The 144,179-nt window shown below is 46.6% G+C and overlaps 1 protein-coding gene across 5 annotated transcripts; it reads right to left on the reverse strand.

The window, feature by feature from the left end:
- Positions 1 to 30,556: 30,556 nt before the first annotated feature.
- PIK3R1 (phosphoinositide-3-kinase regulatory subunit 1) lies at positions 30,557 to 99,127 on the reverse strand. Of its 5 annotated transcripts, none has more exons than XM_075325899.1 (15): positions 98,570 to 99,127; positions 52,512 to 52,604; positions 51,393 to 51,467; positions 46,498 to 46,629; positions 45,795 to 45,996; positions 45,604 to 45,683; positions 38,116 to 38,221; positions 37,398 to 37,496; positions 37,112 to 37,292; positions 36,874 to 36,999; positions 36,536 to 36,678; positions 36,199 to 36,375; positions 36,031 to 36,099; positions 35,363 to 35,530; positions 30,557 to 35,270 (listed from the first exon to the last, which is right to left on the reverse strand). In XM_075325899.1, the coding sequence occupies exons 1-15, from the start codon at positions 98,901 to 98,903 to the stop codon at positions 35,081 to 35,083; spliced, it is 2,175 nt and encodes a 724-aa protein (XP_075182014.1). In that variant the 5' UTR covers positions 98,904 to 99,127; the 3' UTR covers positions 30,557 to 35,080. The 5 variants fall into 5 exon arrangements, with proteins under 5 accessions (XP_075182014.1, XP_075182004.1, XP_075182025.1 ...); XM_075325889.1 differs by having other exon boundaries at positions 45,795 to 45,999; XM_075325910.1 differs by lacking the exon at positions 98,570 to 99,127 and adding an exon at positions 56,459 to 56,688 and having other exon boundaries at positions 45,795 to 45,999.
- Positions 99,128 to 144,179: the final 45,052 nt, after the last annotated feature.

Raw genomic sequence — 144,179 nt, forward strand, 5'->3', positions numbered from 1 at the left:
ATGGAACCCTGTTCATGTGAACCAGGTTCCATAGCAGCTTTTATTAGAGAATCACTGGATGTTGTGGGATCACTATTCGCTATGAGTTACATAGGTTTTTTTTGGGGAGAGCTAATAAAATGGTGAAAGAGCGACTGTTTTGCTTATATTTATTTAACCTCTGTCTTCTCATGTCTTTCAGGTTCCCATTATTGAACTACATCTGATTTTGTGGATTATGTCTGATCTTCATGGGTTGGATTTTTTTTGGGGGGGGTAAATAAATTTGGGAATGAGGGAGTTGTGGAGTATTTTTTAAAATATAATTTTTTCCTGTGTCTGTTTTTTTAACTTTACACCTGTGGGGTTAGTAATGGGGTATGATAGACCCTCTCCAGTTCTAACACGAGAGCGTGATGTCAGCTGTTAATTCAAAGTTGACATAAAGTTCAAAAGTATTAATTGCCACCACACCAGGGCAAGCGGGAAGAGTCGAGGTGAAGCGTCAGAATTAGCTCATCTAATGTGATGCGCCACCTCTGGGGCAGCTGCAGGCTGCTATATTTAGGTTTGGAAGGGACCAATAACCATAGACTTTTCCAACCTGATAATATCAGCCCACAGCTGTCTGCTTTACCTTTGCTGGTTATGAAAGATAGGGGGGGAGACTCCATGGTGCGGGTTTTTTTTTAATTATGTATTTATTCATTAAGTAAACTGGGCTAAAAACCCTTTAGTGCCACATGAAAGGCACTAAAGTATGCAAGTGAATAATATATATATTGTGACATTATATAGCTGCAGGATATCTATCTAGTCTATCTAATATATTTCTGTCATCTATCTATAGCTTTATATTATATTTTCTTCCCTTTGAGATGTGTGAGTAAAAATCGGACACCACACGCATGGTCCTGATTTTTTTCTCACACCCATAGACTTGCATTGGCAAGTCTTGGCCGATATATGTGGCCAATAGGCAGCATGCTGCATTTTTTCCTAAGGCCGATTAGAGCTGAGGAAAAGCTTGAAGATGAACACTGCCTCAATGGATTACAATGTGATGTTTTCTTGCATGGCGCTCAACATTTTTAAATGCGGATTTGAGTGATCCCTTATATAGCAAAATTTAAGGTCTCCTATGAATGCCAGCCAGAAGCTTGTGTTCACCGGCGTGCCATCATAGCAGGCAAGGGGTGCTTCAGCAGACCATGGCAGTCGTGCCCTGTGATCACATCATGGGGCCACCGATGGGTGAATTGAATAATGCACGCCTCTGCCAATGCGATGCAAATACCCCTGTCAGGAATTGACAGCGGCACTTAACAGGTTAACAGCTGGTGTTGATGCTCTGATTCAAACCTACCAGTGAAAGGCAGATAATGGCTGAATTTCCCAGCTATCATGTGCCAAGAAAGTTGCGAGCTCAGTTCCTGAGCACAGATCAAAGTCAGGGAGCTGGAATATGATGTAACTGTACATCTCTTGTCTGTAAGGGGTTATATAGTCGGTAGGTATCTCTAATATATGTGGCTGGAGTTGAGTTCTAATCGTTGCTGTTAACCATTTAGATGCTGCTATCAATTTCTGACAGTGACATTTGAATGCAGTGGTTGCTGGTATATGCATACCAGCTCTCATTGATACATTGTGTTGCTTTTTGAAAGTCCCCATCGCCAACAAATTTTTTCACTTCTGTGAAGCCCAGCCACGCAATAAACTTCATTGAAGACCATGATTTCCACATCTGCTGTAATACTGTGGAATTGCAGAATATAGAAAAACATCACAGGTCTCAACCTCGAAAGAACTGAATTAAAAAAATACAGTATATGCGGTATATATAGCAAAATATAAAAAAATCCCTTTCCCCTCATTAAAAATAATTCTAGTATACTGTATGGTAAAATGAATGATGTCATTGAAAACTACAAGTGGTCACGCCCCCCCCCAAAAAACTCCTCATACGACAAAAAAAAAAAAATATTTGAAAAAACACTCCCCAAAACATTCCCCCTTTCACCAATTTATTGTAAAGCAAAAAAAAAAATCTCCTGTAATCCATTTTGGAAGTCCCACGACGACTCTGGACCTTCTAGAATATGGGGGGGGCACGCTCAGGGAACGTGTCCCCCATTTTCTAGGAGTGCAGACCCTCCGTGTGAGGAGTGTGGGTGCAAAGAATCTGCACCCACACTCCCCGGGTCACAGCAGCAGAGTACGTGCAGCCAGTAGAGTTGAGCGCGGTTCGTGGTTCGTGGCTCTCCAGTTCTAGGCTCGAGTGATTTTGGGGCATGTTCTAGATCGAACTAGAACTCGAGCTTTTTGCAAAAGCTCGATAGTTCTAGAAACGTTCGAGAACGGTTCTAGCAGCAAAAAAACAGCTAAATCCTAGCTTGGTTTCTGCTGTAATAGTGTCACTCTGTGAATCACACTATTATGACATCTCAGTGTATAGTGTGCGTGAACAGCGCCTTCAGATCACTGCTGTTTCTATAATGGCGATCGCCATTTTTTTTTTTTTTTTCTTGTCTTCCTTCCCTAAGCGCGCGCGTCTTGTGGGGCGGGCCAGCATGTCAGCCAATCCCAGCTAAGTGGACTTTGAGCCAGAGAAGCAACGGCATGTGTGATAGGATGTCCATGTCACATGTCCCTGCATTATAAAACCGGACATTTTCTTCCAGGACGCCATTATCTGCCTTCTGCGTCTTTGGTGTCAGACATCACTGTCACAGCTCCGTCCTCCTGAGTCCTATAGCCGATACAGCTGTATGCGCTGCATACACAGCGTTAGACAGCATAGGGAGAGCACTTTATAGCAGTCCTTTTAAGGGCTCAAACCGGCAGGGTCAGAGTTAAGGTGACAGGTCCTGAAAACAGCGCCAGCGTCTGTGTAGCCAAGGTCAGGGATTTCCTCCCTGCATTTCACCATTAGGAGGGAATAGAAAGGCAGGCTTCCATTCCTCTACCCAGAGACCCACAATCCTGCCACTGTACCCTCTTGTCCTCTGCACACTCCAACTCATTATAACTAAGCCATTATACTAGCAAACACTCAGTGTACCTAGTGGCATCCTAAACGTGGCTATTGGACTTTGCTATAGTCCCACTAGTGCAAAGACATTTGCAGAGCGCATCTGCCTGCATTGCACACTCCAACTCATTATAACTAAGCCATTATACTAGCAAACACTCAGTGTACCTAGTGGCATCCTATACGTGGCTATTGGACTTTGCTATAGTCCCACTAGTGCCAAGACATTTGCAGAGCGCATCTGCCTGCGTTGCACACTCCAACTCATAACTAAGCCATTATACTAGCAAACACTCAGTGTACCTAGTGGCATCCTATACGTGGCTATTGGACTTTGCTATAGTCCCACTAGTGCAAAGACATTTGCAGAGCGCATCTGCCTGCGTTGCACACTCCAACTCATAACTAAGCCATTATACTAGCAAACACTCAGTGTACCTAGTGGCATCCTATACGTGGCTATTGGACTTTGCTATAGTCCCACTAGTGCAAAGACATTTGCAGAGCGCATCTGCCTGCGTTGCACACTCCAACTCATAACTAAGCCATTATACTAGCAAACACTCAGTGTACCTAGTGGCATCCTATACGTGGCTATTGGACTTTGCTATAGTCCCACTAGTGCCAAGACATTTGCAGAGCGCATCTGCCTGCGTTGCACACTCCAACTCATAACTAAGCCATTATACTAGCAAACACTCAGTGTACCTAGTGGCATCCTATACGTGGCTATTGGACTTTGCTATAGTCCCACTAGTGCAAAGACATTTGCAGAGCTCGTCTGCCTGCATTGCAGACTCCAACTCTTTTTAACTAAGCCATTATACTAGCAAACAGTCAGTGTACCTAGTGGCATCCTATACGTGGCTATTGGACTTTGCTATAGTCCCACTAGTTCAAAGACATTTGCAGAGCGCATCTGCCTGCGTTGCACACTCCAACTCATAACTAAGCCATTATACTAGCAAACACTCAGTGTACCTAGTGGCATCCTATACGTGGCTATTGGACTTTGCTATAGTCCCACTAGTGCAAAGACATTTGCAGAGCGCATCTGCCTGCGTTGCACACTCCAACTCATAACTAAGCCATTATACTAGCAAACACTCAGTGTACCTAGTGGCATCCTATACGTGGCTATTGGACTTTGCTATAGTCCCACTAGTGCCAAGACATTTGCAGAGCGCATCTGCCTGCGTTGCACACTCCAACTCATAACTAAGCCATTATACTAGCAAACACTCAGTGTACCTAGTGGCATCCTATACGTGGCTATTGGACTTTGCTATAGTCCCACTAGTGCAAAGACATTTGCAGAGCGCATCTGCCTGCATTGCACACTCCAACTCATAACTAAGCCATTATACTAGCAAACAATCAGTGTACCTAGTGGCATCCTATACGTGGCTATTGGACTTTGCTATAGTCCCACTAGTGCCAAGACATTTGCAGAGCGCATCTGCCTGCGTTGCACACTCCAACTTATAACTAAGCCATTATACTAGCAAACACTCAGTGTACCTAGTGGCATCCTATACGTGGCTATTGGACTTTGCTATAGTCCCACTAGTGCCAAGACATTTGCAGAGCGCATCTGCCTGCGTTGCACACTCCAACTCATAACTAAGCCATTATACTAGCAAACACTCAGTGTACCTAGTGGCATCCTATACGTGGCTATTGGACTTTGCTATAGTCCCACTAGTGCCAAGACATTTGCAGAGCGCATCTGCCTGCGTTGCACACTCCAACTCATAACTAAGCCATTATACTAGCAAACACTCAGTGTACCTAGTGGCATCCTATACGTGGCTATTGGACTTTGCTATAGTCCCACTAGTGCAAAGACATTTGCAGAGCGCATCTGCCTGCGTTGCACACTCCAACTCATAACTAAGCCATTATACTAGCAAACACTCAGTGTACCTAGTGGCATCCTATACGTGGCTATTGGACTTTGCTATAGTCCCACTAGTGCAAAGACATTTGCAGAGCGCATCTGCCTGCGTTGCACACTCCAACTCATAACTAAGCCATTATACTAGCAAACACTCAGTGTACCTAGTGGCATCCTATACGTGGCTATTGGACTTTGCTATAGTCCCACTAGTGCAAAGACATTTGCAGAGCGCATCTGCCTGCGTTGCACACTCCAACTCATAACTAAGCCATTATACTAGCAAACACTCAGTGTACCTAGTGGCATCCTATACGTGGCTATTGGACTTTGCTATAGTCCCACTAGTGCCAAGACATTTGCAGAGCGCATCTGCCTGCGTTGCACACTCCAACTCATAACTAAGCCATTATACTAGCAAACACTCAGTGTACCTAGTGGCATGCTATACGTGGCTATTGGACTTTGCTATAGTCCCACTAGTGCCAAGACATTTGCAGAGCGCATCTGCCTGCGTTGCACACTCCAACTCATAACTAAGCCATTATACTAGCAAACACTCAGTGTACCTAGTGGCATCCTATACGTGGCTATTGGACTGTGCTATAGTCCCACTAGTGCAAAGACATTTGCAGAGCGCATCTGCCTGCGTTGCACACTCCAACTCATAACTAAGCCATTATACTAGCAAACACTCAGTGTACCTAGTGGCATCCTATACGTGGCTATTGGACTTTGCTATAGTCCCACTAGTGCCAAGACATTTGCAGAGCGCATCTGCCTGCGTTGCACACTCCAACTCATAACTAAGCCATTATAGTAGCATTTTTTGCTGCCAGTTTAAGGGCCGTAGTTGCATTGTCAGGGATATTTATTCTTTATTATTCTGCTGTTAATAAAGCTAGACCACCACTGCAATCTTCACCACCTCTCAATTTTTACTACCACATTTTCAGTCCACAATCTTGTCGCAATCAACATGAGTGGCAAAATGACAGATGCTGGTGGAAAGGGGAAGAGGCGTGGTGGAAAAGGCAAAAAAGGTTTTGTCTGTGGGGAAGGTGGCAAAGCTCCATTATCATCTGCTGAAGATAGACCATCTACCAGCAAAAGTAAGATGTCTACTACTTACCGTGGACAATCCGATGTGCTCCCTTTTTTACGGACACGAACAACAGGAAGAAAGGTAGATGATGGGCAAAAAAGGAAAATGCTTGAATGGATCTCAAGTGGTCCAACAAGTGCCCTCTCAGCCTTTATACTTCAAGTACCGCATCCAAAAAACACCAGTCCTCTGAGTTGTCATCCCAATCACACTTGATTTCTCCCAGCTCTGAAGTCTCCATCAGCCCTGCACAGTATGGTGGAACTGAGATGGCTGAGTCTGCAGAGCTGTTCAGTCACACTATAGCCTGGGAATCAGAGGTCTGCTCCCAAGCTACAGTGAGTACAGAACAGGAAATGGTCTGCAGTGATGCCCAGAACCTTTGTGACTCTGATTCAGGCCGTGAGGACCAAGTTTCTGAGCATAATGTTGACCCTTTGTCACAAACTGTAACACCTGTGGTTATAGACAATGAGGAACATACTGATGAAGATGAGACGCAGATACCCGATTGGGATGACAACTTAAATATTCGGTCAGGGCAAGAAGAGGCTCGGTCTGAGGGGGAGGGGAGTGCAAACACAACAATTGATGATGAAGTTCTAGATCCCACCTACTGTCAACCCCCAGTCAGGCACTCGAGGAGGTCAACAGAGGCGGTGGAGGAGGATGCAACCGACGACGAAGTTACCTTGCGCCTTCCTGGACAGAGTCGGAGCACTGGTAGCACGTCTACAACTGCATCCTCAGCCACCACTCTGCCTATGAGCATTATTCGGGGTGGATCAACAGGTCGCATGGCCTCTAAGCCTTGCCTAGCCTGGTCCTTTTTTGACATAGAAAAAGATCGCCCAAATCATGTGATATGTAAAATTTGTCATGATTCTCTTAGTAGAGGTCAAAACCTCAGCAGTTTGACAACTTCTTCCATGAATCGTCACATGAATAAATATCATAGGTCCCGGTGGGAAGCTCACTGTGCTGCAATGCGGCCTAGCGGAGCGAACCATCCACCGCCCGCCCCTTCCAGTGCATCCGCGCGATCTTCATCTTCTAGGACTGTGGGGACAGCTGTCACACCTGTTTTTCCACCCACAACTTCCACCACTGTAACCGCAACAGGCAGTTTGCTTGGTAGGTCGTCAGTTGGTTTGGAAGGGGAAACAAGTGAGTGTGTACAGCTCTCTCAGACATCGATAGCACCAACGTTGGATGAAGGCAACATCATGTCTCCGCCTGCACTTTCCTCACAAACCTGCATTTTTCCAGGGACACCCTACTCAACACCGTCTACACACAGCAGCCAGATCTCTGTCCCTCAGATGTGGTCAAATAAAAGGCCACTTCCTCCGACCCATGACAAAGCTAAGAGGTTGACTCTATCCCTCTGTAAGCTGTTGGCTACAGAAATGCTGCCTTTCCGCCTAGTGGACACACAGGATTTTAGAGACCTTATGTCTGTCGCTGTGCCCCAGTACCAGATGCCTAGTCGCCACTACTTCTCTAAGAAAGGTGTGCCCGCGCTACACCAGCATGTCGCACACAACATCACCGCTTCCTTGAGAAACTCTGTGTGTGAACGGGTGCATTTCACCACCGATACTTGGACCAGTAAGCATGGACAGGGACGTTACATGTCGCTGACTGGGCACTGGGTAACTATGGTGATAGATGGTGAAGGGTCTGCTGCACAAGTCTTGCCGTCCCCACGACTTGTGTGTCAATCCTCTGTCTGTCCAAGTTCCGCCACAGCTTCTGCATCCTCCACCTCATCTGGGTCCTCCACCTCCGCCCCAAGCCTGCCTGGTCAGGCCACCAGCGTTCTCACTGCGCAGAAGGAATCACGCACGCCTCATTACTATTCTGGCAGCAGAGCGCAACGGCATCAGGCGGTCTTTAGCTTGACATGTCTTGGGAATAAGAGTCACACAGCTGAGGAGTTGTGGTCAGCTCTGCGGTCCGAGTTTAATAAATGGTTGTCTCCACTCAACCTGCAGCCTGGTAAGGCCGTGTGCGACAATGCTGCAAACCTGGGTGCGGCCCTTCGCCTGGGCAAGGTGACACACGTACCTTGTATGGCTCACGTGTTGAACCTTGTCGTCCAGCAATTTTTAACACACTATCCCGGCCTAGATGGCCTTCTGAACAGGGCACGAAAACTGTCTGCTCACTTCCGCCGTTCAAGCGCCGCAGCAGAGCGACTTGCATCGCTCCAGAAGTCTTTCGGCCTGCCGGTTCATCGCCTGAAATGCGATGTGGCGACACGCTGGAATTCAACTCTCCACATGTTACAGCGACTGTGGCAGCACCGCAGAGCCCTGGTGCAATACGTCATGACGTATAGCCTGGGCCAACGAGATCCAGAGGTGGGGCAGATCACCCTGATGGAGTGGTCTCAGATCAAGGACCTATGCACCCTTCTGCACAGTTTCGACATGGCGACGAATATGTTTAGCGCTGACAATGCCATTATCAGCATGACGATTCCAGTCATTTACATGCTGGAGCACACGCTAAACACTATTCGGAGTCAGGGGGTGGGACAACATGAAGGGGAGGAACTACAGGAGGATTCATATGCGCAAGGGACAACAACATCACCAAGGTCCAGACGTTCATCATCACCAACGCAGCAGGCATGGGACCATGGGGAACAGGGATCGACAAGGGCGCATAGTAGCAGGCGAAATGTTGAGCAAGGTGCAGGAGAACATGAAGAAATGGAGGACGAACTGTCCATGGACATGGAAGACTCAGCGGATGAGGGAGACCTTGGTCAAATTTCAGTTGAAAGAGGTTGGGGGGAGATGTCAGAGGAAGAAAGAACGGGTAGCACCTCTATGCCACAAACACAGCGTGGACTTGGTCCGCATGGCTGCGCAAGACACATGAGTGCCTTTTTGTTGCACTACCTCCAACATGACAGTCGTATTGTCAAAATTAGAAGTGATGATGACTACTGGATTGCCACACTATTAGATCCCCGGTACAAGTCCAAATTTTGTGACATAATTCCAGCCATAGAAAGGGACGCACGTATGCAGGAGTATCAGCAGAAGCTGTTACTCGATCTTAGCTCGGCTTTTCCACCAAACAACCGTGCAGGTGCAGGGAGGGAATCTCCCAGTTGTAACTTGACAAACATGGGACGGTCTCGTCATCTTCAACAGTCTACCCGTACCAGTAGGACCGTATCTGGTGCTGGTAACAGCAATTTTATGGAATCTTTTCATAATTTTTTTAGACCCTCTTTTGCAAGGCCACCAGAGACAACAAGTCTGACACATACTCAACGGCTGGAGAGGATGATACAGGAGTATCTCCAAATGAACATCGATGCCATGACTGTGCAACTGGAGCCTTGCTCCTTTTGGGCTTCAAACCTAGAAAAATGGCCAGAGCTCGCAACTTACGCCTTGGAGATTTTGTCGTGTCCAGCTGCCAGCGTTGTCTCTGAACGTGTATTCAGTGCTGCTGGGTGTGTGCTGACAGATAAGCGCACGCGTCTGTCCAGTGACAATGTGGACAGACTGACGTTCATCAAAATGAACAAGTCATGGATCCAGAAGGAATTTACTACCCCTGTGTCATCCTGGGGAGAGTAAATGCTTGTTGATTTTGAATGTGCTTGATGCAAATCAAAACATCCTGTTTGCAACTAGGGCCCAAGTGCTGCCACTGATGGGGTGGGTGTCTGTGTGGCCCAATTTTTGGAAAAAAGGGAGACTCCGCTTGGAGTAACCCTTGCTTACATTGTTTTTAAAAGAAGCCAAGATGAACAAGTCATGGGTCAGCAAAGACTTTATCTACCTACCCCGGTGTCATCCTGGGGACGGATAAGAATGGCGTATTTTTGAATGTGCTTGATGCAAATCTAGCTGTGAAGTGTACAACTAGGGCACAAGTGCTGCCACTGAATGGGTGGGTGTGTGTGGGGCACAATTTTTGGAAAAAAAGGGAGACTCCGCTTGGAGTAACCCTTGCTTACATTGTTTTTAAAAGAAGCCAAGATGAACAAGTCATGGGTCAGCAAAGACTTTATCTACCTACCCCGGTGTCATCCTGGGGACGGATAAGAATGGCGTATTTTTGAATGTGCTTGATGCAAATCTAGCTGTGAAGTGTACAACTGGGGCCCAACTGCTGCCACTGAATGGGTGGGTGTGTGTGGGGCCCAATTTTTGGAAAAAAAGGGAGACTACGCTTGGAGTCACCTTGCGGTGTTTTACATGATTTTAGAATGGTGTGCCATGCCTATATCTGTGTGTCCTCCTCTTTTTCCTTGTCCAGCTGTTTTGTTTTCGCATTAGTATATGTCACTTTCCCATGTGTTTGAGTTGTTTGTCACCTTTTGGACACCTTTGAGGGTGTTTTCTAGGTGTTTTACTGTGTTTGTGATTGCCTGCCATTGTTTCCTATGCAGTTCGAGTTCGGTTCGTCGAACGTTCGACGAGCCGAACTCGAACGGGACCTCCGTTCGGCGAACCGACCTCGAGCCGAACCGGGACCGGTTCGCTCATCTCTAGCAGCCAGCGCAGCTCCACAGCCGTTTTCACGGAACACAAATAGCTGAGCTGAGCTGACAGCCACGCTCTGCGCATGAGCCCAGCGTTCATTGTGAAGAAGGGGGGATGTGACATGCGACAGAAATCAGAGGAAGAGGGTGAATGCGGGCGGTGCGTTTGTGTGTGTCCTGTCACCTTGGGAGGGGGCAGAAATGCAGTGAGGCACCTTCTACAGGCTGTGCCCATACTGTTTCAGCCTTTTCCCATCCATTTCAGCCTTTTCCTCAGTCACCACTGCTCACCGACGGGTCTAACATGAAATTATTCTGGTTTCCCATAGACTTGCATTGGGCGTCGGATATTCGCGAATACTCGAATAGCTGAGAGGTATTCGGCGGAGCGAATAATAGGGTATTCGATCATCCCTACTTATCAGCAGCCCCTTGTATATTTTTTTAAATGTAGATCATAAATGAGAAATAAAAAAATATTAAAGAAAATTTATAAAAATTGCAGTTAATGTAAAAACCTGATTTAACCAGTAGGTACTTTTCTGATTACACATTCTGCTGGCTGCTAGTAATTTTGGACTTTGGAATTTTGTTGTCGGGGTGGGCAATGCGCTGTAGATAAGTGAGCCAAATTCTACCTCCCTCTGTGCAGTTACACTATGCTTGGTTGAAGAGAGTAATCAGCAGCACATCCTAGTATGATCTGCTCACAACTAGAGTTGAGCGCGGTTTGTGGTTCGAGGTTCTCCAGTTCTAGGCTCGAGTGATTTTGGGGCCTGTTCTAGATCGAACTAGAACTCGAGCTTTTTGCAAAAGCTCGATAGTTCTAGAAACGTTCGAGAACGGTTCTAGCAGCAAAAAAACAGCTAAATCCTAGCTTGGTTTCTGCTGTAATAGTGTAAGTCACTCTGTGAATCACACTATTATGACATCTCAGTGTATAGTGTGCGTGAACAGCGCCTTCAGATCACTGCTGTTTCTATAATGGCGATCGCCATTTTTTTTTTTTTTTCTTGTCTTCCTTCCCTAAGCGCGCGCGTGTAGTGGGGCGGGCCAGAATGTCAGCCAATCCCAGACACACACACAGCTAAGTGGACTTTTAGCCAGAGAAGCAACGGCATGTGTGATAGGATGTCCATGTCACATGTCCCTACATTATAAAACCGGACATTTTCCTCCAGGACGCCATTATCTCTTCTGCGTCTTTGGTGTCAGACATCACTGTCGCAGCTCCGTCCTCCTGAGTCCTATCGCCGATACAGCTGTATGCGCTGCATACACAGCGTTAGACAGCTTAGGGAGAGCACTTTCTAGCAGTCCTTTTAAGGGCTCAAACCGGCAGGGTCAGAGTTAAGGTGACAGGTCCTGAAAACAGCGAGAGCGGCTGTGTAGCCAAGGTCAGGGATTTCCTCCCTGCATTTCCCTATTAGGAGGGAATAGAAAGGCAGGCTTCCATTCCTCTACCCAGACCCCACAATCCTGGCACTGTACCCTCCTGTCCTCTGCACACTCCAACTCATTATAACTAAGCCATTATACTAGCAAACACTCAGTGTACCTAGTGGCATCCTTTCTGTGGCTATTGGACTTTGCTATAGTCCCACTAGTGCAAAGACATTTGCAGAGCGCGTCTGCCTGCATTGCACACTCCAACTCATTATAACTAAGCCATTATACTAGCAAACACTCAGTGTACCTAGTGGCATCCTATCTGTGGCTATTGGACTTTGCTATAGTCCCACTAGTGCAAAGACATTTGCAGAGCGCGTCTGCCTGCATTGCACACTCCAACTCATTATAACTAAGCCATTATACTAGCAAACACTCAGTGTACCTAGTGGCATCCTTTCTGTGGCTATTGGACTTTGCTATAGTCCCACTAGTGCAAAGACATTTGCAGAGCGCGTCTGCCTGCATTGCACACTCCAACTCATTATAACTAAGCCATTATACTAGCAAACACTCAGTGTACCTAGTGGCATCCTATACGTGGCTATTGGACTTTGCTATAGTCCCACTAGTGCAAAGACATTTGCAGAGCGCGTCTGCCTGCATTGCACACTCCAACTCATTATAACTAAGCCATTATACTAGCAATTTTTGCTGCCAGTTTAAGGACCGTAGTTGCATTGTCAGGGATATTTATTCTTTATTATTCTGCTGTTAATAAAGCTAGACCACCGCTGCAATCTACACCACCTCTCAATTTTTACTACCACATTTTCAGTCCACAATCTTGTCGCAATCAACATGAGTGGCAAAATGACAGATGCTGGTGGAAAGGGGAAGAGGCGTGGTGGAAAAGGCAAAAAAGGTTTTGTCCGTGGGGAAGGTGGCAAAGCTCCATTATCATCTGCTGAAGATAGACCATCTACCAGCAAAAGTAAGATGTCTACTACTTACCATTGACAATCCGATGTGCTCCCTTTTTTACGGACACGAACAACAGGAAGAAAGGTAGATGATGGGCAAAAAAGGAAAATGCTTGAATGGATCTCAAGTGGTCCAACAAGTGCCCTCTCAGCCTTTATACTTCAAGTACCGCATCCAAAAAACACCAGTCCTCTGAGTTGTCATCCCAATCACACTTGATTTCTCCCAGCTCTGAAGTCTCCATCAGCCCTGCACAGTATGGTGGAACTGAGATGGCTGAGTCTGCAGAGCTGTTCAGTCACACTATAGCCTGGGAATCAGAGGTCTGCTCCCAAGCTACAGTGAGTACAGAACAGGAAATGGTCTGCAGTGATGCCCAGAACCTTTGTGACTCTGATTCAGGCCATGAGGAACAAGTTTCTGAGCATAATGTTGACCCTTTGTCACAAACTGTAACACCTGTGGTTATAGACAATGAGGAACATTCTGATGAAGATGAGACGCAGATACCCGATTGGGATGACAACTTAAATATTCGGTCAGGGCAAGAAGAGGCTCGGTCTGAGGGGGAGGGGAGTGCAAACACAACAATTGATGATGAAGTTCTAGATCCCACCTACTGTCAACCCCCAGTCAGGCACTCGAGGAGGTCAACAGAGGCGGTGGAGGAGGATGCAACCGACGACGAAGTTACCTTGCGCCTTCCTGGACAGAGTCGGAGCACTGGTAGCATGTCTACAACTGCATCCTCAGCCACCACTCTGCCTCTGAGCATTATTCGGGGTGGATCAACAGGTCGCATGGCCTCTAAGCCTTGCCTAGCCTGGTCCTTTTTTGACATAGAAAAAGATCGCCCAAATTATGTGATCTGTAAAATTTGTCATGGTTCTCTTAGTAGAGGTCAAAACCTCAGCAGTTTGACAACTTCTTCCATGAATCGTCACATGAATAAATATCATATGGCCCGGTGGGAAGCTCACCGTGCTGCAATGCGGCCTAGCGGAGCGAACCATCCACTGCCTGCCCCTTCCAGTGCATCCGCGCGCTCGTCATCTTCTAGGACTGTGGGGACAGCTGTCACACCTGTTTTTCCACCCACAACTTCCACCACTGTAACCGCAACAGGCAGTTTGCTTGGTAGGTCGTCAGTTGTTTTGGAAGGGGAAACAAGTGAGTGTGTACAGCTCTCTCAGACATCGATAGCACCAACTTTGGATGAAGGCAACATCATGTCTCCGCCTGCACTTTCCTCACAAACCTGCATTTTTCCAGGGACACCCTACTCAACACCGTCTACACACAGCAGCCAGATCTCTGTCCCTCAGATGTGGTCAAATAAAAGGCCACTTCCTCCGACCCATGACAAAGCTAAGAGGTTGACTCTATCCCTCTGTAAGCTGTTGGTCACCGAAATGCTGCCTTTCCGCCTAGTGGACACACAGAATTTTAGAGACCTTATGTCTGTCGCTGTGCCCCAGTACCAGATGCCTAGTCGCCACTACTTCTCTAAGAAAGGTGTGCCCGCGCTACACCAGCATGTCGCACACAACATCACCGCTTCATTGAGAAACTCTGTGTGTGAACGGGTGCATTTCACCACCGATACTTGGACCAGTAAGCATGGACAGGGACGTTACATGTCGCTGACTGGGCACTGGGTAACTATGGTGATAGATGGTGAAGGGTCTGCTGCACAAGTTTTGCCGTCCCCACGACTTGTGTGTCAATCCTCTGTCTGTCCAAGTTCCGCCACTGCTTCTGCATCCTCCACCTCATCTGGGTCCTCCACCTCCGCCCCAAGCCTGCCTGGTCAGGCCACCAGCGTTCTCACTGCGCAGAAGGAATCACGCACCCCTCATTACTATGCTGGCAGCAGAGCGCAACGGCATCAGGCGGTCTTTAGCTTGACATGTCTTGGGAATAAGAGTCACACAGCTGAGGAGTTGTGGTCAGCTCTGCGGTCCGAGTTTAATAAATGGTTGTCTCCACTCAACCTGCAGCCTGGTAAGGCCGTGTGCGACAATGCTGCAAACCTGGGTGCGGCCCTTCGCCTGGGCAAGGTGACACACGTACCTTGTATGGCTCACGTGTTGAACCTTGTCGTGCAGCAATTTTTAACACAGTATCCCGGCCTAGATGGCCTTCTGAACAGGGCACGAAAACTGTCTGCTCACTTCCGCCGTTCAAGCGCCGCAGCTGAGCGACTTGCATCGCTCCAGAAGTCTTTCGGCCTGCCGGTTCATCGCCTGAAATGCGATGTGCCGACACGCTGGAATTCAACTCTCCACATGTTACAGCGACTGTGGCAGCACCGCCGTGCCCTGGTGCAATACGTCATGACGTATAGCCTGGGCCAACGAGATGCAGAGGTGGGGCAGATCACCCTGATGGAGTGGTCTCAGATCAAGGACCTATGCACCCTTCTGCACAGTTTCGACATGGCGACGAATATGTTTAGCGCTGACAATGCCATTATCAGCATGACGATTCCAGTCATTTCCATGCTGGAACACACGCTAAACACTATTCGGAGTCAGGGGGTGGGACAACAGGAAGGGGATGAACTACAGGAGGATTCATATGCGCAAGGGACAATAACATCACCAAGGTCCAGACGTTCATCATCACCAAGGCGCCAGGCATGGGAGCATGGGGGACAGGGATCAACAAGGGCGCATGGTAGCAGGCGAGATGTTGAGGAAGGTGCAGGAGGACATGAAGAAATGGAGGACGAACTGTCCATGGACATGGAAGACTCAGCAGATGAGGGAGACCTTGGTCAAATTTCAGTTGAAAGAGGTTGGGGGGAGATGTCAGAGGAAGAAAGAACGGTTAGCACCTCTATGCCACAAACACAGCGTGGACTTGGTCCGCATGGCTGCGCAAGACACATGAGTGCCTTCTTGTTGCACTACCTCCAACATGACCCTCGTATTGTCAAAATTAGAAGTGATGATGACTACTGGCTTGCCACACTATTAGATCCCCGGTACAAGTCCAAATTTTGTGACATAATTCCAGCCATAGAAAGGGACGCACGTATGCAGGAATATCAGCAGAAGCTGTTACTCGATCTTAGCTCGGCTTTTCCACCAAACAACCGTGCAGGTGCAGGAAGTGAATCTCCCAGTTATAACTTGACAAACATGGGACGGTCTCGTCATCTTCAACAGTCTACACGTACCAGTAGGACCGTATCTGGTGCTGGTAACAGCAATTTTATGGAATCTTTTCATAATTTTTTTAGACCCTCCTTTGCAAGGCCACCAGAGACAACAAGTCTGACACATAGTCAACGGCTGGAGAGGATGATACAGGAGTATCTCCAAATGAACATCGATGCCATGACTGTGCAACTGGAGCCTTGCTCCTTTTGGGCTTCAAACCTAGAAAAATGGCCAGAGCTCGCAACTTACGCCTTGGAGATTTTGTCGTGTCCAGCTGCCAGCGTTGTCTCTGAACGTGTCTTCAGTGCTGCTGGGTGTGTGCTGACAGATAAGCGCACGCGTCTGTCCAGTGACAATGTGGACAGACTGATGTTCATCAAAATGAACAAGTCATGGATCCAGAAGGAATTTACAACCCCTGTGTCATCCTGGGGAGAGTAAATGCTTGTAGATTTGGAATGTGCTTGATGCAAATCTAGCTGTGAAGTGTACAACTAGGGCACAAGTGCTGCCACTGAATGGGTGGGTGTGTGTGGGGCACAATTTTTGGAAAAAAAGGGAGACTCCGCTTGGAGTAACCCTTGCTTGCTGTGTTTTTAAAAGAAGCCAAGATGAACAAGTCATGGGTCAGCAAAGACTTTATCTACCTACCCCGGTGTCATCCTGGGGACGGTTAATTATGGCGTATTTTTGAATGTACTTGATGCAAATCTAGCTGTGAAGTGTACAACTGGGGCACAAGTGCTGCCACTGAATGGGTGGGTGTGTGTGGGGCCCAATTTTTGGAAAAAAGGGAGACTCCGCTTGGAGTAACCCTTGCTTGCATTGTTTTTAAAAGAAGCCAAGATGAACAGAGCTGGGATCAGGAAAGACTTTGCTACCTACCCCGGTGTCATCCTGGGGACGGTTAAGTATGGCGTATTTTGGAATGTGCTTGATGCAAATCTAGCTGTGAAGTGTACAACTGGGGCACAAGTGCTGCCACTGAATGGGTGGGTGTGTGTGGGGCACAATTTTTGGAAAAAAAGGGAGACTCCGCTTGGAGTAACCCTTGCTTACATTGTTTTTAAAAGAAGCCAAGATGAACAAGTCATGGGTCAGCAAAGACTTTATCTACCTACCCTGGTGTCATCCTGGGGACGGTTAATTATGGCGTATTTTTGAATGTGCTTGATGCAAATCTAGCTGTGAAGTGTACAACTGGGGCACAAGTGCTGCCACTGAATGGGTGGGTGTGTGTGGGGCACAATTTTTGGAAAAAAAGGGAGACTCCGCTTGGAGTAACCCTTGCTTACATTGTTTTTAAAAGAATCCAAGATGAACAGAGCTGGGATCAGGAAAGACTTTATCTACCTACCCCGGTGTCATCCTGGGGACGGTTAAGTATGGCGTATTTTGGAATGTGCTTGATGCAAATCTAGCTGTGAATTGTACAACTGGGGCACAAGTGCTGCCACTGAATGGGTGGGTGTGTGTGGGGCACAATTTTTGGAAAAAAAGGGAGATTCCGCTTGGAGTAACCCTTGCTTACATTGTTTTTAAAAGAAGCCAAGATGAACAAGTCATGGGTCAGCAAAGACTTTATCTACCTACCCCGGTGTCATCCTGGGGACGGTTAATTATGGCGTATTTTTGAATGTGCTTGATGCAAATCTAGCTGTGAAGTGTACAACTGGGGCACAACTGCTGCCACTGAAGGGGTGGGTGTGTGTGGGGCACAATTTTTGGAAAAAAGGGAGGCTCCGCTTGGAGTCACCTTGCGGTGTTTTACATGAGTTTATAAGGGCGTGCCATGCCTATATCTGTGTCTCCTTCTCTTTTTCTTTGTCCAGCTCTTTTGTTTTTGCAGAAGTATATGTCCTTGTCACTTTCCCATGTGTTTGTGTTGTGTTGTGAGTTGTTTGTCACCTTTTGGACACCTTTGAGGGTGTTTTCTAGGTGTTTTTTTGTGTTTGTGATTGCCTGCCATTGTTTCCTATGCAGTTCGAGTTCGGTTCGTCGAACGTTCGACGAGCCGAACTCGAACGGGACCTCCGTTCGGCGAACCGGCCTCGAGCCGAACCGGGACCGGTTCGCTCATCTCTACTCACAACGTTATTTCCACATATTAAATACAGTGTCCTCTACTGTGCCCCAGCTGGGAAATCCCCAATGTATTGTGACCCATGAATAATGTTCTCGTATACAAGGAACATATTGACCCCTAAGCTTCAGCTGCGTAAAAAACTCAACATTGTACAGTACAAGCATAGTGGATGGATTTCTAGAAATCCCGTACCCACTCTGCTTGTTTTTTCCACAGCAAACACTGACCTGTGGTGCATCTTTCCAGACCGCAGCATGTCACTTGTTTGCTGCGGAATCGCATGCGTCCTCCGTAGGGAGAACACAGTGAGGAGACCGCAGCGCACTGAACCCTGATTGTGGGAACAAGCAGCTGTGGTCTCCTGCGTTCTCCTGTAAAGGAGACTCGCGGCCCCGCAGGTCAGGACCAGCTGCGTCCAGGACGCAGTGAGTGCTGATCGTGGGCACATACCCATAGAGAATGCCACAGTCATACTAAACACCTATCAAAAATAGTTGGATCCTGTAGTTACGTATTTCTGTTCTTTGCAGTGACCATAGCAGATGGCGGACTGGCTTCCATGAAGCTACAAATAGTTCCAATGTGCCAGTGCCTCTTATGAAGGTCTATAGAGGGTTTCATAGGACTGCAAATAACCTCCACTTCACTATCTCTACTCAGAGTTATCTCTGTGTTATTTGTGATGTTACATAGGACTGCAGATGACATCTACTAAAAGATCTGTACTTCAAGAGATCAATGTGTTTTAGTGCGTATGCGCAAGTGTTCTTTGACTTTTCCCCACTGCATGCACATTACAATACTTTTCTCTTTCCTCAGCAGGGCAGAGAATAGTGTGTGTGCACAGGAGTGCAGTAAAGACCTCTGTGTGGATGATGTAGGGCGTGTCATCAAAGTGTCATTGCAAGAATATAGGAGATGCCAGACCAAGACCACCAGGTCACCAGTTTTTTCCAGTATAAGCTGTGGCCACTATCAGTAAGCCATTATATATAGCATTCTAGAATCTAATATATAAAGCTGAATGTGTGTATGTATGTGTATGTATGTGTGTATGTCCGGGATTGGCATCTGCACCGTCGCCGCTACAGCCACAAAATTTTGCACACTCACACGTCTGGACCCGAGAGCATCATAGGCTATGTTTTGAGGGGAAATTTTAACCCCGCACTTTACAGTTATTCGCCAAAAAACCTGCCTCCATTAAAGCGAATGGAGCTGGGAGCCACAGTGCAGCCAAAACTTCAGAAGAATGCGCAGCCACGCCCTTATTTGGAATATTGGCGTGTCACAATGCAGCCAGGGAAAGAGACAGACACAGACAGGGAAAGAGGCAGACACAGACAGGGTAAAAAACAGACATAGACAGGGTAAGAGACAGACACAAAGAGACAGACACAGACAAAGAGACAGACTGACAGGGAAAGAGACAGACAGGGAAAGAGAGGGAAAGAGAGAGACAGGTTAAGAGACAGACACAGACAGGTAAAGAGACAGACAAAGAGACAGACACAGGAAAAGTGACAGAGGGAAAGAGACAGACAGGGAAAGAGAGGGAAAAAGACAGACAGGGAAAGTGACAGAGAGACAGAGACAGACAGGGAAAGAGATAGACAGACAGGGAAAGAGATTGAGACAGACGGAGAAAGAGACAGAGACAGTCAGAGACAGACAGGGAAAGAGACAGACAGACAAAGAGATAGAGAGACAGAGAGATATATACAGAGGGGGACAGACAGAGAATGGGAGAGAAACAGAGAGACAGTTACTATCCCGGGCAGCACCGGGTGCTGGACCCCGAGAGTGTCATAGGCTATGTTGTGAGGCGAAATTTTAACCCCACGTGTTCCATTTTACCAACCAATTTTGCCCCTATCTACATAATGGGGAAAAAGTGAAACGAAAAGTGTATCCGCACCGTGGCATTTACAATCACAAAATTTTGCACACGTCTGGACCCGAGAGAGTCATAGGCTATATTTTGAGGGGAAATTTTAACCCCGCACTTTACAGTTATTCGCCAAAAAACCTGCCTCCATTAAAGCGAATGGACCTGGGAGCCACAGTGCAGCCAAAACTTCAGAAGAATGCGCAGCCACGCCCTTATTTGGAATATTGGCGTGTCACAATGCAGCCAGGGAAAGAGACAGACACAGACAGGGAAAGAGGCAGACACAGACAGGGTAAAAAACAGACATAGACAGGGTAAGAGACAGACACAAAGAGACAGACACAGACAAAGAGACAGACTGACAGGGAAAGAGACCGACAGGGAAAGAGAGGGAAAGAGAGAGACAGGTTAAGAGACAGACACAGACAGGTAAAGAGACAGACAAAGAGACAGAGACACACAGGGAAACAGACAGGGAAAGAGACAGACAGGGAAAGAGACAGACAAAGGTAAAGAGACAGACAAAGAGACAGACACAGGAAAAGTGACAGAGGGAAAGAGACAGACAGGGAAAGAGAGGGAAAGAGACAGACAGGGAAAGAGACAGACAGGGAAAGTGACAGAGAGACAGAGACAGACAGGGAAAGAGATTGAGACAAACGGAGAAAGAGACAGAGACAGACAGGGAAAGAGACAGACAGACAAAGGGATAGAGAGACAGAGAGAGATATAGAGAGATATACAGAGGGGGGGACAGACAGAGAATGGGAGAGAAACAGAGAGACAGTTACTATCCCGGGCAGCGCCGGGTGCTGGACCCCGAGAGTGTCATAGGCTATGTTGTGAGGCGAAATTTTAACCCTGCGTGTTCCAATTTACCAATCAATTTTGCCCCTATCTACATAATGGGGAAAAAGTGAAACGAAAAGTGTATCCGCACCGTCGCATTTACAATCACAAAATTTTGCACAGACACCTCATGTGACCCAGGGAACATCGTAGACTATGTTTTGAAGGGAAATTTAACCCTGCGCTTTACAGTTACTCTCCAAAAAACATGTCTCCATTAAAGTAAATGGAGCCTGGAACTACAGGTTATTAGTAGGAGCTGTGATTGGTTGCTATAGGAACAAAAGACATTCATAGTATATGAAGCTTATATGTGAGGTAATAAGATGTCAGTGGGGCGACAGATAGAGAGAGACAGAGAGTCAGACAGAGAACAATGGTGAAAGAGACAGACAGAGATAGACCTGGAAAGAGAAAGACCTGGAAAGAGGCAGACCTGCAAAGAGGCAGACTTGGAAAGAGGCAGACCTGGAAAGAGGCAGACGGGGAAAGAGGCAGTTGGGGAAAGAGGCAGACGGGGAAAGAGGCAAATGGGGAAAGAGGCAGACGGGGAACGAGGCAGATGGGGAAAGAGGCAGACGGGGAAAGAGGCAAATGGGGAAAGAGGCAGACGGGGAAAGAGGCAGACCAAGCACATTACTTGGCCAATTTAGTTAAATCTGTGTGGAATATCTGTGGTGTTGTAATATATGTTGTGAAATGCTTCTATTAGCTTAGTTTTTGCCTTTTAATAATTACATTTCTATCTATTTGTTTTGTGGTTTTTGTAAGCAGAATACATTTTTGTTATTAGATTCTATTTTGTTAACAGCAGTTATTAACCCGGGCGAAGCCGGGTAGTACAGCTAGTACTATATATAAGAGCCCAGGTAACGCTATATAACTTAAAAAAGATCTCTTATTATACTCACCTGGGGGGCGATCTGGTTTTATAGGCATCGCTGGTCTTGATCCGGTGCCTCCTCTCTTCTTGTGATTGCCATCCTCTTTCCCTGCTTCATGTGCATGATGCATCCTACATCATCCACACAGTGTCCACTATTGCCCTTCTGCCGAGGGCAGATCAAAATATTGTAGTGTGAGTTCTTTGACTCGCACATTAGAGTACTTTGGATGCACAATGGAGGACAATGTGTGGATGACGTAGGACGTGTCATCCGCACAGAGCAGGGAAAGAGGACAGCGATCACAAAAAGAGAAGCTCAAAATCAGCAACACCCATCAGCCTGGACTGCCCCACCAGTGAGTATACTACAGGTGTTTTTATGTTATAAAGATTGGTTTGGGCACTTATATAGAGTATACTGGAATGCTGGATATTAGAGCTCACTAATAGTGGCTGCGCTCTATATGGGAAAAACCTGGTGACCGGTTCCCTTTAAGCTAAGTGTGCTCTCCTCCTTGTGAATCGCTTTATTGGAGCAACTAAAGTGAGGAGGAAAAGCAAAAACTTTATTTGATATTCTTACTTACGTATTAGGGATGAGTCTGACCGACATATATTAATTCTCTGAATTCTACCTTAGATTTATTTGGAAGCTTCACTGGATTCCAGTAATGTCTTCATGTCTGAGCCATACTCCACAAGCTGTGTTTATTTAGTGCATAAGAATGTATTTAATGGGATTAGGAAAGAGTCCATACTGGCCAGGAGTTCACTATGACAAACAGGTGAAGGACACTCTTTAGAAAACCTTGCCAACACCATTGCATTACGATGATTTCTGTTAGGTAAAAACTGGTCATGTGCTTCAAAATTTAGGAGTGTGTTCAGCTGGTCATTAGCAATGAGCGAGCGTACTCAGCATTGCTTGGTAGTCAAGTGAGCATCGGGGTGTCGGCACTCAATCGAGTATCGGGGTGCTCGGCACTCAATTGAGCATCGGGGTGCTCGGCATGTTTGATGCTCAATCAAGTATCCTTGTGATCGAGTTCCCGCCCCGCATGTTTTGCATCTGTTTTTCAGCCACTAAACATGTGGGGATAGCTTGCCAATCACGGTAATGTCATAGCCATGTTGGCTGCTGGCATCACTGTGATTGGCAAACCGCATCACTTCATAGAGCTATATAAGACCTGGTGAAGCCATGCTCGGTGCCCTGTACCGCAAAAATACTGTAAGGACTAGGGAGAGCTTCTGCTGGAAAAGGAATGGCGTACTAGAGTGATTCTAGTCTTACAAACCTAGATGCTGCTACGTAAAAAATCTATTATATTCTTTAATAATACTGCTCTTAGCTGCAATTAGTGTAGGGAGAGCTGGAAGAGAACGGATATTGTATTAGATGCATCTAGGCCAGGGGTCGGGAAACTATGGCTCGTGAGCCAGATGTGGCTCTTTTGATGGCTGCATCTGGCTCGCCGACAAATCTTTAATAAAAAAAATACCATAGTTTCCTTACAAACCACATATGGCTTACCGGCGTTGCAGTGGTGGTGCAGGGTCGGGGATACTGCGGGCTTGTGGGGTGTCATAGCGGTGGATGCCATTGATCTGTGGGCTGCTTTGAATTTCCTGCAGTTGACGAGATTGACTTCCAGAAAATGGCCGCGGAGGCGACGTGTGCGCAGATAGGACTCCACGGCCATTTTCCATAGTGAGTAAGGCTCTCATAGAATTACATTTTAAAATATGTGGCATTCATGGGCTCTCTCAGCCAAAAAGATTCCTGACCCCTAATCTAGGCAGTGATTATTGCCTTACATTCCATATGTTACGTTAACCCAAATGTCCCTGTTGGGGCTAATTCAAATCTATTCTATTCTCTAGTGATATCGCTCTTAGCTGCAATTAGTGTAGGGAGAGCTGCTGGAGGAGGCATAGTGTTGGGTTAGAGACATATAGGTAAGTTATATTGCTTTACAGTCCTTCTATAGGGATACTGCTGCTGCAACCTGTGATGTTATGGGACACATGCTAGTGGAAGGAGGGGATGGCACACTGGGAAATATAGTGGTGGCTGGGGACTGAGTACTGCTGGATGGCTGCTGCCATGAAGTTTCAGAAAGCTTCACTGTCCATCCGCCTCAACAGCAACATTTCTTGGGCAAGCAGTCAAGATACACAGGCACATAACACTGTGTTCTTTCTTTCCCCATCTCCACCTGGTCGACATTTAAAGGTTCCTCTTTAATTGTGAGCAGTGAGATTTTGAGTAGACACTGAAGTGGGATGGTTACGCTGATTATGGAGTCATCGCTGCTCACCATCTTGGTTGATTCCCCAAAGTTTTGGGCAACCTCACAGATGTCAAGACATACATGCCCACTTGTCAGTTGTAATATACAGTGGCGAATACCGACGGCCATGTTGTAGCTGGTATTCAACTAAGGCCCTCTGCCGCTCACAAAGCCTTGCTAACATATGTAATGTGGCATTCCAGCACGGGGTCATGTTGCACCACAGTCTGTCAGCTAGCATCTGCAAACACTGTTGCAGCACTGCCAGTCTGGTGGCAGCTGTAGCTGACTTGAGGAAATGGGCACACACACGGCATACTTTCACAAGTAGCTCAGGCATTCTGGGTAGGTTTTCAGAAAGCGCTGAACCTCTAAGTTAAGCATCTTGGCCAGGCATAGTAATCTTCACGGCCCCCACCAGGTTACAGCCATTATCACGCTTGACAATGCCTGGTTGTAGATTAAGCGGTGAGAGTCATAGTTCTGTCTCATCTGTTATACCTTTCAACAACTCTGAGACAATAACCTGTTGGTCACCTAAACAAATTAGTTTCAGCAGAGCCTGTTGCCGCTTCACCGAGGCAGTGCTGCATTGCTTCCAGCTTGAGACTGATATGGACGACATGATGACAATTAATACATGGAGAGGGTGCACCAACTGGTGTAGGAAACCCTCATGGAATTAGGGTCTTAATCCTCATCATCAGTTGTACGTGTGCCATCCCAGGGTCCGACTCTGTCAAGGTCTACACAAGATTCACCCAGTGTGCCGTAAGGTAAATGTAATGACCTTGGCCACAAATACTTGTCCACATGTTGGTCATTAAATGGACCTCCCCAGTAAATGCGTTGGTCAGGGCATAGGTGATGTTATCGGACATGTACTGGTGTAAGGTGGGGACGGCGTACCAGGAAAAAATAGTGAATGTTGGGGCAATGAGTACCAAGGGATGGCCACCGCCATGAGGTTGCAGGAAAACGTAATGTCCACCAGCCTAAATGGCAACATTTCAAGATCAAGCAGTCTGGAAATGTGTCAGATTAGCGTTTGCACCTGTGGATTGGTAAGTGGCTGGATTTTTGAGCTTGCATTCCAAATCTTGGCCTAGGGACAGCTGAAAGCTAACCTGGGACAAAGGATTTGATAACGTTGCTGATGGTGACTGAAATGGTGGAACAACAGGTGCAGGGTAGGAGGCATTCGTACCTGCATCCTCCACAGGGGATTGACAAGCACGTATGCCAGAATAGGCGGCAGTGGTGTCACTCACAGACATTGATTAAGGACCCATGCATTCAGCCCACTTAGTCAGGTGCCTGAGCATTCTGGTTGTGGTCAGTCCCTTCCTGATCAGGTTGCAAATGACTATTCTTTTAGGATCACTTTCTTTAAAAAAGTGCCAGACTGCGTAACATGTAACCCTTGGCCTGGGAACATGCTCCATGTGGGTGCTCTGGAGAACAGTTGCCTGCCTTCTCCCTATGGCCACCCCACTGCTGCTTCTTGCCTGTTGCAGTACTGCGGATTTCTCTTTCACTGCTGTCCACGGTCTGCATGGCACCTTGCCAGGTTGGGTCTAAAAGACTTAATCATCCACCACCTTGCCTTCTACTTCCGCACTCTGGTCCTCCTCCTGACTTGTTGACTCAACAACATCACTTGTTGGTAACAGTCTCCTCATCGTCCTCGAGACACAAATTGCCGTTCTCGGCTTTTGTCTCCTTGTGACCGTGGCTGATCAAATATTTGAGCATTACTACACATTATCTCCTCATGTCCCTCTTGAAACGTGCAGAGAGGCCAGAATAATCAATAAATAGAAATGTAAACAGTTTCACGGAGTGTCCGAGTGTGAGATCACTAGTCTTATCTGCCATTTAACCAACCACCTATTCTACACTCTGTTCTGGCTTCAAGAGTGTTGGCCCATGCCCCCTGCCAAGTAAGACAGGAAGCTAGGTCTCATGAATGAGCGTGTTTTTCTGCTCCCACCTGAAAACTTTGCTTTAATTTTTTTAAAACAAAATATGTAGCCCTTAAACAAAATTTGGAGTAAGGGTTGCCTGATGGCCCTCAAAAATGTATGAGTGAGGGCTGTTTGATGGCTCTCTAAAAATTGGGAGCAAGGGCCACATGATGACCCTGTTGATATGATGTAAGAGGAAGTCAAGAAAAAGAAGAAACCAAGAACCATATAGCCTTTTTTTTTTTTTTTTGGGGGGGTGGGAAGGGGTGCATGGTACTACACCATAAACAGAGGAACATTTGGTTTGGCTTTATGTTCTGGTGCGGTCATCCGGAGTGGTTGATAAGTCTGGCCCAATCCAGCCATTGCTCATTTTGAGAGCAGTCTGTCAGTATTTTCACTTGACAAGCGGATGCGCCTGTCAGTTATTTTGCCCCCGACGGCATTAAAATCCTCAGATTTGGCTCATCTCCATGGACAATACAAACTATGAGTGAGTGCAGTCTGATGGCCATCTAAAAATTTGGAGCGAGGGCCGACTAATGACCCTGTTCATATGTTAGAGAAGAATGAATCTAATAGTTAGTGTGAGAGTGTGTGTGTACACTTATACTGAGATAGAGATAGAGATATATCTATCTATCTATCTATCTATATCTCTATCTATCTCTCTATCTAACAAATCAACCCTCTAGTGACATTAATGGTCATTTCCTCCAGCATTAAAGGATTTTCAAGGCTTGGGAAATGCAGCAATGTCATATGCTAAAACCTAACTGTGAGAGAGGGGAGCCAGCATGATCTGAAATTGGCATGCATAATATAAAAAGTGAAAATTCACAGATTTATTCCAACTGTACTACAATAAAAAAATAAAAAAAAAAATGAGATTTTTAGCAAATAATTGATCAATTTTTTGAGCCACCCCTGCCAACGTCACGGCAAATCTCAATAGGGGGGTCCTACTCTACATTCTGTATTTCATGTGCCATGCGGCCTCCTAGATAAAGTTAAAAGCAGAACCATAATAGAGCACACATACCTGTAACCTGTATATAACCGCTTCTATGTTGCAAAAAAGGCACTTGTGGATAGAGACCAGCCCAGGTCCCAGCATGTGGAGCAAGCTCTGCACCATACCAGGACTATATCAGAACTGATCCTCCCAGTGCCAAACAGCAACCATTGATAAAGGCGAACCAGATCCAAGATGGTGCTTAATTAGCATTGCCTGTGGAAAGGGGTGAGGTAACTGAATCTGAACAGCTACCAACAGGAGGAATACATAGCAAACCAAAATCAGGCATGCATGGCATGGTGGTGACCGGCCACCAGAATTTGTAGCATAACTACGACCAAACAGAGAGAGAGGGGAGCTAGCATGATCTGAAATTGGCATGCATAATATAAAAAGTGAAAATTCACAGATTTATTCCAACTGTACTACAATAAAAAAAAAAAAAAAAAAAAAAAGATTTTTAGCAAATAATTGATCAATTTTTTGAGCCACCCCTGCCAACGTCACGGCAAATCTCAATAGGGGGGTCCTACTCTACATTCTGTATTTCATGTGCCATGCGGCCTCCTAGATAAAGTTAAAAGCAGAACCATATCTAGGAGGCCGCATGCCACATGAAATACAGAATGTAGAGTAGGACCCCCCTATTGAGATTTGCCGTGACGTTGGCAGGGGTGGCTCAAAAAATTGATCAATTATTTGCTAAAAATCTCATTTTTTTATCATAGTACAGTTGGAATAAATTTGTGAATTTTCACTTTTTATTTGATGCATGCCAATTTCAGATCGTGCTGGTTCCCTTTTTTTCTCTGTTTTGACCGTAGTTATGCTACAAATCTGGTGTCTGACCAACACCATACCATGCACGCCTGATTTTGGTTTGCAATATATTCCTCCTGTTGGTAGCTGTTCAGACTCAGTTACCTCACCCCTTTCCACAGGCAATGCTAATTAAGCACCATTCTTGGATCTGGTCCGCCTTTATCAATGGTTGCTGTTTGACACTGGGAGGATCAGTTCTGATATAGTCCTGGTATGTGTAGGGCTTGCTCCACATGCTGGGACCTGGGCTGGTCTCTATCCACAAGTGCCTTTTTGCAACATAGAAGCGGTTATATACAGGTTACAGGTATGTGTGCTCTATTATGGTTCTGCTTTTAACTTTATCTAGGAGGCCGCATGGCACATGAAATACAGAATGTAGAGTAGGACCCCCCTATTGAGATTTGCCGTGACGTTGGCAGGGGTGGCTCAAAAAATTGATCAATTATTTGCTAAAAATCTCATTTTTTTTATCATAGTACAGTTGGAATAAATTTGTGAATTTTCACTTTTTATTTGATGCATGCCAATTTCAGATCGTGCTGGTTCCCTTTTTTTAAAACCTAACTGTGTAATATTCACACTGTTAGGATTCGGTTCTGTTCTCCCCCCCCACCAATAAAGCCACTTGTATAACAAAAATGCCTCTTGTGAAACAGCAAAAAAATGGGTATTAGGTGTTGCCTGAATATTGGTCTAGCCAAATACTATGGTTCTAGATTGCCCATACACACCAGTGCGGGCAAACATGAATGTCTTCACAATTGTGACGGGGAAGAGCTACTGCAGAGACTGCGCCAAAATCATGTTCTGTGAGAATGATTGGGCATACTGACATCAAACATGTCTCATCTTTGGTTTTTTTTGTCCAACATCTGCCACGACTTCTCAATAATGCACTTTAGCCTGGAAAATGCAGGAAAGGGGAAAAATATTGGAAACTACTAGTTTCAGCAAGCTGTTGAATGACCAAGCTGTGCCAATAAGGAGAAAGTAGTAGTCACATCCTCTTACACATTTACTGGAACGTCTACCAGTTATTTAAAAGGAATGTGGCCTCAGACGTTGACCTATTGTTTAAAATGTTTAAGAAGTTTATATTTTTTAAATTACTATTAAAAAAATTAAAATCTTCATTTTCACACTAATCACAGGCCTTAGACTCATATTTCCTCTTTACATGGACAGCAGCAATAGACGGACTGCGACCCTAGTTGTCATTGAAACATTATCTGAGCATAACTTAGTCATGGTGAAGAGATGGAGAGGAGGTGAGCTGTGACACAAACGGATGTGAATGATGTACAGGGTGGGCCATTAATATGGATACACTCTGATAAAAAGGAAGTAGTTGCTGATATCACCTTGCAGTTTGTGGCATATTAGTACATGGGAGGGGCGAAATATTTGAGGCTGGGTGAAGTCTATGGCGGCCACCTGCAAAGCCGCCATTTTGAATTCAACTTTACTCTATTTTATCAGGGTGTTTCCATACTTATGACCCACCCTGTATATTCACTCAATGTAGAGGTGTATGCAGTCCTCTCTGTGGCGATAGTGAAAAGTCATCAGTACAGAACATGATGTGTGAGTCTAATATTGGGGATAGTGGCCAATGTGAAAATTGTAAAAAAAAATTTTTATACAGGTAGTACTGTAAAAATCAGGTTTTTAGAACACAGACTTTAAAGGAACACTATGTAAAACTGGTATGTCAACTGCAGAGAGTGGTTGGGGGAGGACTCACAATATCACCAATTTTCTACTCTGTCCCCCTTAAAAGGGGTATTCCATGCTCCAAGATCCTATCCCTATATGAAGTTGGTGTAATATTAGCAACTACCTCAAATTAGAAATGTAGTATAGTTCTCCTGATATAGCCATGTCTCTTACCTCATGTGCAGGACATTGCAGCTTAGGAATCCATGGTTCGAAACGAGCAACTAACTGAACTGTCTCTATATGAATGTGTGTACCCATGGATACCTAAACTGCAATGCCCTGCACATGAGGTGAGAGACATGGTTATATCAGGAGAACTATACTACATTTCTAATTGGAGGGAATTGCTAATATTTTTATTATACCTACTACATATTGGGATAGGGAGATAGGACTACCCCTTTAAGCATAAAGCAGTATATAAATATTTCCAAGAGTGTGGCTTAAAGGGAATCTGTCACCAGGTTTGTGCTCCCACATCTGAGAGCAGCATAATATAAAGACAAAAGACCCCAATACAAGCGATGTGTCACTTACTGAGCTGTCATTTTGATAAAATCAGTTTTCTCTGCTGCAGATCTGTTATACAGAGCTCATGAATATGCTGGACTACCTGCAGCATTCCAAGTAGTCCTGTAATGATAATCTCCTGCTGATTAAACAGTGATTTTTATCAAAACTACACTAAGCAGCCCAGTGACATCGCTGGAGTCAGGATCTCTGGCCCTACGTTATGCTGCTGTCAGATTAGGTGGCAAAAACCTGGTGACAGATTCCCTTTAACACTAGAAGTCCCAGAGAGGGGTCATTTAACATTTTTACCATTAGAACCCTATGGAGCTCGAAATTCCTGGGACTTCTAGTGTTAAATGGTTTGTAGAAACAGCCTACAGTATCAGTAGCATTTGATTCAATTTTACCCATTATTAATTAAGTCATTCAAGCAAGAGTTAGTTTTCAAAACAATCTTTATTTTGTCTGAAGGTCTAATACAATGTTTTAAAGCAACTTAAAACGAGACACGGAGCTTTATCAAAGCTATAGCTCAAAGTTTCAGAGGCACAACTTTATTAATTGCCTTGTAAAGGCAAATAACTACTAACCATCCTTTTCCTCCCCAACAAAAAGACCAAAAGAATTAATGTTTAGCAAAGTCATTTTTTTTTTTAAATGTTTTATAAACATTGAACTTAATTTTCGTCTGAAATAGGAATAAAAAAAAAAAAAAAAAAAAATATAGCAGCACATTGGGCAGCTAATGCAGTCATACGGTGACATATAATATGAAGTCGTTGACGTAGCGAGTCATAAATATCGACGCATTAAGCCGTTAAAGATATAAAAATTTGGCATGTTTCGCCTCTGCCAGGCAATGAGCACACTGCTGCCCACTTCTAAAGAGATCCAGAACACCACATAGAAAGGGCTGTCCAAATAAAAAAAAAAAAAATAAAAAAAAAATATTGGACAACCACACATGACCAAGCCTGTATTATGGGCAGCAATCTGTCGAGACTGGAAAAGAGTAGAGACTTTAACAATTCTTAGCTCAATGTAAACTAAACCTAAAAGAGAGAAGCCTTTATATGAAGGAGGAGCATTGATTGCCTTTGAACAAAAAAAAAATAAAAAAAATAAAAAATATATTATATAATTTTTTATTTTTTGTTCAGGCAACTTTCCAAAACTGAAGATATCTGCGGATTCTTGGCTTCCATAAAAGGAAACAGGTCAGCCGCTTCGCCTGGTTAGGCTACTTTCACACATCCGGATTTTTGCTCTGCGGCACAATACGGCGTTCTGCAGAAAAACCGCAACTGGCTTTTGTAACGCCGGTTGCGTTTTTTTTTGCATAGACTTACATTAGTGCCGTATTGTGCCGCAGGGGCTTGCGTTCAGTCCGGTTTTTGCCGCATGCGGCAGATTTAGCCGATGCCGCGGCCGGATCGAACGTTCCCTGCAACGTTTTTTGCTCCGGCAAAAAACACCGCATCGCGCCGCATCCGGCCGCTGCGGCGCATTTTTCAATGCATACCTATGGAGGCCGGATGCGGCGCGATGCGGAAAAAACCGCATCCACTCGCCGCATGCGGTTTTTTCCACTGTGCATGCTCAGTAGCATGCCGCAACCGGAAAAAACCGGACGGGCCGCATGTAAAAACTTATGCAAAGGATGCGGTGTTTTCGCCGCATTCGTTGCATAGTTTTCACAGCCGGATTGAGCCGCAGTGCTCAAACCGGATGTGTGAAAGTAGCCTTAAAGGATCACAATGGCTTTAGTAAATCAGATATCTCGAGATCTGGTGCAATCCGTTCTCTCCATATAGAGGGGTATAGGTTTTGGGTACATTGGGTTTGAAATGACTATTCACAGTAGGGGACAGGTAGGCTTTGGCACTCCATTAATTGCTTTACACGTGGTCAGCACCATTGAGCTGAGCACCATGAGGAACGTAGATCGGCGCCATCTTAAGTGCTTAAAAGTTGTCTGCACCAAAAGGAACCACCAAAATAAAAATACAAGTTGCCTTTTGAGAAAAATCTGTTCTATACCGAGAGACGCAGTATTTTTTGGCTGATATTTACATAGCACAAAATAGAAAGAAAAAAAAAAAAAGCCCTTTTTGCCATTGCATTAACTTGTATTATAGATTTAGTGGCCCAGGTCATCATTCCTACCGCAATAATGCTCTTAAAAAAAAGGGTCTCCTCTTTTTTTCCTGGAGGAACAGCGCCACTCCTCTCTTAGGGCTGCGGCCGGTATTGCAGCTTTGCTCAATTAGACAGTTATAAGCCCAGAAATAACAGTTACTGTTTCCAAGACTTTTTTTTTTTAAAGAACCCCCTTCCAGCCTTTTGATTCCGCTCTACGCTTACCCAAAACATATTATACATTGAATTTACATTTTCTCATGTCGAAACTTGAATACATTTTCGCTTGTGCTTAAGAAATCTGCATGGTGTACCTTGAATCGGATGAATAGTGCATGTGCAATTCATAAAAAACTTAACCTTATCGTAAGGAAACCTCTACAAGAGTTAGGAAGAAAGAAAAAACAAATAAAATGTATGGCTTAAAATGGGAAATAAGTCAATTATACTTATCCCAAAGTCTTAAGGAGAAAACTAAACTGCGTAAGAAAAAAAATAAATTGTCTTCTAACCATAAAATAAATCGCGTGGTGTAAAATTCCAAGTACCAAATAGTTCATAGCCATGGAGCAACTTATCAAGCACATGATTTCCACGAAATCTACAGGTATAAAAATTCGAGGATGCTTTAACATGACGACATCACGTTGACTTAGAATCTACACAAGTCAAAGTAAAAGAAGGTTTTCGAAAATTACGCGGAGTCTGGATCCCCAAAATAAAAAAAATCAGACCCGCCATCATTAAAGCATAGTTTGGTTTTCAGAATACGTCATCAATAAAGCGCGTCTCGCGAGTAGGACGAAGCGGGAGACGGCCGACAAAGTCAACAAACTTGGATGAAGAAGACAGAGCGCGATTCATCCTTGTCGAAAAGGGTAAAAAGCAATGTATAGGGGGAACTTAATGATAAGATAGGTCACATAGGCGGCCTGGATTATGGTCAGCAAATACTACAAATGCAGGCAAATCGCAAATACTATAGAATACAAAACACGAGCAGTTACGGGGGGGGGGGGGTTCACCGCTTTTCCAGAGCCATTACGCCGAAAAAACAAATTGGCCTGTGAACGAGCAGTGGAAAAAAAGTGCAGTGAAAGTAAAAAAGGTGTGACGTTTGTATCCCACAGTATTCCCATGCTCAGCTGCAAATTTCCAATACGACTTTTGGAGGGTAGAAATTTACATACAAAATTTTTATTTTCTTTTTTTAAATGGACACAAAAAAAAAAAAAAAAAAAAAAAAAAAAAAGACCCTCCCACCTAAGTGTTCCAATGCAGTGACGTCACTTATGGCAGGGTTAGCATGCTACACAATTGAAATGATGGGTTGGGGGAGGGGTTGTCAAGTTCATATTGAGCAGGAGGCAGAAAGTTTTGTGCGGGCTTTCCACCAAGTCACAAATAAGAGGACAAGAATGCGCCAAGAGCGCATCGCCAAGTACCATCGTTAGAAACAACCCATAATAAAACACTGTCAAACTCTTGATTTATTAAGTTTATATATTTATATATCTTTATGGTTTATTTTCTTTTTTTTATTTTCTTTTTTTTTCTTTTTTTCTTATAAAAGCAGCTTTGAAGCTCATTAGGCACTGCCCAACAACGCGTTAATCAAATAATCTGTAATGAGTTATCTTCTTTAGCCTTGGGCATATCGCCAAGTTACTCTATACAAGGTTTATGGTAAAATAGCGCTCTTGTTCCAAGTCCCACCATCGGTCTCATCACCTCGGCTATTACCATCCACTCCTACACCCCTCCCAAACGACGTACTGCACATTTCCTAAACAGAAAGAAACTAACAAAAAAAAAAAAAGTAACATTTCGTGAACAGAAAAAGTATGTTATTGGTACGTATAAAATAAAAAAACAAAAAAAAAAAACAAAAACAAAACAGCTTAAAGAAAACGGATGTTGCATAGCATTAAGGATTCAGCAGTCAGCAAAATAAAGACAGTTTGGTATTGATAGGTTTCTTTTTTGATAGCTTGTCCCCATTGCTATGTACATATATATTTATATATTTATAATATATATATATGATTTTTTTTTCAGTTTCCATCCTGTCATTGTCCATATTAAATAGGTTCTCTTAACAGAAATCGTTTCTTTAGACGATAAAGTCTTCGTAAAACACTTCCTAGCACTTTGCTTAGGTCGAAGCAAATTTGTAAAAAGTTCCATTATCCAAAAAGTTTCTCCCGAAGTGCCGTTCTGCTACATTTGTAATCTTTTACTTTCTGTGGGGAGGGGGGGGGGGGGGGAGGAAAACAATGAAACAATCCGCAAGGCTGTGTGGGTAGATCCACTTAGCAATATGTCACTGGTCCTTGAAAAGGCTGTTATGGAACGGTATTTTCCCCCTTTACGAAATAAAAAAACAAACAAAAAAACAAAAACCCAACAGTACTGTTCGAGCAAAAAAAAGACACCTTGGCTTCTTGGATCTGCGGTGACCAACATTCAAGCTGGTAAAGCTTCAATAGAACGTAAACAAGCACCATGGTGAAGGCCTCGCGGTACCTGCAGGCCGGGAGATAGGCTTATAATAGCATATCTTTCTGTCGCTGTGCTTCTGGATCTTACATAGCAAGCACGATAGCTTAGAAACATACATTCACAGCTTAACACTCATCTCCTGCTTCCATGGCGAAAGAAAGCTCTTATCTCATCTGAAGGTAGCTTTGATACTGCAGCTCAATCTTGTGAAGAAGGCGGACGAGGGAGCTTTTAGGATTTTTTGTTTTTCCTTTGCCAAAACTGGCATCAACTTTTTTTTTTTGTTGACGCGGTAATAGACTCCAGAGTCTGTCAGGTGCTCATCGCCTCTGCTGTGCATATACTGGGTATGCTAGTGTGACGTTCAGAGAGTCATTGTGCTGTACGAGTGACGTGTGTTGGTAATGTAGCACCAGTTCTTTCAGAGAATTATATAAGTTGTATGGTTCTGCAAATCCGTAGCCGGTAAGGGTTTTGTTGATGACGCAGTGCTTGACCTCTCCATCCGCTCTGCAAAAGAATACAAAAATGGCGTCATGAGTACACGGCATGAATGATGGGCGTTCATCAGTATCGAAGCTGCACAGTAAAGAGATACGTACACCACGGAGCAGGCGTAGCACCCTTGCTTGCTGCTCTCCCGCACAAGGAATGTTCCATCTCGCTTTCCACGTAACAGGCTCTCGGCTTGAATTCTGTTAATATTCCCTACGTTCCACGTCCTTTCATCATGGTGGGGTAAATCCTCATCTTCCACCGTGGAGTACTGACTATAAAAGTAAGGGGAGAAAACTCGTTTAATAACATTTTTTAAAAAAAGTAAAAAGCAGGGGTCGTCATTGGGCCCTCTATGGAGTGAAGGATGTGTATTTGGTAATATAGCCCTGCTCTATCTTTCATTATGCGGCTATCGTGTAATTGAAAGCTTTGGCTACTGTCAGAACAGCTAGATAGAAGCGTGTTTCTTAACATTCATCTAGGGAAACTATGAACCCTGTCTGCGGCAACCTTGGGGTGTATTGTAACACTATACCCATTCTCTCATGGTGAGAAAGTATTTAAAAGCCCTGAATGTGTATTTTAACCCCATGAAAGTTATAAAGAGTAGTTGCTCAGTAGAATCATAAGAACCTCAATGGGTAACCTATCCCTGGCCCTTGCTCAGTCACTTGGAATGGTAAACTTTATGGCCCACAGTAGCTTGGAAAAGGGCATCTCAATTCAATCTAGTAGCCTCCTACCCACACGATAAGAGCCTATGCACACTTACTCTTCTGCATTTTCCGTGCCCAGCCATTCGTTCAGCTTCTTCTGTCTTACTCCTTTTTGTGTCAACCACCTATTGCACAAAGGGGAGGGAAAAAAAAATTAGTCAAGAGGCCTGATGGTATATTCACTGCAAGGAAAGTGGCAAGGCTTAAGGTGGAGCCGGACGTACAGTAAGTACTGGTCTCTTGTCTTTCTCAGCTGTATCAGGTCTGGCTTTATACTATTCATACGTTTGTCTATCTCCCGGTACTCGGCAGCTTGCTTCTTCAGGTCTTCTTCCAGCCTTCGTTTACTATCAACGATCTCACTGATTCGAGATTTTAATTTTTCATAATTATGAAGGATTCTAAAAAGAAGGGGGGGGGGGAACAAAAGGTTTTACTTAAAGACAGTAACTTATGTATATAAAGAAATATTCAGTGTCCATTCTGTCTTGCAGTTCATAATGGTCTTGAAATCACACTCAAAGAAACTTTACTCTTCTGTTGTACAAGACCCCCACGTACCTTTGAATTTCCTTCTCGTTCCCCTCCCGTCTGAACTTCTCGATGTACTCCTTGCTATATTTCTCCTGGGTTTGACATTGTTCTTCAAATATTTTAATGGTTTCGTTAAATGCCTCGATGGCTGTTCTTTTCATTTGGATTTCCTGGAAAAATCAAAGCGGATTCGGTCAAATATAGCACTTGCTGACCCTCTATGTTCACAAGAGTTTTTTGATTCAGGTTCTGCTTTAAAAGCCATACCAAAAAACTCTGAATGTACCCTACTGGATACTTCATGGTAACCTGGACAAGGAATCAGGTATAAAAAGTTGCAGCTTGTAGGAAATGAGAAGTCTTACCTGAGAAGTCCTTGTATAGTCCTCATACAGTCGATCATATTCCTGGTTCTTCTCTTGGAACTGGAGATTATACTCGTGCAACTTCTTTCCAACAGCTTCAATACTGTCTTCTTTCACCACTTGATCCTTTAGAAGAAAAAAGAAAACAAAAAAAAAAAAAAAGGAGGGACAATGGTGACTTCTCAATACTCGGAGATTGAGAGGAACATCAGTGGATAATCACAAATGATAGATTTACCTGCTGGAACCTTGATACTGGAAACAAGAGCTTAACATCGAGTTTAGGGTTATACTGGGCCAAAGACTCATTTCGGTAATGGATGATGAGCTCGACCACCGAGTTAAATGTCAACGGGTCAGAGAAACCATATTTTCCATCTCGATGAAATATTTTAATTAGTTTGTTATTTCCCCCTTTCCTGAAAAAGAAAAAACATATTACGTCATAAATATGGAAAATACAACAAAAAGAAACCCAGTCCAGCTGATGACATGGGAGACGTCATACTCAACGCCGTCCTCACCTTAGTGTCAGTGTGTAATCCCCAAGCATTTTTGTAGATGCATCTCGTACCAAGTAGGTACCATCAGTGGTATCTCGAAGTTTCTCATTTACCTCCTCCCTGTAATAAAACATTTAGGTTAGAAATCTGAAAAGATCCATAGGGTCAAAAGTTGATGAGCTGATAGAAAAGCACATACTGTGGGACACCTAACCATACGTCTAGACGTGGTCTTGCAATAGGGACAGTGCCACTTACTGCCCAATGCTACTCATTCTGACAACTATTTTTGACTATTCACTAGGTCTGGAGGCCATCAAGTGCCCTGACACTTCACCCATAAGTGGGTGTTACATGGAATCCCGAGTGGCTGCACGGAATCTTCTATATTTACTGCATTTCTAAGTAACGCCAGGGTCTAGACCAGTGTTTCTCAACTCCAGTCCTCAAGACCCACCAACAGATCATGTTTTCAGGTTTTCTCAATCAGGTTTTCAGGATTTCCTTAATGTTGCACAGGTGATGGAATTATTCCCTGGTCTAATAGGAAGAAAACCTGAAAACATGATCTGCTGTTGGGTCTTGAGGCCTGGAGTTGAGAAACACTGGTCTAAAGCCATCACTAATTATTGTATTTCTCCTAAGACAACAAAAGGAGGTGTGGAGATTTCTTAGAGAAGTTCTAGACCTAGCACGGGCCCATGCACGCAAAAGCAGCAAACAATGGGATTGTCATTACCTTGAGATATCTCCCCAGTACCATTCAGCGTCTTGCAGCGACATACTGTGATTAGTACCGTTATTGGTTACAGCAGTGGTGGATTTGGGAGGTTTTGGAGGCAGTGCTGAAAGAAAAGAAAAAAAAAAATATACAATAAATGACGTAAAGAAAATGAGGTCAAAATGCAATATTTCATGAGCCACAGACGGACTAGAACGAGAACCAGAGACACCGTACCACGTTGCTAGACAGGACCTGCCGTCATTGAACTGCAAAGCAGGTGAACAACGTGGGGGCTGAAAGTAGTACTTTGTGAACAAAGGAAAAAAAAAAAAAACCTGAAGGAAAAAAAAAAATGACATTGATGCTTTTAGCAATGTGACTCAGTGCAGTTATCAATCTGTGACCCAGATCCGTCTGGCACTAATCTCTATAAAAGACGACACTTTAATCTGGCTCAGTATCAATCGGCGGCAGCTGAACGCAACAAAAAGCACTAGATTTAACCCCTAAAACGCCCCCCACTAACCCCAGAACAATAGGCGTCGTAGCACTGATCTGCTAAGAAAAAGGAAGCCAGCGCTGAGGAGAAAGTGCAGCGCTCACTGTAACAAAGAACTGTATAAGGGAGGACACAATAGAAATAGAAGGCGCGCACACCCACCCCGCACGTGCGGCACACATTACCTGGAGCATCCATCTCTATGTAAAACATCAGATCGCCCCCAAAATGCGAGTCACAAGTGTCATACTGTGGCACCCCTTCATCCAGGCTCCACATAGCGTTGCACATTGTAATAAGAGCTAAGCCCTCCGATGAAATGGTGTCTTGGAATTCATTTAAAACCTTTAAGGGGCTGCACAGAAAGCGATTACATCATCACCAGAGCCGTCCAATCCATTGGACCAGTAATGGGCCACTCCTGGCTCTCACACACCAGCCGTCACAGGCAGATTTCGCTCTGGAGATTTGCATTTGACAGCACCATAAAAAAAAAAAAAAAACCAACATGTAATGAAAGTTATTTTTTTTTTAATTTGGCCTGTGCATCTGATAACGTCGCTTGCACAATGCAATTCCCTTTTTTATGACCGTGACATGGTACGGTCCGTGGCTGGCAGCCCGAGGAGCTGATCTCCTGCGGCACGTACCATTCACACTTTCTTCTCGCACATGTACGGCCAGCAGTGTCCCAGCTGCACGCAGGCAACTAATAGCCGAGCGGGCAAGACAAAGGCAGCCGCCTCCATGGAAAAGAATGCCGAGCAGAAAGAATAAATGGTGCAAGGAATATTTGCAATGTTAATGCTCCTTGCATGAAATATTATATATATATATATATATATATATATATATATATATATATATATATATATATATATATATATATATATATATATATATATATATATATATATATATAAGCATCTCCCTACAGCCTTCAACATTTTCAGACATTTCAATTTACAGCCAGGGCGATTGCAAAAGTCTTCACACACCCTAGAAAACTGATATGTTACCAATATGACCATCTTCACTACAGCCTTTAACATTTCTGGGCATTTCTTGATTGCAAAAGTCTTCACGCCCACTAAAAAACGCTATGTTACAAGTATGACCATCATCCCTACAGCCTTCAGCATTTTTGGACATTTCACTTTACAGCCAGGGCGATTGCAAAAGTCTTCACGTCCTCTAGAAAACGGATACGTTTCAAATATGCCCATCTACCTACGGCCTTCAACATTTTCGGACATTTCGCGATTGCAATTTACAACCAGGGAGATTGCGAAAGTCATGACGCCCCCTAGAACACTGATATGTTACAAATGTGACCATCTCCCTACAGCTTTCAACGTTTTTGGACATTTCACTTTACAACCAGGGACATTGTAAAAGACTTCACGCCCCTAGAAAACTGATGTTACACGTATGACCACATCTACCTACAGCCTTCAACATTTTCGGGACATTTCAATTTACAACCAGGAAGATTTCAAAAGTCTTCACGACCCCTAGAAAAACGATTCTCCATTGTGTAAGTGACAGATGTGGATCCTAATCTGCACCTCAAGAGACCCCAGGATTATAAGGGTCACACATGGGGGGGATGCAACAGCGAGGAAGCGCACTCACAGGAGCCACTTGTTAGAAAGTGTTAAAAGTTGGCCAGCCCTATCACATACAGGAGCAGCGAGCGTGCACGCCAAACCAGTCCAGCCTGCCGGGGACGTCTGTGCATGGGTGAGGGAAGAGACAGGTAAGCGATGGAGGCAGGTAGAGCATGACGGCAGGTTAACCCCTTCTACACCCTCGGAAAAAAGTCACTAAAGTACGAGCGGATCCACCAAGGAGAGCAGACAAAGGATGCGGAGCAGTCTACTTACCCAGGATATCGTGCATGGTCCTCGGCTTTTTATAAATCCCAAGAAAAAAAAAAAAAAGGAAATTGAAGAAAAAAAAAAAAATCCAAAAAAGAAAAATCAAGTAATTTCCAGGAAAATTTAAAATAAAAATAAATTAAAAAGTGCTTCCGATAATCCCAAGTTCAATTCCTTTAGGTTCCTGATATCCCAGAGTGTTGGCGTCCGCTCCCCCAGCTGCGGCGCTCAGAAATCAGACCCCGGAGCCTGCGCTGGAATCTAGTCCTTCATTTCCAGTTAATGATTAAAAAGTGAAGGCGCATTCAGTGCAGCTCGCTGGCAGCCGGAGGGGGAGGCTGCACGTCGCTCCCAGATAAAGATCTCAGTTTCATGATTAACTCAAGCAGGTTCAAATATTTGCTGAGCTAGGGATTTGGGGAGGTGGGGGGGAGGGGAGGCCGGAGAAGAGGCTGTCAATCACGGGGAAGCTGTCATCAGCTAACAAGTGGCTGGTGCAGGGAGCGCTCTGGTTTTAGCTCAGTAACTGAGACGACCATTGTGCGGGGACTTAAAATAGCCTCTGTCACTGACTGCGAGGAGCAGTGCTCGGTGGTGGGCGAGCAGACGACTCTCCACCGCCGCACATTCAGGGAGTTGGCTCAGAAGCAAAAAAAAGAATAGTAGTGCAAAAAAATTAAAAATTGTATCCAAGGAAGACTGACATGTGTACACACATCCCCCACCGCCATGCACCCCTAGGCAGGGACAGGTAACCGCAGCTGGTTAACCTCTGCACTGCCGCTCTGCACCCAGCGAGTAGCTAGTGGCAATTCCTGTGTTACAGAGCGTCCGTGACTAATCAGATTACTGCGGGAGGATAGATGTGCATTGTTCTGCCCCGTATTCCCGTATCACATGTCAGCCGATCTGTGCGCGCTGCCGTATAATAGCGCCGCTATCTTCTTATGACAAAGGACAAATGCCAGCAAAATTAATAGGAGGATCTGCCGTACAGATCAGCGGGCACTGGATTCGGGTCGCGATTATCTACGGCGGAGCTGAAAAGCCGGCAGATGGCCCAAATGTCCGGCTGCCAGGACGGGGCTGTGATGAACGACCCATCATACCAGTCATATAACACACTACATGTGACGGCACGACTGATACAGGCTGCCATATAGAGCCCAAATCTGCGTAAAATGCCGCAAAACCCTACAAGGCTGGCGGCGGATCTGCTGCAATGATATTCTGCCATATTGGATTTCTCATGACTGCAGTTTGAGTCGTTCCTGACAAATGAAGGTTTTGTATCCCAACATACCGGTATAAAGTCCTTACACCCCGTCATTATCCAAGACATCAGACCAACCAAAAACATAATAGTATATGCTTGATAAAGGGTGAAGCGTAGGGTGAAACGTTGCCTGACTTGGCGGATTAAAGAAAAATTGAAAAAACCAAACCCTGGGATGCGGTCAACTGCCCTTCTGCAACCAAAAAGATAAGACGCTCCGAAAAGGTCCATCTGAGAGCCTCAATATACGGCCGATACGAGGGTCCAACAGCGGGTCACATAGTGCCAATACACCAATAGGGCTCAACTCGCCCGGCCTTTTTTATGTACCGTATATACAAAAAAACCTATTAAACTGTAACCAACTGGAGAAAAAGGGACAAAGTATTTCTGAAGTTAATAAGGCAGCGAGCGCTGTTAGCAGCAATCTCGTCTTCATCGTGGAGACTGGCATTACACCGAGACTTCACGTCCTGCAGCCGAGAACAAAGGCGCCAGATGACGAACCTGACTGAAGGGCGCCCTCCGGTGGCCAAAATCAATATGACTGCTAGAACTGGTCATACAATGAACTGCAGCTAGAAATTACGTCATTCTAAAAACGGGTGCAAAAACCAAAAGCATCGCAGGATTGCAAGGAAAATAAAAAATAAAAAAAAAAATAAATAAATGTATATACTTGATCTGACAACATCTTGGCACATAGTAAAAAAAAAAAAATTAAAAAAATAAAATTATCTATCTACAGTATATCTATATATGCCAAGATGTTGTTACATCAAGGAATATTTGTGGGTTTTTTGTTTCTTTTCCTTGCAATCCTCCGATGCGCTATATACCGTATTTTTCGTTTTATAAGACACACTGTGGATGCACCCCAAAAAAAAGGTAAAAAATAATCCGGTGGCATCTTACCACTGTGCTGGGGCTGCAGACGCTGCTCTGTGCTGGCTCTGCAGGCGGTGAGGCACGGGCCATTCTGGAGAGGTCAGCGGTGAGGGCTTCAAAGAAATGGCTCCCAGAAGCATGCGCAGAAGAGATCTTGAGCAGAGAGCTCTCATCAGCGTAAGCGCAGACTCTGGGCGCCATTATTTGAAGTCCTCACATGTTCAGAATGACCCCTGCCACACCGCCCGCCATACTGAGCAGGAGCCGCCGGCCGCCGTACAGGGCAGCAGCCGCCACCGCCGGCCGCCGTACAGGGCAGCAGCCGCCGCCGCCGTACAGAGCAGCAGCAGCAGCCGCCGCCGGCCGCCGTACAGAGCAGCAGCCGCAGCCGCCGCCGTACAGAGCAGCAGCCGCCGCCGGCCGCCGTACAGAGCAGCAGCAGCCGCCGCCGGCCGCCGTACAGAGCAGCAGCAGCCGCCGCCGGCCGCCGTACAGAGCAGCAGCCGCCGCCGCCGGCCGCCGTACAGAGCAGCAGCCGCCGCCGCCGGCCGCCGTACAGAGCAGCAGCCGCCGCCGGCCGCCGTACAGAGCAGCAGCCGCCGCCGGCCGCCGTACAGAGCAGCAGCAGCCGCCGCCGGCCGCCGTACAGAGCAGCAGCAGCCGCCGCCGGCCGCCGTACAGAGCAGCCGCTGCCGGCCACCGTGCAGAGCAGCTGCTGTACAGAGCAGCACAGCATTGCCCCTGCCTCCTGTGAGCCCTCTCCACCTCCCAGGTAAGCTACATTTGAATTTTAAGACACACCTCTCATTTTCCTCCCAAATTTTTGGGAGGAAAAGTGCATCTTATAATCCGAAAAATACGGTGTGTGTATTCTATATATACACACACACTTCTATATTTCGAGACAAGTACATACATGCAAAAAAAGAAAAAAGAAAAGAAAAATCCCTGTGTTCAGGAGAAGGAAAGCACCTAGTGACTTTTGCAATGAGTAATTTAACTAAGAAAATAACCTTGTGCCAGCGAGAGTGCACCCGAGGACAGACGTATGGATGCTTTACCCTGCGGTACGGTGCGTCTCAGGTCGACACAGAAAATATGTACAAACAGGTCTTGGTTTACAGCTCAATTATAGATGTAAATGATATGGACTAAGAATATATAAGTGCATCTGCTGACTGGCCCGAAGTATGAAGGCACAACACGACCTGTGTTATCAAACAGCGACACCATAAACACGCACGCCCGACGCCAAGTTTCCAACGAGTCATAATTTTGGTCTCCGAAAACTTACCGGATTCAACTACGACCCAGGACAATGGAGACGGGGCTGATCCATCACAGGGGCTGTGCCCATCACAGATGCCCCGCACACAACACGGCTATACACGCCAATGTATACAGATTGCAGAGCCAGAACCTAAAGCTACGCTATAACAGATCCCCCTCAGAACGCACCACCTTATCTATAGGGCTGGATGTGCCGAGTGCATTTCCTTCTGCATTTTTTTTTACTTCCCTCTAATGGGATCAATTCTGGTTTTTTGAAAGAACAAAAAAAAAAAATAAATGAAAATGTATGCAACGATATAAAGACAGCAGACACAGGCGTATAAAGAGCGGTCCTGACGAAGGAGCACAGGTACACATGGGAAAGGTCAAAGGAGAACTAGTAAATCCTTCCCACCAGAAGAGCCAAGGAAGACACCTGGATAACCACACGAATTCCTCCGGGCGGGGGCTCGAGGCCAGACATCAGCCTCCCACACACCCCGGGCAACATTAACAAAGCTCAAAAGTAAACCAAACAATAAATTAAAGAATCTAATTCAGTATATTCTGTTTATTGGTCACATTTCTCTGTAAAGCCGAGTTCTCCGTGCCACCCCGAAGCCTGCGATGTAGACTGGCCGGCAGGCAGCAAAAACCCATGTGGGCTCCTACACGTCCCTCTGGAGACGTGCACAGGATTTAACGAGATGCACGTGAGCAGACGTCTGCGGAGGAGCAGGGAGCCTCTAATTATTTCATAAAAAGTAGCAGCCGCCTGGGAGGACTGCCAGCTACCGCCATGTACTGCTCCACGAGCGGATCACAGTTCATTTCTAACTTGTGCAAGCGGTAAAGTGTTGCGAAACAGAAGACGATCCCCCACGTTGCGTTCGGTGTCACAGGTAAGAACCGAATCAGGTACACATAAGGCCTCATTCAGACATCCATGAAAAACGACCGACCGCAGTACCCTGAGCCGGACTAGGCAGCATCATATAGCACATAGGGAGACCTGCGGCCGGTCCTTATACCGCGGATGTGTGAATTTGGCCTCACTTCAGTCCTACAAAGCCTTCACCATACCGGTAATCAGCACCTAGCTCACCAGTAACGAATATAATCCTAAAACAAATATTAAAGTGGTATTCACACCTGGGACATAAATGTCTGATAGAAGCGGGTCACAGAGGGGGGGGATTCACCATTTTGCACTGTTCGAAATGGACAAATGTTCCATTTACTGCCATATAACACACACTCGGCAACTTTAAGAAGTCCCAAAGCAGTGAATGGAGAGTGCGCCATTTCTATCGGCGCGATATATGCGCCCTTTGGTGGTGGAATCCGCATCAATCAGATATTTATGGATATGCCCCAAAAAATGTCCGAAATGGGAATGCCCCATAGAATGCATGTAACCTTAAATACACAACGTGGCCTGTTAAAAGTCCCCTGCCATTAACAGGGTCAATAAAAAAAGAACCGCCTGATCGAGAAGCAGCAGCAGCCTCCCCACTCGCATGCTGCGCTGACACAAGTACGTTACGATCCTTTCCACACCCAAAAGGACCCGCATCGTGCAGCTGCTGGCCCCTCCGGCAGTCTGATTTTTCTAAGAATTTTACAAGCAGGAGCCCAAAGGCAAAATGTCATCGCAGTCATGTAGGCAAGAAAAGAAGTGGCCGTACCTGGCGCTGCTTGCTGCTCGTTCCATTCACTGGCAATAAGAACTTCCAGAATCTGAGTGCCGTATTCAGGGCTGTCCGTGCTGCAAAACACAGAAAGCAAAGCCAGCGTTACGTAGGGGTTAAAACGCGGCATGCATGGATCCTACAGAAAGAATGACGCCTAGTAGTGCACAGTAATGCCTGGCACTTACCTCCCCAGCTGGTTTCTGAAGAGAAGTGGGCTGAAGATTTCGGCCAGTAGCTTTGCACTTAACAAGTTCTTGCTGGAACTTTGACAAAGTAGAAAGAAGTGTTTGAGCATGTGCTGGAGGGTGAGCCAATACTGCTGCGGCACACTCGCAGACTGGATGATCTTCCGCAGCAGCTGAGCGTAGTCGTCCGAGTTCACTGATTCTGCTGACAGGTAAAGCAATGAAAAGGGTTTAGTCCAGAAGTCGTGAGGTCCTGCATCCTGGGCGAACCCAGAAAAGATGAAGTTGAACTAAAACTGCGACTACGGAGCACGCTAATTAGGAGGAACGACAGGTCGCCGGCCCCCGACTGAGGAGCAGCAGCGCCCACAGCTCCTGCTTCTGTGAAGGTTATCAGATCAATATCCTATTCGGCAGCATGTGACAGAACTTTGTGGGCTGATACCAGAAACGTCCTTACATTTGGACTTTGTGAAAAGATAAGCGGCGCAGCGAGCAGCAGAAGCTGAATCCTGCTGAACCTGGAACACCGCGTTCTCCCCAAATAGTCGCCATTTGCCAGCGCTGATAAAAGGTTAACAATTACCTCTCTCCGCACACAGTTACTGAGACCTTCGCATCGTTAACCATTACACATGGCTTTCTTCTCAGAATTACAGCATTATGTGCTAACAACGCTGGACACGACGCGCGGGATCCTCACCTCTGACCGCAGAGAGCATCTCATTGTAGGTGGCGGCTGGAATGACGGGGCTAGGGAGATCCAACAGGAACCGCTTCACAGCATCACTCAGAGCCGCCACGTCCAAATGGTCATAGTCGGTCGGTGCCGTATCTGGAAAAAGGAAAAAAAATCCAGCAGATTAAACACTGTCGGTATCACAATGGCCGCGCGTAGTGGTATCTTCTACCTTCCGCTTCTATTATTCCCACAGTGAAGTGAAGGAGAGCAAAACCCAAAACTGGCTGCAGAAGCCGGAGACACAAGGTTATAGAAGGCGATTTTAACAAGTCCATGTTTAGCCTGTCAATATTTTGATATAAACACGCACGGGCTTCTTAAGGGTGGGGAAGGCTCCGGGCAAGGCAAGTGACGGAGAAAAAGCAGGAGTCTCCAGAAACGTGAGCAGAAGACGGAAAAAATAAAAATAAACAGTGGGATTCAAATTTCTGCAAATGCACAGCTTTGTTTTCTACTGGGGCGGAGGGGGCAGACATTAAAAGGGACGAGCTACAAATGGGAAGCCCATTAGGGGCTGTTCCTTCAGCAATGGCTATACAGTGAACCTGTCAGGTGCAATATGCACCCAGGACCACGAGCAGTTCTGTGAGCATATTGCTAATCCCTGCCTAACCGTCCCTGTATACACTAGAAAAGATAAAAGGATCTTTAGAAGTAGTATTTCTAAAGATAATTTTATATGCTAATAAGGGAAGAGACTAGACACAAGGGCATTACTTCCCTTGGTTAGTTGGCCCACATATTTTAGTACATCCCTGTGGGTGTACCAACATGCTAACGAATGCGCAGTGACACTGCACATACCTCATTCTGTATGGCGAATGGATGTGAGCTGCGCATGCTCTGAAGCCCCCAGGACTTCCGATCATGCGCACTAAACTGATGCCGGGTGTAAGCTTCCCGGCTTCAGTGAGGTATAGTGCGCATGACCACAAGTGCTGAGGACTCCAGATCATATGCAGTGCGTATTCATCAGTCATACAGAATGAGATATGCGCACATCACTGTGCATTCATTAGCATGTTAGCACGTCCACAGGCTATGTGGGCCAACTAGCCAAGGGAAGTAACACCCTTCCGACTAGTCGCTGGCCTTATTAGCATATAATAAACAATCTTTAGGAATACTTTTTCTAAACACATTTGCAGAAAAGGAGGTGGAATCCGCCAACAAAAAAACGTCTTCATTCAGGGAAAGTATCCATTATTAAAATCCCGCTTATTAGTGCTAATTAAACTCCATTACACGTACAGACATGGGGATGCGATTGACGCGTTTCGGGAGAGAGTCTAAGGCAGACTCTTCCGAAACGCGTCAACCGCGTCCCCATGTCTGTACGTGTAATGGAGTTTAATTAGCACTAATAAGCGGGATTTTAATAATGGATACTTTCCCTGAATGAAGACGTTTTTTGTTGCCGGATTCCACCTCCTTTTCTGCAAGTTCTTTAGCCTTTGTTTTCCGTGCACCGTCTGGCTTCTTCCATGGATGGACATTTATACTAAGTGGTGAGCTGTATAACCTGGTTTACTTTTTCTAAACACATGTATTTATGATACTAGATACAGCAAGTTAGGCAGAAATTACTAATATGCACCTCGAACTGCTCGTAGTTCCAAGTTCATAGGGCGGGCGGTGGCTCAGTGGTTAGCACTGCAGTCTTGCAGCGCTGGGGTCCTGGGTTCAAATCCCACCAAGGACACCATCTGCAAGGAGTTTGTATGTTCTCCCCGTGTTTGCGTGGGTTTCCTTTGGGTTCTCCGGTTTCCTCCCACACTCCAAACATATACTCGTAGGGAACCTAGATTGTGAGCCCCAATGGGGACAGTGTTGTCAATGTATGCTGTGGAATTAATAGCGCTATATAAATGAATAATTATTATTATTATTACATATATATTAATAATATTATTATTAATAATAATAATGAATAAAAATACTAAAAAAGGTATTGTTGCTTTCCAGCTCCCCCACAGGCGATGTCAGAGACTTCCCCATACTGCCCCTGCGTTCATAGATTACAAGCCTGTGAGCAGGACCCTCACTCCTACTGGTATCTGTAAAATTGTGTCCGATATTGTCTGTATATGTCCCCTCCGAAATGTAAAGTGATATATATATATCACTTTACATTTCGGAGGGGACATATACAGACAATATCGGACACAATTTATAATATAAATATATATATATATATATATATATATATATATATATATATATATATATATATATATATATATATATATATATATATATATATATATATATATATATATATATATATATATATATATATATAAAATCATCATCATTAGTATGTTTTTTATAGACATGGATTGAATAAAAATTATTATTTTACTATTCGACAACCCCTATAATGCATACAATTTAATGAAGAAAAAAAATGCTTATTTTAAAAGAAAAAAAAAAAACACAGTGAGAGATTTTGTTGAACACTTAGATTTTTACAGGAGCCCAAGAAAATCTGAAGGAATCGAAGAATCTGAGGTAATTCTGGATTGTGTGGATTCTGGCGCCATCTACTGGCACAAAATGGAATATTCTGTCAAACAAAATATTCAGACTCCCTGGGCCATGATTGTCCTGGTCACACCCATTAAGATCACATTTGAAACAATGCATTCTTCACATGACAGCCTGACAAAAAGTGAAAGGGGCCGTCCAGCCACAGAAAATAAGGAATAGGAAAAACCCAGGAGGTATCAGAATGGGAGCGGTAGGGTAAGGAGAGCAGCACGGGTTATGGTCTGGATGACCCCTGTACATGATACAGCCCATGTGACAGTAATTAAAGGGTTTTCTCATCTTTTTAAATGTGTAAGGGTGCTTTCACACATCCGGATTTTTGCTCTGCGGCACAATACGGCGTTCTGCAGAAAAAACGCCACCGGCTTTTGAAACGCCGGTGGCGTTTTTTTTTGCATAGACTTACATTAGTGCCGTATTGTGCCGCAGGGGCTTGCGTTCGGTCCGGTTTTGGCCGCATGCGGCAGATTTAGCCGATGCGGCGGCCGGATCGAACGTCCCCTGCAACGTTTTTTGCTCCGGCAAAAAACACCGCATCGCGCCGCATCCGGCCACTGCGGCGCATTTTTCAATGCATACCTATGGAGGCCGGATGCGGCGCGATGCGGAAAAAACCGCATCCGGTCGCCGCATGCGGTTTTTTCCACTGCGCATGCTCAGTAGCATGCCGCAACCGGAAAAAAACGGATGGGCCGCATGTAAAAACTTATGCAAAGGATGCGGTGTTTTCGCCGCATCCGTTGCATAGTTTTCACAGCCGGATTGAGCCGCAGGGCTCAAACCGGAGGTGTGAAAGTAGCCTAACAGTGCAAAGTCCTTATAAAAATAAACAATTCTGCAATGTAGTTCTTATAAATGCCCTCTTATTTTCAAGAATGGAGAGATCTTTGATTCTAGTTTACTTCTCATTGCCAGAGTAAGGCTAATTTCACACATCAGTTTTTTTCCATCAGGCACAATCTGGAAAAAAAACGGGTAAAACTGATCCGGCGCCGGATCAGTTTTATCCCCATTGATTTGTATTAGCGCCGGATTGTGCCTGATTGCCTTGCGTTGCATCCGGCTTTTGCCGGATCCGTCATAATTGCCTAAAGCGGCGGCCGGAGGGAACGTATTTTGTAACTTTTTTTTGTCCGGCAAAAAATTCGCATCGCGCCGGATGCGGCGTGTTTTACAATGGAAGCCTATGGCGTAATGCGGTAAAAAATTGATGCAGCCGCCGGATCCGTTTTTGTAAACTGAGCATGCTTTAATGTATTGAAAAAAAATTGATCCAGCAAAAAAAACGGACGAAAAGAATGCAAAAACAGATGAGCCGGATCAGTTTTTTGACGGATCAGGTATTTTGGAACAGTCAAAAACAAGGATCAGGCACATCAGTTTTTGCATATTCTGCGCCGGATTGTGCCTGATGCCAAAAACTGGTGTGTGAAATTAGCCTTAGGCTACTTTCACACATCCGGCTTGAGCTCTGCGGCTCAATCCGGCTGTGCAAGCTATGCAACGGATGCGGTGAAAACACCGCATCCTTTGCATAAGTTTTTCCCTTGCGGCCAGTCCGTTTTTTGCCGCTTGCGGCATGCTACTGAGCATGCGCAGTGGCAAAAACCGCATGCGGCGGCCGGATGCGGTTATTGCCGCATCGCGCCGCATCCGGCCGCCATAGGCATGCATTGAAAAATGCGCCGCATCGGCCGAATGCGGCGCGATGCGGTTTTTTTTGCCGCACGAAAAAATGTGCCAGGCAAAGTTCCATCCGGCCGCCGCATCGGCTAAATCTGCCGCATGCGGCAAAAACCGGACGGAACGCAAGGCCATGCGGCACAATGCGGCACTAATTAAAGTCTATGCAGGAAAATCGCAACCGGCAGCAAAAAAAACCGGTTGCGATTTTCCTGCAAAGTGCCGGATTGTGCCGCATAGCAAAAACCGGCGGTGTGAAAGCAGCCTTACAGACCACCTCTGCAGTGGCAAATTTCATAGACAATGCTATTTGCAAAAAGCTTGTAGGCAGAAATAACGAAAAAGACAAGGACCACCCAGGATCTCATATTAAAGAAATGGGCAACAACTCCCAAGTTTCTAAAGCTTGTAAGCGCAGCTCTAAAAGCTGGCCGACTCGCAGGGCCCATCCTCCTCCGAGCTGGCTGTATTCAGCATCGGAGAACGCACAGGTCGGGACAGGGTTGCTGGTCTGAACTGTCAATCATCAGGAGTGCACACTGTCTCAGCCAATGGGGAGCGCTGCGCTCCTGCAGATATAGATTCTATAACAGACCCTTTTTACAGATCTTGCAGGCTCGTACCGTAATCGAGGTTCTGGCGGAGCTCGGCCACGCTGATGGCGCTCTGGGTTCTATATAATGATGTGGATTCCAAGCCTGGAAGAGAAAGCGGGATGAGGACACTATGGAAACTTTCACTTGGTGTACTATAACAGCGGAGATATCGGCAGCAGGATAGTGGACCGCTTCTGTCGCCTGCATTTAAAGCAGTGATGAGCAAATTGCTCAGTGTACGTAATGAGCATTTTGATGCTTGGTACTTGTACCAAGTGTAATGGAAGTGAATGGGAAACTCGAACATTTTTGGAAAAACGCTGGAGGTCCCCATCAATTACACTGTATAAACAAGTACTGAGCAGCTCTATCATCACTATTCATAGTATGAAGGCTCTGCAGGCTGTGTACCTGTACGGGGATCAGACAGGTGGGATGTCTACGGGTCAGATACTTTGTCCTCTCTCCTATAGAATTGTAACATCTTTATTTTATACTTTCATATAATGAGCAACAATGTAGAGGTTTAGCACCACCCGCTTACTGAAAACTCCACTTAGGCAACAATGATACTCAAGCATTCAGAATAGGACTATGAAGTGGTGAGCTGCAAAGAGATCCATATATCAGAAAAAAATAAAAAAGAAAAGAAGTAACCGCAGTTACCATTTATGTCCAAGTGTCCTTTATGGAAGATTAATAAAATCTATTAAATCACTGGGCAACAGGACGACGGCCGTTTCGCGCGTGTCAAACTGCGCTTCAACACGTCCAAACTCTGCTTCAACAAGTCCTCAACTTGAGGACCTGTTGAAGCACAGCTTGACACGAGCGAAATGGCAGTCGTCCCGTTGCACTCCACTGCCCAGTGATTTCATTGATCTTCAATAAAGGACACTTGGACATAAGTGGTGAGTGTGGCTGCTTCTTTTCTTTTTTTCTGATGTTCTATCATACTACAGCCATACCCAGGCTTCATGAGCTTCACTTGAAGCGATCCTAGATCCACAGAACTCCCAATATTGACCTGCCAGAAAAGTGTGTGGAGTCTGGGTGCGGTGGTTATATACATATATACTCTGCCTCTCTGATGCTTTGGTTATATAAAGTGGTAACGGGCGTCAGGATAATGAATGCACCAAGTACCTTTTCGCTCTATGGTCTCGACCAGCTTGGTAAGGACTGGTGGGGCCGGCTCTGGTGGTGAGAACTGTTCGGCCAGATCAGGAAGCATAAAAGCTACAAGAGAGAAAAAAAGAAAAAAAAAGTAATTAGTTCTCAGCTACTTAGAAACCGGAGAGTTAGTTTAAACTCTGAGCAAACACTTTATATTTGACAAGTCTGAGCAAATGTTACATAAATCAGTGATGGCCACAGGAGGCGGCGTCACCTCACCTGTACAGCCCGGTTATGGCTGGCCGTATACCGGCATGAGGACGCATCAACAGAGCAGAGCGCGCATACAGCCACTGGCAGCTAGGGGGAGCCAGATACATGAGTGTAATGCATGTTCCTGAAATGCGTGGTGCGCACTGCTGCGTTTTGGGGCAAAAAAAATAAAAGCAGGATGGTTGGAAGTTTTCAACTCTTGCCTTTTTAACCAACCTGCTGAACTTACAACCCTGTGGAGGGGGATCTGTATGTTATAAAATTAGTTTTTTCCCCCCAGACACTTACATTCCAAACTGACCAGAATACAATTCCAAGGATGGGGAAAAAAAAAAAAGCTCAGCAGCTGGCAAAGACATCTGCTTTCTTATAAACGCCCATTCATTGCACGAGGGAAGCCATTTTTAAATAAGCATAAAAAAAAAAGTTCCAATTGCAAGCGAACGGCTAAATTTGCTTATTTTAGAAGAGCTCACGAGCCGGATCCAACTAAAACATAATGGGAACAGGAAAAGCTGGTACACTGGAGGCTTTTAGGTTGAGAAGGTGCATTGTAAGCAAGGCACAGCTGTGGAAACAAGGGCAGGGGTGCGAAAGTCCCGGATTACTGCTAAGTGCTGCGCCGCGGCTCCACACCATTTCCTTACAAGCAACCATTCTGGGATACACACGGGAGGAAAACCAGCTTGCATTTATCCGGTAAGGAATGTAAATACGAGGATCAGTATGGGCGCTCGCTTTTTAAACCTCCCCCCCAGTATGGTATAAAAAGATCGAAGCAAAACAAATCAAAAAATCAGGGTAAGAATCAAAACTAGCCCAAATGTAAAGATCCAAAGTCTTCCCCAATGGCCGGCTCGCTGTGCCGTGACCCGATTAGTGGCTTATGCATCCAAATGAAACAAAACCAAAGCTCCAGAAAAAAAAAGCCTTCATTACGGGAACAGACGAGAGAAGAATTAATCCTCCGCTTACAGGAATTAAAGAATAACCCCGCATAATCCCGTGCAATTTACAGGCGGGCAGCTTCCTTAATCTTGCTCTTCTTCAGACTTGCACAATCAGCGCCGGAGCAGAAGGGCAAAGTGCGGGCACACGGCTCTGCTAGATTAATGCCTGGGGAGGAGGGCAGCCGCGCAGAAACTAATCACTGCCACATGATTGATTGGAGACTCCACAGGCAGACATCTCATGAATTTCCAGGACACGACAAAACGACAAGTCTTCAGCTTTAAAGTCAGCCAAAGATAAAAATCCAGGGATTGTCCCCCATGCTTTACATACCCTGCGCTCCCAAGAGTAATGTGGACACTCATCTCATGTCAATTTTAGGATACCAACATCTAGACAGGGGTCAGCAAACTGTGGCACACTTGTCAGGGCATGCTGAGGGTTGTAGTTTTACAGCAGCTGCACTTCAGCCTGTTAGAGCAGGAATTGTTTTACAAAAGCTGGAGTGCCAGGGCATGCTGAGGGTTGTAGTTCTATGCAAGGTGGTAAGTCATACACTGTCAGGGCATGCTGGGGGTTGCAGTTTTATAGGAGGTGGTGTGCTATACGCTGTCAGGGCATGCTGGGGGTTGCAGTTTTATAGGAGGTGGTGTGCTATATGCTGCCAGGGCATGCTGGGGGTTGCAGTTTTATAGGAGGTGGTGTGCTATATGCTGCCAGGGCATGGTGGGGGTTGCAGTTTTATAGGAGGTGGTGTGCTATATGCTGCCAGGGCATGGTGGGGGTTGCAGTTTTATAGGAGGTGGTGTGCTATATGCTGCCAGGGCATGGTGGGGGTTGCAGTTTTATAGGAGGTGGTGTGCTATACGCTGTCAGGGCATGGTGGGGGTTGCAGTTTTATAGGAGGTGGTGTGCTATACGCTGTCAGGGCATGGTGGGGGTTGTAGTTTTATAGGAGGTGGTGTGCTATACGCTGTCAGGGCATGGTGGGGGTTGCAGTTTTATAGGAGGTGGTGTGCTATACGCTGTCAGGGCATGGTGGGGGTTGCAGTTTTATAGGAGGTGGTGTGCTATACGCTGTCAGGGCATGGTGGGGGTTGTAGTTTTATAGGAGGTGGTGTGCTATACGCTGTCAGGGCATGGTGGGGGTTGCAGTTTTATAGGAGGTGGTGTGCTATACGCTGTCAGGGCATGGTGGGGGTTGTAGTTTTATAGGAGGTGGTGTGCTATACGCTGTCAGGGCATGGTGGGGGTTGTAGTTTTATAGGAGGTGGTGTGCTATATGCTGCCAGGGCATGGTGGGGGTTGTAGTTTTATAGGAGGTGGTGTGCTATACGCTGTCAGGGCATGGTGGGGGTTGCAGTTTTATAGGAGGTGGTGTGCTATACGCTGTCAGGGCATGGTGGGGGTTGCAGTTTTATAGGAGGTGGTGTGCTATACGCTGTCAGGGCATGGTGGGGGTTGTAGTTTTATAGGAGGTGGTGTGCTATACGCTGTCAGGGCATGGTGGGAGTTGTAGTTTTATAGGAGGTGGTGTGCTATACGCTGTCAGGGCATGGTGGGGGTTGTAGTTTTATAGGAGGTGGTGTGCTATACGCTGTCAGGGCATGGTGGGGGTTGCAGTTTTATAGGAGGTGGTGTGCCATATGCTGTCAGTGCATGCTGGGTGTTTGAGTTCTACAAAAGGTGGTGTGCCAAATGCAGTCAGGCCATGCTAAGACTTTTAGTTTCATAGGAGGTGGCATGTTATATGCGGTCACACATGCTGAGGGTTTTACTTTCATAAAAGGTGATGTGCCCCATGCAGTCAGGGCATGCTGGGGGTTGTAGTTTTTATAGGAGGTGGTGTGCTATATGCTGCCAGTGCATGCTGGGGGTTGTAGTTCTAGAAGTGTGCCATATGCTGTAAGGGCATGCTAGGGGTTATAGTTTTTATAGAAGGTGGTGTGCCATGTGGAGTCAGAGCATGCTAGGGGTTGTAGTTTTATAGAAGGTGGTGTGCCATGTGGAGTCAGGGCATGCTAGGGGTTGTAGTTTTATAGAAGGTGGTGTGCCATATTGGTCAGAGCATGCTGGGGGTTGTAGTTTTATAAGAGGTGGTGTGCCATGTGGAGTCAGGGCATGCTGGGCTTTATAGTTTTCCTACAGTTGTAGGGTGTCAGGACATGCTGAGGAGGGCACAGGCTGCTGACAGTGATTTAGGAAAACTATTAGTCTCCTGGGCCTTAAATGGCTGCTACCAGGGAATAATAGATATTTTACAGACAACATACACATTATATGCCACAAGGTGGAGGACGATTCAAGAACTCATGAGCAAAAAGCATCAAACGATAAAAGTAGCAGCTGAATCCGCAGACTTGTGGCGGCCCTCGCCCCCCGCACAGAGCACAGCAGCTCCGTGATTATGGGGCACGAGATCTGAACAGGAGGCGTTATAATAACTCCCTTCACCTCCTGTCCGGAGCTGAATAATGCAAATGTTGGCCTGTGCAGCGGTGAATGGCCCCTTTTTATTTTAGGAAGAGAGACAGGAAATTGTAATCGCAGAATAGTGAAGGGGGAAGTCAAGAGCTGGACGCGGAGTGGAAAAAAGGAGGGGACATTAAAATGCAGAAGCCGGCGGCATGAATAATCCGTTCAGAGCAGAAGCCGGAATGGGCCGGTAGCACGCGCTGCCCACCGCTCACCAGTGAGTAAAGCAAACAGCAGAAGAGAAGACCCCATTACCAGGAGCGCGGCGTGTTCTGTACCTGCCACCAGAATCCTCGCTTGCTTGCAGCTGTTCTGAAACACGGCCTGCCGCTTCGGAGCGCTGAATCCCCCTTTCAGAAATTTGGCAACCTTGTTGATCCCTTTGCTACAGTCCTCAATCAGCTTCTCGCTGAGGGCAATCATTTTTCCCCCTAGGTCAGCGTCCGAGCACCATCAGAAGCTCCTCATGGACGAGTGTGAGCGGTGGGCTCTGCGGCAGGTAGTACAAGAAGCCTGGCAGTGACATGTCACCCACGCAGCATTTTCCACTAAGTCTATTTTTACTTGCATGGAGCGGCAGCAAATCAGTTGGCTTCATAGATCAAGATGCCCTCCAATCCCCTGGCTCTTGTGTCTTGGTAACAGAGACAGGTCTGAACAGAGCCGACAGCATACCTTACATTGGAGGCCGTGCCAACATAGCTGCACAGCGCAAGATGAAACCGGCTCGCAGCTGCACCTTTTGGAGAGGTCCTCAGCAAAAAGATATATTATAAAGCCAATACCTGGCACAGGCCAGTGGAAACTTATAGCGTCTATATTTGTTCCAGACACACATACCGGACTCCAATCTTTTCTTCTGTCTGCTAGATGAAGAGAGGGTTTAAGAGAATAGGGGCTTGTGTGCAGCGAGCCATATGTAGGGCTAGGGGAAAACGTCTGAGAAGAACGTCCTCAGAGTTGGACTTAATTTTTCCAAAGCCCTACACCCAAAAACGTCTTAAAAGGGAACCTGTCAGCTGCAATATGCACCTAGAACCACGAGCAGTTCTGTGTGTATACTGCAAATCCCTGCATCTAGTGGCATAAAGAGATCTTTAGAAAAAGTATTTCTAAAGATCCTTTATGATATGCTAATGAGCACAAGGAATAGACACAAAGGCGTGCTAACATGCTATTCACGCGCATTCTGTGTACACTGTCACCGCTGATCACAAGTCCCAACACTCATTCTGCAATAAGAAGGCAGAAGGAGAGCCGGAATGAACGTCCCTGCGACTAGTCCCTGACCTCATTAGCATATCATAAAGGATCTTTAGCAATACTTTTTCTAAAGACCTCTCTCTATGCTACTAGATACAGAGACGGTTAAGCAGGGATTAGCAATATGCACCCAGAACTGCTCATGGTTGAGTGTATATTGCACCTGACAAGTTCCCTTTAAACGCTTGGGGGGGGGGGGGGGGTCTGTGCGCACTGGGAAATTTGTGTTTAAGAAAAATCCGCACCCTCGGCAAAAAACGCAGCAAAAACGCACCTGAAATCCGCAAGTGGTTTTACTGTGGTTTTGTCGCGGGTTGGTCCCTATGGTTTTTAACCATTATCTATGGCAAAAACGCAGGTACCTGCGGAAGAGAAATGAATTGCTACTTTTTGCTGCAGAAATTCTTTGTTGTATGAACAACTATGTTGATTTCTCATTGAAATTAGGAAAAGTTTTCAAAAAGTTTATTCAAAGCCATTTTTCTAACAGATACACTGCAAAAGGGGAAAAAAACCCAAACAAAAAACACCCCAGTGTGAACATAGCTCTTAAACTTGTTTCCAAATAGTAGCCTTTTTTTGCGGTCATAACATATACTGCACTGGAACAGAGCTTGCAGTCATTGCATCAGTCCAGGTAGAGTTTCCAATCTCGTTCCCCAATTTAGATTTCGGAGGATGAGAGAATTCCTGAAAGACGAACTCCTTGCGGATGACGCTCGAATTTCACATGGTTTGGTTTACCGGCACTTTTGCGGTAAGGAGCTAATGTGTCCCACAATGCTCTCCAAGGAAAATAATTTACATGATGGAAAATATATGTCTCCGTACATTCACCCTCGAAGTCTTTCACATTTCTATATCTGAGGTTGCTGAAGCCTTACTTAACAGATGACAACCAACATTCTACAAAGCGTACAAGAAAGTAGAAACTCAGACTCATGCGATCACGCTAACAAGTCATGCTCATTCCGGCACAGCCCGGTACGAAGCTCGCGGCACATTATGGCCGCTCACAAAGTCCGACAACCACTGCTTTCCCAATTAGCGAAGGGGTTTTAAAGAGCAATCGCAGGTGAACGGTCTTTGAGGTGTTGTACATCATGTCCCGACAGTTCAAGCCTCAGTAAACGTGTGAATTATGACCTGTCAGCCGCGTTTTATCTGCTATAGAATATACTTCTTAGAAATAGGAGCTATAAATAAGAGAACAGATGGCTTTTGTTGGCTCCAGTCAAAGCAGAGACACTTTCTGGAAGGAAGCCCCAAGGAATTAAAGTTGGATTGAGTTCTGCTGCCCCCTACATGTCTGTTCTGCATTACCAAGCCTGGGGCTTTGCCAATTAAATACTATTCAATATAAAGGGGAGAGAAAAAAAAAAAGCAAAAAAGTCTGCACGTTCTTTTCCTATGCAAGTTCATTGCACGATTTGTCTAGCCGTGGCTTCCTACACTTGAAGACCCTTTAGTTAGCCCTTACATTAGGTCACTTTAGTTTGTAGTATTTTCATTTATCAGCAAAAAAGCAACATAAGGCTCCGCAGAAGAAGTTTCCCACTGTGAAGCGCTGGTGAAGGACATCATGACCGTATGGAGTGTGCGATAATGTCAGCTGCGCAGCAAGATAAGAGACCAGCGAGCCACCAGAGCATGGGAACCTGAATGGCGGACATTGACAGCGAATGCAAAATCTGATATTAACAATTGGTAGATTATGCTTTCCACATTGTCAGATCGTCTACTAAGGATAAAGAAAGTCGTGTATACTGGTCGTGCCAAAGGAAAGCTGCGAGACAACTTCTGCCAAGAAGACAGGGAAAAACGTAATGCTGGTGGCACACGCCGTGGTATACATCTAAGACCGCGTTCAGATGTGAGCGATTCTTCTCATAAGCAAAAACCCCCCGAAAACTTGGTCTCAGTTTGATCAGTGTTTATTGGCCATGCATCAGTTTGGTCTGAGAGTCGGAGATTAATCAATTCTTCTAGAATGAATAAATGAAGTGATGGAGGTTTCTCAAGCTTCTCCTATCAGTCTGAAGACTAGAAAGCATATGGATGGAGAGTTTGATTCGACACTCAGATCTTCTCGGAGACATGTCTGATTTTGATCGGATACAAATTTCGCAATATAATAATCTTTGAATAAAAGGGAATCTGTCACCAGGTTGTTATCACCTAATCTGAGCAGCATAATGTAGACACAGAGACCCCGATTCCACCGATGTGTCACTTACTGGGCTGATTAGTGTAGCTTTGATGAAATCACTGATTAATCAGCAGTAGATCATCATTACAGGACTACTTGGAGTGTTGCCAGGTAGTCCAGAATATTAATGCGCTCTGAATAACTGCTAAATCTAAGCAGAGAAAAACATTGATTTTAATCAAAATGATAGCAAACACCCCAGTAAGTGACACATTGCTGAAATCAGGGTCTCTGTCTCTACCTGATGCTGCTCTCAGATAAAAGGAGCAAAAAAACCTGGTGACAGATTCCCTTTAAATCCACAAATGTTAGTGTCCTCATATAACACAAATGAGGACTAAAAAGCTTGAAGCTGCTGTATACAAGACTGTGTTCACAAATCGATGCTTTATTTCAGATTGTATTAAAATGCCGGACAAAAGAGGACAGCGAGGTAACATTCTGTCCGAGGATATGGTGGACACTTGGAGGGTCCAATGTAATGAAATCGGTCCAGAAGCAGATGTTAAAGACACCTACATGCCTCATACACTTCAGAGGACACAGCTATGTCCGCTGAATCTTGCAGGACTGTCGGATGGGTATTGGGGCCTGCCAAAACTCAGCACATTATGTTGGGGAGGGGGATAAGGGTGGAAAGAGTCATGCAGTTAGAAATTCAATGTCCGATTCTTGGTGTCAAATGCACCCGGCGGCTTCTTTTTTCACTTCGAAAACACACAAAAACTTTGGTCAAGCCAAGGTCTCCATAGGAAGACGTTCGAGAGACAGCCGTGAGCTGTAGGAGAAGGCCACGTGCACACTGAGTGTTTGGTGAGATTTTTACCTCAGTATTTGTGCCTGTGTATTATACTTTTCCTCTGATTGTCCCACTCTTGGTTTTGGCTACAAATACTGAGGTAAAAAAAACTCATCGAATGCTCAGCGTGTGCACGTGGCCTAAATGGTAATGAATATATAGTCATTTATTGGTGTAAGCCCCTTATTTTGGGCTGTATGATGATGTGGTGACGGACTACTGGTCTTTGGGTCTTCTGCTTGTGTATACCACACAAATACCCCAGTGACCAGTGAATTCACCGAGGACCCATTACCAGCCTTCCAGATAGTCTCCAGCACGGAGCCCTGCTGCCGCCATATACACGGAGAGGGAATATACTGGCTCTATAGCCGCTCCATCCGTGCCTGCTAATGTTCTGAGGAGCTGCCTACAGGTGATGACAGCAGCTCTGTTCCCTGACATGCCACCGCTGCAGCACAGTGCTGTATCCATGAGCAGGGATAAGAGAAGGTGACCCGAGCGCCGGCAGAAAGCGAAGCCCAATATATCTGGCGTGATGACAAACACTGACGGGTCAGCTCAGGCCCTACATGCAAAGTATTTTTATTTTCTGCGTCACATTATGTATTCACAATGTTTTTCCATAGTGATCCGACTATATTACAATTATGTACTTTTTTAGGACGCTCTGGTTTTCTGTATTTTTTTGTCTCATAAAATTACCTGTACAATAGGAAACCATTGGGCATAAACACGAAAATTGCCCCTACAGCCCCCAAACCAATAGGCACGAATAATGGGCGGCACGGTGGCTCAGTGGTTAGCAGTGCTGGGGTTCAAATCCCACCAAGGACAATATCTGCAAGGAGTTTGTATGTTCTTCCTGTGTTTGCGTTGGTTTCCTCCCACACTCCAAAAGATATACAGATAGGGAATTTAGATTGTGAGCCCCAATGGGAACAGTGAACAGAGTTGAGAACACAAGGTTAGGCTATGTGCGCACGTAGCGTTTGTCCCTGCAGAAATTTCTGCAGCGATTTGAACAGCACACGTGCGCTTCAAATCGCTGCAAAAAGAGTCCGTAATGAAAAAAAAAAAAAAAAAAAAAAAAAGATTTCATGCGCTCTGAGTGCAGCCCCCTCCCATAGACAGGGCGGGGGATGCATGCAGAGCGCAGGAAAGAAGTGACATGTCACGTCTTAGAGCGCACGCTTCAGGCAGCAGCCGAAGCACTGCGCTCTAATACGCCACGTGCGCACGTCTCCTGCATAATCTTCATAGTTTATGCTGGGGACGCAGGACGCATGCAGTTACGCTGCGGTGCAGATCGCAGCATAACTGCATGCAAATACGCAACGTGCGCACAGCCTTATAGGGGCCTATGGATATCTGCAGTCTTTCTGCGGAGTTATACATGATTGTCCTATACCAGTCAATACGCTTTGCATTATTTGTTGCAAATCCCCTTGTGCAAACCTGCCTGGCAATCAGCTCATCAGAATGCAACTTTTACATGGGCCTGACCGTTAGCATTGGTCATTAGCATCTCATGTGCACATGGATGTGCAGCCAACGATGACAGGATGGGTAGCGCGCCATCTTGTTGTACAGAGACCCCTGACTATGATACAGTCCTTGAGCAGCAGCAGTAGACCTCCTATAATGCCAATTGGCGCAGGCAGTAGAAGGTGCCCAAGTCTCGCTCTGGTATCAGGAGACGCATCAATGAGACTGAGATCAGAGAACGGCCTGAGGCAGAGAAAGATGTCGCTTTTCAATGTCAAACACAGAACAAACCGCCATGTGATATCTTTGTCCGTACGAGATAAGGATGACAAGATACCGTGTATCTGCTGCGCACAGCCGCCTGCTGCCACGGGGAACAATACACGTGGTTCCCAGTTCTGTCAGATCCACAAATGAGTGGGCAGGAGGGGGGCTGGGGCGCATCTACACATCACTCTCAGCTATGCTAAGTATTGGACTCCAAACTTACACCGAAAGGAGGGGAAATCATTGTGGCCCATTAAGAGGCGGCCAGCAACCTTAATGGGGGCTGCCTTGTTTTCCAGCATCAGTGGATCTGGAAATAAACCCAGAACATATTTTACTACTGAGGCACCATCATCTCAATCCAGAAAAACAAATAGAAACCACATTGGACTCGCGCTTCTTTTTCTCCCCTCCGGCATTTTGCGGGACCCCCACACCACACCCTGGGTAACAGGCAGTGCCCCAGTCTGTGTAGGGAGAAGCGGTCAATTCTCTCCGGCATTCTGTAATCTCGCCAATAGACGCGCTTTGCTTTTTTCCCCTTCTTTTAAAAGTAATGAAAAAAGAAAAAGCTACTTGCCAACTAAAACAGCAGTCTCCTCAGGCGATCAAATAATGAAAGGCACATGTACTCGCTTGCACGAATCTGACAGATGAGAACGTCTTAAACTCAGCTAAACTATTGCACAATCCTGGCTGTGGGGGGAGGAGATGTGGAACGCAGCCTCGCCATCCTCCATACTAAAAGTAGCACCGAGAAGAGGGGCAGAGAGGAAAGAAAGCGCTCCCCGTGCTGGCATACCAGGCTGTCCTCTTGCCTCCGTGCTGACTGATTTGCTAAATCCGTTCCATGGAGGTTAATCCATAGGCTTTGCATGTATGAGGGACAGTTGCTAAACTGGATACGAGCCGTATACGCCCTCTTGCGTTCCGATATCGCCATCTACATGAACCCGCCGTTGGATTTCTAGTTCCAGAAGCAATGTAACCTGGTTTTACTGGTTGAGCCCCATAACATAACCTAAAAACCGGCTAATGCGGAATAAAACGGCAATAATGTAAAATGAGTAAGACGTAATGGGCCTCATTTATCAAACCTGTCTAACCGAAGGGCTGGCGTAGCTGCAAAATGATTAGTTGCAGCGAGCAACACGGCCAGATATTTTATTAGACGGTTTTGATGAATGAGGTCCGATGTGTTAAGTCTTGATGTATTGAAGGAGTTGTCCACATGCCCTATTAGGCACAGCGCCGATCATACCCATTAGTGGTTTTGCATACATCTAGCTCTTCCAACTCGCTGATAAACCTGCAAGCGCAGCGCAAGCATGCTGAAATCAACATACTCAATGGAAAGGGCCACCTTCAGGTATGAGGAATTTCAATGCACTTTTTGGGGGCTTTTACAGGCTTGGTTACAGACTGAGCTATCAGAGGAATCCATGTAACTCATTGGTCTTTTTCGGAGCTGTGCGATCTATGGCGACATCACTCACGTGATTTGTGGTCACAGGTAAAGGACTCCAGCTGTGGCTGCAGCTAATCTGAGTGATGTCACCGCTGATCACGCATCACTTCAGTCTCTGTCTGAACCTCAAAGCGGGCAGTCATACTTCATGGCGCTCGCTGTGAGCTTCAGATGTTGCAGTGCTGGAAGCGTCGTCGGACCTCATGTGGATTATGTCGGACCTGCAGGGATGCTTCGGGGGTTAATAAACCAGTGAAAGGGTGCTTTTTTTTGTCTTATTCCAAATAAAGGATTTTTTCGGTGTTTGTGTTTATTTATCTTCACTTACAGATTAGTGATGGGGTCACAGACACCTTGTTACTAATCTAGGGCTTAGTGGCAGCTGTGGGCCGCCATTAACTCCTTATGACTCCGATTGCCAGCACACCAGGGCAATCGGGAAGAGGCGGGTAAAGTGCCAGTGCCAATGGATGCGGCAATTCCGGGCAGCTGCAGGCTGATATTTGTAGACTGGGGGGCGCCCAATAACCATGGGTATCCCAGCCTGAGAATACCATTGCACAGCGGTCGGGCCTTATCTGTCCTGGGTATCAATATAGGGGAATCCTACGTCAATTTTTTTATTATTATTTTACTGTATGATATAGACCTGCCTACCAATGTCTGATTAAAGGAGTCAGACACGCAGTCACTCTGCATGGGGGCTCGTCTGACTGTAACCAATCACAAATGACGGTGGGCGGGGGAAGCAGTGCATATTCAATGAACGTAATTAGCGGCCTGGAAAGTGACGGCTGCGAGAGCAATGTGACAGTCACCCCGGTGAATTTGAAAGTATGAAGCGCTTGCTCCGGGATTCTGGTCCCCATAAACTTTATATGGGGACCGGCGTCTGGCCAGATAACAGGGCTTAATCCCCCGCTGACCCCGAGTCAGGATTGATCTGCCAGTCCTCCGAAACGCAGGGACAAAAAGCAAAAAAGAATTGACATGCTGCATCTTCAAAAACGCAGCCAAAAAAAAAAAAGATGCACTGAAATCCCAGAGACTTTGCTGGGGGAAGGAAACGCATGCATTTGGGTGCATCTTTTGCGACCACAAACTTCACTAAAGAACGCACTAAAAATGCAGTAAAAGATGCAGTCAGTGTGCGGATGAGGCCTTAGGAGATACATTTTTCGATCTGGACAACCCTGGTGTGAAGGTCAGGCCGCTCACCACCAAAAATACAACACATCTGAGAAACTACAGAAACCACGTCCTGTAACAAAACAACGAGCACAACAGTAAGGCGGCTTTCACACTACGTTTTTTTTAAACATATGTCATGAACGTTTTTTAACGCAAAAAACGGATCCAGTGCAAATGCGTTTTCATTTCAATGCATTTGCAATGGACTCGGGTCAACATGCGTTCACCTGCGTTTGCGTGCGTTATAGTGAGGATCCAGCGACTTGCAGTTTTTTTAACTTTTCAAAAACGCTACTTGTAGAGTTTTTGAGCTGCGTCCAAATACTGTTTTTCACTGGATCCTGACTAAACAGCATGCAAACGTATGTGAACGCTGGCATGCTGATAAGACAGGATCCTGCTTTCTATACTGAGCATGCCCAGAAACCAGCCTGGCGTGATGAGTCTCTCTCCCCCCGCCTGAGAGCGGCGGACGCTTGTAACCAAGGTAAATATCGGGTAACCAAATAAAGCGCTTCGCTTAGTTACCCGATGTTTACCTTGGTTACGTGTACAGGGAGCCCGGCTCCTAGCAGCTACGGACGCTCGTAACCAAGGTAAATATCGGGTATCCAAGCAAAGCACTTTGCTTAGTTATCCAATGTTTACCTTGGTTCCCAGCGTCCGCAGCTGTCAGATGCCGGCTCCCAGTCTATCACGTTCAGTGACAGGATCCTGCAAAAATAACATGCGTTTGCATGCGTTCTTCTTTGTAAAAACAGGATCCACTTTTACAGCAAAAAAAAAAACAAAAAAAAAAAAACGTTCGTGACGCATGTTAAAAAAACGTAGTGTGAAAACAGCCTAAGAAGGGGTCTGGAGATCAAGCGGCACAAGCCCGTTACTACCGAATGAAGGGACGCTGGCAGAGAACAGGATATTACCCGGTTCTCATGTACAAGAAGAGTCCATACATGCCTCAGGTCTTCTCTCCGGGATCTCGGACGTCATCGTGTACAGCGCTTTGATGTTCAGAAAATAGTTGGTTTCCCATGGAAAGTTAAATGGAAGGATGAAGACTGGTTGTAGGAAATTAAAGGGAGGGCCGTGATCTTCCTAATATGAGAAAGAGGAAAATTGTTGTTTAAAGTAAAACGATAAAAATGTAAAATAGAGGGGAAATCCTCAATCCAAATGGGAAAATTGAGTCAGCAAAAAAAAGGGCCCCCTGGAAGAAAACAGAGTGGGTGCGGAGATCTACTTTAGATAGGAAAATAGTGATAGACATGGACCGAAGACAGCAGCAGAGATGGCAACAGATGCCTAATCTGAAGTGTTCAAATTGTCTCTCCAGTAAAGGAGACAAACTCTAGCACAGCGCCACCTATTGGAAGTAGCGATCCTAAAAGTCACAAGTGGATTTTTGACAATCCTTTGCAATATGACTCAGGATATATAAGCCAGATCAGAATCCCAATTTGCAGACACGGTGTTTCGGGGTGCTTGCCCCTCGTCAGTGCAAAGTATGGGGGTGTCTGATCTGGCTCATGAGAAAGCTATGTGGGGACCACGGGGGAACACTATTCTCCTTAAGGAGACTTTGCAAGCCAGTCTGGCTGCCAGGTAAGGGGACTTATAGCTGCAATGCCCCTAAAATTCCACGGGGGAACACTATTCTCCTTAAGGAGACTTTGCAAGCCAGTCTGGCTGCCAGGTAAGGGGACTTATAGCTGCAATGCCCCTCTGGGAAATATTCAAATTGTCTCTCCAGTAAAGGAGACAAACTCTAGCACAGCGCCACCTATTGGAAGTAGCGATCCTAAAAGTCACAAGTGGATTTTTGACAATCCTTTGCAATATGACTCAGGATATATAAGCCAGATCAGAATCCCAATTTGCAGACACGGTGTTTCGGGGTGCTTGCCCCTCGTCAGTGCAAAGTATGGGGGTGTCTGATCTGGCTCATGAGAAAGCTATGTGGGGACCACGGGGGAACACTATTCTCCTTAAGGAGACTTTGCAAGCCAGTCTGGCTGCCAGGTAAGGGGACTTATAGCTGCAATGCCCCTAAAATTCCACGGGGGAACACTATTCTCCTTAAGGAGACTTTGCAAGCCAGTCTGGCTGCCAGGTAAGGGGACTTATAGCTGCAATGCCCCTCTGGGAAATATTCAAATTGTCTCTCCAGTAAAGGAGACAAACTCTAGCACAGCGCCACCTATTGGAAGTAGCGATCCTAAAAGTCACAAGTGGATTTTTGACAATCCTTTGCAATATGACTCAGGATATATAAGCCAGATCAGAATCCCAATTTGCAGACACGGTGTTTCGGGGTGCTTGCCCCTCGTCAGTGCAAAGTATGGGGGTGTCTGATCTGGCTCATGAGAAAGCTATGTGGGGACCACGGGGGAACACTATTCTCCTTAAGGAGACTTTGCAAGCCAGTCTGGCTGCCAGGTAAGGGGACTTATAGCTGCAATGCCCCTAAAATTCCACGGGGGAACACTATTCTCCTTAAGGAGACTTTGCAAGCCAGTCTGGCTGCCAGGTAAGGGGACTTATAGCTGCAATGCCCCTCTGGGAAATATTCAAATTGTCTCTCCAGTAAAGGAGACAAACTCTAGCACAGCGCCACCTATTGGAAGTAGCGATCCTAAAAGTCACAAGTGGATTTTTGACAATCCTTTGCAATATGACTCAGGATATATAAGCCAGATCAGAATCCCAATTTGCAGACACGGTGTTTCGGGGTGCTTGCCCCTCGTCAGTGCAAAGTATGGGGGTGTCTGATCTGGCTCATGAGAAAGCTATGTGGGGACCACGGGGGAACACTATTCTCCTTAAGGAGACTTTGCAAGCCAGTCTGGCTGCCAGGTAAGGGGACTTATAGCTGCAATGCCCCTAAAATTCCACGGGGGAACACTATTCTCCTTAAGGAGACTTTGCAAGCCAGTCTGGCTGCCAGGTAAGGGGACTTATAGCTGCAATGCCCCTCTGGGAAATATTCAAATTGTCTCTCCAGTAAAGGAGACAAACTCTAGCACAGCGCCACCTATTGGAAGTAGCGATCCTAAAAGTCACAAGTGGATTTTTGACAATCCTTTGCAATATGACTCAGGATATATAAGCCAGATCAGAATCCCAATTTGCAGACATGGTGTTTCGGGGTGCTTGCCCCTCGTCAGTGCAAAGTATGGGGGTGTCTGATCTGGCTCATGAGAAAGCTATGTGGGGACCACGGGGGAACACTATTCTCCTTAAGGAGACTTTGCAAGCCAGTCTGGCTGCCAGGTAAGGGGACTTATAGCTGCAATGCCCCTAAAATTCCACGGGGGAACACTATTCTCCTTAAGGAGACTTTGCAAGCCAGTCTGGCTGCCAGGTAAGGGGACTTATAGCTGCAATGCCCCTCTGGGAAATATTCAAATTGTCTCTCCAGTAAAGGAGACAAACTCTAGCACAGCGCCACCTATTGGAAGTAGCGATCCTAAAAGTCACAAGTGGATTTTTGACAATCCTTTGCAATATGACTCAGGATATATAAGCCAGATCAGAATCCCAATTTGCAGACACGGTGTTTCGGGGTGCTTGCCCCTCGTCAGTGCAAAGTATGGGGGTGTCTGATCTGGCTCATGAGAAAGCTATGTGGGGACCACGGGGGAACACTATTCTCCTTAAGGAGACTTTGCAAGCCAGTCTGGCTGCCAGGTAAGGGGACTTATAGCTGCAATGCCCCTAAAATTCCACGGGGGAACACTATTCTCCTTAAGGAGACTTTGCAAGCCAGTCTGGCTGCCAGGTAAGGGGACTTATAGCTGCAATGCCCCTCTGGGAAATATTCAAATTGTCTCTCCAGTAAAGGAGACAAACTCTAGCACAGCGCCACCTATTGGAAGTAGCGATCCTAAAAGTCACAAGTGGATTTTTGACAATCCTTTGCAATATGACTCAGGATATATAAGCCAGATCAGAATCCCAATTTGCAGACACGGTGTTTCGGGGTGCTTGCCCCTCGTCAGTGCAAAGTATGGGGGTGTCTGATCTGGCTCATGAGAAAGCTATGTGGGGACCACGGGGGAACACTATTCTCCTTAAGGAGACTTTGCAAGCCAGTCTGGCTGCCAGGTAAGGGGACTTATAGCTGCAATGCCCCTAAAATTCCACGGGGGAACACTATTCTCCTTAAGGAGACTTTGCAAGCCAGTCTGGCTGCCAGGTAAGGGGACTTATAGCTGCAATGCCCCTCTGGGAAATATTCAAATTGTCTCTCCAGTAAAGGAGACAAACTCTAGCACAGCGCCACCTATTGGAAGTAGCGATCCTAAAAGTCACAAGTGGATTTTTGACAATCCTTTGCAATATGACTCAGGATATATAAGCCAGATCAGAATCCCAATTTGCAGACACGGTGTTTCGGGGTGCTTGCCCCTCGTCAGTGCAAAGTATGGGGGTGTCTGATCTGGCTCATGAGAAAGCTATGTGGGGACCACGGGGGAACACTATTCTCCTTAAGGAGACTTTGCAAGCCAGTCTGGCTGCCAGGTAAGGGGACTTATAGCTGCAATGCCCCTAAAATTCCACGGGGGAACACTATTCTCCTTAAGGAGACTTTGCAAGCCAGTCTGGCTGCCAGGTAAGGGGACTTATAGCTGCAATGCCCCTCTGGGAAATATTCAAATTGTCTCTCCAGTAAAGGAGACAAACTCTAGCACAGCGCCACCTATTGGAAGTAGCGATCCTAAAAGTCACAAGTGGATTTTTGACAATCCTTTGCAATATGACTCAGGATATATAAGCCAGATCAGAATCCCAATTTGCAGACACGGTGTTTCGGGGTGCTTGCCCCTCGTCAGTGCAAAGTATGGGGGTGTCTGATCTGGCTCATGAGAAAGCTATGTGGGGACCACGGGGGAACACTATTCTCCTTAAGGAGACTTTGCAAGCCAGTCTGGCTGCCAGGTAAGGGGACTTATAGCTGCAATGCCCCTAAAATTCCACGGGGGAACACTATTCTCCTTAAGGAGACTTTGCAAGCCAGTCTGGCTGCCAGGTAAGGGGACTTATAGCTGCAATGCCCCTCTGGGAAATATTCAAATTGTCTCTCCAGTAAAGGAGACAAACTCTAGCACAGCGCCACCTATTGGAAGTAGCGATCCTAAAAGTCACAAGTGGATTTTTGACAATCCTTTGCAATATGACTCAGGATATATAAGCCAGATCAGAATCCCAATTTGCAGACACGGTGTTTCGGGGTGCTTGCCCCTCGTCAGTGCAAAGTATGGGGGTGTCTGATCTGGCTCATGAGAAAGCTATGTGGGGACCACGGGGGAACACTATTCTCCTTAAGGAGACTTTGCAAGCCAGTCTGGCTGCCAGGTAAGGGGACTTATAGCTGCAATGCCCCTAAAATTCCACGGGGGAACACTATTCTCCTTAAGGAGACTTTGCAAGCCAGTCTGGCTGCCAGGTAAGGGGACTTATAGCTGCAATGCCCCTCTGGGAAATATTCAAATTGTCTCTCCAGTAAAGGAGACAAACTCTAGCACAGCGCCACCTATTGGAAGTAGCGATCCTAAAAGTCACAAGTGGATTTTTGACAATCCTTTGCAATATGACTCAGGATATATAAGCCAGATCAGAATCCCAATTTGCAGACACGGTGTTTCGGGGTGCTTGCCCCTCGTCAGTGCAAAGTATGGGGGTGTCTGATCTGGCTCATGAGAAAGCTATGTGGGGACCACGGGGGAACACTATTCTCCTTAAGGAGACTTTGCAAGCCAGTCTGGCTGCCAGGTAAGGGGACTTATAGCTGCAATGCCCCTAAAATTCCACGGGGGAACACTATTCTCCTTAAGGAGACTTTGCAAGCCAGTCTGGCTGCCAGGTAAGGGGACTTATAGCTGCAATGCCCCTCTGGGAAATATTCAAATTGTCTCTCCAGTAAAGGAGACAAACTCTAGCACAGCGCCACCTATTGGAAGTAGCGATCCTAAAAGTCACAAGTGGATTTTTGACAATCCTTTGCAATATGACTCAGGATATATAAGCCAGATCAGAATCCCAATTTGCAGACACGGTGTTTCGGGGTGCTTGCCCCTCGTCAGTGCAAAGTATGGGGGTGTCTGATCTGGCTCATGAGAAAGCTATGTGGGGACCACGGGGGAACACTATTCTCCTTAAGGAGACTTTGCAAGCCAGTCTGGCTGCCAGGTAAGGGGACTTATAGCTGCAATGCCCCTAAAATTCCACGGGGGAACACTATTCTCCTTAAGGAGACTTTGCAAGCCAAGTGAAGTGGGCATTCTCCACAACCACGCGGGGGGACGGAGATCCTGAGGAGTTGCTGACGAGTGTTCACATGTGGATAGATCATACACGGAGAGTCTGATCACAGAACGGTACAGGATGCAGGCAGCGCTCTCGTAATGTGGCACTGCGCTTGTGTCACCTCTTGTGTGGCTGACCACAAAGTACAGAACCAGGATGTCAACACATTGTAGGTTTCACAAAAGCAAATAAACTCCGGCCGAAAGGGCAAACAACGCACAAATGCTGTAGAAAGAAGAAAGGTGCATCCTTCGCAGAGCACCAGAAATCCCCAAAGATGTCCCAAGTTGGGGAATACATACACCATGAGAACTTGGGGTCACTAGCTACACTTATGCAGCAAAGGTAACAGTTGCCAGGTCCCATGGCAGTGCCTTGGAGGTGGAATACACTCAAACTACACAGATAAAAACATACGGCCAATGCACATCGGAGTATCTGCATTCACAAACCTCGCTCCGGTCACATGGGTGACTCGACCCCTTTTGTCTGGCAGACCCCTACTAATCTGACACCAATGTTCTGGTAAAGGAAATACAAATTTAAATCAGACAAACAGAAGTATTTTTCTTATGAATAAACCTTTCATGTCCTGCTACCTAGCAGTGTGCAATACCCGGCTCTGCCTACACCACCATTTTTAATCTTGCATCATAAAACATTTTTTAGACTTTTGAACTTATGTCCAAGCATTTCAGACATCCCAAGCATGCCGCAACACCTTACTCCTCCTTAGCCTATATGGTCACGTCTCCAGATCTGCTAGTAAAAAGCCCAAACATGCTGTAACACCTTACTCCTCAGTAGTGAATCTGGTCACGTATCCAGATCTGCTGGTAGACATCCAAAGCTTGCCGTTACCCCTTACTCCTCTGTAGCCAATACGGTCACATCTCCAGATCTGCTGGTAGACATCCAAAGCTTGCCGTTACCCCTTACTCCTCTGTAGCCAATACGGTCACATCTCCAGATCTGCTGGTAGACATCCAAAGCTTGCCGTTACCTCTTACTCCTCTGTAGCCAATACGGTCACATCTCCAGATCTGCTGGTAGCCATCCAAAGCTTGCCGTAACCTCTTACTCCGCTGTAGCCAATACGGTCACATCTCCAGGTCTGCTGGTAGCCATCCAAAGCTTGCCGTAACCTCTTACTCCGCTGTAGCCAATACGGTCACATCTCCAGGTCTGCTGGTAGACTTTCCAAGCATACTGTAACACCTTGCTCCTCTGCAGCAAGTACGTCACGTCTCCAGATCTGCTGGTAGCACTGGTCCGTATTGATGCAGCACCACAAGCACAATCACACCCAGAAATTTCCTCAGCATTCATAGGTTCTGGAAATGGTGATACAAAGGTTTGTAGTTTCAATTTTACACCTAGCCCCTAAATCAGAAAGCAGACCAACAAGGAAAAATGTAAAACCACACACATTTTCAGAACAGGCTGAGCGTCATCCACATTTGCCGGGACGATCATGATCTTGACAACGTTGTACATTCCCACCGAACGCCATCATCATGTTGTTACCGGGTCTTGCACCACACTGGCCTGGCGTCATTCTGGCACACGGCTCATGTACGAAACTTGAGTTGTGCAATCCAATAATCATAATTCTGAGGACTGCCAAGCCAGGCAGCTGTAACGTGGGGACATGAGTCTTCACTAATGGATCGTGGCCAGTGGATTCCAAAAGATCACTCCTCAGATCTTCTAGGGTCATCAACTATACCAGTCGCCAAATCCTAAAGAACATCCACATCAAGTGTAAGTGTCCAGCGAACGGAGTGCGATTTGTAAGTAAAATCCTTTATAGCGCCTCATCGGCAGATATCTGGCACAGACGGTCACTGGGTGCGCTGGCAAACCATGACCTTACAAATAGGAGCTATAAATCAGCTCTCCATACTGAGGGTTCAGATGAAGACTTTCTTCCCTCTGTAGCCATCTGGTTTTGGAATGTGCCAGCAGTTCAGATGTACAAGTCGTTATGGGGGGAGGGGGAAGGGACAGACATGGGAAGCAAATGCACAATACAAACACAACTTTCCATACACTTCATTACACAGAAAGTGGGCTTGTGTATGTATAATCATTACAGACAGACAATGACCCTTACTGTGGAAGAGAGTGCACACCATAGATCATGACAGCACTTTACAACAGCTGGAGACCCAGAGGTTGCCACAAATTCCTACCTAATGGTCGGATCAGATTCCAGTCATCAAATCCCCAAGAACTGATATGAACTGATGCATTAAGTTCACGAAGTCTCCTGAAACAAAATGTCCACCTACGAACCGAATTATTGTATTGCTCAGTTGTCTTCTAAAATGCAACATTAAGCAACTTTCTAGCTTTTATTAACCCCTTTACGACCGCCGATACGCCTTTTAACGGCGGTAAATAAGGGTACTTTTTCCGATCCGCCGCTTTTTAACGGCGGTCGGAAAAAAGGGTCTAGCGCCCCCCAGAGTCAGAAAATTTCCGGGGTCTCAGCTGCCGGGGGTAGCTGAGACCCTGGAGATCATGATTCGGGCCGGTTTTTCCGGTCCCCGCTCACCTGATGACCGGTATACACCGTATACCGATCATCAAGTTATAGTAAATGACAGCGCCGGTAAAAAATGATTTACGGTATCTCCCATCTGGCATGATCAAACATGCCAGATGGGAGATAAATCTTTTTCCCGGTTCCCTCCGGTCCCCCGGTGTCCCCAAAGTGCCCCCCCCGACCCCCAACCCCCTCCCGAAAATCCAAGATGGCCGCGCGCACCGGCGATCACAGCAGCGCGCCGGCCGCATTTCCACTGTTCCTATGGTTTCTGTCGTATGTGCCATAACACATACGACAGAAACCTGCTCCCCAGGCCCTGCCGGGATCCCCCCTACCCCCCCCCTGGTGTCCCCCGGTGTCCCCCGGTGTCATACATACCTGTCGCAGCTCTGATCCCCCGCGGCCCCCTCCTCCGGCTCCTTCTCTGCAGACTCCGGTCACATGAGCAGAGCGCAGCTGTCAGCTTCCTGTGTTCAGAGAGCTGCTGCTGCTGCACGGAGTCTGCAGCTGTGACCCGGGGAGAGTGGGTGCAAATTCTTTGCACCCACTCTCCTCAAATGGAGGGTCTGCCCTCCTAGAAAATGGGGGATACGTTCCCTGAACGTGTCCCCCATATTCTAGAAGGTCCAGAGGCGACGTAGGACATCCAAATGGATTATTGTGGATTTTTTTTTTCTTTTCAATAAATTGGTCAATCAGGGAATGTTTGGGGGAGTGTTTTTTCAAATAAATTTTTTTTTGTTGTCAATTTTTTTTTTATTACTGTCAATTAGTTATGTCGGGTATCTGATAGACGCCGTGACATAACTAATTGCTGGGCTTGATGCCAGGTGACATTCCACACCTGGTATCAACCCCATTCATTACCCCGTTAGCCAACGCACCAGGGCGCGGGATGAGCTGGGGCGAAGCGCCAGAATTGGCGCATCTAATGGATGCGCCACTTCTGGGGCGGCTGCGGCCTGCTATTTTTAGGCTGGGAAGAGTCCAATAACCGTGGCTCTTCCCATCCTGAGAATACCAGACCCCAGCTGTCAGCTTCACCTTGGCTGGTGATCTAATTTGGGGGGACCCCACGTTTGTTTTTTTTTTTAATTATTTATTTATAAATAATTAAAAAAAAAAACAGCTTGGGGAGCCCTCCAAATTGATCACCAGACAAGATGAAGCTGTCAGCTGTGGTTTGCAGGCTACAGCTGTCTGCTTTACCCTAGCTGGCTATCAAAAATAGGGGGGACCCCACGTCATTTATTTTAATTCTTTTTTTTTTTTTGGGCTAAATACAAGGCTAGGCATCCTTTAGTGTCACATGAAAGGCACTAAAGGGCACCAGCTTAGAATATGCAGGGGGGTGGGACGTTATATATGTTTGACATCTATCCATTCATCCATTGTAGCATTTTACGCTGTGTGCCCACAATCAGGGTTTGCAACGTTTTGGGCGCAGAGTGTTTTCCCTGCGTCCATAACGCTGCGTTGTGCAGTAGAAGCACAGTGGCAGGATTTTTAGAAATCCCGTGCCCACTGTGTTTCTTTTCTCCGCAGCATAAATCGACCTGTGGCGCAGCTTCCCGAGCCTCAGGATGTCAATTTATGCTGCGGAGATGAGTGTTCTTTGCAGGTAGAATAGAACTAAAGTCCACAGCAGCCTGAACCCAAATCGTGGGCATGGGCAGCTGCGTTCTCCCGTGGACAACACTCACATTTCTGCAGGAGGCTGACACTGGGTACTAGACGCCGTGTCGCTGGATCATGGCCACATAGCCTAAAGGCTACTTTACACGCTGCGATATCGGTCCCGATATCGCTAGCGTGGGCACCCGCCCCCATCTGTTGTGCGACACGGGCAATCGCTGCCCGTGCCGCACAACATCGCGCAGATGCGTCACACATACTTACCTGCCCGGCGACGTCGCTGTGACCGGCAAACCGCCTCCTTTCTAAGGGGGCGGTCCGTGTGGCGTCACAGTGACGTCACTGAGCGGCCGCCCAATAGAAGCGGAGGGGCGGAGATGAGTGGCCGGAACATCCCGCCCACCTCCTTCCTTCCTCATAGCGGCCGGGAGGCAGGTAAGGAGAGGTTCCTCGTTCCTGCAGCGTCACACATAGCGATGTGTGCTGCCGCAGGAGCGACGAACTACATCGTTACTGCTGCAGTAACGATAATCGAGAATGGACCCCCATGTCACCGATGAGCGATTTTGCACGTTTTTGCAACGATGCAAAATCGCTCATCGGTGTCACACGCAGCAACATCGCTAATGCGGCCGGATGTGCGTCACCAATTCCGTGACCCTAACGACTCCGCATTAGCGATGTCGCAGCGTGTAAAGCCCCCTTAACAGTGAGAAATTTTTTGCTACAGCAACAGTTTTGTGAAGTACCTGTGGATTCAAAATGTTTACTATACTCCTGAATAAAATCCTTGAGGGGTCCAGTTTCCAAAATGAGGTCACTTGTGGGGGGTTTCTGATGTATAGGTGCCCAAGGGGCCCTGCTAATGTGACATGGTGCGCGCAATTTACTTCAACTTTTCCAAAATTCAAATGGTGCTCCTTCCATTCCAAGCCCTCCCATTTATCCAAACAAAGGTTTTTGGCCACATGTGTGGTATCCCTGCGCTCACAAGAAATTAGATAACAACCTGTGGGGTACACGTTTTGTTGTTGCCTCTTGAAAAAGTGAAAAATGTGTCGCTAAATCAACATTTTTGTGAAAAAAATGAAAATTTCAATATGGCAACCTAAGCTTATCAAATTCTGTGAAGTATTCGTGGATTCAAAATGCTCAATATACACCTAGATTAAAGCCTTGAGGGGTCTTATTTCCAGAATGGGGTCACTTGTGGGGGACCTCCACTGTTTAGGCACCTCAGGGGCTCTCCTAATGCAACATGGCGTCCGCTATTGATTCCAGCCAATTTTGCAGTCAAATTGCACTCCTTCTCTTCTGAGCCCTGTAGTGTGCCCAAACAGTTGATTTCCACCACATACAAGATATCAACAAACTCAGGAGAAATTGCGCAATAAATTTCATGGTGATTTTTTTCCTGTTACCCTTGTGAAAAAAAAAGCTACCTGGTTGAAGTAACAATTTTGTGGTAAAATTTTATTTTTTTATTTTCATGGCTCAACGTTATAAACTTCTGTAAAGCACCTGGGGGTTCAGGGTACTCACCAAACATCAAGATAAATTCCTTGAGGGGCCTAGTTTCCAATATGGGGTCACTTGTGGTGTTTTTTTGCTGTTTACGTACCTTAGGGGTCCTCCAAATGCGACATGGTGCCCGCAATCTTTTTCAGCCAAATTTCCTTTCCAAAATTCAAATATTGCTCCTTCCGTTCCAAGCCCTCCCATTTCTCCAAACAAAGGTTTCAGACCACAAGTGAGGTATCACCGCGCTCATAAAAAAGTGGGTAACAAACATTGGGGTCACATTTTTGGAATTACCTCTTGAAAAAGTGAAAAAATTGATGCTAAAGCAACATTTTTGAGAAAAAAATGAAAATTTTCAATGTGACAACGTAACGTTATCAAAATCTGTGAAGTACCTGTGGATCCAAAATGCTCACTATACCCCTAGATAGAAGCCTTAAGGGGTCTAGTTTCCAAAATGGTGTCACTTGTAATGGGTTTCTGCTGTTTAGGTACCTTGGCGGACATGTAAATGCAACATGGTGCCCGCAATCTATTTCAGCCAAATTTGCTTTCCAAAATTCAAATATTGCTCCTTCTGTTCCGAGCCCTCCCATTTGTCCAAACAAAGGTTTCTGACCACATGTGGGGTATTGGCGCGTTCATAAGAAAGTGGGTAACAAGTTTTGGGGTTCATTTTGTTGTGTTATTTCTTCTAAAAGTGAATAAATTTGGGGTAGAGCAACATTTTAGGTAAAATTTTATTTTTTGCTTTTTTTCATTCCACTTTGCTTTAGTTCCTGTGAAGCACCTGAAGGGTTAATAAACTTCTTGGATGTGGTTTTGAGTACCTTGAGGGGTGCAGTTTTTAGAATGGTGTCACTTTTAGGTATTTTCTGTCACTTAGGCCTCTCAAAGTCACTTCAAATGTGATGTGGTCCCTAAAAAAATGGTTTTGTGAATTTTGTTGAAAAAATGGGAAATTGCTGATGAACTTTGACCCCTTCTAACTTCCTAACCCCAAAACATTTTGTTTCAGAAATTGCGCTAATGTAAAGTAGACATGTGGGAAATGTTATTTATTAACTGTTTTGTGTGACATAACTCTCTGGGTTAAGGGCATAAAAATTAAAAGTTTGAAAATTGCAAAATAATAAATAATAATAATAATAAATAAAACTTTCACACTGAACTGCATCAGTATTTATGGCTAGAACAGCTTGTCCCCCTGCCATAGAGATAGTTCTGTTTCATATAACTTGTTCTTTTTTTTTTTTTTTTTTTTTTACTGCACTATTCTAAGTCCTGTTGTGTATAAATACGTGACTCTTCAGATTTTGTGTTATACCATGCCTGATGAAGAGACCTGAGTAGTCTCGAAAGCTTGCAATTATTACCATCTTTTCAGTTAGCCATTAAAAGGTATCAACCACTGAGGACTCTCTGTTCTTTTAAACAATTTTTTTTATCTCTACTGGCTAACACGGTACAAAGATATATTTTACTTGTATCAAAATTTTCATCAAATTTCCGATTTTTTCACAAATAAAAGCAAAAAATATCGTTCTAAATTTATAACTATCATGAAGTACAATATGTCACGAAAAAACAATGTCAGAATCACCGGGATCCGTTGAAGCGTTCCAGAGTTATGACCTCATAAAGTGACACTGGTCAGAATTGCAAAAAATGGCCTGGTCATTAAGTACAAAACTGGCTTCGTCCTTAAGGGGTTAAACAAAAAAATCCCTACAATATTGTTTTTGTAGCATCACTCTAAGGGTACCGTCACACTTTAGCGACGCTCCAGCGATCCCACCAGTGATCTGACCTGGTCAGGATCGCTGGTGCGTCGTTACATGGTCGCTGGTGAGCTGTCAATCAGGCAGATCTCACCAACGACCAGCCCCCAGCGACGCGTGGAAGAGATGCTGCGCTTGGTAACTAAGGTAAATATCGGGTAACCAAGCGCTTGGTTACCAGATATATACCTTGGTTACCAGTGCACACCGCTTAGCGCTGGCTCCCTGCACTCGTAGCCAGAGTACACATCGGGTTAGGCCGGTTTCACACATCCGGCTTTTTGCAGTTTTGCCGGATCCGGCGCTCTCCTGTACAGTTAATACAGTACAATGACAGAGCAACAAGCGCCGGTCACATGCTGTCATGTGACCGGCGCATGTGACCCGGAAGTTACAGCACTGTCATTGTACTGTATTATCTGTACGGGAGAGCGCCGGATCCGGTAAAACGGCAAAAAGCCGGATGTGTGAAACCGGCCTTAATAAGCAAACAGCCTGAGAGTGGCGGACGCTAGTAACCAAGGTAAATATCGGGTAACCAAGTAAAGCACTTCGCTTGGTTACCCGATAGTTACCTTGGTTACAGTTTACCGCAGGCTGCTAGAAGCTGTCTCCCTGCACATTCGGATCGTTGCTCTCGCTGTCAAACACAGCTATGTGTGCTTCACAGCGGGAGAGCACCAACTAAAAAATTAACCAGAGCAGTGTGTAATGAGCAGCGATCTCACAGCAGGGGCCGCATCGCTGCTCAGTGTCACACACAGCAAGATCGCTAATGAGGTCACTGCTGCGTCACAAAAACCGTGACTCAGCAGCGATCTCGCTATGTGAGAAGTACCACTAAACCCTTCACCTAGCTGGCTATCCTGCTGAGTCAGAGGTTAACCCAACAGCACAACCACCTTTGGAGCCACCTTTCTTCTCCTCTCGTCTCAGTGTTAAGGAGATCAGGCAAACGTGACTTTACATTATTATTGTTATTTATTATTATACATGTTCTATTATTTTTTCCCCCACTTTTTCCCCTAGAAACGAGTCTGAACAGGCCAAATTCAAAATGTCGCTAAATGGAGCAGTGATGTGAATGAACGGCACTGTTCGTTTGCAGCATGGTCATGTGAATTTTGATTAAATTCTCCCATACATGTTAGATAGGTGTCAAACGATGGTTCAGCAGATCTCTCGCCCGTCGCTCCCATAGTGAAGAGCATGCACTCTGCCGAGTGCTCCTGTGATCTCCACGACACTCACCTACAGGCTTTTCATTAACAGAACAAAACTTCTTTAAAATGACAAAAATAAAGATCCTTTTTGGCTGATTTTATCTTCCTGAATGAAGAATCAAGGGCCACCATACACACTAGACTGGTCGGTCAAACCCATCTACACTGGTGGGCTCAGGTAAAGTTAGTTGAATTTATATTTGGCCCTTAAAAGATCACATCAGCCAGGGAGAGGAGGAAATACACAGCAGGTTTATAATGAGAGGGGGTAGAGCACCTAAGGCTTCAGGGAGGGCAGATCACACAAGTTGAACTGTATCAAACTATGGATAGGCAAAATACACACCAAAACAAAACAAATGGAGAGAAGCGAGAACCTATGACAGATTCTTCAGGGAGGGTTGGGGGTATATGATGATGAAAAGCATCATGTTCTGTGCCAATACCCAGAGCTAGAGGGAAAAAACGTCCGACACGTGGAGCTCACATCCAGGAGGTTTTACTGTGAGGGACACGACCATGTGAGGAGTGTCCAAAAGGGAGGGCAGGTTACAAATTATAGATAAAGTGGACTGAAAAAGAATAAAGGAAATGCAGATGGAAACTTCTTTAACTCAAAGTAACCGCTGTGCGGTCATACAGTAGCTGGCGACATTAATTTTCCTTTCAAAGGCTAAAGTGTGGCTGATACAAAGGACAACACATTGCAGCGGAGACAGCAGACAATGGGCTGTATTCTGTGACAAGAACAGGCATGCCCGAATGGGCTAGTAAAACACCAGCGACTAGTCCGCAAGCCATTCAAGCCTGGAAATGCAAGCCAGGACACAACTAGAAATTCTGGTGTGGTTTCTATAACAAGATGTTAAAAAAAAAAAAAAAAAAAATATGTCTTTAATGTCTTCATTACAGCACGAGGCAATGAATTTACATCCCCGTCGGGAGAAGAGTCGGCAGACAGTGCCAAGTGCTGAGGCTCACTGGAGAGACAACATTCCCGGGCAACTGGAACCGTAGGCAATGTGGTATCATGTTTAATTGTGTGAAATACACGGGGCGAAGAGAGGGGCGAAGAGAGGGGCGAAGAGAGGGGCGAAGAGAGGGGCGAAGAGAGGGGCGAAGAGAGGGGCGAAGAGAGGGGCGAAGAGAGGGGCGAAGAGAGGGGCGAAGAGAGGGGCGAAGAGAGGGGCGAAGAGAGACAAGGCTCTTCACCTTGTCATGACATGGTTCACATCAGAAAAGCCATGCTAATCCAAGGTCAGTGGGGAAATCAGCTGTTCATGCTGGGGGAAGCCACTTCTGGCCACGTACAGATGGTGGTGACACGCTGGATTCACGTGCGTTGATTGGTCACTGGTCTCCTGCCTCAAATAGGCCCGTCAGGCCATATAGTTCTGGTCAGGACCTGTAGCTGGTCCGTGCATCGCTGTCTAGCATAGATATACACAGAAGTCCAGGTTTACTGTATACTCAGACATGATATAAAACCTAACATTAATTTCCCAAGCAGAAATTCAAGTCTGACACTGATTTCTGCAACAGATTGCTTGGTGGTGGGAAATTACTGCTGTTGTTGTCATTCAATGGGTCTAATCCAGAGACGTCTGTAGAAATAAGCAGCATTTACTTATTCCCACAATGAGAACTTTTGCAGCTTTCCCATTGGATTGTGGGATGCATATTTTCCTCCATTTTGACAATACATGTGAATGTAGTAGAGCAGCAGGTTGGCTCAGTGATTAGCATTGTTACTTTGCAGCGCTGGGGTCCTGGGTTCAAATCCCACCAAGGACGACATCTGCAAGGAGTGTGTATGTGCTCCCCGTGTTTGCGGGGGTTTCCTCTAGGTTCCTCCCACACTCCATAAACATACTGAAAGGGAATTTAGATTGTGAGCCCCAATGGGGACAGTGATGATCACCGTCTTTAAAGCACTGTGGAATTAATAGTGCTGTATAAGTGAGTAAAATAAATAAATGTTGTCTAGTCATGAATGGTGGGCCGTGTAAGTCTGGAGGCCGACAGCCGCTGTCATGAGGAAGCATTTTTTCTTAAGACCTCGCAGTGAAGCCGGTCATAAATGCAGGTAATTACTGTACAGGTAACCTCGTAAAGAGCGGCTTTCCCTGTATACCTGGATGAGGCATGATGAAAGGAAATTCTGAAAATTATAGCCGGCACTTCAGACCGCAGCGTCACCATGAGGCATCTGTGCACAGGATAAGTGGCAGTAATGGAGTCGTCCCTTCTGTCATCTCGCCGTGGTCAGATCACGAGGACGGCGTCCATGGGGGACATTAGCTTTACTTACAATTCGGAAGAGTTCGGCCCTCCAAGGGAACAACGAGGCCATGTTCACACACTGCGTTTTTGCTGCATTTTTATGCAAACTAAATACTGCTTTTTACGGTGGCACCAAAAGCTATATCAGAAACCTCACACAGCTTTTATGCATTGGAAAACTCTTATAAAAATGCAGCATGTCAATTATTTCAGCGTTTTTTCACCATAGAAAACAATGAGGCAGAGCAGGAGCCGCAGCCACGCGTTTTTGGGGAATATGAACAGTAGACAAATGAGAATCTGCACCAAAAAAAGCAGCAAAACCTTCTCTTTGTAAGCAGCTTCTTTTACTGGCAAGAGCAGGTTTTGATGCCAGAAAAAAAAAAAGCAACGTGTGAACATAAATTCCGCACACATAGCGCCAGGTTATTATATTTTAGTTGTGCAAGTGTCTGAAAAAAAATAAAATAAAGTTACAGGTATTTCGAGTTATAAACCAAGACAGCATTGCTACCTAATGTAACTATGAACCATTCCTGCGTCACCAAGTGAAGAGCCTTTAGGCTACATGCACACGCTGCATCTTTTTGTGTTCAGAGACTGCAGCCAAAACTGCACCTTGTCAGAGAGCCTGGAAATGTCACAAAAAACGCATGTAATTTTAGGTGCGTTTTTGCTGCGTTTTCGTGACAAATGTTGACAAAAGCGCAGGAGGAATGAACATGCTGCATTTTTTTGTCACAAACCTTTGACAAATGAAACGCTGACAAATAAACTGCAAGGTGCACACCGCAAATCTGACTTCTCATAGACTTTGCTGGGATGTCAAATGTCAGAAAGTTCTGACAACAAAACTGCAGCAAAAAAAAAAAAGCTGCGTGCGCATGTAGCCTAAGAGCTTGTTCACACGTCTTGTTTTATGCAGTAAAGAGAAAAAAAAAAAACCTGTCCCAGCAAAGCGAATGATATTTCTGAAATCTCATGACAAGCCGCTTATTTCCCTACAGAGTAGAGGCAGTTTCTAATCTGTATCATGTCAATTATTTCAGCGTTTCCACATTCAAATGAATAAGGGAAAAAATAATACAAATATGAGCGCATTTTACGTAGTATTTTAATCAGATTTTTTCGACCACATATTTCCCAAGAAAGGATAACAAGTCAGTCGGGCCACAGGGGACTACTGCGATCCTCGCATGACACTCGGCTGACGCTGGCAGTACAGCAGGAGCCGAGTGTCATGCGAGTGTCCCTGCAACTGGGTCCGATCGTGATATCGGGCCAGCGCTGAGGAGGGGCGGGATTTATCTCCCTTTCTCTTCTGTAGCCGGCTATTGCCATTCTCGCCCTGCACTCGCGGTACACCGGTGTACTGCGAGTGCAGTGCGATTTTTCTCTCGCCCCAAACACTTCAATGGGTGCGAGGGAAACCAGGATCGCATTACACTTGCAGCATGCTGCGATTGTTTTCTCGGTCCAATTAGGGCTGAGAAAAGAATCGCTCATTGGTGCTGGGACATAGGCTAATATTGGTCCGAGTGGAATGCGATGTTTTATCGCATTCCACTCGCTCGTTTTTTCATGCCGTGTGGCTTAGGCCTAAGGGTGCGTGTCTATGATCAGAACCAGCTGTATCCTGGTCCTCAGCTGCGGGGCCACGGGTCTCCTCCACAGGAGAACGCAGTTGCCCACGATCCAGGTTCAGGCAGTTGTGGTCTCTCTTCTGTTATCCCTGAGGACGCTTGTAAGGGCGGCTTTGCACGTTGCAACATCGCACGTGCGATGTTGGTGGGGTCAAATCGAAAGTGACGCACATCCGGCGTCACTTTCGACATCGTGTGTAAAGCCTAGATGATACGATGAACGAGCGCAAAAGCGTCGTTATCGTATCATCGTTGCAGGCTCAGACTTTTCCATAATTATGCTGCCGCGACAGGTATGATGTTGTTCCTCGTTCCTGCGGCAGCACCCATCGCTGTGTGTGAAGCCGCAGGAGCGAGGAACATCAGCTTACCTGCCGCCGGCGGCTATGCGGAAGGAAAGAGGTGGGCGGGATGTTCACATCCTGTTCATCCCCGCCCCTCCGCCGCCATTAGCCGCCTGCCATGTGACGTCGCTGTGACGACGCACGACCCGCCCCCTTAAGAAGGAGGCGGGTCGCCGGCCACAGCGACGGTCGCAGGGCAGGGGAGTGCATGTGAAGCTGGCGTAGCGATAATTTTCGCTACGCCAGCTATCACAAGATATCGTACCTGCAACAGGGGCGGGAACTATTGCGTGCGACATCGCAGCATCGGCTTGCGATGTCGCAACGTGCAAAGCCCGCCTAACTCTGCACCAAACAATTGACATGCTGCAGCTCAGAAAGTCGCACCGCAGGTCAGTTTACGCTGCGGGCCGTACACGCAGTGGGCACGGGATTTCTATAAATCCCATCCACCATGCTTGTAGTGTATAAGGCAGTGTTTTGGACACAGATGAAGCATGCTGCGTCCCAAACACCGATCGTGGGGACGTACCTGAAGGCTATTTGTACACACTACGTAATGCACGTTTTTGCATGCATTTTCTATGCATTCTGTGGTGCAAAAAAAAAAGCAACATGCACAAAACTTCAGGATTCTCATTGACTTTGCTGGCATAAGCATTTGGATCTAGTTTAGTGACAAAAAAAAAAAAAAAAAAACAAACACGAAAGAAAAACCGCACTGTGGGCATACAGCCTAAAGATCTCCATACACAATATAGGGGTGGTTCCCTACTCATCATTAGTGGCCTCATCTCTGTCCAACGTTTGTAAAGGTTTTTCTCAAATTCTTTGTGCAGCACATTCTACCTCTGAGCGGCGCTATAGTGGTCCGCTAATCCCCAAAAAGTGACCCTCGGGCTCTGTTACCTCTGATGTACGATGATGTCAGGTGAACAGGAAGTTGATGTGACATCACCGAAGCTGGCCACAGTCTCCAAGAGTGACTGGGCTGTGGGCAGCGTTTCACTACTAGTCACAACCCAACATCGCTCCTTCTTGCAGCGCTTTGCAGTGAAGGAGAGAGCGCGTGAGATGCTGCGTTGTGATGAGCGGAGAAACGACGCCCATAACTCAGTCACTCAGGGAGGCTGGGCCCGGCCAAGGTGATGCCGGGTCAGGGAGACTGGGTCCCGTCTTGGTGTTGTCGGGTCAACTGGAAGTTGAGGTGACTTCATCAGATCTCAAAGGTAACGGAGCCCAAGGGTCACATGATGGGGATGAGCGGACCGCAATATAGACTACACGAGTTATTTGACAAAAGTCTTCCCTATCGGTTTTACAGAGATGTGGCCACTAATGGTGAGTAGTGAACCACCCTTTTAAATAAACAGTGGCTGAACTGGGAATTTTGTCTGTTCATCTTCTATGTACAGGGACACTTAGGAGAAAAGACAGGAATCAGATGGTTTGAACTTAGTCACCGAATACTTTTGTACTGCAGGCAAATAAGTCACTGCCACATGAGTGTCATTCAAAATGGAGAGGAGAAGGGGTTAACGCCGCGCATCAGCCAAATGAAACTGTATAAATGTTGATGAATAAATGTCTTTCCTTTATTTCATCGGTCTACGCGTTTTGGAGGTATAACGTATAGACCGATGAAAAAGGCTTTTGTTGATGTACTGGTCCTGAGGAAGAGGTTTATACCTCGAAACGCGTAGACCGATGCAATAAAGGAAAGACATTTATTCATCAACATTTATACAGTTTCATTTGGTTGATGTGCGGCATTAACCCCTTCTCCTCTCCATTTTGAATGATCATCCACGTGGGGCTGCAGCAGACGCCATTATCTTATGCTTAACAGTGGTTGCGACGTTCACAACCGGAATAGGTGAGTATATCCCTATATACTATACTCGTCCACCTGGTGTTACACTATCAGCGCTTCTTATTTTTAGATTTGCACATGAGTGTCATTGACCTACTCTGCTCTCCCCATAGAGTTTGCTCGATCATACTTCTGTATAGTGTGGGGCAGGAGACAGCTGTTCGGTTGACGCTCATCTAAGATATATGGTCACCCTTAGGCTGTGTTCACACACTGCGTTTTTTACCTGCGTTTTTGCTGCAGAAATTTCTTGAGAAATTCTTGTAACCTTTCTGCAGACATTCCCCCAGCCAAACCTATGGCAAAAAAAATTAGCTGTGCGCACACTGCGTTTTTTTCCTTAAGAAAATTCTTTCAGTAGATTTTGTTAAGAAAAAGAATGAGCATGTCACTTCTTTTCTGCAGCTAACTGCGTTATTTGTCACAGAAAATGGCACAATAACGCAGGGAGCAACCAGCGGTAAAAACGCACCAAATCGCGGTAAAAACGCAGGTGTGTTTTTGGTGCGTTTTTTAAACGCAAGTGCGCTAATCCTTCACTCAAGAAAAGGTCTTAAGAAAAGTCCATTTTCTAGTGTGAACATAGCCTTAAGGAGCCACTTTCCATTTGCACCCAAGTGCAGCCACATTGAGACATCTGCGGTCCTGATCGAGCGCCATCGCTTGCTCTTTTATGATTGCTGCGGATCAGACTCCGCTCCAGCTCTGCACACAGTGGTGCACACAACCTCCTCACACCGGCACGGAGGTAGAGAAGACATCGCGCATCAATCACAGATCGGCGTCAGCACTTTCGCAGGCCAGGCGCATTTCCCTGGAAGCCTCTCCCACTATAAAGCCTATAATTTACACGTGCCATAAAGATGCAAAGCTGTTTCCGAGGAGAAATGACTCAGATCTTTCTTTTTTCTTTCTGAACGAGTCCTATAGATTGGACTATGGATTCCAGCCAAAACCAGATCAGCATATGTGATTGATTCCCCAGCCACCTGTACTGCCGACATCTGTTTTGGATTTACATGGAGGTCAATATAAAAGTCAGTGCAGTAGAAACTGGAGAATGGGGATTGTGGCTGGAACATTCCTGCTGCAGAACCGACTCAGCCAGCGGCAACAATTCTACTATTGGTTACGGTTTAGCCAGAAAATGGTCCTCGCTGCCAAGTGGATTACATTTATGGGAGACTTTGTATAATGCAAGTCATAATATCCCGCACCCAAACCTCAGCGAGGAGCGCGGGGGTCAACGTGGCGCTGAGGAATCTATAACAATGCCCACTTTATTTCTGAAGTAGCACTTTGCAGCCAGAATAACCGGCTACGCTGTGAAATGTGTAACGTGTAGAAGGTCAACACTTTCCACACATAGTAACCAACTTGCAATTTCTCACGGGATGACACCAGGCTCCTGTTAGGCACGCTGTAGGCATCTCAGGTCACTGTCTGCAGGATAAGAATACACCGGCGAAGGCCGAGAATGGGATCAATTACACACAGCAACTAAATTCTGCGCCAAACGGGTCGGGTTTCTTTCGCGTTAAGACTTTGGCCAATATTTTAGTATTTATAGTGACTATAAGAAAAGGCCTTTCATCTCTTGATTGAGGTATTTGGATACTGCTCAGTCTGGCATTGAGGAAGCTTAAAATGGCTCCATCATGTTGTACAGGGCGTAGTGCAGGAATCGCTGTGCAACCCTGATGGATGCCAGTGTGAACAGATCCATACACAACCATCGGCCTTAGAAGTGATAAAACTGGAGCATGTCACAGCAGAGAAGAAAGCATGCGCTACCCCACAAGACCCCCTAGAAACAGTGCCGACGTGGTCCAAGGATTGTGTCTGACTTGACTAAACCGGAGGTCAATATCAATGTGACTGATCTGCAATACCAGACATGAATGGAGCCTTCTGGCTCACAAAGTGGGACATGGTGCAGTGGGGCGCGAGGAGCTGCGGATGGAACACAGCGATGTGATCTAGACAGAGGTCCTGTTTGTATCCCACACTCCACGATCCTTTGCCAGCCGGAAGCAATCGATATCACTGGATTTGAGGGTGTGCGTGCGCGATCTGATGTGTTGTGATAGTGTATACATACATACATACATACATACATACATATATACATATTATATATATATATATACACACACACACACAGTATAGTGTGATAGTGTGTATGTAGTGTGTATAGGTGTGTGCGATCTGATGTGTGAGTGTCGGCCAGAAGCAGGGGAGGACAGCGTGCAGCATACCTGCTGGGAGCGCCCGCTGAAATCACAGGAGGACCTGGGAACCATGCAGACATCCAGGGACTGGTAACTATGGCAATCCTGGGAAGGGGACCTGCATTTTTTGAGAGGTAAACTTCCACCAAACTGTTTCCACAAAAATAAGCCCTAGCGCATTTTCAGGGGCAAAAAAAAAAGTGTAAGGCACTGTGCGCACGCTGCGTTTTTTTTCGCAGATTTGCTGCATGAAATGCTGCAGAAAAGGTTCATAATCTTTCTTCAGTCCTTCCCCAGCAAAACCTATGGTAAAAAAAAAAAAAAAAAAGTGCGCACACTGCATTTTTTTTCTCCTACAGGTGAATGAGCATGCCACTTTTCTGCAGGTACCTGTGGTTTTTGCCATTGATAATGATAACAAAAAAACGTAGGGACCAACCCGCGGTTAACGCAGGTGCGGTATTCTGCCAGAGGGTGCGGATTTTCTAGTGCGCACATAGCCTAAGGCAGTGTTTTATTTTTGGGGAAAGCACAGTAGCTATAAATCTATAGGGACTGGTGGAATATCTGTCCGATCAGCTGTAGCATAAAAAGTGGTGAAGTTGGAACTGCCTTTTACTGACTTTGCAAGACAATCCCCACATCACAGAATATTTGCTCTGCTAAAAAGGACTTTCCCATTTTTGCATCTTTCACAAGGACATTCTGCAACTAAACCAGAAAAAAGTTTAGAGTTTTTCCCCAAAAGAAAACTTGTGATATTGTAGCAGTCTTGCATCATTCTCCTCCCAGGACTGCGCCGCTCAGACAGGCTCGTTCTGGTGTCCGATTACCGCACAGCCGCAGCTCAGCCCTACAACATGGAGCAGCACAGGGCCCCAACGCTCAGGACTCTGCAAGTATTAATCTCTACACAGCCCGGACAGTATGAAACCGAACGCAACGGGAGGGATTTGTCAAAACTGGGGCAAAAGAAGAAAAAAAAAAAAAAAAGGGGGGTGGGGAAGTTGTTCCTCACAACCAAAGAGGTATCTGAATAATCACTATATGTAGATACCACACTTATGCTTTGGACTAGAGTTTTGCCATTTCCACCAAAATCTCTAATAATTGGATATAATGCTGGAAGATAAAGCAAAGCTGTCTATTGGGGACGCCACTTGTGTGATTCCCCCTTGTAGTGACGCTCAGCTCACACCTACCACTATTCTACCATTAGTCACAGACAGAACTACTCAAATCCCGCTGGTCACTGCAAGGTAGAGTGGAGCGAAACCATCTGCTGCAGCGGCCACAGGACCAGTGCACTGCGAACTCTTTAGATCGCACATCATCCCCGGCATCATCATTAGAAGGCAGCTGTGACATCAAGCGTGCGTCGTGTCACAACGTAATTATGTTGTGGAGGCACAGTAACCAGAAGAGGCGCTGGGGATGTCGCAGGTGCTATATGGCACAGTAACCAGAAGAGGCGCTGGGGATGGCGCAGGTGCTATATGGCACAGTAACCAGAAGAGGCGCTGGGGATGTCGCAGGTGCTATATGGCACAGTAACCAGAAGAGGCGCTGGGGATGTCGCAGGTGCTATATGGCACAGTAACCAGAAGAGGCGCTGGGGATGTCGCAGGTGCTATATGGCACAGTAACCAGAAGAGGCGCTGGGGATGTTGCAGGTGCTATATGGCACAGTAACCAGAAGAGGCGCTGGGGATGTCGCAGGTGCTATATGGCACAGTAACCAGAAGAGGCGCTGGGGATGGCGCAGGTGCTATATGGCACAGTAACCAGAAGAGGCGCTGGGGATGGCGCAGGTGCTATATGGCACAGTAATCAGAAGAGGCGCTGGGGATGGCGCAGGTTCTATGGTCCAGCAGCCATGGACCGGCTGAGGCGCAGGCCCAGTTTCCAGCAGATGTTTGCTCATTATCTGGACCTTGTGGTTAGAAGTCCATACAGTCAGCTAAGCTTGAGCTGAATGTTACGATTTATGTAAATGCAATGCAATCCAACCATCAGCAGTCTCCAACCTGCCACTCTCCAATTGTCCAGAGACTACTACCCCTAGCATGCACTCACCACCAGCAACATCTGGGTGGAAACTTCTCCATAGTGGTCATAAAAACGCTCTGCAGATAGGGAGCGATCACTGATAAACTTCCAGAACTGATCATGATCACACCGGCAGCCGGGCCACGATCGGCTTCTCATTTTCATGATGAAATGAAATGCTGCTCTTTAGCTACAAATGTTAGATTAATAAAATTAAGCGGTGAAACAAAACGGACAAATTGCGACATTTCAATAAATAAGCCAAAATCTACAAATGTGACTTAGCGGAGCAAAGGGAAGCGGGATGGCCGATGTGTCACCTGGCAGCTGGGGACGGAGATTCAATGGATGCCCGGCCAAGAAGGACATGATGCAACGGGTGATTCTCCAGCTTTTGTTGACTTTAAGGCTCCCATGATTTTCCAAGAAGTAATTCATTACCCTAACCAAACATCTCTGCAAAAAAGCCATTACCTGTGTGCCAAGTATGAGATCATCGTCTGTGCCGCGATTACTGGAGATTAGGTGTCACAAATCAACCCTCATCTAGCAATGTAAAATACAGGTGAGGGGCGCAGGTTATAACCCGTCTGGGAAAAGTTTGGGTGATTAAAAACGGGAACAATTCTTACCGAAAATATTTACTGGATGACACAAGTACAAGCCATACACAAGTACATCTTGATTAATGTATGTAGAGGGCATATGGATTAGGAAGGGAGCAAGCAATTACACTCCTGTCCTATTAGCTCTTATCCTCATTAACGCCTGTTAAGGGCTCATCTGAGATTTGGCAGAATAATCAGCCTTTAAGGGGGAGGGGGCTATGCATTGCTTCATTACTGGCAATTACACAACGCCACTGTTACAAAAGGAGTAAATCCGGCCTACAAGACATCAAAATAGCTGCCATCCCAAAGTAGCAAAGGGAGATTATAGCTCATCCACTTTGGGATCATATCACATTGGGCACTTGTATGAGGTTGTTCTAAGGGCAGGCCGCCGTCAGCATCCGGGACCAGGCACACGGGAGGGCAGAGCGGCCGCCGTCAGCATCCGGGACCAGGCACACGGGAGGGCAGAGCGGCCGCCGTCAGCATCCGGGACCAGGCACAGTTATACAACAGCTTCATATAATCTACAAAACATGTTTTCCCCAAATACTTCATCCTTACAAGAGTATGTATGAACATTTACTAGAACTCTGCCACCAATTTCACACAAAAAGAAAAAGCCATGGCCTGCACTGCTGCCCTCCATGTGTCGGGAGGCTTCTTCCCCTACACGCATTGTTCTAAGAATTCGGATTCTTGTCATTTAATGACCCCTGAGGCTTTGAAGCTGAAGTATCTGCTCACCATAGCTGACAGCAGAAGCACCTTCATATACATTGCAGGCCGAGATCATAAGATCTACAGCATCATAATGGCCGCAGAGCTGCTCCGAACGCCCCGGGCCGCCCGCAACACTACCAGTAATATTGGGGTCTCAGCACCAGGACTCCCGCCAATTAAAACTTATAGTATTAGACTAATTTTTTTTTTTTATTTATTTTTAAAATGACGAAGAATGGGAATGAACGTTTAACTGGTTAAAAAAAAAAAAATAATAAAAGCAAAAGTATAAAAGTAAACATACATAGCCTTAAATAGGATGTGTTATCTCTCCTGACAGGTGTCAGTAATACTTGTGTAATGATGTAACAGGTCAAGATCAGCTTTTTTTTTTTATGACCCCACAATGTGACGTTCCTCTGTTATTCCGCCAAGAAATTTATTTCTAAACTGACAACTGGGCGTTACAGTTCGGGAGGGCTGTATACAGCCTGATATTGTCCAATCAGTGCTGTCCATGCCCCAGGCAATTTAAAGGGAACCCGTCACCAGATTTTTCCCTATGCAACTAAAACTACCACCTTCTGCAGCTCCTCGGCTGCATTCCATGACGGGCACCTTGTATCTGGCCCCCTTTTCAGACCGCAAAAACAACTTTATAAATCTTACCTTTTCGTATGTACATTTTTTAGTAGGGCCTAAAGGGTGTGCTCTCTTTTTCCTTCGTTCCCCCCCTCCTTCCGCTGTACGCCGTCCCGTGTTGATTTGAATTGATGACTACGGTCCAATCATCCTCCACGCTGTGCCGAAGTCTCGCGCATGTGCTGTTATCGTAGGCCTGTGCACAAACTATCCCTTGCGAGCGCCAGGGATGTATTTGCTCAGGCACGAGATTATGGGCAGCGCTGTGCACCTCACCAGTGTCAAGCTAGTACCCGACCATAATCTCGTGCCTGAGCAAATACATCCCAGGCACGTGAGGGGGATAGTTTGTGCATAGGCCCGCGATTAGGCTACTTTCACACATCCGGTTTGAGCACTGCGGCTCAATCCGGCTGTGAAAACTATGCAACGGATGCGGCGAAAACACCGCATCCGTTGCATAAGTTTTTACATGCGGCCCGTCCGTTTTTTTTTCCGGTTTCGGCATGCTACTGAGCATGCGCAGTGGAAAAAAACGCATGCGGCGACCGGATGCGGTTTTTTCCACATCGCGCCGCATCCGGCCTCCATAGGTATGCATTGAAAAATGCGCCGCAGCGGCCGGATGCGGTGCTTTTTGCCGGAGCAAAAAACGTTGCAGGGAACGTTCGATCCGGCCGCGGCATCGGCTAAATCGGCATGCGGCAAAAATCGGACCGAACGCAAGCCCCTGCGGCACAATACGGCACTAATGTAAGTCTATGCAAAAAAAAACGCAACCGGCGTTACAAAAGCCGGTTGCGGTTTTTCTGCAGAACGCCGTATTGTGCCGCAGAGCAAAAATCCGGATGTGTGAAAGTAGCCTTAGTGGCCTACGATAACGGCGCATGCGCAAGAATTCGGCACAACGTGGAGGATGACGGGACCGTTGTCATCAAATCAACACAGGGGACGGCGTTCAGCGGTAGGAGGGGGAAATGAAGGAGAGAGAGAGCCCGGCCTTTAGGCCCTACTAAAAAATTTACATACGAAAAGGTAATATTTATAAAGTTGTTTTTGCGGTCTGAAAAGGGGGCCAGATACAAGGTGCCCCGTCATAGAATGCAGCCGAGGAGCTGCAGAAGGTGGTAGTTTTAGTTGCATAGGGTAAAGTCTAGTGACAGGTTCCCTTTAAGGTATAACTGACAGCGGAGGAACACCATGACGTAGTTTTAGGAAACATACCCCAGAATGTAGAATACAAGCGTTTAGTAAAACAGCAGTGTCAGAACAGGACCCAAACACTGCGCACACTTCAGTACTCCAAACCCCGGGCACCCTGCTTTGCAATGGAATCGCAAGTCACCAAATTGCCCTCTAGAAGCATAAAAAGAACATCCCCAATATTCAGCAAGCGGTGGTCCGCACACCAGGACTTAAGACAGGAGCCCCTCACCGTAATGAGCCGATGGAGTCACTGTGGACAAGGTCTGGAAGTTCTTTAAAATAAGACGAATTCTGGCAGGACGGAGCCCAGACTGTCTACAGCGAGTTATCGGGGGACTCTGTTGGGGGCTAGTCGGAGCACCATTTTGCAGGATGTGGTGCTAGGGAGGCAGCATTGTATTAAATGTGAACTGAGCCTTAGGCTATGTGCCCACGGGACTCTATCTGCGGATTTTTCTGCATCAAAATCCGCAGCTTTGCCCCGGAATCTGCACCTTTTCATAGGTGCAGATTTTGTGCGGATTTGACTCGAATTTTGCGTTTTTTTTTTTTTTTAATTCAAATGAATAGGCAAAATCCGCACGAAAATCCGCAACAATAATTGACATGCTGCAGATTTTTCCGCACGAAAATCCGCACGATTTCCGCTGCGGAAAAATCCGCAACGTGGGCACAGCATTTCCCAAATGCCATAGAAATGGCTGGGGAGTAGCTGTGCTGCAGATTTCTGGAAAATCCGCGGCTTTTCCACGAGAAATCCGCGGCAAAATCCGCAGCGTGGGCACATAGCCTTAGGCTGCTTTCACACATCCGTTTTTTGCTGAGCGGCAGGCACAATACAGCGCTTTGCAGAAAAAAACGCAACTTTTTTTGCCGCCGGTTGCGTTTTTTCTGCATAGACTTGCATTAGCGCCGTATTGTGCTGCATGGCCTTGCGTTGCGTCCGTTTTTTGCCAGATGCGGCATATTTAGCCCATACGGCGGCCGGATGGAACGTTGCCTTGCACGTTTTTTTTGTGCGGCGAAAAAAACCGCATCGCGCCGGATTCGGCGCGATTTACAATGCAAGCCTATGGATGCCGGATGCGGCGTCCTGCGGCAAAAACCGCATCTGGCTGCCGGATGCGTTTTTTTGCACTGTGCATGCTCAGTATCAAGCCGCATCCGTCAAAAAAACGGACAGGCCGCATGGAAAAACTTATGCAACGGATCCGTTTTTTTCGCCGCATCCATTGCATAGGTTTTTGAGCCGCACTGCAAAAACCGGATGTGTGAAAGCTGCTTTACTTCTACAAAAAGCCATTAACATCAGCCTTTTCTCTCGAGATGTACTAAATCTGGTGACATTTGTGCAACTGCACAAAATGCAGAAAAAAAAAAAAAAAAAAAGACAAAACTGGAAAGAATGAACTTTGCATCCGCTCCAGCACGATCCAGTGCAGCCGTACACACGTCCATGTTATTCCAGGCCAGTAGATGGCACTTGCATCTCAAAAAGCAACTTTCCCGGATTCATCTTCTGGTCACGATGTGAATGGTTTAAAAGAAAAAAAAAAAAAAAAAAAGAAAAAAAATAGTGCAAAAATATACATAAAAAAAAGGGAAAATAAAGCACTTTTCTAATCTGGATACGTTGTGTCCGGCCACGGAGAGAATCCGGCAAGAACCAAATAATATTAATAAATAAAACAATGTAACAAACTACAGATTGTTCTAATATTTTGTAGAAAATAAAAAAAAAAGCTCCAGGACAAAGTAACTAAAGTTAGAAAGGAATTTACAAACATTTAGATGCGGGGCAAACAAACATCACAGACCCCTTATGTGTAAGCAGCCGCCTGATTAGCATGTAAACAGTGCGCTCTGCGCCTCCTCGCACCGGCCGAGCGTTGCGTAACACTCTGCCCCTCACAGGGCCCCCCACAACCAGATCTCCTCCAGCTAAATCCAGCTCTCCTCAGTAGGGAACCATCCACACAAATCTACTGGACAGCACAACTTGTCCCAGGGTTTTCACGCTTTGTGACAATGCCATAAAGCGAGTCCAGGTGCAGAGGGGCTGCGGTTCTCATTCAATAAACTCTGGGTACAGACACTTCAGGTCTATTGTCCTGGACACAAAGCCTCCAGATCCACACAGCACAGGACAGAGGAAGAAGAGACAATGAATAGAGGACAGGAACTGGACTGTGCACGAGCAGCACATTCCACATCCACAGCCACTGGCAGAAGAAGAAATGCAGGAACACCACGGCTCCAGGGAAAGGCTGCTCAATGCTAATGGGCCGAGATAAAGTGAGGGAGAATGGGCACATTATGGGGGGACAATGGGAAATGCAGAGCTTGGGGCACATTATGGGGGGGACAATACAGAGCTTGGGGCACATTATGGGGGGGGGGACAATACAGAGCTTGGGGCACATTATGGGGGGGGGGGACAATACAGACCTTGGGGCACATTATGGGGGGGGGGGACAATACAGAGCTTGGGGCACATTATGGGGGGGACAATACAGAGCTTGGGGCACATTGGGGGGACAATACAGAGCTTGGGGCACATTGGGGGGGGGGGACAATACAGAGCTTTGGGCACATTAGGGGGGGGACAATACAGAGCTTTGGGCACATTATGCGGGCAATACAGAGTTTGTGGCAAATTATGGGGGGGGGGACAATGCTTAAGGTATATGGGGGGGGACGACGACAATGCAGAGCTTGGGACATTGGGACACAATATAAGGGGGGGTAATATGAAATGCACAGCCTGGCCCGCAGGGGTCCTGTGTCAAGCGCCTCTGTAATAAGAGATGGTGCCACCGATGCTTTCACCATGTTTGTAAACAATGCTAAGTGAACACACATTGTGTAAATATGCAACTTGTGAGGAACTACAAGAACCAGCATGCAGGATCAGACATTGCCTATATATGACCTGTATAGAAGCCGCAGCCGTCCTGGGACCAGTTGTAGCCCGTAGACATGTTCTTCTACAGCTCCCATCCCAGTAGCCCAGTGCAATACAAGAATTCTCAGCCAATCACTGCAGGAGTTTTTAGGGATCGGTTAGGAGGCGCTGGCCGTACCCGAGATTATCTGCAGACCAATCTGTGCTCCTCATACACCGGATTATCTGCAGATAAAGATCTCATGCCTAGAAGCGGCTCAGAGGGTCTCACCAACCATGGCGGACTATTATTTTACTTAAAACCATGTATTTGGCAGGTGGGGGTCAACATTTTGCTATGGGGGAAATCAGTAAAAATGTTGCACTCTTTGGCTTTAATAGGCTCTTTGTGGTCAGAAATCAGCTAAGAGCTGACAAAGACAGAATCTCTCCTGAGCTCACTGGCAGACCCTTAGTTAACTCATTCTGCAGCCAGCACTATATGATCCGACATGCAGAAGACAGACAGTGCAATGCGCTTCATGAAACCAAACTAACTACATGCAAGAATAAAAAAACCCTCATGGGAGGAGAACCCCAGCTGAGACAGGTTACCAAAGCCCCCCTGGCAGTTAGAGGGTTACTATAGCGCCCCCCACCTCTCTGGCAGTGAGAGGGTTACTATAGCCCCCTCCCCACCTCTCTGGCAGTGAGAGGGTTACTATAGCGCCCCCCACCTCTCTGGCAGTGAGAGGGTTACTATAGCCCCCTCCCCACCTCTCTGGCAGTGAGAGGGTTGCTATAGCGCCCCCACCTCTCTGGCTGTGAGAGGGTTACTATACACTATACCACCCCCCCACCTCTCTGGCAGTGAGAGGGTTACTATACCACCCCCCCCACCTCTCTGGCAGTGAGAGAGTTACTATACCCCCCCCCCTCTGGCAGTGAGAGGGTTAATATAGCCCTCCCCCCTCTGGCAGAGAGAGGGTTACTATACCACCCCCCCACCTCTCTGGCAGTGAGAGGGTTAGTATACCCCCCCTCTGGCAGTGAGAGGGTTACTATACCGCCCCCCCTCTGGCAGTGAGAGGGTTACTATACCGCCCCCCCTCTGGCAGTGAGAGGGTTACTATACCGCCCCCCCTCTGGCAGTGAGAGGGTTACTATACCGCCCCCCCTCTGGCAGTGAGAGGGTTACTATACCGCCCCCCCTCTGGCAGTGAGAGGGTTACTATACCGCCCCCCCTCTGGCAGTGAGAGGGTTACTATACCGCCCCCCCTCTGGCAGTGAGAGGGTTACTATACCGCCCCCCCTCTGGCAGTGAGAGGGTTACTATACCGCCCCCCCCTCTGGCAGTGAGAGGGTTACTATACCGCCCCCCCCTCTGGCAGTGAGAGGGTTACTATACCGCCCCCCCTCTGGCAGTGAGAGGGTTACTATACCGCCCCCCCCTCTGGCAGTGAGAGGGTTACTATACCGCCCCCCCCTCTGGCAGTGAGTGGGTTACTATACCGCCCCCCCTCTGGCAGTGAGTGGGTTACTATACCCCCCCCCCCCTCTGGCAGTGAGTTACTATAGCCCCCCCCCCCCCCCCCCCCTTCTGGCAGTGAGTGGGTTTCTATACCCCCCCCCTCTGGCAGTGAGTGGGTTACTATACCCCCCCCCCCCTCTGGCAGTGAGAGGGTTACTATACCGCCCCCCCTCTGGCAGTGAGAGGGTTACTATACCGCCCCCCCCTCTGGCAGTGAGAGGGTTACTATACCGCCCCCCCTCTGGCAGTGAGAGGGTTACTATACCGCCCCCCCTCTGGCAGTGAGTGGGTTACTATACCCCCCCCCCTCTGGCAGTGAGTTACTATAGCCCCCCCCCCCCCCCTTCTGGCAGTGAGTGGGTTTCTATACCCCCCCCCCTCTGGCAGTGAGTGGGTTACTATACCCCCCCCCCTCTGGCAGTGAGTGGGTTACTATACCCCCCCCCCCCTCTGGCAGTGAGTGGGTTACTATACCCCCCCCCCCTCTGGCAGTGAGTTACTATAGCCCCCCCCCCTCTGGCAGTGAGAGGGTTACTTGTGGATTTTGTCCACTTTTCAGGCAGAGTCAGAAATAAAAAATGAATAATGTGAAGTGAGAGGAGCTGTGATATAAAGCATGGTGAGACGGGTGACAGCTGTGCAGACAGGACACAGAGCACTCACCCTGCGCTTCCGCCCCTGCCTCCCCTCGGGCGGCCCCGGGGGCCACAGGCAGGGGTCTCGGTGGCCGGGGTTTGGGGGTCGGGGGGCTGATCTTCTTCCGCCCGATGTACTCCACGTAGGTGCCGGGGAAGTCGCCCCTCTCGCCCGTGCTCTCGTTGATGCCGTTCAGCCAGCCGATGTGCTCCGGTCTGGCCTCGTTGCCCTCCCCGCAGCCCAGGGCCAGGAGGGAGCCCCGGTTGACGGTGAGGACGTCCCCCACCCGCAGCTCCATGTCCTCTTCCCTCTCCTTTTTGTACGGGAACAGGGCCCGGTACTGATATCCTTCCGCGCTCATGCTGCTGCAGCCGCGGGTTTGTACAAGCCAGAAGCGCTGAGTGTCCGTGCAGTGAGGAGGCGGCCGGCGCTCACACCGCGGTGCCCGGGGACTGCCTGGAGTCGGAGGCGCCGCAGCTCGCTCTCATTTCTGTCTCTTCCCCCTCGTCCTGCTCCTCCGTCTTCCTTCCTTCCTCGACGCCGTACACAGGAGCCGCTCACAGCACTGGGCGAGGAGACGCAGCCAGCCGGGTGGGCGGGGCGTACAGATGCCGTGAGGACACCCAGTGCGCATGCGCATCTGTCTTACTTTACACATCTGTCATTCAGTAGTTCTAAAGCCTAACTCCTGATTGGTGGAGATAGAGGCGACGTCACGGAGGGGGAGGGAGCGCAGGAGCCATTTTTTTAAATGGGCAGCAGGCTTGTTGCCATGTGCGTGTGAATTTACAGGGGAAGATTTCAGCGCTGGGTGCAGGGAGCCGGCTGCACCGCTAAACTACTGAGAGTCGCCGTGCACTGGGGAGTACCCGAACACTGCTATCAGGGGGTGCGGGGTCTGCCGGCGGCCATGGGTGGGGTGACTGCCTGCAGCGCTTCACCTATGTGATGCATATGCTACATCCTGCAGAAAATGGCATTTTTAGTTGAAATGATGACCCTTTTTCCAAAACAACATTTAAAAGCATTTTTAACTTTGGGCTGGTACCATGAAAAAAAATCACTAGTTGCACCAATCTGCACAGGGCCACATCGACCCCCTGGTACCAGACAAGGGTTAAAACATCTGCTGTGAGCGATGAGACCCTCTGCAGTGTCCTATACATCGGGCGACAGAGGGCGGTACACGGGGGGGGGGACGCAGAGGGCAATACATGGGGCAGAAGGCGATATATGGGGGGGCAGAGGGCAATACACAGGACAGAAGGCAATACACGAGGGGGGGGGGCAGAGAGCGATACACGGGGGAGGTCAGAGTGCGATATACAGGGCAGAAGGCAATACACGGGGGGGCAGAGGGCGATATATGGGGGGAGGTCGATACACGAGGGGAGGTCAGAGTGCAACACACGCGGAGGCAGAGGGTAATACGTGGGGGGGAGTCAGAGTGCGATACACAGGGCAGAAGGCAATACACGGGGGGGCAGAGGGCGATATATGGGGGGGAGGTCGATACACGAGGGGGCAGAGGGCAATACGCGGGGGCAGAGGGCAATACACGGGGAGGGGAGAGGGCGATACACGGGGGAGGTCAGAGTGCGATATACAGGGCAGAAGACGATACACAGGGGGAGGTCAGTCAGAGTGCGATTCACAGGGCAGAAGGCAATACACGGGGGGGGCGCAGAGGGCGATATAAGGGGGGAGAGGTCGATGCACAGGGAGCAAAGAGTAGTACACAGGGGTGGGGAGGTCAGAGGGCGATACATGAGGGGGGGCAGAGTGCAATACACAGGGGGTCAGAGGGCGATATACGCGGGGAGGTCAGAGTGCAATACACAGGGGGTCAAAGGGCGATATACGCGGGGAGGTCAGAGTGCAATACACAGGGGCAGAGGGTGATACACGGGGGGAGGTAAGAGTGCAATACACAGGGGGGGCAGAAGGCGATACATAAAGGGAGGTCAGAGTGCAATACATAGGGGGGCAGAGTGCGATACACTGGGGGGCAGAGGGTGGTACACAGGGGTGGGCAGGTCAGAGTGCAATACACTTGAGGGGGGGGCAGAGGGCTATACAGGGGGGGTGAGAGGGTCAGAGTGTGATACATGGGGTGGTGGTGTCAGAATGCAATACACTGGGGCAGAGGGCAATATACAGAGGTGGGAGTGCCAGAGAGTGATACACGGGGTGGGGTGTCAGAATTGGATACACGGGGGGGGGTCAGGGAGCGATACATGGGGTGGGTGGGGCAGATGGTGATACACAGGGTTGAGGGTCAGAATGCGATGCATGATGTGGGGGTCAGAGGACGATATACAGGGGTGGGAGGGTCATAGTGCGATACACTGGGGGGCAGAGGACAATACATAGGGGTGGGAGAGTCAGAGGGTGATACATGGGCTTGGGGGTCAGAATGCGATATATGTGGACAGGGAGGTCAGAGGGTGATACACGCAGTTGGTGGGTCAGAGCGAGATATGCAAAGCAGGGAGGTCAGAGTGTGATACACTGGGGTGGGGAGGTCAGAGTGTGATACACTGGGGTGGGGAGGTCAGAGTGTGATACACTGGGGTGGGGAGGTCAGAGTGTGATACACTGGGGTGGGGAGGTCAGAGTGTGATACACTGGGGTGGGGAGGTCAGAGTGTGATACACTGGGGTGGGGAGGTCAGAGTGTGATACACTGGGGTGGGGAGGTCAGAGTGTGATACACTGGGGTGGGGAGGTCAGAGTGTGATACACTGGGGTGGGGAGGTCAGAGTGTGATACACTGGGGTGGGGAGGTCAGAGTGTGATACACTGTGGTGGGGAGGTTACAGTGTGATACACTGAGGTGAGTGTGGGTCTGAATGTGGTACACGAGGGAGGGGGGTCAGGGCACGCTACGCAGGGGGGATACAAGGGGCCTGGAGCCGATGGTTCACAGATCAAAGTGGTCATATTGTTGTAAATCTTCTGCTCTGTGTACACAGGCCAGCCGCCAACACGACACACACAAACTACTTGATCGTTCACCTGATTGGCAGTTCACACAGCAGGGTAATCTTGAAACGTTGCTGAAAACGCCTGATTCACCATTATCTTCGGATGTAAATGTCCTTTTATGCTGGATCTACATGGTGATGTTGCTTACAACACTGGTCCTGTGGCCACAGATTGTAGCATACAGCTGGTGAGTGGGATTGCATTGTGACCCGCAAGGTACTACGACTACGACTCTAAAGTTGCAAGAAAATCCCATTGGTTCTGACTCTTTAAAGCCTGCTTTACACGCTACAAGATATCTTACGATATGTCGGCTGGGTCACGTCGTAAGTGACACACATCCGGCTTCGTAAGGTATGTTGTAGCGTGTGACAGGTACGTGCAATTGCGATTGAACGAAAAATTGTTCATCGCATGCACGTGGTTCATTCCTGACGAATTGAACGTCCGGTTGTTCATCGTACCCAGGGTAGCACACATTGCAGTGTGTGACACCCCGGTAACGATGAACAGACCTTACCTACGTCCTGCGGCTCCCGGCCCACACTGCGGAAGGAAGGAGGTGGGCGGGATGTTTACATCCCGCTCAGCTCCGCCCCTCCACTTCTATTGGCCGGCCGCCGCGTGACGTCGATGTGACGCCAAACGTCCCTCCCACTCCAGGAAGTGGATGTTCGCCGCCCACATCGAGGTCGTATGGAAGGTAAGTACGTGTGACGGGGGTTAATCGTATGTGCGGCACGTTCAACAAATTGAAAGTGCCGCACATACGATGGGGGCGTTGCAAATCGCATACGATATCGTATGCGAAATTGCAACGTGTAAAGCAGGCTTTAAACTTGCTTGTCTGACTCCCGGTATCTTGGGGGTTAGCACCACAGTTGCTTGCACCATTCCGTGATGTGGCACCGGTATAAAGCGATCTTTGGCCACATGATCAGTTAGTCACAGGCAGCTCCCGCCTTGAAGGGGTTGTCCACTGCCAGATAACTTGGAAAGTAATCAATACAGGATTTGCCCCTCTGCTTTCTTCACCAGGCCGTCAAGCCCCTGTCTGGGATTTCCACCATTGTGACCTGGAGACTGAGGGGTAACTTTTGACTTGGATTCTTGTTGTTAACCTTGGGCTGATGGCTATTGAAGATCTTTCGTGCCTGTTCCCCATTGCCACTTATTAAGTTCTGCCTGACTTGGTCCACATCCCTGATTTTTGCTCCCATGGTGCTATCTTGATTATTCTGGTTTATGACCTCTGCATGTATTCTGACCATCCATGTGCTTTCCTATTTTCCCTTTACCTGACCTCTTGTTAATGACCTCGCATGATGACTCTTTTTGCCACCAGCTTGCTCTACCAGTCAGCACTTATTCTGTAGCCCCAACTCAGGGGCTCCTATGTATATCTAGTTCTCTGTATAGGGATTGAAGGCCAGGGCAACCCCTGGGATCTGGTAGGAGTGGATAGCACTAAAGAGGGCTTTACACGCTACGATATCGTTAATGTTTTGGCGTCGGGGTCACGTTGTTAGTGACGCACATCCGGCGTCATTAACTATATCGTAGCATGTGACACTGACCAGCGACCTCAAGCGACCTCAAAAATGGTGAAAATCGTTCACCATGGAGAGGTCGTCCCAAACTCAAAAATCTGTAAGGGTTGTTTATCCAGGTGGTTCATCGCTCATGCGGCAGCACACATCGCTGAGTGTGACACCGCAGGAGTGAGGACCGTCTCCTTACCTGCCGCTGGCCACAATGCGGAAGGAAGAAGGTGAGCGGGATGTTACGTCCTGCTAATCTCCGCCCCTCCGCTTTGATTGGCCGGCCGCTTAGTGACGTTGCGGTGACGTCGCTGTGATGCCGAACGTCCCTCCCCCTTGAAGGAGGGATTGTTCGGCAGTCACAGCGCCGACGCCGACCAGGTAAGCGCGTGTGACGCTGCCGTAGCAATAATGTTCGCTACGGCAGCGATCACAAACAATCGCATGCGCGACGGGGGCGGGTACTTAAACGCTCGCTATCGCTACAAATTGCTAGCGATATCGCTACCGTCTAAAGCCCCCTTTAGCCTGTCTGTGAAAGCCCTATTAAGACACAAAATGTGTCCCCTTGGAAATGACTTACAATTTGGTGAAAGAACAGTTGCAGCAGTTGTTCTGACCCCATAACTATTTCATCAGCTTATGTAAATAGAACAATACCTGTCCACCGATTTAGCTGGTGTATAATCAATTGGACGACTTTAACAGCCTGTCTAAATGGGTCATAAAGGTGGTCATACACTTTGAATGAAAGCCAGAACGACCAGCTAATGCAGAGGTCTCAAACATGCGGCCCTGAGGCTGCTTCTTGTGGCCCCCTTGATGATCCCGGCCGCTGCAGAGGCCGCAGCAGTCAGCGCTTTATTTCAGATGATTTGCCGTCGCTGCGCAGAGTCATGCTTTGTGCACAGCTATCGCAGCTACCGGTCAATCAGAGGCGAGTAGCTGAAGCGTATGACGTCACCTGCTGTCTCTGATTGGCTGGCGGCTGCCCATGGAATAGTTGCGCACAGAGCTTGACTCTGCACAGCGCGTCTGAAGTAAAGTCCTGACTGCAGCGCCAGGGGCACGATCACCAAGGGGGCTGCGGGACGCAAGGAGAGGACACAAGGGAACGGAGGACAGCCAGATGAGAAGGGCAGTGATGTATCCTGCGGCCCCCGGGCCGAGTTCTGGGGACCGCTGTGCTGTGGGTGCATACTGCTAAACCCTGCCTAACCATCCCTTTATCTTGTAGCATACATAAAGAGATCTATAGGAAAAGTATTTCTAAAGATCCTTTACAATGTGCTAATGAGGCCAGGGACTAGTCACAAAGGCGTTAATTCCCTTGGCTAGTTGGCCCCCTTAGCATGTAAGTAGACCCCTGTGGGCGTGCTAACATGCTAATGAATGTGCAGCATCAGAGACATTTTCGCTCTCACCTCTACCTGTACCCTACAGTTTCCAGTTATGAACATTGCCCTTGGCTCCTGTTGTGGACCCCTGACAAGACATTGTCTGTAGCCATCAGTCCCTTTAAGGAATAGAATTGCAAAAATCCACATACAAATTTCGATACAGCCCGATTTATGACCTTAATTAGCCGTGCACCTGTGATTTTGAGTTTTTGATGTGCTCTTGTTCTCTATGCTAATTACCATTGCATTCCTTATCATTTAGCTAAAGGGGTTTAGGTGTTCCTGTAATTCCTGTTAGGCCTGACATAGAACTAGCAGCTATCAAACCAATTGTTAATTTTGTAGTTATTTTTACGAGGCGTCATGTTCTCCCCATTTTCTTACTGATTCTGATGGCGCTCCTTGGCAGCGGAGTACCCTGAGGTCTGTACCGACTGTACAAGAAGCCTCTCGTATAATCTGGACATTATGATTAAGATAATGTAATGTCAACAAATCTCATGCCCTATTAGCTCCACTTATCTGTGGACTTCAAGGGCATTACTGCACCATTACCAGCATAATCATCTGAAATTTACTTAGCTTTTTCTTTAGTATTGAAGCTCTTATGTTTACAGGTGTATGTAGGGGGAAATCTAGATTTATTGTTGTAGGATATTTTGGGTTACTCCGTTCCTGTTAATGACAGCCATAGGGCTGATGCCGCTAAAATCGAGCATGTCATAGGTTTTCATTTTTTAAACCGGCGCCTGAACAAATCAAGCCATTGAATAAACACTTGAAATAGATCCCTCTGTGTGTAATGACTCTATATAATATATAGGAATAGATCCCTCTGTGTGTAATGACTCTATATAATATATAGGAATAGATCCCTCTGTTTGTAATGACTCTATATAATATATAGAAATAGATCCCTCTGTGTGTAATGACTCTATATAATATATAGGAATAGATCCCTCTGTGTGTAATGACTCTATATCATATATAGTAATAGATCCCTCTGTGTGTAATGACTCTATATAATATATAGAAATAGATCCCTCTGTGTGTAATGACTCTATATAATATATAGAAATAGATCCCTCTGTGTGTAATGACTCTATATAATATATAGGAATAGATCCTTCTGTGTGTAATGACTCCATATAATATATAGGACTAGATCCCTCTGTGTGTAATGACTCTATATAATATATAGGACTAGATCCCTCTGTGTGTAATGACTCTATATAATATATAGGAATAGATCCCTCTATGTGTAATAATTCTATATAATATATAGGAATAGATCCCTCTGTGTGTAATGACTATATAACATATAGGAATAGATCCCTCTGTGTGTAATGACTCTATATAATATATAGGAATAGATCCCTCTGTGTGTAATGACTCTATGTAGTATATAGAAATAGATCCCTCTGTGTGTAATGACTCTATATAATATATAGGAATAGATCCTTCTGTGTGTAATGACTCTATATAATATATACAAATAGATCCTTCTGTGTGTAATGACTATATAATATATAGGAATAGATCCCTCTGTGTGTAATGACTCTATATAATATATATAAATAGATCAGTCTGTGTGTAATGACTCTATATAATATATAGGAATAGATCCCTCTGTGTGTAATGACTATATAATATATAGGAATAGATCCCTCTGTGTGTAATGACTTCATATAATATATAGGAATAGATCCTTCTGTGTGTAATGACTATATAATATATAGGAATAGATCCCTCTGTGTGTAATGACTCTATATAATATATAGGACTAGATCCCTCTGTGTGTAATGACTCTATATAATATATAGGAATAGATCCCTCTATGTGTAATGACTCATTATAATATATAGGAATAGATCCTTCTGTGTGTAATGACTATATAATATATAGGAATAGATCCCTCTGTGTGTAATGACTCTATATAATATATATAAATAGATCAGTCTGTGTGTAATGACTCTATATAATATATATAAATAGATCAGTCTGTGTGTAATGACTCTATATAATATATAGGAATAGATCCCTCTATGTGTAATGACTCTATATAATATATAGGAATAGATCCCTCTGTGTGTAATGACTCTATATAATATATGCGTTTCACTTTTCGTATTGAATTACTGAAATAAATTAACTTTTTGATATTTTAATTTATTGAGATGCATTTGCATTAAGGACGGATGAAAAAAATAATAAATCGTTGTGATTATTAGTGATACATGTCTACATCCCATAATTCTGATATGAAGACATCAGCTGCGTCTATTTTACTCACTGATATAGCATTATTAATTCCACTGAGTTTATCAAACATTATCATCACTGTCCCCATTGGAGCTCACAATCTAGATTCTCTATCTGTATGTCTTTGGAGTGTGGGAGAAAACCCATACAAACTCCTTGCAGATGTTGTCCTTGGTTGGATTTGAACCCAGGACCACAAGACTGCAGTGCTAACCACTGAGCCGCCATATTGCCCTATAAACTGTAATATATTGATATCTACAGTCAAAATAATCTATATAAGTTTCTTCAGCTTCAAAAAAATCATGGAGATGATTTTACCAAATATATTATAATCTATATATCTATTCCCCTCTTAATCCCCCCTATTACTTGAGCAAATTACAATCTTGAAATGCTATGTCTGAAACTACAAGACAAAACAATCACTGATCTCGGGGAGACCAGCCAGAGAAAACACTGCCGGCAGCCAGCGAAGGCGCTCAAAACAGTGAAATCCTAGGTGCATTGCCCCCTGGGAAGTATGCTAATCAAAAAGGTCCATGGAGCCTCTGTTAGGAGTCTCGACACAGAAAATAGCCAGATATCCCTCTGGGAAGGACCTAGTCAAGGAGTGGCTACCTGGCCTTGGTATTTCCCTTGTCATATCTTTAAACTCGTTAAAGAGTTGGATTTTGACTAAAAGGGCCACTTAATATGGGGGTTCTGGTGGTCTCCTAAAAAGAGCCACTCCTTGGCCTGGTCCTTCCCGGAGGGATATCTGGCTATTTTCCGTGTCGAGACTCCTAACAGAGGCTCCACAGACCTTTTTTGATTTGCATACTTCTCAGGGGGCAATGTACCTAGGATTTCACAGTTTTGAGCGCCCTTGCTGGCTGCCGGCAGTGTTTTCTCTGGCTGGTCTCCCCGAGATCAGTGATTGTTTTGTCTTGCTGGTCTACTAGGCATTGCTCCCACCTGGCCAGAATCCTACTCCACACTGATGAGGGGCAACACCCCGAAACAGCGGTCTGTGGATGGATACCTGGCCTTGGTATTTCCCTTGTCATATCTTTAAACTCGTCAAAGAGTTGGATATTGACTAAAAGGGCCACTTAATATGGTGGTTATGGTGGTCTCCTAAAAAGAGCCACTCCTTGGCTAGGTCCTTCCCGGAGGGATATCTGGCTGGTTTCTGTGTCGAGATTCCCAACAGAGGCTCCACGGACTTTTTTTGATTTGCACGTCTGGAACTACAAGAGGCCGCGGATTGCTAGGTATATTTTATTAAAACACAAAAACAGAGGAGGTTACAGTTTACCAAATATATTAAATTATTACAAAACAAATATAATTAGACAAAGCATATACTGGATTCAGAACACCCGATCTCTCGCATGGATGGACCTGGAACTAGATCATAATAACCATGCTTCTCTAGGCCATCTTATTTTACGCAATTTGCAAAATACTAACCTTCCTTTCCCTGTACACCCCACCCTGGCCTCTACAATCACGATCTGGAAAAGCCTTAAGGGGAATAAAAATAAACCGGACACTACTAAATTTGAACAGATAAAAGAGTTCCCTCTTACATTCCTGGCCTATATAGCCAGAGAAAATATCCCCCAAAATTGGATAAATTGGGGTCCAAAAAAGTTAAAAGATTTATATAATGGAATAGACTTTATCACCTTCTTGGATATCAAGATAAAATATAATATCTCAGACAATGACTTCAGAATAATAATTGCCTTACGATCCACCATAAAAAACCTACTAGCCCTCAAACATCCGATTCCAGAAATTTTTAACATGTTATACAGTAACATGGATAATAAGCAAATATGGAGCACTAGGAGTATGTACAAGAACGTCAACGAAGATAATGGTTTTAAAAAAAATTGACTACATGATTAAATGGGAACATTGTTTTAAGCAACAATTTTCTGAAAGGGAATGGGAAAAAGCCCGAAAAGCGACTTATAACGCAAACATTTGTGCTACACTGCAGGAATCTACTTACATAATCACCAGTTCTGTCTGTTCCCCTATTCCATGATGCACCGCGACATTGTCCGTTGCGCAGCCGCAGTTCGAACGATGCTCCAGCTTCCAGGTCCTCACTGCACGCAAGCACACACGCATGCATACACACACTTAGCAGACACACACATAGCAGAAACACATAGCAAACACCGAACACGTACACACACATAGCATACATGCATGTATACACTGAACACACACACACACACTGCTGTATACTCACCTTTCCGGGGCCGCCGCTTCTGTTGCTGCTTCTGCTGTCAGCCCTTTACTGCAGTTGTAAAGCATTCAACTGCAGTAAAGCCATGACATCAACCTGCAGCGGCCGCTTCCTACACCGGATGCTATCAGGGAGGAGTCTGTGTGCTGCAGCTGGAGGCTCCGCGGGCACGGAGGACAGGTGAGACACTCTTAATAGGAGACAGAAGGGAACCAGCAGGAGCACAATGTGCTCATTACTGCAGAGGACATCAGCCCCCCCCCACACCAGATCTGTATGCCCCCAGCCCCCCCCACACCAGATCTGTATGCCCCCAGCCCCCCCACCAGAACTGTATGCCACCAGCGCAACTCACCACTGCTGTCAGCACCACTAAGCATAGACAGATGTTTATTCCACCACACTCCCGATGCGATAGCATCGGACCTATTTCTAGTCATACTATAAACTCCTGAGCCATTGGTACTACTCCCCCTCAAGAATAAGTAAATCCAACAAAACCGTGTCCCCTCTCTGTTGGAGGGGGTGTAACCAAATAGGTGATATACTCCATATTTTCTGGAAATGTCCAATGGTCAAAACTTTATGGTCTGAAGTTTTTAAATTGCTGAACTGAATTACAAAATCGAATATCTCCATTTCTCCACATATTACCTTGTTGTCTCTAGGAACTGAAAATATTGATCCATCCCATGTTCCCATCGCCCTCCACCTCTTCTTAATTACTAAAAATCTAATAGCAAAAAAATGGAAATCGAAAAATTGCCCAAATGTTAACGAAATGATTAACATATTAGCCAGCCATCATAAGTATGAAGAAAGCCATGCAATCATAAACAATATATTTTCCTCCTACCACAAACGCTGGAGTCCATGGCTCAATGACACAATCAGCTTTTTCTGATTTAACCTTCGTCAGGCTACATAATTTTACAACATTAACAGCGACCCCTTATCTCGGAAGGGGGTGGAGATATTTTATTGAAATTTGGCCAATATATTCTGGACCAAAACTGCAGAGATGTCACGAAATTTCAGCCCTCTACGGCTTTTGGAAAAAAAAATGTATTGCAATTTTAAAACAGAATAGTTACAATTATACCTACTCAGCCAGACAAAGGTTAAAGGCAACCTTTCACCAATGATATTTTTAATCTAAGCTTTGAATTTTAATTCCCCATCTTCCCTTTCTTCCCTTTTCTTCCTTTTCCGTTTTCTCTTCTTTTCTTTATAGGCCTTATAGGGTTAAGAGTTATATTCTGTATTTTAAACAATTGTTTAATATTAATAAGCGATCATAACAATATTTAACATGAACTAAATAAGCAGGAATGTTTCCCCAACCTCCTTCCCTATTGCCTTCTTACCTCACGTTTTCTCCTGGTTTCCCCCCTAATAAAATATTCTTACCCCTCTCATCCCTCCCATCTTTTCCTTTTCCCCCATATAAAATTATAAGCATTTATAGGATATGAGCTATATGTATTGAAAGTTTGAAGCCAATTCATAGTTCATGAATATTGTTAAATACACTTTCTTCATGTAATAAAACACTATTGAAAATAAAAAAATCATGGACGCCTTAAATGATTTACGAACAGGATGAAAAGTGCCCTATTTTTATGGACAGTTATGGAATTTCTTGACGGTTGGCAGCCCAGTTGTTAAGATGCCGGTTCTGCAATGGACCCTATAACAATATTAGCTCTGCTGGTGCTGACTCAACCCTGCATTGGACCCTGTGGCAAGTTCAGCTCTGCTATCGCTGAGTAATCCCTTCTATTCCACTGCTCTGCCAGCTCTGTATTAAACTTTGAAATAAACTTCGACCTTCTATTACTGTATCAACCCAGCCACAAGTCATCCATCCAGCCTCAGAAATCTCCGTCCTGGCCTATTGATCAGAATACACTTTGCACTGTCCTCTGCGCGTTCACCGCTCTTGTGATCAATAACGCAGGCATAAGATTTTAGAGGCAGTTGGAGGAGATAGAGGGGACATCATCCTCATTAATTAAAGGCCAAAAGGCAGCACTAACAAGATTGGAGGGGGGAACTGAGCCTCGTCCAGACAACTGCACTTATTATTTTATCTCGCTGTACAATTTCAAACCATTTTTTTTTTTTTAGCAAAGTACACTGACGAGCAAAAGGGTAACTGTTTTGAACTTTTGACTTTCAGGCTCGCAAAAATGTGAAAAATCGTTGCTCGTTGACACGTCGTTCATTTCCTTAATATTGTTGCTGCTGCAGGTACGATGTTGTTTGTCGTTCCTGCGGCAGCCCACATCGCTATGTGTGACACCGCAGGAACGACGAACATCTAATTACCTGCGTCCACCGGGAATGAGGAAGGAAGGAGGTGGGTGGCATGTTCCGGCTGCTCATCTCCGCCCCTCCTCTGCTATTGGACGGCTGCCGTGTGACGTCGCTGTGACACCGCCCGCACAAACCACCCCCTTAGAAAGGAGGCGGATCGCTGGCCAGAGCGACGTCGCAAGGAAGGTAAGTCCGTGTGACGGGTGTTAGCGATGTTGTGCACCACTGGCACAACCGACGGGGGCGGGTATGCTCGCTAGCGATATCGGTACCGATATCGCAGCGTGTAAAGTACCCTTTAACGTTATAGACAATCATCTTGGTGATCTCATACCTAAATTTGTCCTGCAACTATTTAGCATATGACTAGTTATGCAGATTCTTGTCATGTCACTGAATTGTTACTGTTTTGCTCCTAAAAGTCTAAATTTAAATTTTTATTATTTTGCTTAGTTTTTTGTAAATCCACCTTTGGCTTTCAACACTGCCTGAATCCTTCTAGGTATGCTCTCCATCAGATTCAAGCAAGTCGCGACTGAAATCTGATCCCAAGTCTGTTCTACACATTCCCAATATTGGTGCATACTGATCGACTCACTTGGGGATGTATACAGCTTTTTCTTCAACTCTACCCACAAATACCCGGAGCAGCGCAGTGGCTCAGTGGTTAGCACTGTAGTCTTCCAGCGCTGGGGTCCTGGGTTCAAATTCCACCAAGGACATCTGCAAGGAGTTTGTATGTTCTCCCCATGTTTGTGTGGGTTTCTGCCGGGTACTCCAGTTTCCTCCCACACTCCACAGACATACAGAAAAGGAGTTTAGAATGTGAGCCCCAATGGGGACAGTGTTGCTGATGTATGTAAAGCGCTGCGGAATATGTTAGCGCTATACTGTATAATAATAAAGATTATTTCAAGCAGAAACAAAACAAATAATGTAGAGGAGCCGTCTTACCCTTATATCAGCTGCTGGATTCCATTTTCAACTGGTGGGACCCGCTCATAATTTAGGAAGACGCAATCCAAAAAAGCTTAATGTGAAAGAAGGCAGAAGCAAATCCAGCAGTGTTCCTCAGTAACCAGAAGATGTGAGTAAAATCATGTAATTTTTATTGAAAAAATATAAAAAAATCCAGCAAGAATAGCAGTGTCAAAACGGGAGATTAGTCAGAGACTAGTTTCGCCATACAAGGACGAAGGCTGTATGTACCAGCCCGGGTGGGCGACCAGAGTACAACCGGCCGCGGCGGCTGGCCACCAGCACCTTGCTTTACCAAAAGACTCAAGTGATTCATTAAATTGTGAGTAACCAAACATCCCCTGGTACGTCCGTGCGCGTAATCCCTTGCTGTCGCCAAACCCTGCACAGAGACACTGGGTCCTGGGGCAACCATCCCTACTCACGGAGGGGATAATATCCAGCTGCCACTACTTCTCCCCCGGGTGTCCCACAAAAGCAGCGGTGGTGTCCCACTTCACCACACACCGTGGGTGGCGTCATGAACTGAATACGGCCAAGGCCGTACAACTACGTCCCCCTTTTCATTTGGCGTGTCCGCGTGACCCCCGGAGGATCACTTGAGCCACACAGCGGGTCCGGATCCGAGCAGCTCGGCTGCTACAGGCGTGGGGGCGGCACAAACGTGTTTGGGTGATAACAGTTTAGCATTGATTTGTGAGATTAAGATCTTTCCTGAGTTATAACAACCTGAATCAAAATGGTTAACCACAATGAAGTCAATGTGCCATAAAGAAAAATGACGGCGAAGGTAAATACCAAGGCACAATCAGCAATATTGAATGTCAGCTCCTGAATCCAACAATGTCAGTCAAATAAACACCGGAAAATGAAGTAGCTAATATTTACATGGGCAATGTGCTGCTTCCTACATGAAGTTTTAGAATAGGGTTTATTTGCCTAAAGCTGGGTAGGTTACAGGTGTACGTGTAGTTACAACGTGTGGAGAATAACTTTGCCATGTGGCACCTCACACTGGGAAGTGAAGTTTGTTATCTCTGTTACTTCATAGAACATCGGATGAAACTCCTCAGGACTACGATCCGTCGTATGCCCTTTTCTCCCTGGTCTGGGCTCCGCTCCACGTCCTGCTTTGCAGGTAGCCCGGCATGTTAGAATTTGATGAACTGCCTGCACCTATTTAGGGCTCCCTGGACTCCTTCCTGGGCCCTGGTATTAATGGAGACTGAGCCTGTCTGAGTTAGTTCTTTGGGACTGAGCTGGAGTTGGTTTGTTGCTGCATCTTGGCTTCTGTTGAACTCCAGAGTCTTGTCTGCAATCTGCCCTGGGTCATTGGACCTTTTTGTCTCATGTCTGTCTTCAGTTTTGTGTGGCTTCCGAGGTTGTCAGACATCTGTGCTATTCCTGAGAGTCATATACTTTCTGCCTGCAGTCAGTAACTTTGCTGCCTATGGTCTCCATTCATCCTATTTCCAATGTCGACGCATCAGTATCTCCACTACCTGTCTGCCAGCGGTCTCCAGTATTCCTGCTACCTGTCAGTAACTTTGCTGCCTGTCTGCCAGCAGTCTCCAGTCATCTTGCTGTCTGCCAGTGGTCTCCAGTCATCCTGCTGTCTGCCAGCGGTCTCCACTCATCCTGCTGTCTGCCAGCGGTCTCTAATCATCCTGCTGTCTACCAGCGGTCTCCACTCCACCTGCTGTCTGTCAGCTTCAAGTCATCCTGCTGTCTACCAACGGTCTCCACTCATCCTGCTGTCTGCCAGTGGTCTCCAGTCACCCTGCTGTCTGCCAGCAGTCTCCAGTCATCTGGCTGTCTGCTAACAGTCTCCAGTCATCCTGCTGTCTGCTAACAGTGTCCAGTCACCCTGCTGTCTGCTAACAGTCTCCAGTCATCCTGCTGTTGGCCAGCGCTCTCCAGTCATCCTGCTGTTTGCCAGCGGTCTCCAGTCATCCTGCTGTTTGCCAGCGGTCTCCAGTCATCCTGCTGTTTGCCAGCGGTCTCCAGTCATCCTGTTACCTGTCTCCAGTCATGAGTAACTCCATTACCCATCACTTGTTTGCCAGCGGTCTCCAGGAATCCTGTTATCAGAGTGCACTCGTCAGCAACTCTGCTACCTATGTGCCAGTGACCTCCAGCAGCTCTGTTACCTGTTTACAGTGGTCTATGTAGCGCCCCTGAAGCCATCAAGGAGCTACAAGGTACTGCATCTGTCGCGGGCGGAGGAGGGGACGCTGCGCTCTCCCACTGCTCGGGTCCGGCAGCTGCTGCTGCTGTGGCTGCCGCTGCTCGGTGGTGCCTCGAGCGGTGGGCCGGATCCCGGGGACTCGAGCGGCGTTCCTCGCCCGTGAGTGAAAAGGGGGATTTGATTGGATTGTGGGGATTTGGATATTGTCCGTGACGCTACCCACGGTTGTGGTGATATTGGTGACACCACCGCTGCTCTAGACGGGGATCCCGGGAGCGGTGACAGGGAGCAGCTTGGTTGTTAGTTCTCCCCTCCATGAGTAGGGGGTTGGTTGTCCCGGGGCCCGGTGATGGGGTAGGAGTGGATGGCAGGCAGGTTACGGGGCCTGGTGAGGTGCAGGGTCGCGGGGGCAGCGCTGTGCCGCACGGCACGGTGGTACTCACTCAGCCAATGATGAGGACACAGTTCTCGGTAAAACACACGGCTGGATGGACGGGTCCCACAGACAGCTGCGGTGTTGTTTCTCCCGGCAGGTTGATGGTGATTGCCTTTCCCTGCACCTATGTACGGTAAACGGTTCCAATGGGTTTAAACCGGTAACCCGCTCCCCAGCTTGGATATGGGCCGGAGGAGCCCCTTTTGCCCGCAGGCTTTGGCCCTGGGAACGGTAGCCTTGGGGGTGGCTGTGTTTCCCTCTCACGGTTGGACTGTTGCCTTCTGTTGGGACTTGGCTGCTGGGAAACCCAGGAGGTTCCCTTCGCTGATGGATTTGGCAAATTCACGGCGACTCCTAGCCTTGCCGGGGTCCGTAAGCCCCTGCCAGATGGTGCTGACTACTCTTTGTGTACCGGTCCGGTACCGCTGGGCCACCGCCCGTCCATGGTCCTTACGGTAAACTCCGATAGGCCACTCCTGCAGACGGTCACCACCGTCTGCCAACCTTGCTGTACCGCCCGGGCCACACACCCGGACGCTGTCAGTTAGTTGCTCCACTACCACTTTCCTTCCTTCCACTTTCACCTCCAAAACTAATCTGTCTGCTTTTCCTGCCTCCAGGACTGTGAACTCCTCGGTGGGTGGGGCCAACTGCCTGGCCCACCCCCTTGGTGTGAACATCAGCACTTGGAGGAAGGCAACAAGGGTTTGTGTCTGACTTCGGTGTGCCTGAACGGGAGTGTGGGGTGTGTGGGTGTTGTTCTCTGTGGCCCCTGGCTTGTCCAGGGCGCCACACATCCCCACCAGGATGCAGGGCCTACCCTCAGGGACCCAGAAGGCCAGTGCCGGTAACAACAAAAACATTCCCGTTAAGCCCTGTTTTTCCCCAAATTCCCCATAGACTGGTAACAGCTTAGGGTTGGACCAATGGATGGCCACTTCTTAGAGGTGGAGCCGAACCAGTCCACTAGATGACCAGGTGGGAGGGGCAGACAGTGGACAGTCAGACAGAGAGTCTGCAGGAGTCAGTAACGGAGAGAGGAAGCGAGTGGACGCACTGACAGGAGCGTGACGGTGACCTGAGGGTCCAGGCAGGTTAGTTGCCGGTGGAGTACTCCCAGAACCACAGCACCAACGGGGTACAGAACGCTCCAGGCAGACCTGGTAAAATCTGCATAGTGAAGGGACCATCAAGGACCTCACTGACCTTGAAGTTCAGGACACAGTAGCAATGGGAGAACCGGGGAACAGGACCAGAGACTCAGACTCCACAGGGTTCACGCTACCGTCATACGGACTACCGTTAAGAGACTACCAGGAGGGGACCCCCAGCCACTCCAAGCCACGAGGACCCACCAACCAAAGAGAAGTGCAGGGAAAAGAAGCCACAGGTCACTAAAGAGGCACTGAGACTAAGGGGACCTGCGGTCAGCACCAGCTTTCCTCGGGTGAACAGTTTCCATCTTGCCATGAGTTTCACTGCAAAACCTTATGTGGCCTACTTTTTTTCAACACCCATCTACATCACCTATCCTCTGGGGCCTGGTCCTGCTTGCGGAGGGCCTAACATCACGGCTGCCACCAACACCAGCCCTAGTAGTGAGAAATGTGCAGCGGCGGCTCCATCCACATAGCCGCAAACCGCAAGTGACGTCACGTGATAAACTTTCATTTAATTCCTCTGTGAATATACCCCTTTTAAAAAGCACCCAGGGCATGGAACCGGGCAATGGCCACGAAGTGACATTACCCAGTTATACAGCCCTGGACCGAGTACCCCATAACCCTGGGAGACACATCTGTATTCTGGTTTATTTGTCTGAGGTCTTCTGCTACTCCATTATCTGCACCAGGTGTTTTAACCTGCCATCTGCCTATGCTATTCAAGTTATCAGTCCGTTAAGTTCAGTAACTCTTCTACCTATTCGTTATCTGTCTGAATCCCTGCACTTTATTAAACGGTTATTTTTACATTCTACGTGTCCATGTGGCTACAGCGACTTACATGTGTCCAGCTGGACCAGCGGGTTTAGAAGATCTAGTTCCTCTGCGTTAGCCCGCCTCACGTAAAAGACCGAATATAGACATCATAGGGGGACCAGCAATAGGTTGGGATACCTAGAGTCAGGTATCCGGCTCAGCGCATAGGTGCGGAAGCCATCTAGGATGGTGAGGGACCCCAGGGACCAGAAGTAGGTTTGGTCAGGGGTCACCATCTTCCTTCTCCCTAGACACCAGGTTTCCCTTCCCTTTCGTCGTGTGCTTGGTACTTCCCCCTACCTAGCGTGAAGGCATGTTGGTTTTTTAAAGCACCACTCCCTCTTTTTCTTTTTTATTTATTTATTCATTTATGGAGTGGTATCACTAAAGCATGTTCCCTGCCTGTAGTAAAAGATTTACCAGCCATCATCTTCTGCTCTTCCCGTCGCCACTCGTGTCCCACTCCGCCATCTTGTGTGCTGTGACCCCGCTCCACCGCACCCCCAGTAATCTATATCCAGATCATAATATCGATCTCAGACTTAAAAAAGGACACATTTTTTAGTATTAAAAACTATTTTTTTCCTATTTTCTTCCTCAAAATATGGGGTGCGTCTTATAATTCGCAAAATGCGATATACAGATGTAAGTTAAAAAATATGCATTTTATATGGCCCTTTCAAAAAAATTCTGAAAAATTTCTAAATATTTGGCTAATATTTCTTCTGTATATACTTCCCCCTGAGTGCTGCACCCTAGGACGTGGCCTTATGGAAAGTGCGGCCCTGCTAGGAACATTATTGTTTGTAAATAGAGCCCTCAGGGGGCATTATTACATGTTAGAAAGGCACTAGAGGGTTATTATTACCTGTTAATACACCGTGTGCAGAATTATTAGGCAAGTTGTATTTTAGAGGATGTTTTTGTATAATTGATCAACAACTATGTTCTCAATCAACCCAAAAGACTCATAAATATCAAAGCTTAATATTTTTGGCAGTTGGAGTGGGGTTTTTTAGATTTGGCTATCTTAGGAGGACATCTGTTTGTGCAGGTAACTATTACTGTGCAGAATTATTAGGCAACTTAATAAAAAACAAATATATTCCCATCTCACTTGTTTATTTTCACCAGGTAAACCAATATAACTGCACAAAATTTAGAAATAAACATTTCTGACATGCAAAAACAAAACCCCCAAAAATAGTAACCAATATAGCCACCTTTCTTTATGATGACACTCAACAGCCTACTATCCATAGATTCTGTCAGTTGCTTGATCTGTTTACGACCAACATTGCGTGCAGCAGCCACCACAGCCTCCCAGACACTGTTCCGAGAGGTGTACTGTTTTCCCTCCCTGTAGATCTTACATTTTATGAGGGACCACAGGTTCTCTATGGGGTTCAGATCAGGTGAACAAGGGGGCCATGTCATTATTTTTTCATCTTTTAGACCTTTACTGGCCAGCCACGCTATGGAGTAGTTGGATGCATGTGATGGAGCATTGTCCTGCCTGAAAATCATGTGTTTTTTCTTGAATGATACCGACTTCTTCCTGTACCACTGCTTGAAGAAGTTGTCTTCCAGCAACTGGCAGTAGGTCTGGGAGTTGAGCTTCACTCCATCCTCAACAGGAAAAGGTCCCACAAGTTCATTTTTGATGATACCAGCCCATACTAGTACCCCACCTTCACCAGTATGTCCCAGGGCGTGAAGCCAGTAAGTAAAGACAATCAAACTGCACTCTCTGTCTGGACTGCTTGATTGCACTGCGCCTCCATTAACCTTTCACCTACCCCTGGGGATAAGCCCTGCTCGCGGAGGGCTCCACCATCCACGCTGCCCCATCCATCATCCCCAGTGGGACCCCGCAGCAGCGGCCTTACTATCCCTGGCGGCAAAGCGCGAGTTGTGTAGTCGGACTTTCTTTTTCTTTTTCTTTTTCATTTGAAACTGTTCTACAGTGCCCCCGAGTCCGGGACCCCTTGAGCCACGGACCGCCCGGATCCGAGCAGCTCGGCTGGCCCAGGGCGCGACACTAAATTTCCCCTCTCTCCTCCATTTGCTCTCTAACACAGGTTTAGTGACAGTCTGTGTCACGTTGCTAATGTGACGCCCTGGACCCCAGGGGTCACAGCTCACAACATCACCACATACACCCCCCCGCACTAGAATGGTACCATTAGCCAACCACAAAGACCTGATTGCCTCCCTCAGTGTTAGACAGGCACACCAGGTGGGCGGAGTCAGGCAGAAAGACACGCCCCCTGTGGAGTCTGATGGCCTGAGGCAGGAAAAACACGAGCAGTTCGAGAAAACAGGGCAGTCAGGGAATTCAGAGGAGTTGGTCCAGAACAGTCAGGCAGGCAGACGGCAGTGACCGCCTGCAGGAGACCGGGAACATGACCAGCAGAATTGTAGGGGACCGGGACAGGGTAGTGGCCTGCCGGAACCGAACCGGGGAGCTAACAGGATACCGGAGCACCAGGCAGGGTACTCAGACCCCGAACTAGGCTATATGCCACCACCATAGTCGAATTAACTGATTGCGGTCTGGACCTCAGGGGTTCATTCCCACCAAAGTCCCGTTTGACGGCAACAGCCCAACCTGTCCGGATAGTAGCCACCGCCAAAGGCCAGAGATCCAAGGGCCAGCACCTGTGGGCAAAGGAGCTCCTCTGACATCTACACGCCGGGGAGCGGACTACCAGTGCTCAGGCACAGTGGTCAAACTACAACATAGATGCAGGAGAAAGGTGGACATTGCCAACTCGACTAGGAAGCTGCAGCCGGATGCGGGCCCTGTTCATACCTTCGTTTGGTTTACCAGTGACTCTGTGTAGTTTAATCGTGAGTACACCAGTGCCATCAGGCACCACACCGCGCTGCACCGCAACTCTGTACCCTGCACCCCGGCCCTCGAACCACTGGGCCCCGGGACCAACACCCCGTACCGACGGAGGGGTCAACACCTAGCTGCGCCACTCCACCGCTCCCGGAAGTCCCCGTACCTTCACCGCAGTGGTGGTGTCCACCATCACCACAACCCGTGGGTGGCGTCACGAACAATCACCGCAAAACCAAATACAAGCATTCTCCCGTGTGTAACGCCAACCCCCTTGCAGAGCGACGTGACCCCTGGGTCTGTGAGAGGCTCGAGCCACCACCCGTAGAACGCAAGCACGGATCTGAGTGGTTCGGCGGCCGCAGCCGAGGCTGCGGGGCGGTACACTAAGGCCGCAGTTGGGTATCTACGGGGCCTGCCCGCACCACTCCATCAGCAACACCCACATCCAATCCGGAGGCAGCTGAGCAGAGAGGTGGGTGGGACATGCCGATTAGGAAATAGGAAGCAGCCGCATCTCCCAGCCTGCAGGGCCAGCGAGGGGAGGGAGAAAGTACTACAGAGTATGTAAAGAGAAGAAAGTGCAAGGTGAGTATAATCAGTTTGTTTTTTTTTACTGTGTGCTGGAGGCTGCTCCTGAGGTGTATATAGAGTCTTTGGCTTGTGGGGTGTATATAAAGGCTGCTGGGGTGTATATGCTGGGGTGTATATAGAGGCTGCTGGCGTGTATATAGAGGCTTCGGTGTGCGGCGGTGTCTGTGTGCGGAGGTGTCTGTGTGTGGCAGTGTCTGTATGCGACGAATCAGTGAAGTGTGGTTCAAATCCCTCGCCAATTCGCGGCCGGACTGTGCCAGTCGCTGATTGGTCGCGGGTGGCTGGCGCGACCAATCAGCGATGCGGGATTTCCATTACAGAATTAGACAATTATATATATATAGATAAGGGGACTATAGAGCCACAAAACTTGTAAAAGGGCAGAAACGTTCTCAGCATTTCAGTGGATTAGCAGCAGGATGAGAAGTTTTTGTATTTTGATAATAGATGGGGACAGTGTGAAATCTAACTGTGCTGTTACAGACAAGTTGTGGCTGGAAGAAGTCTTAATGGAGGTCTGGGCCAGGTGGATAAAGTAGGAAAATGGAACAACTCCAGTTTAAGAATTGTAACCTGCAGGTTACTGGATTCATCTGTACTGTAATGATTTCTATGTTCTGCACAAGTTGTACCTACCACTATATAGTCACTCTATGGTGGTAACAATGGTTTTGTATAATGATTTTTGTTCAATAACATTGAATGACTGCCGTCTACTACCCCTTAGGATTATGGTGCACTTCTGCATTATTAACATGCATTACCTGGATAGGGGCCCATTCAGAGGTGTTTCTGTGCCGCCCCACGTCATTAGAAGCCGGGCTGCTCGGATCTGGATCCGCAGTGTGGCTCGAGGGGTTCTTCGGACCCGGGGGTCATGCGGACACTCCGAATGAAAGGGGACGTATTTGTATGGGATTTGCCGTAGTCAGTCTGTGACGCCACCCACAATGTGTGTGGTGAAGTGTGGCACCACCGCTGCGGTTGTGGGGCACCCGGGGGCGATGGGATGGCAGCTGGTTGTTAACCCCTCCGTGGGTAGGGATGGTTGCCCCGGGGCCGGTGACTCAGTGCAGGGGACGGTGATGGCAGGGGCTGGCGCGCCTGGTCAGACCAGGGAGTCTCAGTTTACTCACGATTAAATAAATCAGACAAGTCCAATGGTTAACCAAGGTGCTGGTGGCCGGCTGCCGCGGCCGGGTGTACTCTGGTCCCTCACCCGGGGTGATGGTCTGTGTTCCTCTGCACTGTGTTGTGATGTGGTGGACTTCCCAGTATGGAACACGGGAGTTCGCTGCTAGTACTTCTGTTGGGAGCCATGCCCGCTGACGCTGACCCATGGGATCTACCGGGTCCTGGCAGATGCCATATCCCTCTCTGTGGGTGGTTGTCTGCTTTTGGGACTTTAGTTGGGACAGGACCTGTAATCCTGCCCTCAATTGGTTAATTAGCTAGGCCGTTGGTTCCGGTCCTGGCTTCAGGGTCCAAGTACCCCCTCTGTGCACGGTTTCCGGGTTGGGTCTCCGGTGTCAGTACCGGTGGGCTCCAACCCTGCCCCGGTCCACCTTGGATCTCCGGCTGCCGTCTTCCAGTCGCTTGTCAGATACGGACCACCATCTGCCACCTAGCCAAAATACACCGGGGCTCCAACCCCGGTGCCTCTCCCTTCTGAACTTGAGCTTCACCGCCTCCCTACTCCACTCCACTGTCAACTCCGACTGCACTCAAACTGAAACTGACCTTTTCTCGCCCCGGGTTCTCCAGACCCCTAACTGGTCCCACCCACTGGTGTGCCTTTCCTACCCTGGGGGGGGGGTGACTAGGATTTGGTTGGCAAGGTTTAACCCTGTGAGGGAAGGTGTTGTGCGGGGGCCTATTTTGTGTGACCACCCGGCGGCACCAGGGCGGCACATTTCCACACCTGTATTCCCCCCCCCCCTGGATACATATCTGGTTATGTTTCTTCATTGAAGATACCAACCACTGAAAGGCCAGTTTCAGATGAGGGAATTGTAGAAGTTATTCTGAGCCCAAACACAGGTCTAAGGACCCAACCTGACAGCTTCATAGGTACCTATAGGTTTTAGTTCTAGTGCTGAGACCCGCAGTCAGGCTTGAACATGCATCCATAATACTGTTAGGTGCACACAGTGCTTTTTTATTGCGTTTTTTGTTGCATTTTTTAGTTCAGTTTTGTCACAAATCTGGCTGCATTTTCACCATTTGAAAGCAATGGAAAAAAAAGCGCATTAAAAACCTCACATAAAACTGCAGTCGCAGCGTTTTTCCTGACAGTGTTCCTCAACTTTAGTCCTCAAGGCCCACCAAACAGTGTGTGTTTTCAGGATTTCCTTATTATTGCACAGGTGATCATTTAGTTACCTGCACAGGTGATGATTGCAACATTTGTACAATGCTAAGGAAATCCTGAAAACATGCAGTGTTGGTGGGTCTTGAGGACTGGAGTTGAGGAACACTGTGTTAAAAGATGCAGATTTGGTGCAGAAATTTCTGCAGCGAAATCTGCAACGTATGCACATAGCCTGAAAGTTCACAGATGCGCCCATGATGCTATTGCCTGTATATGGTGAAAATCTGTTAAATCCAGCATTTGTCACGGGTGTTTTACGTGTGACAGACAGTCATGTGGTTTCTGGCAATAGAAGGTCATAGCGTGTGGCTGCACAAAATGCTCCCTGACATTCCATTGTTCCTGCTGTCAGTATTCAGTGGTATAGGTAGCTTTCCTGCTGGATTCATCTCTTTCCCTTTTGGACCTACCAGGAGCTCAGCTTCCACCCAGCTGTTGTATGCGCTTGATGTTTAAATTCCCCTTCCTTCTTTTGGACTGTACTGGTGATATTTTCAGTTCCTTCAAGCCGAGTCTGCAAGCAGGTGATTCGTATTCCTTTGTGGTATCGTTGCTGAAAGCTCTGCTGAACTTCTACCTGAGTCATCCAATGATAAGTAGTTCATGCTTTTCCCCTTGTGCTTTCTATAGTTGTTTAGTGAGGTTGACAAAAAAACTCATCCCATCCGTTCCCTATTTAGCCCTAGCATTAGGGATACCTAGGGTCAGGTATCCGGCTCGGCGCATAGCTGCGGAAGCCATCTAGTGTGGTGAGGGACCAGCAGTAGGTTTAGTCAGGGGTCACCATCTTCCTTCTCCCTAGACACCAGGTTTCCCTTCCCTTTCGACGTGTACTTGGTACTTCCCCGTACCTAGCGTGAAGGCATTTTGGTTTTTTAAAACACCGCTCCCGCTTTTTATCTTTTTTATTTATTTATTTATGGAGTGGTATCACTAAAGCATGTTCCCTGCCTGTAATAAAAGATTTACCAGCCATCATCTTCTGCTCTTCCCGTCGCCACTCGTGTCCCGCTCCGCCATCTTATGACTGCAGCACTTGATTTGACCGGAAGTCAGAGGTAACGGTCACAAGCTCTCAATGGAAGATTATGGGATCCAGCTGCCATATTCTTCCAGCAGGTTACAATCTGCAGAAGACGACCTCAACAGAGCTGATAACAAAAGAGGACGGCGGTTGGTAATTATATTACTGGAGGCAAGGAACTTACCACACCAGTGGTGAAAGGAAAAACTCCGGAGCCATGCTTTAAGTGAACAATCTGATGGGTTTATTGAGGACTTGTATCTGACAATATAAGGAGGTCTGGCCAATATTACAGTCCTGGGATTGTATATTGGGTGACAGATTTTAATTATTGCCCTTGGTCAACTCCAATGTGGGACACAAAAGAAGCAATAAGAACACAAACATTCGGGGCCACCATGGTGCTAGATTACGTAAAGCTCCTAAGTATTAGAAGTTGCTAGTGCACTACTGAGTCCTGGAAATGTTCCTCTGCTCATTCCTACGGTATGCACCGTAAGATCAGGGGCCTGTCCACATATGAACTCGGTTATGTCAGCTCATAATTAAATAAAGCAGATTGGCAGCACACCAACGTTCCTGGCAACTCAAACTAAAGAGAATGAACCATACGTTAATGCTAACGCCTCAGGTGTAGGGATTAATGAATGTTTCCTCTCGCAGCTTATGATCACTTTGTGCTGAAAAGTATCTGCTTCACGAATGCTGAATAGTTTCATTTTTGGATCAGCAGCGAGGACCCAGTGTTTTTTTGCGCCATTGAAGTCCTTAATTAAAAAATGTTTCTACAACATTCCAACTTTATCTGGCTCATTGTAGTCGGGCTTCTGGGCTGAGGCTTGTAAAGCCTTTGCCAGATGGAATGAATGCCAAGCTAAGTAAGGTTTGGAAGAGATTCATGTGGCAGTTTTATCTTGAGGGAATGTAGTGTATTCCAAGACCTAACACAATGCACACAGAGAGATTACACGGAATTACAAAAAAAACCCCGATTGAGACGGACACTGAAAGCCGAGTGTCGCTGTGTAAGAAGTGTGTAGGCCCCTTTACAAACCACTGGATGCACACCGCAAAAGCGCCACTCACTCGCAGAGCTCATGATGCGCATGCCACTCATATGCCCCACTGACACCTTCAAATTTCACACTGGACACAAAGCCAATGTTCCTCTCACACACAGGACTTATGACACTTGCATTGCTGATTTCCTGAGGACACGCGCCACGCTCTGTGAACACACTGGACTCATGCGCCACTCACATTCTGAGCACGTGCTGCCCGTGGAATTCATTCCCTACATTCATAATATAGACACACAATGTTAAAAATGTGCCACTTGTGCCACTCATGCTGAACACATAACATATAGACCCTAAAGGGGCTGTCCACTACTAGGACAGCACTTTCTGATTCCACATGTTTCTCCAGGTAAAATAATAAAGCCTATACTCACCTCCTGTACCACAGCTCATGGTACCGGGACGCACATGGGGTTGTGGCACCACTTGAACCCCTCATCCAATCAGCACCGGCATCCTTCTCCCCACCTACAGACCAAATGAGCAATCAATTGGAAGTAAGCACAGCCGCTGTGCTCATTTCCTGTTGATTAACTCATATGGTCCGAAGGTGGGGAGAAGGAAGCTGGCGCTGAATGGACGAGGGGCTCGTGTGACATCATGACCCCATGTGAGCCCCGATAGTGTGAGTTGTAGCACCACTGGAATAGCACTGGTACGAGAGATGAGTATAACCTTTATTATTTTACCTGGGGGAAACATGTGAACTCAGAAGGGGTTAACGATAGCCCCTTAAAGGTCTAATGTGGTAGAAAGGATCCTCCTTTCCCCAGGGACCTCTGAGTAGTGGCCCGGGTGTTATCTCTGTCCCAGAAAACTGTATTTTTAAAGGGAACCTGTCAGGTACACTATGCACCCAGAACCACGAGATGTTCTGGGTGCATATTGCTAATCCCTGCCCAACTGTCCCTGTATACACTAGCATAGATAAAGATATATTTAGAAAAAGTATTTCGAAAGATCTTTTATCTCATGCTAATGAGTGCGGGGACTAGTCCCAAGGGTGATATGTCCCCTGACTTACCGCCCTTTTAGCATGTTAGCATGCCCACATGAGCGTGCTAACATGCTATTCAATGCAGTATCACCATCGGTGATGCCCGTACCTGTATTCGATGTGACCGCTCTTCTGAATGCCGGGCACTTCCGGTCATACGCAGTAGACCTCTCTGAAGCCGGGACACGTACATCCGGCCTCATAGTGCGCATGACCGAAAGTGCCCGGCATTCAGAAGAGCGGTCACATCGAACACAGGTACGCGCATCACCGCTGGTGATGCTGCATTGAATAGCATGTTAGCACGCCTCTGTGGGCATACTACCAAGTTAAGAGGGCGGACTAGTTGGGGGATATAACACCCTTGTGACTAGTCCCCCCGCTCATTAGCATAAGATAAAAAATCTTTAGAAATACTTTTTTAATGATCTCTTTATGTATGCTACTAGATGCAGGGTTTAGAAATATACACACAGAACTGCTCGTGGTTCTGGGTGCATATTGCAACTGACAGGTTCCCTTTAAGGGCTATCCCTAGTCCTGGAAAGAGTTCCCTTACATTGGCACTGCTGGTCGGGTGGGATATTTCAAAACAAATATTGGCCCCATTCATTTTTGCATTTGCACCTGTGTTCTATCTAATTTGGGATATTTTTCAACTGTCTTTCATTTACGCATAATTCTTCTAGTAGTTTGCGCCTTTTTTAAAGTCTATTTACCATGTGTTTGCCTGTTTTTACTTATATTCGCCATTCCGTGGGGAGTTTTAGATTTCCAGATGTTCTCCCCTGATTCCTCAATTGCGGCTATTTAAAAAGTCACTAAATTTGGTACAAATCTTACCCAGTAACCCCCATGTCGAGCAACAAGTCTCATTTTTTTCAACATTGTTAAAATGATAAGACAGGAAAAATCAACATTTTTGACTTTGTGCAAAGGTTATAAACCCTGTGTGCCATTTTGATGATTTTGGAGCAATAAATGTCAGTGAATACCACAAGACAAAAAAAAAACTTAATAAAAAGCAAATGCTGAATCAGAACCATAACTATCAATCTCCTGCAAATGTGATTTTTTTTTCCTACATTTTAAAAACACACTGGAGATCAAAATTAGAGACCAACACACAATTTCCTAAATGTTAAGGTCATTGTGTTGCCTTATGTGATTATATCCTAACATGAGTAAACTAGCAGTATTTTAAGCTTATTTCATAAATTTAATTTATTCCAAAGCAGATAATAAAAATGTAAAATGAGATAAATAAAAAAGAACACTGATCAAAATTAGAGAACATTTTCAGATACCTGCAAGTTATTGGTGTTAATCTGGCATCTGGTGCTAATTTCCTTAATTATCTGACATTTGTAACTGGCAGCCTAACTTTGCAGTTTGTACTGACTTTGTAAAAATGGTATGCCGTTCCAAAATGACTGAAATCCTCCAGTAGCAGGTTGTCCAGATGAAGCTGAAAAGGTGACCCTATCAGCTATAGTAAGAGAAGTTGGTCGTTTCAAGTCTGTGACTTCAAGAATATTGCATCTTTACATCACAAACTCTTTCAAGCCCCCCCATGAAGGCTAGTCACCCTTAAAAGACACATGCAAAAAAGGACAAGGTGATGCGTAGAATCTCCATGGGTAATCATTTCAACACTGCAGCTTCAATTGCTCCCCAGTTCAGCACTGAGCACTGTAAAGATCTTTCTCGTCATACAGTGTCACGATGTTTAAGAGTATTTGGAGTGAAAGCCCACTCTGCAGTGACCAAACCTCTCATTAGCAGAAATAATCAAAAGGCTAGACTCACCTTTGGTTGAGGAGTATGTTGTGTGGACAGAGGAGAAGTGGTCCGCAGTTCATTTTAGTGATGAAAGCAAGTTTAATTAATTTGGGTCTGATGGGAAACATTATGTTTGTCCACAAACTGGGGAAAGACTGAACCCAAAGTGTTTTGAGAAGTCAGTGAATGGTGGGGGAGCAAGTGTCATGGTTTAGGGAATATTTTCTGCAGCAGGAGTTGGACCTCTCATACAACTAAATGGCAGCATGAATTCAAATATTAATCAGGACCTTCTTCAACAACACGTGGTTACTTGCTTGTATTCATCACTAAATCATCCAGCAATTTTCATGCAGGCAGAACAATGCCCACTGTCAGACAGCGAAACGGGAAAAGCAGTTCCTTGAAACAGAAAACATTGAAACAATGAAATGGCCAGCCCAGTCCTGATCTAAACCCAATATAAAACCTATTGAAAATCGATAGTAACAAAGTTATAGCCAAGAAACCCACAACAGTCAAAGAACTGTGGAACAGACTGGAAGAAGAGTGGACCAAAATCACACCAGAGCAGTGTGAGAGACTAGTGATATCCTGTGGCCGATGATGTGCTGAAGTCATACAAAGCAAAGGCCTGTACACATCCTACTGATTGGTGACTGTTGTTACCTTCAGAAAATTTACTTATAATGTTTCTCTGTGCTACAGTCATTGCTGTTCTCTTATTATGATCATCATGTTTTGGGCAACATAAAGGTTTTATGTTGATAAACTTTGGATCTTTTGTAAAACCTTGTTCTAGTATTCCAGCAATGGGACAGTATTATGGTCAGGAGTCCGCTGACATTCCCATAAATATCCCATTCAATGCAAAACACCATCCCTTATTCAGAGATACTGGCAACCCACTACCCCAAAAAGTCCAGGAGGAAAAAACCTGGAAACCCAGAAAAAGAGAGCACAAGAGTGGTTGATAACTATCAGGCAGCAACCCCCTGAATATTTAAACACAACCAGAAATAGTGGTGGAGCATGCCTACTCAACCTAGACTCCTCTTCTAAGAAACTAGCTAGCCTCAAAGATAAAGAAAGGAATCCCAACTTGCCTCAGAGCAGCCCAAAGGGATAGTTAAAGCCCCCAACATATATTGCCGATGATATAAAAAGTAAACAATAGACAGTTGGTTAGGAATAGACTTGAGCAGAGAGAGAGCAAAGAGAGGCCCTGCTAACTAAGACACAAAGGATAGGACAGAACACTGGGTATAGCCAGCAAAGCCCTAATATATGCCAATTCCTGATGATCAAAATTCCCTTAGGACCACACTATCATCCACCCACTGCATCAGGGAACTCTTGTGCAGGGCATCAGACAGGATTAGCATCCAAGAGAGGTTGTCTCTAAAAACAGGCTAAGTAGCAACTGCCATAGGGAGAAAAATTTTCAATGTCCAACAGGACTATTACTGAGCAGTCCATTGATGTGGTCCAATAAACTGTGTACAAAGAACAACAAAAGTAAATATGCATAAATGATTGAGAAAGGTCTTCACTGGATTCTCAACAAGGTCCCTTTGTTAAAGTTCATCAGTGGGTACCCAATGGAGCACAAAACGCATATATGACAAAAAATGCAGTACCATGTTAAGACAGAGAAAAATCTCCACTATGCGTTTTTTCACTGTGAATGAACAGTGTTCATAGCACTTCAAAACAAATTGACACAGAATCAGAATAAACATTGCACGTAAGAGAAAAATGCATGAAAACTGTTCAGTCACAGGCTAGAAAATAAAGTACTTATCCAAGGCTCCAATGGCGAGATCAAGATGACTAGGAAAAAAGGCAAACATTGAATTCACAGAACCAAACTGTAGCAAACACACTGGAGATCCCCAAGAAAAAAAAAGACAAACTAGAGTGCACTGGAGAAGTGTCCGGCGGGTCACAGGCACACGGCCGGCATAACAGGAGGACCTGGTGTTCAAGACATGTTGACTGGAGAAAAACTAACACAGGAAGCAATATCACCGGCATTAGCTTGAGACAGAATCTCTTCCTTTATACACTAAGGCGGGCTTTGCACATTGTGACATCGCAAGCCGATGATGCGATGTCGCACGCGATAGTCCCCGCCCACGTCGCAGGTACAATATCTTGTGAAAGCTGGCGTAGCGAAAATTATCACTACGCCGGCTTCACATGCACTCACCTGCCCTGCGACCGTCGCTCTGGCCGGCGACCCGCCTCCTTATTAAGGGGGCGGGTCGTGCGGCGTCACTGCGACGTCACACGGCAGGCGGCCAATAGGAGCGGAGGGGCGGAGATGAACAGGATGTAAACATCCCGCCCACCTCCTTCCTTCCACATAACCTACGGAAGCCGCGGTGACGCCGGTAGGAGATGGTCCTCGCTCCTGCGACTTCACACACAGCGATGTGTGCTGCCGCAGGAGCGAGGAACAACATCGGACCGTCGCGTCAGCGTAATTATGGATTACGCCGACGCTGCACCGATGATACGATTACGACGCTTTTGCGCTTGTTAATCCTATCATCTAGGCTTTACACACTGCGATGTCGCATGCGATGCCGGATGTGCGTCACTTTCAATTTGACCCCACCGACATCGCACCTGCGATGTCGTAGTGTGCAAAGCCCGCCTAAGGGCTGGACATGATTGACCCACTGGGATTAGAGCCAAACCCCGCACCTGTCTCACTGATAAGCACAGAACCTGACTCACGTCCAGCACTGGTCACTAGAGGGAGCCCAGAAACATCCTCAGGAAGAATCTTAACCTCTTCACAACCGGCAACGGCTAAACCAACAGAAACACCATCCATAACAGGACAGGTGATAAATACTGGATTGGTGGGGTCCGACTGCTATGTTTGGCTGCTTTCAGCAGCGCTATAGACTTGGAACGGAACAGCGGGGTTTGCTCTTAACTGCCCATTTATTCACAATCCTGCCCATGGAGTTGAGCAGAAAGGAAGGGTAGAGGTACATCTCTTTTTGCAAATACTCATCTCCAGACAGAGACACACCATGAATTATATGAGAAAATATCAGAAAAAAGAAATCAATGTATCCCTTGTGTTGTTTTACAGACAATGCTGGTGCTGTAACATAAAGGGTAGTTATTGCACTAATTTCACTTACTTTCGTCTCCACTCAATAGACATTAAGAAATATATCACATTTTCTGAATGATTATTGCCTTAGGAGTTATTTAAGATCTGAGTTCAGCAGCATAATGGATTGCACAGGATGGCACAGATAAACCTCCAGCCAACTCGAACGACAGAGAAAATTCCCGCTCTCTGCTTTGTGCAGTGAGGAAAGTGACAGGCAGTGTCTGATGAACCTCTGGGCTTTCCTTTTACAAAAGAATACATTTTCACGCATCAATATATTAACTGTTTCTTGGTTATATATTTTTCTGGGTGATTCTATGCAATTATACAGGTTGCAGTTGTCCATTTTATCAATTCTGTCCCCTAGGGTAAGAACTACTTACGTTACATAGACTCAATAGTGTACCTATGCCAAACTAGCATGATAAAATGACATAAGGCCACTTTACACGCAGCAACATTGCTAGCGATGTCGCTGCCGATCGCACTTGCCCCCGTTGGTTGTGCGTCACGGGCAAATCGCTGCCCATGGCGCACAATATCGTTAGTCCCCGTCACACATACTTATCTGCCTAGCGACGTCGCTGTGGCCGGTGAACCGCCTCCTTTCACAGCGACGTCACACGGCAGCTGTCCAATAGAAGCGGAGGAGCGGAGAGCAGCTGAAAGAAAGACACGCCCACCTCGTTGCCGGAGGATGCAGGTACGGTATTGTTCCTCGTTCCTGGGGTGTCCACGTAGCGATGTGTGCTGCCTCAGGAACGACGAACAACCTGCGTCTGCAACAGCAACAATATTTGGGATTAGAACGACGTGTCAATGATCAACGATTAGGTGAGTAATTTTAATCGTTAGTGGTGGTTCGTACGTTTCACACGCAACGACGTCACTAATGAGGCTGGATGTGCGTCACGAATTCCGTGATTCCAACGACATCTTCTTAGCGATGTCGTTGCGAGTAAAGCCCCCTATAGAATATATTATTTTGCTAATTGTCTATTTTTATTTTGACTTAACCTTAACCCCTTCACGACCTTGGACGGATCTATCCGTCCAGGATCGTGTCCCGTTAAGCCCCGCCCCCTGCCGCGGGCAGGCGGCGTGGATCGGCACACATATCAGCTGTTTTCAACAGCTGACATGTGTGCCTGCTAGCCGCGGGTGGAATCGCTTCCACCCGCGGCCATTAACCCCTTAAATCTTGCTGCCAAAGTCTGGCAGCAAGATTTAAATGCGCGCGGCCATGTTTGTTACTCACCGCCGCCCCCACCGGAAGTCACGTGTGTTATCACGTGACTATCGGTGGTTGCCATCGTAGCACAGGGTCATGTGATGACGCCTGCTGCTACGATGTTTCACTTTCATTTTCCCTCGGCCGAGAGCAGAGGGAAAACCAAAGTGACTGAATCTGCTGATTACAGCGGTATTGCTGTGATCAGCAGATAGCGATCAGCAATCGGATTGCTGATCGCTATAGCCCCCTAGGGGGACTAGTAAAATAAAAAAAAAAAGTAAAAAAAAAAGTTTTAAAAAATAAAAAAAAAAAAAAAAACCTAAAAGTTCAAATCACCCCCCTTTCCCCCCATTGAAAATTAAAGGGTTAAAAAATAAATAAATATACACATATCTGGTATCGCCGCGTTCAGAAATGCCCGATCTATCAAAATATAAAATCAATTAATCTGATTGGTAAACGGCGTAGTCGCAAAAAAATTCCAAACGCCAAAATTACGTTTTTTGGTCGCCGCAAGTTTTACGCAAAATGCAATAACAGGCGATCAAAACGTAGCATCTGCGCAAAAATGGTACCATTATAAACGTCAGCTCGAGACGCAAAAAATAAGCCATCACTGAGGCATAGATCCTTAAAAATAAGAACGCTACGTGTTTCGGAAAATGGCGCAAAACGTGCGCCACTTTTATTGGACAAACTTGTGAATTTTTTTTAACCCCTTAGATACAAGTAAACCTATACATGTTTGGTGTCTACAAACTCGCACCGACCTGAGGCATCACATAGATACCTCAGTTTTACCATATAGTGAACACGGTGAATAAAATATCCCAAAAACTATTGTACGATCACACTTTTTTTGCAATTTTTCCGCACTTGGAATTTTTTTGCCGTTTTCCAGTACACTATATGGTAAAACTTATGGTTTCATTTAAAAGTACAACTCGTCCCGCAAAAAACAAGCCCTCATATGGCAAGATTGATGGAAAAATAAAAATGTTACGCCTCTCAGAAGAAGGGGAGCAAAAAACAAAAACGCAAAAACGGAAAGTGCCCGGGGGCTGAAGGGGTTAAAGGGGTTGTCCATAACTTTGATATTGCATTAACTGAAAGAGGCCTCTAAACAGTGTACGGAGCAATGGGTTTCGAACTCTGTATACTGCGTAGATCTGCCACCGATAGAGATGTCGGGGAGGGCAGGTGTCATGCCACTCACCTAAGTGGTATTGATGACCTATCGTAAGGAGTACCCAGAGGAAACCCATGCATACATGGGGAGAACAAACTCCTTCTGGAAATATTTCGTTGATGGGAATCCAGGACCCTGGTGTTGCAAGGCTACAGTGCAAATCTGATCTATCCAATATGAGGCTTATTTTTTTTTTTAATTAGAACAGATTTTCTAGTTTGATGGAACAACACAGTCTTTGAGCAATTAGGTAAAGGACTAAAACTAGGCTGACACAACATAAGCTACAAAAGAAAGATACAGATTTTAAGTATTTATGCATCATGATGATGTAAAGTATGCCAGAGGCCTCGGCTCAAAAACTCAGTTAGACTTTGCACTTGCCACTCCCAGAGGAGCCCCGGTCTTCACACTGTAACCCCTATTGTTATGGTCAGGAGACCGCAAAAAAGATCTACAAAAAAAACATTAAAAGATTGATGATAATGCACAAAGAGTAGTTGGAAACTTAGTTGGCTGCAATCCCCTGACTACAACAACACAACTAGAAGTAGTGGTGGAGCGTTCCTAACCAACCTAGACGCCTTGTCACCGCTGGAGAACTAGCTAACCTCAAAGATGAAATGAGGAATCCTGACTTGCCTCAAAAAAGCCCCAAAGGAAAGTAAAAGCCCCCAACATATAACAAAGGTGATGTAAGAAAAAACAACACACAGATGGAAAGTATAGGGTTAAGCAAAGTGAGGCCCTGCTAGCTAGATACAAAAGGATAGGATATATTACTGGTTGCAGTCAGCAAAAACCCTTAAAAAATACCAATACCTGATAATAAAAAATATTCCCTGAAAGATCATATGATCCTCCTCCCACTATATCAGGAACTCTTGTGCAAATACATTTAAGTGGAAAATGCAAATGTAATAGAAAAGACCATAACTACAAAAAAAACCGCATGAGATACAAAAATACAAATCCTGATCAGACAGGGAGTAACACCCTTTCTTGCTGGGAATAAATCGCTCTCCAAAAATGGTGCAGGAAAAGCTCTTATTCACCAGCAAGAAACAAAAGATAATATTCTCAAACACAGGTTCAAGAAAAGGCATAAATCAAGCAGAAAAGCCCTTCAGTGCAAATTCAGTCCCAACCAAGCCCAGACCAAGAGAGCAAAATACTTATCCAGCATTGCTGCAGACTCAGCATGACATGGGAACGGAACTGATACAAAGGAACAAAAAAACGCTGTTGAAAATATGACGCCCTGGACTATCAGGTCGTCACAGGGTATTGTGCAATCTGCCCTTCTGTGCAATATCCACCCCCTCCTTGGTTATGGGTCCCCCAACTACATGGTGTTGCCTACATCAGTCAATTAAAGTCCTAGGTACACTCTGCACCACACCCACCAGACACACCAGTGGACAGCCTGAGTGGAATAGGGTCGCCCATTTGGGGGGTTGGTTAAGGGGAGGTCAGGAGTGTCAGGAGTAGGTTATTAAAGTGTAGGAAGTGAAGGAGAGAGGGGGTCAGGAAGTAACTAGGTGGCAGATGGTGATCTGGGCCTAGTAGGAGCTGGATCCCCGGTCATAGGGGATCGTGACAAGGGGCACGGAACTGTTGAGGTGGACAGCCTGCGGCCTTGTACCATCACCGGGTTGGGACCAGGGCATGACGGGGTACGTGGACCCTAGGTCAGGGAGTAGCTTCAGGCAACCTGACAATTGACCCGACGAGAACAGAGCCTTCAAGATCCGCTCTCCACCCGCTCCAAAATCGGGGTACTAGTGCAATGAGGGGGATAGAACTTTCCACTAAAACGGTCCAGAAAATCCCAAGCGTGAACCCTGAGAGCAATCTCCCACAGTTAGCCACACTGGGGAAAGGGACCTGACTAGTTTTATGCTACCGGGGCCAACCAAGAAATTAACTAGGTGCCAGGAGGAAGGTCACAGATCATCAGGCAACACCATCGGGGATGGGACCCAAACTAGCTCCCTTCAGCGGCAGCGGTATCAAGAACTTTGGTTTATCCAGTTGTCGGTGTCAGCTTTATGGACTGTGTGAGTACGAAATTGACCCTGTTTACTCCCCACGGTACTCCCCGAACACCATCACCGAGTCCCGGGGCATTCCCCCTACCCATGGAGGGTTCTAACACCTGGCTGCCCCATTCCATCACCCCCGGGTACTCCCAACTGCAGCGGTGGTACTCCATATTACCACACACCATGAGTGGCGTCACAAACTCTAAACATAATTCCCCTGTAAATACCCCCTTCATTTGATTGGCCGCACGACCCCCGAGTCTGGACACCCCTCGAGCCACCGCGGATCCGGATCCGAGCAGCCCGGCTGCTGACATGGGGGCGGCACAAAAGCATTTCTGGAGAATCCAAAAAATGCTCAAAAGGTAAAACAAAAACCCAAATAGGCAGACAAAAGCCCAAAGGCTGGAGGACAAGGATTCAGGACATCTTCCCATGAGGCAAAAACAATTATCACCGGCAAAGGTTAGACAGAGACAGCTTTCCTTTATACCCCCAGGCTGGACTCAATAGGCTAGCTGAAAAAGCAATCATCTTCTGCACCTGTCTGAGTGAAAGATGCAGAATCAGACTCACTACCAGCACTAGCCACCAGAGGGAGTCCAGAAACACTCCCCGGGACAGCACCATCTCTGATGGAATTCACAACACCCTATATAGGAATGTAATATTTTAATTGGGCCCCCTGGGTTGTGTCCACGGAATAGCTGCTGGCTGGAGGATTGAGCCTGAGGCGAGAAGGATCAAAACCCAGTCAGACTCGGGAGAGACCAAATCAAAGATTAAATGAGATAGCAAAATCAAAGTCAAATTAATAGCTGAGGTCAGATACCTCATAAAGGTCAATAAGGAGAGTCAAAGTCAGAATCTGGAAGGATTACGTAGACTGACATAGAGTATAAACTGGGTCAAAATGAGGATTAACACAATAGGCAACATCACCAGACCAGAAGGTGTACGCACAATAACTGGCAATTCCCAAGAGCATACAGAAAGTTTAAACAGGATATGGTGCTGCCTGATTGGCCACAACAGGGCCAATTAGGCAGCACCATTACTCCTGCTGAGCTGTTGGAGAACACACACCCCCATTATGCCTAACTGGGTGTTCCCATAATTCCCAACCACACAAGGTCTCCATCACCAGTGACGGTCACAAGGCGCCCGGCCACAGTTGGAGATTTGCTGGAGCAGGTCCAGGTTGGGATGTACCAGTTGGGTATCAAAATGATGACTATAATCAGGAGAATTATATACCTCTGTAGTGGACCCCCTGTACCACAAGATATTTGTGCAGGCTGAATTAAGAAGTGAATCACTGAAAGTCTTTCCAGCACGGCTCCAGAACTGAGGTTGAAGTTGTAGCGTGCAGTTTTTTGGTGACTGACTTAATGTATTTAATAGGAAGCCCCCCGTTAATTAACATTGTGCTTCCAAAATGCAATGCCTTTCAAAACTTTAAGATATTGTTCAACCTTATCTTCTTGATTTATTTGTACGGGGGATAACAAGGGCAATTATTTTTAGGTCAATCCTATTTTTAGTTAAATCTACCATTTATGCCCCTCAGTTAGTTTCTTGTTGAGTATCTCAAACCTACTGTGTTGTTTGAAACTTTGTGAACTCTTCAAACTTTTCCATAATTCTGGATCATTTTGACCTAAAACTTCAGCTTTTTATACATCCTAATAGCCGGTAAAGAGATCCAAATAAAACAAAGGAGTCAAAAATATTAGACTTTGTAATTTTTTTTTAATGAGGAAAATGATCCAATATCACACATCAATGATTGTCAAAAGTATTTGAACCTTTAGAATTAGCAGAAAATTTGAAGGTAAAATTAGAATCTGGTATTTTTTCAGTCAATAGGATGACAATCAGATTTGAGTGAGTGACTGATTTTGTTCTAAGAATAGGGATCGATCACAGATTGATTCTCACAAGACACAATTTTGGAAGTGTATCATGGCACGAACAATGGATATTTGTGATGACTTCAGAGGAAGAGTTGTTGATACGACTGGAAAAGGTTACAAAACCATCTGTAAAGAGATTGGACTTCCCCAATACACTGTCCGATAATTGTGTACAAATAGGAGAAATTCAAAGCCATTATTATCCTTCCCAGGAGCGGTCGACCAACAAGGGTCAGTCCAAGAGCAAGGCATATAGTAGTCCATGAAGTCACAAAGGAACCAAAGGTAACCTATAAGAAAACAAAAGGCCTCTCACATCAGCTAATGTTAATGTTCATGAGTGCACCATCAGACGAATACTGAACAAGAATTGTGTGCATAACTACATTGCAAGGACAATGCTGTTGCTCTCCTCCCAAAAAATTGCTGCCTATCTACAGTTTACAAAAGATCACCTGGTCAAGCAGAAGGCTAATAGACCGGGCGGCACGGTGGCACAGTGGTTAGCTGGAGTTCTGGGTTCAAATCCCACCAAGGACACCATCTGCAAGGAGTTTGTATGTTCTCCCCGTGTTTGCGTGGGTTTCCTCCGTTTACTCCGGTTTCCTCCCACACTCCATCAAGAAAAACCCCCTAAAACAATTTTTATTAGATTAATTTAAAATCTGGTATCCAAAAAAAAGCAATAAATATTTTTGGGTAAAGTGCTCAGATTTCTTCTCTCGGTAGGGATTGGGCCAATAGCCCTCTTTCTTTCCCTACCTAACCACGGAGGTTGGCACCCTAAGGATATGAAATGGCGCCCCCACTTAATGACGGCTTGCCCTTCTTCCCCTGCACTAGTCTTGACGTGCAGCTAAACTGGGAATTATGGGAGTGCTGGAATGGAATTAACACTAATTAAATACCGATCTCACCTAGGTTAAAACTTCAAAAAAAGTGAGTCAAACACCAAAAACCCAAAGGGTCAGTGAAAAATTCAAACCCCTCTTAGTCTATTGAAGGCAGTAATTATCTTATATATTCTCCAAATTAGACATAAAAGAACATCCCTTATGGCATAAATAATCAGGGAACTCAAATATTCAGTGATAAGAATTTCATATATAGCTTCAATGTTTTGCTAATAAATATGCCAAATATTAATATACTGTCCCAGTTGTCAAACAAAAAATATATAGGTTATCATGTAAACATAAACTCTCATAGCAGCAATTTAGCAGTTAGCAGCATCAGGTTTTCTGTAAACAAATTCTCTCTTAGCAGCAGATAAGCAAAGACAGATTTTCTTAATAGCAGCAATTGTTAGTATACAAATCTGTCATCAAGCAGCTTTTACACATATAGAATACAAATGAGAGTCTACTACTACCTTGTATAAGAAAATAATCAAAGGGATACAAAAGAACATCCAAGCCTATTAGTAAGCCTTAAGATATTATAACGCCATATATGCAAACAATATCACTGAAAAAACGGACCAAAATTTGTCAGCAAATCCATGATAAACACTGGTACTTAGCTCCGGGTGGCCAGATTGCCACTATCCTTCCCGGTATTTAGCTCCAGGTGGCCAGGTTGCCACTATCCTTCCCGACGCGTTTCCCCCTGGCATATAAAATCTCCAGGGTTCATCAGGGGCTTCCTCAATAGGGGTTCCTTTAGACCTGCAGCAACAACACAATCCTGCCGCTCGCCTAACCAGGTCAGTATTCCTCCCACACTCCAAAGGCATACAGATAGGGACTTTAGATTGTGAGCCCCAGTGGGGACAATGTTCCTGATGTATGTAAAGCGCTGCGGAATATGTTAGTGTACCGCCCCGTGCTCGGCGGCAACCGAGCCGCTCGGATCCGGACTGGTGGCTCGAGAGTCTCCAGACCCGGGGGCCCCGTGGTCAACTTCGATCTAAAAGGGGGGGCTGGTGCTTTAGGGGGACGTAGGTGTACGGCTGGAGCCGTGTTTGAGTTCGTGACGCCACCCACGGGTTGTTGTGAAGGTGGACACCACCGCTGTGTTGACTGGGCACCCGGGGGAGATGTTGCGCAGCAAGATGTTAACCTCTCCGTGGGCTGGGATGATGGCCCCGGGACCCGTTGTGCCAGGCGGTGTAGGGAGGTGCGCGGCCGGAGGGCACTGTTCTACTCACGATAAGTAACACACACAAGTCTCTGGTAAACCAAGTTGATGGTGGTCGGTGCCCGCAGCTGGCTGTGTCGGGGACCCCACCCGGTTGGTGGTCTCTGCCTTTTTCCTGCACCGTGTTGTGTATCTGTGGACTGCCTGCGCTTCAGCGACGGGAGTCCGCTCCCCGGCTTTATGAATGTCGGGAGAGCCCTTTTGCTCGCAGACGCTGGCCCGTGGGATCTCTCTGCCTGTGCAGTGGCTTTCTTTCCCCCTCGTTGGGCTGTTGTCTTCAGTCGGGACTTTGGGTGGGAAAGGACCTATAGTCCAGACCGCAGTCAGTTAATTAACTTGGTCCAGTGGCTTCTGGACCTCGTTTCAGGGTCTGAGTACCCCCCTTTGGGCTCCGGTTTCCGAATTGGTTCCCCATGTCAGTACCGGCGGCCACTACCCTGTCCCGGTCCACCACGGTTCCACCGAGCCATCTTCCCGTCTCCTGCAGGCTGAGGCCACCGCTTGCCTCCTAGCCAAAGATGCCCGGGCTCCAAACCTGGCACCTGTCAGACTTCCGCAGACCTGGGCACAGGCCTGCTTCCACTCTCCTTCACCTCCTGACAACTAATCTGTTTTTCCAGCCTCAGGCTCTCTGAACTCCTCGGTGGGCATGGCCAACCACCTGGCTCCTCCCCCTGGTGTGTCCATCAAGCTCTGAGAGGGGTGAGTAGGGTTTTACTGGTTGGCTGGTGATACCTTATTAGGGGACAGATGTTGTGCGGGGTGCTGTGACTACCTGGCTAGTCCTAGCGCTATATAAAAATAAAGATTTCATTTGATTTTTTTTTATTAGAAGAATGTTTTATGAATGCCTGTGACCAAAATAAAGCTATTTGTTTTCATTGAGAATCATTATGTTTAGAGAAAGAAAAATACTATATTACAGCATAAAAACCATATATAATCTTTGAAACATAGTAGTATTATCATAGTTGAGCCTTGTTTTCTGCATCTGGGCCAAAATGGCAGCAGGTTCAACCTTTCCTCACCAGTTATAAATTTGCTATTGCTAAATTATCTATAAGCCAAAATGCTATTTGTTGTGAGAAAAAGCATAGTGTTTGCCATAACTACCTCTTGGGGAATGTCTGACTGCTCTAACTGTAAAGAACCCTTTCCTAATTAGCTGCCGGAATCACCATTCCTCCATCCACAGTGAGTACCCCCTGATTTTTAGTATGGTCTTTGGATGGAAGAAGTCATGTGCCAGTCCTTTGTATTGACCACACATGTATTTATACATATAAATGAGATCTCCCTTGAGACGCTAAACAAGTAGTGATGAGCGAGTATGCTTGTTACTACTCGGTACTCGCACGAGTATCACTGTACTCGGGCTACTCGGCGGGTACCGAGTAATTTCGCGATACTCGTCCTGTACTCGTGGTCTTCATCCCTGCATGTTGGCGCTCTTTTGAGAGCCAGCCCTCATGCAGGGATTGGCTGGCAGACCACTGCAATGCCACAGCCCTGTTAGTTGTGGAATTGCAGTGATTGGCCGGCCCGCACAGCGTGACCGAGCTTTTATACCGGCGGGCGCGCTGTGCTCTGCACACAGCCATCTCATATTCCCTGCTTTCCCTGCCCACAGGCGCCTATGATTGGTTGCAGTGATACACGCCCCCACACTGAGTGACAGGTGTCTCACTGCACCCAATCACAGCAGCCGGTGGGCGTGTCTATACTGTGCAGTAAAATAAATAAATAAATAATTTAAAAAACCGGCGTGCGGTCCCCCCCAATTTTAATACCAGCCAGATAAAGCCATACGGCTGAAGGCTGGTATTCTCAGGATGGGGAGCTCCACGTTATGGGGAGCCCCCCAGCCTAACAATATCAGTCAGCAGCCGCCCAGAATTGCCGCATACATTAGATGCGACAGTTCTGGGACTATACCCGGCTCTTTCCGATTTACCCTAGTGCGTTGGCAAATCTGGGTAATAAGGAGTTAATGGCAGCCCATAGCTGCCACTAAATCCTAGATTAATCATGTCAGGCGTCTCCCCGAGAAACCTTCCATGATTAATCTGTAAATTACAGTTAAAAAACACACACACCCGAAGAATCCTTTACTAGAAATAAAAAACAATAACAAAGTCCCTCATCACCAATTTATTAACCCCGACAAAGCCCTCCATGTCCGGCGTAATCCACGGACCTCCAGCGTCGCGTCCAGCTCTGCTGCATGCAGGTGACAGGAGCTGCAGAATACACCGCCACTCCGGTCAGCTTCACACAGCAACTGAGGTGAGTAGCGCGATCAGCTGCTGTCAGTCAGGTAACTCATGGCCACCGCTGGATCCAGCGGTGGCCGCGATTAACCTCAGTGACAGCTCAGCTGATCGCTATACTCACCTCAGTTGCTGCGTGGAGCTGACCGGAGCGGCGGTGAGTAGCGCGATCAGCTGAGCTGTCACTGAGGTTACCCGCAGCCACCGCTGCATCCACCGCTGGATCCAGGTAACCTCAGTGACAGCTCAGCTGATCGCGTGGCTGTCTTCAGTTGCTGTGTGAAGCTGACAGGAGCGGCGGTGTATTCTGCAGCTCCTGTCACCTTCATGCAGCAGAGCTGGACGCGACGCTGGAGGACTGTGGAGTACGCCGGACATGGAGGGTTTGTCGGGGTTAATAAATTGGTGATGAGGGACTTTGTTAGTGTTTTTTATTTCTAATAAAGGATTTTTCGGGTGTGTGTGTTTTTTAACTGTAATTTACAGATTAATCATGGAAGGTTTCTCGGGGAGACGCCTGACATGATTAATCTAGGATTTAGTGGCAGCTATGGGCTGCCATTAACTCCTTATTACCCCGATTTGCCAACGCACTAGGGTAAATCGGGAAGAGTCGGGTACAGTCCCAGAACTGTCGCATATAATGTATGCGGCAATTCTGGGTGGCTGCTGACTGATATTGTTAGGCTGGGGGGCCCCCCATAACGTGGAGCTCCCCATCCTGAGAATACCAGCCTTCAGCCGTATGGCTTTATCTGGCTGGTATTAAAATTGGGGGGACCGCACGCCGTTTTTTTTTAATTATCTAATTATTTATTTCACTGCACAGTATACACACACCCACCGGCTGCTGTGTTTGGGTGCAGTGAGACACCTGTCACTCAGCGTGGGGGCGTGTCTCACTGCAACCAATCATAGGCGCCGAAAAGCAGGAAAGCAGGGAATACGAGATTGTTTAATGAGCGGCCGGCTTTTTCAAAAGAGGAAAAGCCGCCGGAGTTTAGTGAACAGCTGTGCAGCGCCGCGCCGGGGATCGGGGAACGGTAAGTAAGAGAGAGGGGGGAGACTGACCGACAGACTGTGAGAGGGGGACAGACAAGACAGAGAGAGACCGACAGACAGACAGAGCGACCGACCGACGGGAGATAGAATGAAAAAAAAAAAATGACCGACATCGCTAGTAAAAAGCACAAAACGTGCGTTTTGGACATCGGAGTGCCACACAATGTTTTACGTAAAATCTTTCATGTATTAATCTCAAAAAGTAACATACACCAGCTCTATCTCACTATTGGGTATGTGCCCTTAACATTTCCGCCATGAAAATTCATTTTGGTGTCATTTTGGAAGGTTTTCTGGTAAGTCCGTAAAAATGGCGTAAAACTCAGACAAAATTGTTCACAGCTGTGACTTTTGAGTGATAAATGCTTCAAGGGGTCTTCCCCATGCTGTTGCCATGTCATTTGAGCATTCTTCTGAGACTTTTGTGACATTTTTAGGGTTTCTACATGCTGCCGGGGGTCATTTCAGAAAAATACTCGGGTCTCCCATAGGATAACATTGGGCTCGGTGCTCGGGCCGAGTACACGAGTATCTTGGGATGCTCGGCCCGAGCCTCGAGCACCCGAGCTTTTTGGTACTCGCTCATCACTATAAACAAGCTCAACTTTTCCAACTTCTCATCATCGGAGAGCCCTTGCAATGTGAAGCCCAAAACTGGATCTCATTTCTAGATGTGGCCTTACAAGTGATTTATAGAGGATTAATAAAAATATATTGGGATAATGGGATTTTATCATTCGTTTTATACACCCTAAAATCTTGTTTGCTTTTGTGGCTGCTGCTTGACATAGTCCCGAGTTTACTTCCATTTAATGTGTAAGTTGCAATAGGATTACGACGTCCTAAGTGCATTACTTTACATTTATCAACATTAAACTCATCTGCCATGTTTTTGCCCATTCTGACATCTTATCCAGATTGATCTGTAATATTGTACTATCAAGGTCAGTTTATAATATCCTACATAGTTTGGTGTAATCAGCAAAGACAGACACTTTACTATCATCCCATCCATGAGGTCATTAAGAGATTAAAAATAATTTGTTCTAATGGTACCTTCACACTTAGCGATGCAGCAGCGATCCGACCAGCGATCTGACCTGGTCAGGATCGCTGCTGCATCGCTACATGGTCGCTGGTGAGCTGTCAAACAGGCAGATCTCACCAGCGACCAGTGAACAGCCCCCAGCCAGCAGCGACGTGCAAGCGACGCTGCGCTTGCACGGAGCCGCCGTCTGGAAGCTGCGGAGACTGGTAACTAAGGTAAACATCGGGTATGGTTACCCGATGTTTACATTAGTTACCAGCGCACACCGCTTAGCTGTGTGTGCAGAGAGCAGGGAGCCGCGCACACTGCTTAGCGCTGGCTCCCTGCTCTCCTAGCTACAGTACACATCGGGTTAATTAACCCGATGTGTAATGCAGCTACATGTGCAGAGAGCAGGGAGCCGCGCACACTGCTTAGCGCTGGCTCCTTGCTCTCCTAGCTGCTGTACACATCGGGTTAATTAACCCGATGTGTACAGCAGCTACATGTGCAGAGAGCCGGAGCCGGCAGCACAGGCAGCGTGAGAGCTGCAGAGGCTAGTAACTAAGGTAAATATCGGGTA

This window comes from Anomaloglossus baeobatrachus, chromosome 1, assembly GCF_048569485.1.
Source record: "Anomaloglossus baeobatrachus isolate aAnoBae1 chromosome 1, aAnoBae1.hap1, whole genome shotgun sequence".
NCBI classification, from domain to species: domain Eukaryota; kingdom Metazoa; phylum Chordata; class Amphibia; order Anura; family Aromobatidae; genus Anomaloglossus; species Anomaloglossus baeobatrachus.

What these genes read in the sequence shown, in the direction of transcription:
- PIK3R1 (XM_075325889.1), bottom strand. Translation starts at nt 98,903, where the DNA reads ATGAGCGCGGAAGGATATCAGTACCGGGCCCTGTTCCCGTACAAAAAG. An exon ending in TTCAGAAACCAGCTGGGGAG is followed by an intron (nt 45,684 to 45,794) that starts GTAAGTGCCAGG and finishes TGTGTTTTGCAG; the next exon opens with CACGGACAGCCCTGAATACG. An exon ending in AACGAGAAGGAAATTCAAAG is followed by an intron (nt 36,376 to 36,535) that starts GTACGTGGGGGT and finishes CCTTCTTTTTAG; the next exon opens with AATCCTTCATAATTATGAAA.